At 35.0% G+C, this 144,179-nt stretch overlaps 2 protein-coding genes across 5 annotated transcripts; one reads left to right on the top strand and one right to left on the bottom strand.

Annotated features, from left to right (window-relative positions):
- Window positions 1–25,811: 25,811 nt before the first annotated feature.
- LOC148946058 (spliceosome associated factor 3, U4/U6 recycling protein-like) lies at window positions 25,812–78,537 on the bottom strand. 2 transcript variants are annotated; one of them, XM_089098012.1, is made up of 4 exons: window positions 78,425–78,468; window positions 62,168–62,455; window positions 26,942–29,370; window positions 25,812–26,042 (listed from the first exon to the last, which is right to left on the bottom strand). In XM_089098012.1, exons 3-4 carry the CDS (start codon window positions 29,356–29,358, stop codon window positions 25,880–25,882), a joined length of 2,580 nt encoding a protein of 859 aa, XP_088954138.1. In that variant the 5' UTR covers window positions 29,359–29,370; window positions 62,168–62,455; window positions 78,425–78,468; the 3' UTR covers window positions 25,812–25,879. The 2 variants fall into 2 exon arrangements, with proteins under 2 accessions (XP_088954138.1, XP_088954137.1); XM_089098011.1 differs by lacking the exon at window positions 62,168–62,455 and having other exon boundaries at window positions 78,425–78,537.
- An 11,715-nt stretch (window positions 78,538–90,252) lies between these two features.
- On the top strand, window positions 90,253–125,562 carry RpL13 (ribosomal protein L13). 3 transcript variants are annotated; one of them, XM_089098007.1, is made up of 5 exons: window positions 90,253–90,325; window positions 107,852–108,106; window positions 113,346–113,432; window positions 122,811–123,032; window positions 125,398–125,562. In XM_089098007.1, the coding sequence occupies exons 2-5, from the start codon at window positions 107,864–107,866 to the stop codon at window positions 125,512–125,514; spliced, it is 669 nt and encodes a 222-aa protein (XP_088954133.1). In that variant the 5' UTR covers window positions 90,253–90,325; window positions 107,852–107,863; the 3' UTR covers window positions 125,515–125,562. The 3 variants fall into 3 exon arrangements, with proteins under 3 accessions (XP_088954133.1, XP_088954132.1, XP_088954134.1); XM_089098006.1 differs by having other exon boundaries at window positions 90,257–90,364; XM_089098008.1 differs by having other exon boundaries at window positions 90,284–90,383.
- The last annotated feature ends 18,617 nt before the right edge of the window (window positions 125,563–144,179 follow it).

Here is a 144,179-nt window from a genome sequence, read left to right as displayed (position 1 = left end):
GTCGAAAGTGAGCAGAGAGTAATTGACCCCCCTCTCACGCCCACCATTACCCCAAAGACATCCAGTCAAAGTTTAGAGATAGCCATTTTGTGCAAAGTAGATGAAAGTTTGAAGTTAGGTCTCTAAGGATGACAAACCCCCAGAGTCCCCAGGGCAAATGTTGTAAATTAAGATTAAATCAAAACGGACTGTGCTAATGCTAATTCTCAATAAGGCATCTCAGCAGTACCCAAGAATGACTGAGGGTATTATATTTAAACTTTCGGGGCAACTTCTGCTCTTAAAAGTTAACCAAATCAAAATAGGATAAGTGTATGCAAGCTATCAAAGAAAGTAAACAGATTTTTTTGATGGTATCAAGCTTACTATTTCACGTCAACTAGAGGAGGTATAAAACTAAATTAAACACTACTATTTGTGTCCAGATTTTTAAAAGGGTTCATGTTGTTAAAATTTTCTGAAAAATTTTCTCCAGCATACAAATAGCAGGCCAAACTATAAACTCTTAAAAAAAAAAAAGATTTAAACTATTATTTTATTTTTCCCTCATGTCAATATAAAACGAACAGAAATTAATTAAAAAAAACTTTTTCCACAAAATAAGTTTTTCAAAGGAAAGTAATGAACTCCATTAAACCAAAAATGAGCGATATAAAATTCAATAATCTACCAAGCGTGAAACTACCACAAAACAGCATTGATAAATAAATGAAACCCAAAACGAACAGAAATTACTATAGATAACTGAGTCAAACTCAAAACGAGCAGAAATTAACATGAGTAGCTCTCAAAACCCCTATGCCTTCCCAAGACCAGAACATAATTTGTACTTTACTGAAAAAAATGCAAATTGAATGTGCATTGTCAGTTTAATATACCGTGCATATACTGATATTTGTTAATCAAAATGTTAATATTTTTTGATTTATTAAAGTTATAAAAGTAAAAACCTTTATATCTTTTTTCACTGAAGTGCAAATTATGTTCTGGCATTGGGAAGGAATATGGGTTTTAAGCCGAACCCATGTTAAATTCCGCTCATTTTGAGCTTCACTCGGTTATTTATTGTAATTTCTGTTTGTTTTGGTTTTCATTTATTTATCGATGCTGATTTGTGGTAGTTTTACGCTTGGTACATTATTTAATTTTATTTTTGCTCATTTTTGGTTTAATGGAGTTCTTTATTTTCCTTTGAAAAACTTATTTTGTGGAAAAAGTTTGTTTAATTAATCATAGCAAAATGATGGGAAAGAGAAAATCTAAATTAATTGGCACTTCTAATCAATTATAATTTGCATTCTGCTAAATAATTTAAATTTATTCTTAATCCTGGCCATCTTATTTCTAAATCTCAGCACTAAGATCTTACATCTTATAGCATTCTTTTGCAAACGTCTTTCATCATTCTGCTCTGATCAGCGGTCTAAGAACAATGATGAGTATATCATCAACATTCTCTCATCATTGTTCTATATGGCAGAAAGATGGCTTCCTTCACAATTTTCTCCTAACATCAGTGAGCTGTAAGATCTTAGAACAAAGAAGAGTTAAAAGAACGGAAATCTTTGCAGAAAGATGTGAGATCTTAGATGTAAGATCTTAGTGCAAAAGAGCAGGCCTAACTAAACCCCATTTCCCTAACCCTCTTCTTACCCCCTTTTCCTTAAATAAAGTCCTTCTTCTTTGTTTAAAAAAAGAATTGTTAGTGCTTGTTGGCAGGCAATCCAATTTCCTTTCTTGTATATGCATAGATTCAATTCAGTAGCCAACTGGTTTGCTATTTCATAATTTGTGCATAATTTGTGCACACTTAAACTATTTTTCAATAGCTGACTGGTTGGCTATATTTAGGACATCTATACATAAACCAGTTTGATATTAGTCAAGTAGTCTAAATATTATGTAGAGATAATGAGCAAAAAACAAAATGTTCCAGAACCCTACCTGATTTCTCTCTGAGCCAATCATAGTAAAATGATGGGAAGAGAAAGTCTAAATTAATTGGCAGTTCAAATCACTTCAATGGCGGACTAGTTTGTTATTTTAAACTATTGTTTATATATATATATATATATATATATATATATATATATATATATATATATATATATATATATATATATATATATATATATATATATATATATATATATATATATATATATATATATGTATATATATATATATATATATATATATATATATATATATATATATATATATATATATATATATATATATATATATATATATATATATATATATATATATATATATAATATATATATATATATATATATATATATATATATATATATATATATATATTATATATATATATATATATATATATATATATATATATATATTTATATATATATATACATACCAACTAGTTAGCTAATTCCATAAAGTATATACAGTTCTCTTGGCTGGCTACTTAAGGCTGAAGTGCATACATACATGAGATCTAATTGCCAACTGGTTGGTTAATCTAAACATGTGTATAGGTAGTTGGATAGATGAGTAAGGTCAAAACCTCGTTCAAGTGCACATTTGTCTCAATTGCTGGATTAGGATGACAGTCTTTTTTTTTTTTTTTTTTTTTTTTTTTTTTTTTTTTTGCCAAGTAATTACCTCTAAAACATAATATAGCTGAGACTTTATTAGCAAACTAGTTAGCTAATCCTACTGTGTAATAGAAACTTTATTAATGTATTAGAAACGTATTGTGAGCTGAGTAGTTGGCTATTTAATACTAAAGTTATATATACACAAGGATATTAATAGCAAACTAGTTAGCTAATTCTATAAAGTTTATACAGTTCTCTTATTAGCTGACTAAATCAAGTTGAAGTGTATATATAGGTAAGATCTAATAGCCACCCGGTTGGCTCATCTAAACATGAGAAACTGTTGATACCTTACTAGTTGGCTATCTTAAAACTAAAGTTTATATATACATGGGATATTAAAAGCCAACTAGTTAGCTAATTCTATAAAGTATATATATAATTCTCTTATTAGCTGACTAATTGGCAAGTTCAGATTGAAGTGTATGTATAGGTGAAATCTAATAGCCAACTGGTTGGCTAATCTAAACATGAGAAACGTTGTTGATAGCTTACTAGTTGGCTATTTTAAAACTGAAGTTTATATCTTCATGGGATATTAATAGCTAACTAGATAGCTAATCCTATAAAGTATGTGCAGCTCTCTTATTAGCTGACTAGTTGGCTAATTCAGGCTGAAGTGTATATATAGGTGATATCTAATAGCCAACTGGTTGACTAATCTAAACATGTGTATATTGTTGGTGTCAAGTGGAAACCACGTATCTGATCAAATTTGTGATTTTCACTTTTTAATGCAGTTCTTCTCGCCGTGAAATTATGCGTTGAATGGCGTGTATTTTGATTGTCTTCAACTTATAAATTGGGAGATATAAACATAGTGGAAACAACGTATCTCGGATTACCATAGTGAGCTGTCAAGGGATAACCCCGTATCTCGCAGCTTCCACCTCACGACATATAGTGCCTCTAGAAGAAAAGAGTTGTTAGCAGTTAAGCAACGACATCACAATCATAGATAAGATAGTTATTGTTCCTGCGGAATTTTTAACGTTAATTAACACATTGTTTGGTAAGTTATGTATATAGTTATCAGCAAGCTTATGCATATATGGTAAGACCCCCAGTTCATACTCAGTTTCTAATGTCTGATTAATAGTTGGATTAAAACATATCTTTCATGGAAATAAGTTCCCAATCTTGGAAAGGATATATGCAGCTTTAGATAAGAGACTGACTAATAGATAAGACTAGTCTGGTTGGGGTTGGTTGAATAAAACCTTGGAAAATTTTTTTCAACTGAAAAAGACCGAGACTCCCGGAAAAACAACATTGTTGCATACTGTATCAACGCTTCCATTGATGACACTAGCGCTCTCAAGCAGTTCTGTCAACCGAGTACGGAATCAATTGCGGTCCCATAACCAACGTCCGTCGCCCAAAGCAGAATGTACAGGCTAGCGATCCAACCCGGAATACGGCACCATCCCTTTTGTTTACTGAATCATCCTTTCAGATAAAAAAAAACAGATCTTGAAAGTCTTTCTCAAGGAAAGTAGCGGTACAGTTCCACTATGATCGATCGAAACAGGATCGAGAGAGATATAAAGCACTTGTTGCAGAGCTTAAGGACAGAACAGCTGGTGGTGAACAAAACCTCTCAATCCGCGACTTCCGCATTGTGTCAAAAAACTCGGAAAGCAGACTCTCCTCCGACCCCGATGCCAATGTAGAACTTCAAGCTGTGAACAGTGTAAATAATGTAAATATGTATGTTACCAAAAATGTTAGTGCTTTTTCTACGGAAAGACTCTCATCCATGACTAGTGACAGATCATTGGAAAGTGAAACAAGCTCTGGAAGCTACTACACTGCTAAATCAAAAGCGCCAGCAACGACTTTAAGAAAAACAGATGAGGACTCGGGTCAGCCGAGCCCTGGGACCAACGACCGGAGTAAGCAACACCAAAAACGAGTAAGTCCAGATTTTTCTGCTCTAATTACTAAAGTAGATCAACATCCTAACCAAATGAATGAGCTGAAATTTGTGATTTATTCCAAAAATTCTGATCTGGTCCTATTGAGTGATGTTTGTTCCGAGTCTAGTAGCAACCGGCTCCAAGATTCCCAAGTTAAGATCCCAGGGTATGGTGTCGTGTCTAACTTACAGTCTTCAGAATACAGGCGTGGTATGTTAGCGCTATTCAAGACATGTTATAGTATACGGTCATTATGTCTCCCAGGTAACTCACAATTTGTCGAATCTGTATGGTTTGACCTGTGTGATGACGGCAGTGGAGTAATAAACCGAGTAGGCTGTATTTATAGAAGCCCATCTGCCTCAGATTGCCAAGAAACCGAGCAGACAATAGCAACAATGCTGCATAAAGCAACTATGAATTACACAGGGAACCTACTTATCGCTGGTGTTTTTAACTTCCTTGACCTCATATGGAAAGAGGGATACCCGTATATACCTGTACTTACAAACAGAAGCAGAAGCACGAACCTATTCACAGAGTGCCTTCATGACCTTAATATCTACGAGATTGTTGAACAAGCTACTAAAGGCCGACTCTTCCAGAGACCAACTCTACTGGGCCTAGTGTTCTTACGGGATAAAGACCAGCTTCAGAACATAAATTACTTACCCCCTCTAAGAAAGAGTGATCATTTAATCCTAGGAGTGAATCTGTCATTTCGTAAGATTAAAAATTATTACATAAAGAAAACTTATGTAGATTACAGGGCGATCAGAAAAGAGCTAGAAGGCGTAGTTTGGTCACTTTTACTTCAAGGACACGTGGACCAACAATGAGCTAACCTAAAGGACGAGCTACTTACACTTCGAAAAAAGCACACGTCAGTAAAACTCACGCCAAAGCCCAAAACACTGCCTTTCATGGCCCCCGAGATACGCAAGGAAAGAAACAGGAGGGGACGGTACTGGAGAAAGCTAGCTGATGATAGTAAGAACAACCCAAAGAAGTTCTGGAAGTACGTATCTAGTAAGGACCATAGCAGACGGTCAGTAAAAGCACACAGTACAGATGATAGCAAGGAAGTGACCAACTTGAAGGACATTGCCGAACTCCACAATAGGCAGTTTCCGTTGGCTTTCACCAATGAACCAGATGGCCCTCTTCCTCATAGCTCATCTTACTACATCCCTAACCCAATGTCACCTATTCTATTCTCCCCCCTGTCGTCCAAAAGCGACTTGAAGCGCTAGACGTCAACAAGTCCGCCAGTTTTGATAACTTGCACCCAAAACTATTGAAGGAGCTTGCTAAAGAAATTGCAAAACCACTATGCAATATATTCCAACTGTCGCTTGACTCAAAAAAGGTACCCATAGACTGGAAGCTGACCCATGTCTCATTTGTCTCCACTGTGGAACTCATTTTACTGGACCTAGCCAAGGCTTTCGACAAGGTACCACACAACCATCTCAGATTGAAACTTTCGGCAGCAGGTACCCACGCGGACGTGATCGATTGGGTCGTGGACTTTCTGACTGGTTGGACTCAGTAGGTTCGACTTTTCACAGCTAATGGCGACAAGGTTCCGTCCGAACCAAGTGATGTTGTAAGTGGAGTCCCCCAAGGCACTGTTTTGGGCCCTACCCTATTCCTCATATAAATCAACAATATGGTGAACGGAACAAAAAACAACATCACTCTCTATGCCAACGACTCCAAGCTGTTCGGGCCTGCAAAGCAACAAAGTCTGCAGTGTAACCTTCATAAAATCCCAACTTGGGCACAAGATTGGCTACTTGAATTCAACACATCGAAGTGCAGTGTCCTTCACTTTGGAAGCAACAACCCCGTCACCAGTACAACATGACCAATCCCAATTCACTGGCTAACTTAGTACTAAAAGACAAGTCCCGAAGAAAGAGATCTAGGAGTGCTGATAGATGAACAATTGAAGTTCCACAGCCACTGGTAACAAGCAGTTTCAAAACCAAATTCAAGCCTCTGTCTCCTCAAACACACCATAGCCAGTCGCTCCCGTAAAGTCTTTTTAAGGCTCTATAAGGCTATAGTTAGGCCTGTTTTGGATTTCGGTACATGTCTCACCTCCCCTTTCTATAAGAATGATTCCAGTCTAATCAAGGGACCTCAGAGGCGTGTCACGAAGTGCTTAGCTGGCTTACGAGATCTCCCATACAACAAGAAACTAAGATGGTTGCATTGCATGTTACAATAATGTGTTTGGTAGAAGTCAAGAATAGAGGTTCTGCCAAAAAGGGACCTGCTAGAACAAAAAAAAGAAACATTTTTAAATTACTAATTTTAGGCCCCTTTTCATGGTTTTAGTCCCTTTACTGGCCATTAACCCTCGTAATGCCTCGAATATAATCATATGCTAAATAAAAAATTTATATAAAAATTTCAAATTCTTACTTTATATAATATGCCGCAAGCATCATTTAAACATATTTTCCTGTTTTAGCCATTATCATCCATGTTTTTTAAGTAATTTTAGGGTGCTGGGGTACTAGGGGTGCTAGAGATGCATTGTCAAAAACGCAAACAAAACTATCAAAGTGGGCTTAAAATTAAAAAAAAATTCTCCTTTTTCTAGCATGTCTTGCTCTGGAAAACTTTTATTCTATAGCTTTACCATATGCTTTTTATTCATTTTTATTGGATTGTAAGTTATTTTTTCTTTTGTAGCCATGACATCTAGAAGAAAGAAGCCCTGTTTAACTGAGATGGAAATGAAGATTTTGATGGAGATTGACAGCACCTCTGAGGATTTTAGCCACAGTTCTTCATAACCAATTATATTCCCAGTAATCATGACCAAGCCGAACTACCTCAGCTGGAAGTAAAGAACTCTAAAGATTTGCCTTAGGTAAACGTAGATTTACCTGAAGTTAGTGTATCAAGTGACAAAGGCACCTAAAATAAAGCCTTTGATTTAGAGAGTAAGGAAGCAGACATTTCTAAAAATTTTTTGGGCAACCCTGGATCTTGGGGAGTTCACTGTAAGAAATGCAGCTAAGAACAGTGACTTGGGATTTTCTTGTAGAAAAGACAAGAAATCAAACCCTCCCAACAAGATACCCAGGGATGTCTATAAGCATGCAAGAAGGTGGATAAGAGACTTACCTGCTGTGGAATCCCATTACTGTCATTCTTCTATGATGAAGAAGTATCTACCTCAAAACTTCAAAAACAGGTCAAAACTATTCAGGCTCCACACTGAACACTGCAGAAAAACTAAAAAGCCCATCCTTCTGTGGGGGATCTTCATTAACATCCTCAACGAGTTTGACTTCAGCTCCAACAAACCAAGGAAGGATAAATGCGTGTTTTATCAAATGGTGCTCAGAATATGACAGAAAGTGAAAAGTTGGCATACATGGATCACATAATCGAGAAGACAGCAACCAGGCGTTACACAGAAACCACTCGTCAATGTGCTTAAGCAGATCAGTGTCATGTAGATGTATGCTTTGATTTAGAAAAAGTACTAAGCACAACACACAGAGAGGGAATGTTGATTGTTTTTTTTTTGAAAATATACTTGCTACAATTTTACAGTTTACAAGAATATGATGAAGAATATATACTACTTTTTCTGGTAGCAAAAGAATAGAAACCAAGGGGCAACTGAAATTGCAACTTGTCTTTCATGGTGGATTTGAGAAATTGATAGCAGAGCTACTGTCAAGACAGTGAGCCTGTCCTGTGACTGTCGTGGTGGTCAAAACAGAAACCACCAAATACTTGCAATGCTCTTTTTAATTCTTCAGAAGCATAAAAGTATTCCGAAAATAGAGCTGACCTCCCTTCTTTCTGGCCATTCACTAATGGCTGTAGACACCAGACATTCTGTGATTGCAAGGACAAGTTCAGCTCCCTATATTGTCAAAATACTGATGTTCAAAGATTTCCTTGACTGGAAAGCAGCTCAAGACACCATGACATCTACCATGTGGGATAAAAACGAACTTAAAATTCCTTCGAGTAAACTGAGGTTGGTAAAGTTTACTAGAAAATCATTCTTTGTAAAGTTTCACACTGGTTTCACAAAACAAATAAAAAAGGCCAGTTTAAACTTTGCTGCAAGAAACAAGCGCTGAAGGTAGCTTATAGTGAAGAAATTCCTGTTTCAGAAGTGAAGAAGAGATACCTTGTGGCCCTCTGCAAGAAGAAGGTGAGTCAACAACTATTCCATCACGAATACAAAAGTTTGAAAACTTCTAAGGGTATGAAAGAGACCTTTCTTGAGACCGATGAAGACAAAGAAAATGACGAATTGTCCAAAAAATAGCCTATTGATAAGTGATTTAAATCTGTACTTTTTATACTTCAGTTTAGATAAAAGCAATATAGCTGAATTACATTGTTTCCTGAGATACATGTTTTTTGCTTTACACTCTATCATAGGCTATTAGGGATTTTGTCAAGCAGAAACCACATATTGGATTTTCTGTTAGAACTGTTTTAATTGAGTTGTTTTTGTTTTTCCTGTGGGATCCACCATAAAAAGTTCCCTATCTAATGTATAGGTTTCAACAGTGTAACTACTAACAGGAAAAAGTTATTATGTTTTTTCATCTCCTGAAAAATTTTGAAAAGGGGAGATACATGGTTTCTGCTTGGCAACAATGATATAGCTAAGACTTCAATAACAAACTCGTTAGCTAATTCTACTGTGTCTTAGAAACTTTATTGATTGCTAACAGGTTGGTTATTTCAAACTAAAGCTTACATATAACCTGGAATCTTGATAGCCAACTTGTTTGCTAATTCTACAAGTGTAAGAGACACTTTATGATACTGATTAGTTGGCTATTTTAAAATAAAGTTTATGTATACCTGGGATGTTAGTAGCCAACTAGTTAGATAATTTAATAGTGTATATACAGTTCTAATATTAGATTACTAGTTGGCTAATTAAGGCTGAAACGCCTTCTATAAAAACCTTATATGCCCCCAGGGCATATCTTAAAACCCTTACCCTGAAGGTTCTGGGGGAGTGTCCTCCTCAAAAACATATTTTCTATCAGGAAATCAACTACGCTGAACAAAATGGCTATCTCAGAATTTTGATTGGATGTGTTTGGGGAAATGATGGGCGTGGGGGGGGGGGGGGGTAGTTGCAATCCAATCACGTTCGACTATTAAAAAGGGCACTAGCCTTTTAATTTCCAATCGAATGAGCATGTTTTGAAGTTTCTACGGCAACACCTTCTATAAAGACCTTATATTTCCCCAGGGCATAACTTAAAACCCTTGCCCTGAGGGTTGTGGGGGAGTATCCTCTTCAAAAATATATTTTCTATCTGGAAATAAACTACGCTGAACAAAATAGCTATCTAAAAATTTTGATTGGATGTGTTTTGGGGAATGATGGGGGTGGGGGGGGGGCTAGTTGCCCTACAATCATTTTTGACTATTAAAAATGGCACTATCCCTTTAATTTCCAATCGAATGAGCCTTTTTTGAAGTTTCTACGACAACGCCTTCTATAAAAACTTTATATGCCCCAAGGGCAGAACTTAAAACCCTTGTCCTGAGGGTTGTGGGGAGTTTCCTCATCAAAAATATATTTTCAATCTGGAAATCAACTACGCTGAACAAAATGGCTATCTGAAAATTTTGATTGGATGTGTTTGGGGAAATGATTGGCGTGGGGGGAGGGGGCGGGGGGCTAGTTACACTCCAATCACTTTTGACTATTAAAACAGGCACTAGCTCTTTAATTTCCAATCGAATGAGCCTGTTTTGAAGTTTCTACGACAACGCCGTCTATAAAAACCTTATATGCCACCAGGGAATATCTTAAAACCCTTGCCCTGAGGGTTGTGGGGGAGTGTCCTCCTCAAAAATATATTTTATATCTGGAAATCAACTACGCTGAACAAAATGGCTATCTGAAAATTTTGATTGGATGTGTTTGGGGAAATGATGGGTGTGGGGGGAGGGCTAGTTGCCCTCCAATCATTTTCGACTATTAAAAAGGGCACTAGAACTCTCGATTTCCAATCGAATGAGCCCCCTTTGAAGCTTCTACGACGACCCCTTCCATATGAAGTGCCTCTGGGAAAAAAATAAAAATAAATAATAAATAATAAAACATTGGAGCGTATGGCCTTTACTATAGGCAACGCAAAAGCGTTGCCTCTGATAAGAGCAAAATGAATTTTTCCTATGATCGTTCAACCTTTACTCTCCCCGGTTTATTTGACCAACAAGTTTGTAATACCGATTTCAACTGTGTTGTTTTCACCTACAATCTTGATCAACCAAACCCTTTTTTGGTTGCTTGCATTAACGTAGTGGAAAATTGACACGGAAGGGTCTTGGTTTGAAAAGCCTAAATCAACAATGTACATATTATGCAATATATTTGTTTTATTTTTGTGTTTTTCATTATTAATATAGGAAAAATGACGTTACAATCCTTTTAATCTTTTCCAGTTCAAAAATAATAGCTCTGATCGGTGATTCATAAGAATCACGTTTTAAAGTTGAAGACAGCCCAACTTACCGATATCTGCACGGGATAGTATATTGTATCATAACTACAGTTTTGGTAATCACACTAACTCCTATTTTGGCAACGCTTATTTTTAACGGTAAAGATTATTTTTAACATAAACTATTTTGATGTTGGGACACTCTTCCTTATTGGTTCTGTAGGCTTGCGTATTTAGTTTTTACCTCCCAGTATTAACACCGTCACAGGTTTCCTGTTATACGTGGCAGGTTTTTGATGGTCACAGGTCACAATTTTTTTGCGGTTACATGGTAAAGAGTCAGAGATTTTTGCGCTAAAGACTCCTAATACGACCCAATGTTCTGCCAAAAAAAGGAATCTTTTAGAGCTCAGGCTATTTTTTTTTTTTTTTTTACTGATTTTCAGACTTGACGTGACGGTATTTAATTTGAACAAATTGGCTGGTAACCAAGCATAAAATTCAAAAGCTGAAAATTTTTTAATCTCGTGATTTGGAATTACTAATATAAATTACAAATTATCATCATTAAATTGGTTTGTTTGCTTTCCATCTTGGGTAAAGTCGCATATAAAGGACCTCTGATAAAAACAACTTCTTTCTTACTATGGCAATTTGGCCGTAAAATTGCAGACATGCTGTCCAGTAGAAGCAAGATAAGAACACTACTTCTTAATTTATATCCTTGTTCTATTGGGGAGTACCTCTGCACCCTATACTGAAGGGGTTCCGAATTTGCATCTTTACTCCATGCTGCATGAGACAGGTAGGGAAGGACGTAAGGACTGACTTTTTGGTAAGACATGAGGCAATTTTCCACGATCCATTTGGCTTTTTTGAATAAGACCGAGGTGGCCTCAATGTATTTTCTTTTCCTTTCACCAACCCCCTTCGTATGAAAGAAGTTTGAAGGATCTTAAGCTAAACTAGCCAAGCATGACAAAAAACCAACAAAGAGAAAAATTTCAATGAAAAAAAACAACAAAAAACAACAACAAACAAGTCTGTGGCCAGTGGAGAGAAAATAAAAGGAAAAGGCATAACAACGTAAATTTTTCGCCAGCATCACAAACAGTGCGTCTTCAGCGCGAAAGACAAAAGAAGAACAAGATAAAAAAAAACAATTTAAAACTTAAAACACAGTAAAACCACCACCAAAACAAAAATTATACAATTGGTGCAAACTGATCCACGTAGGTAAAAGATGCTAATATGGAGTTACTTCAGTGAGAACACCAGAGCAACTGTGGAAAAATAAAAAAAAAAGAAATTACTTTAACTATTCTGTTGCGAAATAATCCTTTTATTGGCTATTATCTGAAGCAATTCGTTTTGGCCTAGCAGGTAAAACAGTCCCCTGGTGATTATTTATAATCTGAATTCCCTTATTGACTGTTGATTCACTCTTTAGAAGATTATCATAAATTGGGTCAATATTAAAGCTACCTGTGTCCCTATTTATTGAAAGGTTAGCAAACATATGTTTTTTTAATTTCTATAGCTTCTCTCGCTAATTGAGTATACCCTCTATTATTCTAAATTCCTTAATCTTCTTCAAATACTATACAGTGATCATATTGAAACTAAATATGTTCTGTTAAAGGTAAAACAAAGGTTTATGGAGGCCTGCTTAATTATAGGGTTTTTTCTATTGAATTTTGGTGTTCAATAAACCTTTCAACAAATTGTTGGCGAGTCCCACCAATATAGAACACAAGAACACGGAATTTTATACACCCCACTTACTAAATTTCCCCGAGTTAAATCCTTACCAGAACTAAAGAAACTACCCATTGGCCTCAACGATTGGAAACATGTATCAATACCAAATTTAGGCAAAACCCATTAAAGTTTCTCACCCAAACCAGGTACATATCGCAATCAATCAATCAATGAAAAGCAATGAAATGAAACTTTTTGATACATCTAAATCTAAAGACTGAGAAACCCCAATAACCCTACTATTATGTTTAACACGTCTATTTTCAATTATTTTGTCAATGAACTTTATTGAGTAATTATTACAAAACAAAATATCCCTCAAATATAAGAATTCCGAATCCAGAAATTCCTGGGAGCAAATTCTGAAGGCTTTATCCACTAGTGAAATTACAACCCCCCGTTTCACCCGTTTTCAGATGGAATTTCAGATGGACAGAAGATCAAATAATAATTGACAGAAGCGGCTAATTGTTGCCCGTACAATTGACGAATGAAAGATCTTAAGCCGAACTGGCCAGCCATGACAAAAACCAACAAAGAGAAAAATCTCAATGAAAAAAATCTCAATTGTCTTTGGTTACAAAACATGCAAATTTGTTAAATCAACAAATTTTCTTAAAAAATTGCTAGAAGGAATCGGTGATTCCAAAATCTTTTAAAATATGTACCCATTTTGGAATTGAATGAAATTGAACTGAACAAAAACGGGGGGCAACTAGCCCCTCCCCACGCCCATTATTTTCCCAAACACATCCAACAAAGTTTTGAGATAGCCATTTTGTTCAGTGTAGTTGATTTCCAGATAGAAAATATGTTTTTGAGGAGGACACTCCCCCACAACCCTCAGGGCAAGAGTTTTAAGTATGCCCTGGGGGCATATAAGGTTTTTATAGAAGGCGTTGTCGTAGAAACTTCAAAACAGGCAAATTCAATTGGAAATTCAAATGTCTGGTGCCTATCTACAAAGTCAATAGTGTTTGTAGGTCAACAAGACCTCTCCTCCCCGTCTAATATTCCCCCTAACACATCCTAAGCATAATTCGAGATATCAATAGTCCTCAGTGGATTTGCTTTCTAGATAGTAAGTATGTTTTCGAATTAGTAACTCCCCCAAAACCCTCAGAGCCCGGGTTATAATTTGTACCCTTGAGGCTTCTTAGGTTTTTATAGAAGGCGTTGTCGTAGAAACTTCAAAAAAGGCTCCTTCGATTTGAAATTCCGAAGGCTAATACCCTTTGTAATAGTCGAAAGTGATTTGAGGGCAACTAAACCCCCTCTCACGCCCACCTTTTTCCCAAACACATTCAATCAAAATTTTAAGACAGCCATTTTATTAAGCGTAGTGTTAAGTTCTGGAAATTAGATCTTTGAGGATTACAACTCCCCCAAAGCCCTCAGGGCAAGGATTGTAATTTAAGGATTCTCCGAATCCTTCATATTATTTCTTATGGAAGGGATGCTCGTATAAACTTTAGAGAGGGCTCATTTGATTGAAAATTAAAATTTCTTGTTCACTTTTTAAGAGTCAAAAGAGATTGAAGGGCAACTAGCCCCTCTCCCTCCTCCACGCCGTAAATGCATCAGATAAAAATTTTGCGATGTTAAAATAGTTCAAAGTTCTGATAACAAAAAACTCCGGTGTCGACACAGCTCACCAGGGCCAGGGGTAGGCGTTGTAAGTTGTGCCCTGGGGCATAACTTATTAAGGGGTGTTTATAACTTATGGGAAGGGGTTTTGTATGGGAAGAACACATAGGAAATCTATTATAATTATGCAATTATAAGGTTAAAATACACACTCTGTGATAGATGCAAAATTGCTTTGACACACAAATTCCTATTAAGGTTAATTCCAAACAGTCGTGATCCCTTTGTGTCAGCAAGTGAAATGGTCTAAACCCCCTTATTGGAGCTATTTTTTTTATCCATTCATTGTTGTCAATCGCTGTCCACAAGTTATGCGAGCTGTCTATTGATTATAAATAAGGTTTTTATCAAAGAAGTAATCGTATAGACTTTGAAAAAAGCCTCATTCGATTTAAATTGAAAGTTTTTAGGTTCTTTTTATAAAGTCAAGGATAATCGGACAGTAAGCACCCCCCCCCAGCCACAACCAACGTTAAGCATTTTGACGTCGAAAACGACCAACATTTAATTCAAAAAAATGTAAGCAAAATAAGTTTTTCAAATAAAAGTCAAGGCCATTTTAAACTTAAGCTCAGGAGATACAAATACCTGTTAAAATTCAAACTCAAAACCACCAGAAATTACTATTAAGGAATAAATGAAACCCAAAACGAACAGAAATTAAATAAACAATCATAGCAAAAAACATACAACAAGTAATAATATAAATCAATAAATAGATCTTAAAGCGAGTAATGCTTGGATTGAATATGAAAATCAAGCTTAAAACGAAAACAAATATTTTGCTATTAAAGTATAAATGAAAACTTAAAACGAACAGAAATTAAATAAACAATCAATGCGAACAAAATGGATAAATAAATCTTAAAACGAGTGAAACTTAAATTGAATATACAAATCAAGTTTGAATCGAATAAAAATATATACAAACAAGAGTTTGGGTATCGTGTCACTGCAGAAGCCTAAAACCCACTGCGTCATTGGCGCTTTACTGAAAACGTATTATATTATTAATGTTTTCTTTTGTACTTAATATTGAAAATAAATATTAAAATTACAGTAAAATTTTGAACTGATGAGCTTTTAGAAATTAATATTATTATGCATCAAATATTCAGTTTAATTTATTAGTTCTTTTGAAGATTGGTCAAGACAAATATAGTTTCACTACAAGCAAAATTTGGATACTGCCCCCTCTAACTGTAAAAACCACAAGCCTTCTGCGTCATTGGTGCTTCACTGAAAACGAATTACTCGTATATTACAAATTTATTATTTTCCAGTTCTTAGAGCATTGAAAATGAAAATAAAAATTACAGTGAAAAAGAATCTTGAACTGATGGATCTTTGAAAAATTAATATCATTATATATCTGATATTCAATTTGATTTTGTTTATACTTTCCAAGACTTTTCAAGACTCATATAGTTTTGCCATTTTTTTTTAACTCTGCCATTTTTTCTAACTAATCGAGTTGATTTGTTATGAAAACATTCTGTGGCTTCTAGGCATTTCTATTTGAGCGGAAAACTGCACCTCAAACTTTGTGCAACATGCATTTTCTTGCATGAAACACCAAAATATAATAAAATGTCAACTTTCGGAGTGTTCCACCACTCGCAAGCAAGCCATTGGTATTTTTGAATCCGCTTGGTCAATTTAGGGGGTGTAGGGTAAGCTAATTCTCGTAGCAGCCCCATTCCGTCGTGGTATGGTTCACATTTTCAACACCTGGCGTCCGGACTATCATATAATCTACCAAGCATGCAACTACCCCAGATCAGTATCAATAAATAAATGAAACCCAAAACGAAAAAAAATTAAAATAAATATTAGAGTCAAACTCAAAACGAGCATAAATTAATGTGAGTAGGGTTCAAAACCCCTATGTTTTCTAAAAGCCAGAATATAATTTGTACTTTAGTGAAAAAAAATTCAAATGTGTTTACCGAAAAAAAAATGTGCATTGTCAATTTAATATACATATGCTGATATTTATTCCCTAAAATCTTAATTATTTTTTAATTTTTTAAAGTTACAAAAGTGAAAATATTTCAAAGAATTGTTTTCAGTAAAGCGCCAATGACGCTGTAGGTTTTAGGCTTCTGCAGTGAGACGATACCCAAACTCTTGTTTGTAGTTATTTTTATTCGATTCAAACTTGATTTGCATATTCAATTTAAGTTTCACTCGTTTTAAGATTTATTTATTCATTTACATTAATATCTATTGTATGTTTGTTCGAATTGATTGTTTATTTAATTTCTGTTCGTTTTAAGTTTCATTTATACTTTAATAGCAAAATATTTGTTTTCCTTTTAAGCTTGATTTTAATATTCAATCTAAGCATTACTCGCTTTAAGATCTATTTATTCAATTATATTATTACTTGTTGTATGTTTTTTACTATGATTGTTTATTTAATTTCTGTTCGTTTTTGGTTTCACTTATTCTTTAATAGTAATTTCTGGTCATTTTGAGTTTGAATTTTAACAGGTATTTGTATGTCCTGAGCTTAAGTTTAAAATCACCTTTACTTTTCTTTGAAAAACTTATTTTTTGGATTTTTTTTTTTAATTAATAACTTTGAAAGAGGGAAACACTTACTTTGCATAGAAGGCTGTTATGAACGCCCACAGAAAATTTTCCAAGAGGGGGGGGGGCCAGAGAAAAAGAATAGCAGTGGTGAGTGGGGACAGGGGAATATATTTTAAGATACATTTCCTTAGGAATAAGTTTCTTTTTAAATAGGTTTAAAAACAAGATTCTCTATTAGAAATAGTAACTAATTTTACATGCAAAATGAAACATAACTCAGCAAAATTTATAAAATGTACCGGATTCTTAGCAAAGGCATCTGTCCGTTTTATCTACTAATATATTAAATTAGTACGAATTATTAAGTATTTAATCTTAATCCATTATGTCCTAAATCTAGAGTAAAAGAAAATCAGACTAAAATCGAAATTACAGAAAAATTTATTGTTTCTCAAAATTAAAGCAGACATAGACTTGTCTTTATGCAATTTCCTAAGCCTTGGAACAGGCTAAAGAAGGAGCAGAGATAGGAGCTTAAAACAGGTTCCAAGGGGATATGTTAGGCCTGAGCTTAAGTTTAAAATCGCCCTTTCTTTGCTTTGAAAAACTTGTTTTTGGTGAGGTTTTTTGTTTTTAATTAATAACAATCAAGATTTTGGCTTACTATAGTGCTTTGGATGGATTGATAGGGATAACAAATGTCCAAAAAATATGCTGAAAAACCTTTGGGGTTCTATCGGGCTGAAGAAATTCTATCCTCATCATATTACAACCTTAAGTGTAGACAAAAGTTAATCAACCATCGTCCCCCATATGCCCCGAAAGTTTTAGCTTAACTCCCTTAACCTTTACTGTGATAGCACAGATATACCCTTTTGACAACCTTGGATGAACAGAGTGTCTTTTAATTCAGTTCAACATCCCCAACGTTGAAAACTCCGATGTAATACCCTTAGTTTCTCCTGGGATATTGCATGAGCACTCTTTTGACAATCTGGAAACACATAGTTTCTTTGACATTTGACTCCCATGACGATTTGCGCGCACAGAGTGCCTTTGGATTTAGTTTTATATCAACAACTTTACCTGAAAGCTTCAACTTAATACCTAATTCTCGTCCTGAGATATTGCATCTGCGCCACTTTGACAACCTAGATGCACTTAAACTCTTTTTATTTAGTTCCATAGCAGTAACAGCAACGGTAGCAGTAGTTGCCATGCAAGTTTCATCTTAATACCCTCAGCTGTTTCTGAGATGTTGCTGATCCACCCTTTCGACAACTACCATTCGCTTCGAGCTTTTTCATTTAGTTTATGTATCCCTCATTTCTTCCTGAAAGTTTCAAGTTAATAACCTATTCAGTGCCTGAAATACTATATCTTTTCCATTTTGATTCACTGAATGGACAAAAATCTTTTAATTTATTTCAATAGTAGTAGTAATAATAATGCTACTATTACTAGTAGTAGTTAGTAGTAGTAGAAGTAGCAGTAGCACTAGTAGTAGCAGCGGTAATAGTAGTAGTAGTAGTGGTAACAGTATCAGTAGTAGTAGTAATAGTAGCAATAGCCCAAAGGGTTTTAGCTTAGTACTCCAAGTCGTTCCTAAGATATTGTTGATACGTCCTTTTGACGAAGCATGCAAATAGTGTATTTTGATTTGGTTCATCACTTCCCTTAACATTCCCTTAATATCTTTAATATCTTAAGAGCTTCACATTAATATCGTTTGCCTTTTTGGATAACCGGGATACCCCCTTTTCCCAATAACGAGTCTTATCTGTAGACAATGGGCAATTTACCTAGCTTATAGCCCTTGCCTCAAGGGCTATGGGGGTTATGGCATCCCCAGAGGCAGCGTTACTGGACTTTACAACTATGCAAAACGAGACGACTATCTCAGAATCTTGATCGGATGTCTTTGGGGGAAGGACAGCAGAAAAGGCACTGGGAGGGGGGCTGATTGTCCTCCAGTCACTTTTGGCTGTTGAAAATTGCACTAGAACTTTCAATTTCCGAACGAACAAACCACCCTCCGAAGTTTCTGCGACAACTTCTTTCATACGAAGGGGGTTGGTGAAAAGAAAAGAAAATACATAGAGGCCACCTCGGTCTTCACTTAAGCAGCGCTTTTGCGCTGTTTATGACATGAGATTCAAAAAAGCCAAATTATCATTTACCGTTTTCTTCCTAGTTTTTGGTCATTCAAGAGACTCAAGCTGGGAGGATCGTGGAAAATTGCCTCATGTCTTACCAAAAAGTCAGTCCCTACGTCCTTCCCTACCTGTCTCATGCAGCATTGAGTAAAGATGCAAATACGGAACCCCTTCAGTATAGGGTGCAGAGGTACTTCCCAATAGAACAAGGATATAAATTAAGAAGTAGTGTTCTTATTTTGCTTCTACTGGACAGCACCTCTGCAATTTTACGGCCAAATTGCCATAGTAAGAAAGAATTTGTTTTTATCAGACGTCTCTCAGATGCGACTTTACCAAGATGGAAAGAAAACAAACCAACTTAATGATGATAATTTGTAATTTATATTAGTAATTCCAAATCACGAGATTAACAAATTTTCAGTTTTTGAATTTTATGCTTGGTTACCAGCCAATTTGTTCAAATTAAATACCGCCACGTCAAGTTTCAAATTCAATAAAAAAAAAAAAAAAAAAAAAAAAAAAAAAAACCAATAGCCTGAGCTCTAAAAAATTCCTTTTTTTTAGCAGAACATTAGGTCGTATTAGGAGTCTTTAGCACAAAAATCTCTGACTCTTTACCATGTAGCGGCAAAAAACTTGTGACCTGTGACCATCAAAAACCTGCCACGTATAACAGGAAACCTGTGATGGTGGTAATACTGGGAGGTAAAAACTAAATATGCAAGCCTACAGTACCAATAATGAAGTGTTCCAACATCAAAATAGCTTATGTTAAAAATAATCTTTATCGTTAAAAATAAGCGTTGCCAAAATAGGAGTTAGTGTGATTACCAAAACTGTAGTTATGATACAATACACTATCCCGTGCGGATTTCGGTAAGTAGGGCTGTCTTCAACTTTAAAACGTGATTCTTATGAATCACCAATCAGAGCTATCATTTTTAAACTGGAAAAGATTAAAAGGATTGTAACGTCATTTTTCCTATATTAATACTGAAAAACACAAAAATAAAACAAATATATTGCATAATATGTACATTGTTGATTTAGGCTTTTCAAACCAAGACCCTTCCCTGTCAATTTTCCACTACTGTAATGCAAGCAACCAAAAAAGGGTTTGGTTGATCAAGATTGTAGGTGAAAACAGCACAGTTGAAATCGGTATTTCAAACTTGTTGGTCAAATAAACCGGGGAGAGTTTAAAGGTTGAACGATCATAGGAAAAATTCATTTTGCTCTTATAACTTTGAAAGAGGGAAGCACTTACTTTGCATAGAAGGCTGTTATGAACGCCCACAGAAAATGTTCCAAGAGGGGGGGGGGCCGACAAAAAGAATAGCAGTAATGAGTGGGGACAGGGGAATATATTTTAAGATACATTTCCTTAGGAATAAGTTTCTTTTTAAATAGATTTAAAAACAAGATTCTCTATTAGAAATAGTAACTAATTTTACATACAAAATGAAACAAAACTCAGCAAAATTTATAAAATATAGCGGATTCTTAGCAAAGGCGTCAGTCCGTTTTATCTACTAATATATTAAATGAGTACGAATTATTACGTATTTAATCTTAACCCATTATGTCCTAAATCTAGAGTAAAAGAAAATCAGACTAAAATCGAAATTAAATCGAAATTACAGAAATATTTATTATTTCTCAAAATTAAAGCAGACATAGACTTGTCTTTATGCAATTTCCTAAGCCTTAGAACAGGCTATAGAAGGAGCAGAGATAGGAGCTTAAAACAGCTTCCAAGGGGATATGTTAGGCCATGATCTCATTCCAAGAAACTTCGTTTACCTGTCCCAGATCAACAGCTTTTCAAAATCTCAAAAGCCCCTAACATGGGGTTTCGCCAATATCTTACCATTTCTAAGGGCCCACACTCAAAAATCACCCTCCCTGCATCGACAAGGTGTTTTGGTTTTATAATGGCCATGTCAAATATACCTTTTTTTCACAACAGGACCAGTCTCCCTTTCGAACTGAAATTCCTTATACCTTCAGACATTAAAAAAAATTACAGAATAGCAGAAGAAAATTAAATTTTAACTTACAGTCCTGCTGCCAAATTGACCCTCTTTCTTTCAATGCTCAAATTCGGCTGAACAAAATGAGTAGTTCCGAAGAAAATTGTTCATGACAAAAAAATCTCATCAAAAGATTCGCGGTAAACTGTAAACTAAGAAATAATACAAATATATAAAATTATTTAAGTACATTGCCACCCACCAAAAGCTATGAGCCTGAGAAAATTTGCTTGATTTTTGAAAAGAGGGCGACTCGCCCCCCTAATAACAAACGATCTTAATGAAAATCTCGTTATTCGATTCATCATATCTGAGAGCCCTACCGTAGAGTTTTCAGGCTTTAATCTACAAAAATGTGGAGTTCTGCATTTTTCCCAGAAGAAAGATCGTGGATGCACGTATATATATATATATATATATATATATATATATATATATATATATATATATATATATATATATATATATATATATATATATATATATATATATATATATATATATATTTTATTACGAGGGATGATTGCATCAAACCAAAAATGCTAGAAAGTTGGGACAAAGTTTCTTTGAACGTAGATTATAAGTCCTAGGGCTTCTTTAAAGTGATCATAAAGACTCTGTCACGGGAAAGTGTCGTTTTCTGCCGTTTTGTGGCACCGAGCTACGATTTTGCTCCAAAGAGGACCAAGTTGCAATTGACTGAAAATTCTGAGATAGACAATCGATTTAAATTATAAAAAAAAAACTATGTTTAACTAAGTTGATTCAACTATTATGAAGGCGATGGGCTATGGTACTGGGGGGGGTGGGGAAACAGGTGCGTAAAAGAGTGCATTTCAATGCCCAAACTGTAAACCTTCCATGAGTCGATAGATAAATATGGAAAAGAGTAGGGTCAGAGTCAGATTTACAGCTTTGGCACTCCTTGGCCCAAGCGTTATTGCGAAATTTTTAGGAAAATCCCCGAAAATTCGGGGAAAGTGGAAGAACTGAACAGAACACAAGTGATGAGCCAAAAGTAATGAAGGAGAGAGAGGTGATGCTGAACTCTCAGCTGCCTTTCTTGGGAGACATCTGACATTTTATAAGTGGCACCGGAACTCCTATGTTGTTTTAAAATCACTTTTCTGTGAATAGGCAGCGCAGCGGCGGAGTGAGCCTGGCACTTTGACGATAATCATATCAGTCCAGTTTTATTAAGAAAAATAATCACTGAGTGATAATTTATTGCGCCCCCTGGCATTGTGTACCCCGAGGCCCAGGCCTAGTGGTAAATCCAGGCCTAAGCAGGGGGAGGGAGTAGGAATTAATCTTCTTTCATTTAGACTAAGTCTGAATAGTTGTGCTGCGGGGTGACACCCCCTTCTTATTGTAGAAAAATGTTACTGACATTTATTTTAAAGCTTTGTTTACGTAAACTGATTTGCTTTCTATTTCATTAAATTATGTACAGGAATTTGTAAGTGCGTATCAGCTATTATGAAGGAGAGGTGGGTGATTTTATACACGGGGGGAGGGGAGCAGATGCTTAAAGGGTACATTTTAATGCCAAATATCCTAACTCTCATTAAGCCTTTCGCTAAATACAGAATGAGTTTTTGGGAAGGGGGTTGGAAACTTAAGTGTAATCCCTCTTGATTCCCAGGAGTATTTTTAGTCTACGCCTTTCTTACGGTTTCATGCGGGGGGGGGTTATAGTGCCCCTTCCGTTGCTGCAATATTTCTGTGTGTAGCATAATATATTACATTCACATGCCTAGTATCACAGTGGTTGAAAAGGTGAGGCGGGCCCTCATGAGCCTTACCAGGAAATTTCTTGGGGGGGGGGGGTAAATGCTACTAGAAACATTGTTTTCAGCAATGTTAAATGGTAATTTTTCTCTTTTTCTGTTGATATGGGCTACGATACTTCAATATATTTAAATAGCGACGAAGACCACGCTAGAATGAGTTTTTGGGAGGGGGTTGGAAAAGTGTAATCCCACTTGATTCCCAGGAGTATTTTTAGTCTACGCCTTTCTTACTGTTGCATGAGGGGGGGGGGTTATAGTGCCCCTTCCGTTGCTGCAATATTTCTGTGTGTAGCATAATATATTACATTCACATGCCTAGTATCACAGTGGTTGAAAAGGTGAGGCGGGCCCTCATGAGCCTTACCAGGAAATTTCTTGGGGGGGGGGGGTGGTATATGCTACGAGAAACATTGTTTTCAGCAATGTTAAATGGTAATTTTTCTCTTTTTCTGTTGATATGGGCTACGATACTTCAATATATTTAAATAGCGACGAAGACCACGCTCCCTTTCCATCATAAACAAAAGTAGAACAATAGGGAAATTTTTTTTTATCTAAGACAGTGGAATGCAACTTTAAATGAATATTTCGACCCTATATCCAAGGGCCGTCCTCAGCAAAGCAAATGAAGAAAAAACGAATAAAGGCTAAAAGACCTCACATTAAAATTCAATCTTTAAAACTAAAATATTTTCAAAACAGCCCTAGCATCATTACTTCAAGGAAGTTCAACCAGAACTTATTAATATTATTAAGGAATTATTCAAAGAAATTTGACTTTTTGTTCAATTTATTTAAAAAACATTTTTTGAAAATACAAGGCCATTGAATTGAAAAAAGAAGCTTTTTTTTAAGCACTAAAAATTTCCGCTTAATGAGCGAGGAAATGAGGAGGGGACAGTCCCACTCATATATGGAACCAATTCAGTTCATTGTAAGTTTTAAAGTCACTCCTTATGTTCAGTTGAAAAAAAAACTTTTTTTTCAACTGATGTTTTTTTTTATTTAAATTCACTTTGTGAAACGGTACACAAGTTTAATCGGATATTAAATCGTTTTCTGTACATTTTCGTAGCTTTTTTTCCTTTTGATAATTTGAATGAATATTCTAGCTTATTTACAGACTTTTAGTCAACTGGACAACAAAGATGGCTAAAATGTGTGAAAATTTGACGCTCAATTTCCAGCAAAAAAAAAAAAAAAAAACAGAATCAATCACGATTAAACCTTAATAGAGTCAAAACTGTAATTGTAAAACTGCAAGAGTTAATGAAAAATATGCCAATATTTTCGTTTTTATTTACACCCAATTACAAGGCCGAACTATTATTACCGTCCTTTGTTATGGATTTTATTGCCAAGTTGGTGGTATCAAAATCAGATTTAAGCTCGAAGATTTGTAAGCGATTATAATTGAGGATTTTTAAAGCAGCACAAAATATTTGTTCAGGATTTATGTTTTGAGTTGGGTCTATCGAAATAATCGTTCCTAAGGCAAGTAAGTTCCGGTGTTAAGGCACGCACGAAAAGATAGAGTAATAACAAAACGTGAAAAAAGGCAAATCTAAAGGAAAAAGACATTGAGCTGAAATAAGTTGATAATAACTTATCAATTCTGTTTCTTTTAGGGTTTACACTCTCAGACAATTTCGTCTTAAGTGCAAATTGTACCCCTTATAGCTTGGGTATGAAGCTTTTCATTTTTGTTCATCTGATCCATTTTAAGGTAGTCAAGTTACTTTCATTTCAGTTCTAGACGAATGGCTTTCATCCATTAACGGCAAAGAAGCATCAAAAGATTGTAGAAATTCTAATTTGACACGTATTCAGTACACAGCAGAAACAATTTTGAAGTTTCTGTATTGTTTTTTAGGGGGCGACTTTCCCTTACCATTGGAGAAAACCCTTTGTGATGGTCAATCCAGGATTCAGCTGATTGGGGGAGGAGACTAGCTATGACTTTAAATGCAATTCTTTCTTGCTTGACATGCTGATTGCATTTCAACGGCTAGAATTCTGACGACCAGTGTGTTTTTGTTATAGACCGCTATTTTTCTTTTAGACCCTAACGGTTTTTTGCGACTAATAATGATTTACTTTAATCAACTGTTATAAAAACCTTTTTATGTATATAAAAATCCAACGTATATGATGCGAAAGGGATCCAACTTGATTGACATATTCAATATGTCTTTTATCTCATAACACTTCGAGACAAAAGAAACAAGGATGCTATTTAAGAGGATGGCAAGCATGATATTTCCTAAGTTAAAAAAAAATGGCATCCAAAATCAGAAATATTTTTTTTAAGCAAGGGAGCTCGTCTTTAATAGTTGGAACAAATCAAATATGTCGTTGTGCTGTTTAATCTCAATTCTCTGGAGTAATCTACGAGTTACAATTTACCTACTTTCATGGGCTTTTTACTATCATACACAGGCTACTACAACACACTTTTGCAAAAGGACTGGTCGAGACAGTTTGGAAGGATAGAAAGACTTGGTCTTTTCTAAGGGTCTTTTATCTACTAATAAGGACACTAGTAAGGAAGTGAGCGCATGGACCATTCTAATCTTTTTATACATGAATTCAGACAAGGTGGAATATCCTCTTCAAAATTTGTGTATCAGCCTCTAAGGTGTAATTTCGTTATGAGTTATTAGACCAATTAACAAGGGCTTTAAGCACATTGAATTTACGATTTTGCACCTTAGTAATCTCATTGAAGGAGAAAATAGTGCTGGAGGCGCAAACCAAAGCTAGGAAATAATAATTTCCAAATATCTAAAAAGAATAGCTCGGTCTTGGAAGATGGAAAAATAAATTATACACTCCATGGCTAAAAAAGAAAAAGAAAATTAAAAGCCATACAGAACTATAATTTATTAAATTTTCAACGATTACATAATTACAAATACAATTCAAATCAATATTACTTGGAGCCAAGTAACATTTTACGAAAATCTTCATTCGACTTTGCAAGTGGTTTTGCTTCACTTGATTGCGCAGTTGGGGCAGGTGCATTTGCTTTCCTCTGCACTGATGCTGGAACTAAAGCAATTTGACTTTTACCCTTTCCCCGAGGTCCAGTTACCCTAGAATAAAGGAAAAGCGATAAAATATAGACAATACATGCCCCTTATTTTATATATACCGTTTCTACTTTGCTTATAACACAACAAAAGAAGAATAAAAGGAGACATGTCACTGCTTCCCATGGGAAAGAGCGATTATCCTTCTTATTAAAAACGGGGGACTGTAGTTCTATACGGAGTTTTCGGCTATGGATATTCCAATGGCGCAATGTCTTGTCTGGTGATAGCAACATAGCCTTCTTATTTAACCTAATATAAAAGATATTTAAGCTCAGTCTTATTTTAACTCTGAACAACTTTTCCCAACTTTCTTAGAACTGTTGATAAATGCCTACTCTTTGAAACGTTTAATTGGAAAGTTTTGATCTATATTGATTAGAATGTTTTAGCTAATTTGAGATTTGTTGGAATTGGCAAAAGCAAATAATAAACAGCAGAATTGAAAATAGAATTTAAAATAAAAAACATGGAGATTAGATAACTTTGAATATATTAACTGAGTACTCATTATTTTCTCGCCAAGTTTCTTCTAAGTATAAGTGAATATTAGAACAGTTTGCAATTCTCTTTCCTTTTTACAGTCATTAGATATCTCTCTAGATCTTCCATATAGGAGCTAGTCACAGGTACTTCCATAGAGTAGTATCTAACAAAAATCCAATTCCATCATATGACTAGCATCATTCCAAGCAGCGGTAAATCTCCAGCATTTTTATTGCCACCCCCAAACAGTCCCTAGTGGCTACCATTTCATGAACAAACAATACCATTGTATCTGAGACTAGATTATCAACTAAATTCCAGGTTTGTCGTTGACAGTCTCATTATTACACAAATAAATTTTCGAAAAAAGAAGAAAAAAGAAAGTATAACATTTATGTACCAGTGAGTAAACTTACCTGACACCTCCTCCAAGAGCAGGAGCAGCTCTTTCAATGGATCTTACTTCTTCTTTTCTTTGTGGGGGATTGCTAATAGCCACGCTAATTTTCAATCCATCCAACTCAATTCCATCCAGCTTGACTACAGCTTGAGATGCAGCAGCAGGGTCTTCATACTCAATATAAGCTATTCCCTTTGGCTGACCACTTCTAAATGTAACAATCCTTACATCTTTTATAGAGCCAAATGGTTCAAACAGTTTGATTAAATCGTCTTTTGTTTTGGACTTGGGTAATCCTTTCACAAATACTTTGTTTTTCTCTAAGCGTTGTGAGAAATGAAAAACAGGTGTTTTAAATGAGGGATCTGCCTCGTATCTTGAAACAAACATAGGCCTTCCATCTACAAGTTCACGGTCACGTTTTAGTGCCTCTTCTACCTCATCGTGCTTGCTGAAGACAACATATGCAAAACCTTTAGATTTTTTATTGAAGTTTCGAACAAGCCGCACACTAAGAACATTCCCTGATTTAGACATAACGTTTTTAATAGTCTCTTCATTTGTATTAAAATCTAGATTGCTCAAAAATACAGTTTTATCTGGCTCAGGTGAGCCATCTCCTAGAATTCCAAAATCTTCAGAAACCACGTCTTCCTTTGGCCTTTCCCGCTTAGCAGATGGTGTCTCAGTTGGCGGGGTAGGGGATGCTTTCCTTTTTACTCCTATTTCTTCCTTCTTCTTCTTTGGCTCTATTGATTTCTTTTCCTTCTTTTTCTTGGTTTCATTTTTTTCTCTATCTTCCTCCAAACTCTTCAAATGTTGTTCATTCAATTCACTTAACCTTGCTTCACACTTGTCAACGCATTGCTCATACTGGTCCAAACTGCCTCTTTCTCTTTCATACATTATCCATTCATTTACTATACCTTCAGGCCAGTCTGTATCAGCCTGAAGAGCCCTTTGAAAAAGCCTACGAACATGTTTACTATCACCATATTTCTGCTCAAGTGAGATGTACTTCAGCCACATTACAGCCGATTTGGATAAACCCAATTCTAAGGCTTCACTCCATAATTTTCGTGCTTCTTCTAAGCTTCCAACAGAAAACTCTAGTCTAGCCCAATAAATATAAAAATCGCAGCTGGGGTCACCCTCTAGACCAAAGTTGCTCAGGACGTTCTCAGTTGCTCTACCTAAAATATTTCTTAGCTCATCAAGATCTTTTTCATTATTTAATTTAGCTTGCCTTCTAATATAGTCTATATAAGCAAACCAAATTTTTTTATAATCAATACCAGACGACAACCCTATGCTCAGTGCTTTTTCAACAGCTTTTAATACTTCTGGTTTGTCTTTCCCGATTTTTTCTAGCAGCAGTATATAAGATGACCATAATTCGCCAATCCATGGGCAGTTTCTAAGACTTTTTTTGTGCACAACAACGGATAAATCCAAGTCCTTTAACTTCTTAGTTACATAGTTTATGTATATCATCCATAAATTGCCAACAAGTGGACAGTCTGCTACTGCTCTTTCACAAAGACACAAAATTCTAGCTGGCTCATCCTTTTCAATTTCGTACTTAATATAATTTCTATATACATCACTTTTATCATCTTTAACAAGTAACTCCTCTTCAAAAGGAGTAAGCTTTTGTAAAACTTCATTTGCTTTTTGATAACTCTCAACCACACTTTGGTCAACAGGTTCATTATTTTCTGACTTCCAGCTCTCATATTCAGAAAAAGAAGAATCATTATTCAACAAGGGACATGACAACTGTCTTTTGAAAAGCTTTTCAACTCTTTCTTTTTGATTCACAATAGTATCCTCCTCACCCCCAGCAGATATAATTGTTTGAAGTATACAAATTTCATATTCACGAAATGCTTCCCATAATATTGCACCATTGCTAACGTGTAAGCCAGCTGCTTGTATTGCTCTCTCAAAAACGGCTCTTGATTCTTCTATGTCACCACCTCCTATTGTAAATTGACAATACTCTAGCCAAATAGGTACTGACAGGTAGTCCTTAATTGCAGTTTCAAATAATTCACAAACATATTTTTTCTCCTCTTCAGATGTGGCAATCTTAGATTCATCCTGAATCCAATCTAGCCATAGATCTTCAGACAGAGGGAACAATTTGCTCATTTCTTTATAAGCTAGGCGAAGCCTGTCAAGCTCTCCAAGTTCTTTAAGCAGTTTGACTCTGGATAAATGTAAATCATAACTATAAATATTTCCTGCCAGTTGTTTCTCAAGGGACACTAGCTCTCTTTCCTTTGTTCTTCGGTTTTGTTCATCCAAAGATTCGTGGCTACTTTCTGTTTTATTAGTGTCGTGTTCATCACTTAAATCAGATATATTTTCCTTCTCGTTGGTTTGTACAGCATCGTCTTTCATTGGCACATCACCATTATTTTCATACATCTTTAATCCAATCTATAAAAAAAGAACTCCATAAAAGTAATGAATATATAGGATATATATAGTATAATGAAGAATATATAGTATATATAGTATATAGTATATAGAATATATAGTATAATGGTACGCAGGCGGATCAATCGAACGCCGCCAACGAGAGACCCTGTTGACCGCCGCCAAATTGTCGCTACGCCACCGGCGCGCCACCACCGGCAGAGGCGGCGGCGTTCAACTGACTTTGAATTAATTTTGCAGCAATTCTTTACCTCCTCGCGTGGTCACTTTTCTTTCTCGCGTGGTTTAGTATTTTGATTTTCCTGATTAGATATCCAGCAGGGCTTGCACTATCCCCGAATTTTCGGGTATTTCCCCGAAAATCTATGCGTCACCCAGAAAAAAAAAATTGGTTCCCGAAAATCACTGAATCACGGTGCCGGCCCTTGCGATTTATCACCGGTGACTTTCCCTGCCAAATATTACTTTGAATACCATAATTCTTAACTACTCTCTTGTTCGTTAATTTTCGTCTCTTTTGTTACTTTGCATAAAAACCAGACAGATGCAATTGCAATATACACAGTTCTTCATATGTTGACAAAAAATATCATCTTTATGAAATGAGATTAAATCATTTCGAATGTAGTTTCCCAATTGCTATTTTTTACATCATTTGTAGTCAAAGAATTTTATTTTTAAGTTGAATAGAACGCATTCACTATTATACAGCTTCAGTTGGATTTTGAAATTGATAGTCGACAGATTGTTTCTACAGCTGAATCATAATTTTGCAGAATTTTGTTTTCTTTTGTTGTTTTTAGAAAAACAATTTCTTAATATTTAATACACAACTCTTAAACACCTGATAGATTAAAGAAAATATAATCTTCTTTCTGAAAACTTTCTACCCCCCCCCCAAAAAAAAAACCCTTCTATTGAGACAAAATTAGCTATAGACTAAGCTATGTACAAGGTTGGGGAACTGAAGATTGAAACGGAAGTAACCCCAAAAATATGATTCATAAAAAATTGTAAATTATTGCCTATAAGGGGGGGGGGGATAGGGGGCTACCATTTTTAAATGATAATACCTGATTTTTTTTTAAATTGAAAGCCGGGATGCCAAAAAGATAATTATTTTTTTCATTTAAATTGGAGACAGAAGAAAATGAATCAAATTCCCTGGGAAACCATTGAAATATTTTGATAGTCCCAGGACCCCCGGTCAAACTTGTTCATTGTCTTGGGTATTCTGCAATTTCTCATAGGCTACTGGCCTAATTTAGCTTTTGTGTGTGCTCCCTTTTAATTAGATTATTTGGATGTTATTGAATGCCACGGCGAATCAATGACTCAGTTTGCCAATAATTTGAGGTATATCTGAATAATTTTGACATTTTTGTTGTTGCCATTGTACTCCTTTACTCATACCCTCGATTTTTTTTTTCTTCAAGGAACACCAAGCTGTTTAACGTTATTTCGCGTGTGGTTGAACCATATAGTGACCTAGTTAATTATTAAGTAAACTATTTCTTTAATGTAAAGCTGAGACGATATCATATCAAGGTGGTATCCGGAGGGGGGGGGATTAGGGAAGCATTATATTTCAATGATAATATTTCAGATTTATTTATTTTTTAAAGCAGGGATCCCAAAAAGTCAATTATTTTTTTATTTTAAAGCAGAGACGGTATCCTATCAAGGTGGTATCCAGAGGGGGGGGGTAGGGAAGTATTATATTTAAATGATAATATCTTGAATTTTTTATTGAAAGCAGGGATGCCAAAAAGTTAATTATTTTTTTAATTCAAAGCAGAGACGGATCTTATAGAACATTAGTAGAGGTCTAAGTTATACTTCTATGGGAAAATGTTCCTTCCCATCCTTTTCTATAGGACTATGTTCCTTCCCATGCTATTTTATAGGACTGTGTTCCCTCCCAGGCTCTTCTATAGGACTATGTTCCTTCCAATGCTATTCTATAGGACTATGTTCCTTCCCATGCTATTCTATAGGACTATGTTCCTTCCCATGCTATTCTATAGCACTCTGTTCCTTCCCATGCTATTCTATGGCACTATGTTCCTTCCTATGCTATTTGCTTAATGCCCTAGGACCATACTATATGCTTAATGCTCTACACCTTTTCAAAGAGAGTGAGTATCCTCTCACATGGCCTTCCACATCTACAAGACGTATAGGAATTCCCATGCAATTTTCTTGATGCTCTAAACCTTTTTCAAAGATAGTGAGTACTCCGTCATATCAATACTTCCTTCATATCTTCCAAAACAAAGTGATAAAAAAACACGTCTTTAGCAACTTCGTTCATCATGATAGTGTATAAGGTTTGAAAACTACGCCTGAGGCAGTGCAGTTTGACGTGTACATTGTAAAAAACGAGCAAACCTTTACCTATATAGTGATCTAACACGTTTGGAAACCGTGAATAAGAGTATATAGTACAAGCAGACTGGTTTTTGAGGCAACATCCATTTTGTAGAATTAATCAGAGAAAGTTCTGAGGCTATTCTATATATGATAACTTTAGTGGTAATTGGAGAGGAATAAAAGAGTGATTTGCATTCGCCTTTGAGACGTTGTATATAACGGACATGCGTTATGATTAAATTTTCACAAAGTTCCAAGACACCATGGACAAAGCATCTGATATTATTGACTTGGAAGCTTTGGCTACAGCGATTTATAATGTGAGTTCAGTTTAGTAAATTTTCGTAGTTTATTAACAAATAAAATCATTTTACATAGTCGCCCCTCCAGTAAATTTAAATTCAGGGTATACCCCCCCACACGATACAAACTCCACTATATGATGTTTATACTCGATAGAAAGCGTAAAATACACTCTTTTTTCCATTATGTAAACCCCATTTTCCCTCCCCCCCTCTGTGTACGAGTTTAATTCATTCATTAGAAATAATTCTTTCGCTCAAAAATGTCATTTTCCCATCATGCATTTAAAATCTGCCCTCTTTGCAGTCTAGATAAAACCATGTGTTTAATCTTCTTACAAAAGGGTGATTTTCATAAACCAAACTTCACACGCGCACTATCTAAACTATGAGAACAAAGGAACGGAAATGATTAAGGCCACATGCTTTGCGTAATTCTAGACGGTTTAAAAAGGGGTGAATTACGTTTTGGATCGAAAAATAAACTATTTCCGTAAAATCTGAACTAATGAGGTTTTTGACTGTAAACTCTAATTTTTTGTAAGAAAATTATGGAAAATACTGGCTCAAATGTGAATCTTTGGTTACAAAAAAGTCCAGCTTTGGATCGAAAAAAAACTGTTTCCGTAAAAACTGAACTAAAAAATGTTTTTCACCATAAACTCTAGTTTTTTGTAAAAAAATTTTAGAAAATAAATTTCACTGGTTCAATTGTGAAACTTTTGTTAGAAAAGAGTTCATTTTTGGATCGAGAAAGAAACTATTTACGTAAAATCTGAACTAATAAGGGTTTTTGACTGTAAACTCTAGTTTTTTTTAAAAGAAAATTATGGAAAAATTACACCTAATGAGAGGAGTGTTCTATTTTCAAAATTATCTATTTTCAATGTTTCAGTTAAATCTTCAAAGTTTTACCTTCCTGGAAAGCAAGGGATGGGGCATTTTAAATGCACTTATTTTCGAATTCATTGGATTTTGTATATGATAATAGTATTATGATTAAGGCTACATGCTTTGCGTAATTCTAGACGGTTTGAAAAAAGGGTGAATTATATTTTGGATCGAAAAATAAACTATTTCCGTAAAATCAGAAGTAATAAGGGTTTTTGACTGTAAACTCTAGTTTTTTTTAAGAAAATTATGGAAAAATTATACCTAATGAGAGGGGTGTTCTATTTTCAAATGTCTTTAATGAAAGCAAATAATGTTTAAGTTAAATCTTCAAAGTTTTACCTTCATAAAAAGGAAGGGATGGGGCACTTTAAATGTTCTTATCTTCGAATTCATGGATTTTATAGATGACAAAAAAGGTGTTATAAAAATCTTTCACAAATTTCCTTTCTTCTCTAATATTATAATCATTTGATGAAATTTTCTTCTCTTTTAAGGAGGATTATAATGAATACTCTCCCCCTGAAAATAGAGCAAGATAGACCGATGCCAAATCAATACAAGCTGCAAGGACCTCCATCATCAGATATGCCGGTTCTTTTACACATGCTTCGGACCAGCCATTGACCACTCAACTTTTAATGCCCGGAGCCTCTCACGCCAGTGCCTGCTCTGCACTACCTACGCAAACCTCTATGCAACCTGGCAGAAAACTGAAAAGAGAATGGGAGGCTTCTCATAATGCTTCAGCCCCGTCAACTCAAGATCGTGAGGTTGCCCCTCTTCATGCTTTGCCAGGGCCTTCAGGCACACAAATGCAGTCAGAATTTGGAAATGTAAGCATTTTTACCTCTACTTTCTACCTGGTTATAGAAATATCTATCTATTTCTTTCCAACTTTTTTTTAGTCTTTTCTTTTCACCATTTTTCAACACTGTAAAAGTGTGTGTGTCAGAGATATCAAAATGTTATTTTCGCTATAATATTAATCTCCAACCCCAACCATTGTTTTAAATTATTCTGCTCCCCCCCTTCAGAGATACCTAAATATAGTGTAATTTTTTTTTGCTTGTCAAAGAAACCGCTCTTTTGTTAGTAGTCAAAACATTGCATTGTCTATGCCACACCAAACTATAGAATATTTATCGCGGGGCTTTTTAGGTGTTAATTTTTTTTAATGTAATTAAAAAATAAAATAAAATAACTAAGTTCTATTTTGGCTACTTTATATGAAGTGAGGGAGCAAGTTTTTAGTTAAAATAATGCTAGGAGGGGGAAATTAAGTTTTGAGGGAGGCGTAAAAATGCTACTTATTTACTACCCCGGTAGACATCTGGCTTAAAATGTTTCAGGAGAAATAAGGCTATTGCTTCTTTCTGAACTAATCACAGTTCCTTGACAAATATTTTTATAATGTACTTTACTTTATTGCTATTACAAATAGTACATTTGTAAACGCGTAGATTTGTAGGAAAAGAAATCTGCTTCTAGTCTGATCGCTATTTTTTATGGATGGCTAGATTTGTAGGAAAAAAAGTCAGTATTTTTTAATGAGGTATTAAGACAATTATTGAGTTGATTTTTTTTTACTGTATTTTATTGCTATTAGTCAAACATTGCGATGTGTGTGTGAACGTGTGTGTGTGTGTGTGTGTGAACGTGTGCGTGTGTGCGTGTGCGTGTGTGAGCGTGTGCGCGCGCGTGTGTGTGTGTGTGCGTGCTATTAACAAAATTTGTAATTTATTATGCACTTGTTTGATAAATAATAATACGAATACAATTGAGAAAAAAAAACATCTCTTTGATAAATAATATGAATACAAATCCGACTAAGAAAAAAATAAATAGTGTTGGTGAGGGAGGGGGTGGGGGCGAGTATTTACTCAATATAATGCTAGGAGGGGGGATTAAGTTTTGAGGGTTCGGTGAAAAATTGGTAGTCTTCTAACTTTATAAAGGGATGTTGTAGAAAAGGGGGGTGGTGAAGAAAACCATAACTTTGCTACATGACTTTTGGTACTTATTTAGTACCCGGTAAACACGCTAGTGGTACTATAACGAAGTATGTGAGTGTGTCTACTATTAACAAAATTTGTAATTTATTAGGCACTTGTTTTATAAACAATGCTATAAGCAAAAATTTGTAATTTATTATGCATTTGTTCGATAAATACGAATCCAATTAAGAAAAAAAATTGTTCGATAAATCCAACTAAGAAAAAAAAATAAATAGTGTGTTATAATTTAAATAAAAGTTTCCTCAAAGAAAAAAACTCAATCCATTCATTTTAGTTTCAGGTGGAAGCTACAAAAACAACTGCCTTCCCTGGCCCAGGACTTCAGAATATCATGGGTAATTGTCCACTGTCGCCGGATGATGTTAGTGAAGGTACGTCGTTTACTATTCCCCCGGATTTCCAGCTTACAACGGAAGAAATGGATAGCCTTATGGAAATTGTTGGATCTATTGTTTCTGGGGACATTTTTGACGATGACTTTATTGTTAGTGAATTGGGTCCTGTGCAAATAGGTGCAGGACATGAAAATAACGTCGTGTCCCCGGAACTACGTGAATTTTATTTGCTGGAATCTGCTCTAGGTCACTTGCAAACACATAGGGTAGATTTTAATGCCCCCGAGGAAAACTTGGTTGATGGGAGTGTCATTTTAACAGACCCTGTAAATGTTCTTCATACAAACATCGACCGAATTCGAGCACTTATTGGGATTCAGATTCAGAATGGGGGGGGGGGGTCAGTGGGGGATTAAGGCATCAGTCAATCAAAAAGTTTATTTACAAAAGGGGACATCAGGGGACATTTTTTATTTTCAATTTTCAATGGGTAACAAAACGTTTTTCCCTGATCTAAATGAATTTAAGGGTAACTTTTTCAATAGGGTCAACAAATTAAAATTAACTTTGGACACGTTCAACGAGAGGGGGAGTGGGTCCACCATTTTGCACATTGAAAATATGGATCTGAATCTCAGTAGATTAAAAAAAAATTATTTTAAGGGGAGGGCGGGGTAACAAAATAAAATGCCACCCAGATTTGTCGGCTACCAAAGGAGTTCAGGGCTTCAGATTTGACACGGGGCTGCAATGCTTTAAATAAGCATTTTTAGCAGCAGCCCATAAAACATTGAAAGATGAGTCAACAATAAAAAAATCTCAACAGACTTGCACGTAACGGTGGAGAAAATTTCCCTAATGTAAATTTTGATTGTTTAGAGGGAAAATATCCGGTGTCCTTAAAAGAAATAACTATATTTGAAAAAGCAAATGAAAATCTTGGGTTGGGAGTGGTTGTTCTCCAGTATGACAAAGAATTTGTAAATGGGGGAAAGAAACCGAATTAAAAAGGGGTTTTATGTTTAATTAGGATACATTTAGTAGATAATGTCAAAAATTATGTTTGGGATGTCTATGCACCCCCTAAAGATGTCAATTCCTACGGTCATTTTTTCCCCGCCATGGCAGTTATTCGATTCTTATCCCAATACCTGAAGAAGAGGAACTTTACTATTGTCCCATGTGTCTTGCCTCATTTACACCTGAACAGAAATTCACAGATATCATAGGATATTGCAAAATTCATGGGAATCAAAGAGTAGAAATGCCAGCAGAAGACAAAGATACTTTACAATTTAAAAACTTCCTAAATTCCCTGCTAAAGTTTGATAAAGTATCTTTAGGCTGAGAATCAAGACTGTTGGAGGTATCGGACCCATCAAGGCCAAATATAGTCAAGGAACACAAACTAGTTGTGTGTTCCTATGCGCATGCCCGACGAGATTCCAATAATAAAATGCAATTGGAAGACTTTTTTTTTACTATGGATGAGGAGGGTGGCATGGAGAAGTTATTGGTGTGTTTAATAAAAACAGCGAACGGTGCAATTTCACGATTGCATCACACCAACTACCCAATGTCATTATCAGATAAAGAGCAACGGGCACTAGAAAAGGGGACAATTTATTGGGTTTGTAGGGGTGCTCTTGCCCCAAAAGACGCTGTCCAGGATCACAATCATCTTATTGACCCCAATTCAAAGGGGAAAAGTAACTTTCGGGGGTGGGCTTACAATTCATGTAATTTAAAAATTAAACAGCAACTCTTTCTTCCAGTTTTTATACATAATTCTAACTACGATCTGAAGTATATGCCACCAGCAATGGCACATCTTCAAAGAAATGGAACAGTGGATGATGCATGGGTGATAGACAGCTTTTCCTACAAAATCATTCCTAAATCATCGAAAAACATGCTTGTTTTGGAATTTAAGTGAAGACAATTTGAAAACGGCGTTGAGTACAAGAATAAAATTCGCTTTTAGATTCCCACAGTTTTTTACCCAAACCATTGAGCAAATGAATTCAAGTGCAAAAAAACGATGACGGCTGTAACGCTTTCCCCCTTCTCAAGCAAAAATTTCCAAATGATTTATATGGTTTGTTGAGGGTCAAGGGCATCTATCCTTATGATTATTCCTGTTCCATGTCGAGATTCGCCGAGGAAACTATTCCCTCGATCGAATCGTTTTACGAAAGTCTACACGATCGCAGGTGCACCCCTGATGAATACAGTTTTGCTAAAAAAATGTGGGCCGAGGGAGGGTGCAAAAAAGGACTTGACTACTGCAAGCTGTCTTTGTCGAGTGATGTTTTAACTTTTTAGATATTATGTATAAAAATACGGACAAATTCTATGAGGAATTTAATCTTGACTTAAGGTATTATTTTTTATATCATCATCTGGTAATGGACCTCATCCTAAGAATTCGTGGGGGAAAAATCGGGCTGATCACCAACTTCGATCAGCACCTGTTTATAGAGAGGTCAATGAGGGCTGGATATGTTTTTAACGGGGATCGTGTTTTGGAGACAGATCCAACAGGAGAAAAGACGAGAACAGAATCGGAGTCAGTGTTTCTTTATAAAAATTCCCTCTACACCCCGGCCATGTCCCATTATGCACTACCCTGCGATGACTATAACTGCCTCAATGACCCTCAAGCCTCCAATTTCCCCAATATTGATTGTGTTGAGGAGAATGGGCCGGTTGGATGGTTTTTTAAAATTGATGAGTAGATACCAGTTGAACCTCACAATTCGGCAAAGGATTTTGTTTTTCCATGCATCAATACACTTGTGACAAGAGGCTCTTTGAGTCCCCGCAAAAGACGTTTGGTTAAAGTGGACGGATTGCATTAGTCACCCTAAAAACAAAAACTTATTGCCGACCTCCTGCCGAAAAAAAATGTTGTTTGACAACGAAGGATCTTCAACTGGATGTGCAGCAATGATGTCGGTGTCACAAAGCTTTATATATCGGATCGGTTTATCCAAAAACCTCGTTTAAAAACTTTCGCAGACAACTTTGTCAAAAAAAGTCAGGAAGTACGAAAGAATCCCAAAAAAAAGTTAACAAGTTATCTTCTAGGATCTTTATTGTTATTGATGTTTGTGTTTATGTTTTTATTCAAATAAAATTGAATTGAATTGAAAAAGAAATCTATAAGCTCATTTTAAATTCGGCTTTTGGTAAAATGTGTGAAAGTGTTCGCAATAGGAATCGTTGTGACGTCGTGACCGACCCCGAACAATGTGCTCGAATTATCACCGATCCAAATTACACTTCCTTTACAATCATTGGCCCGGACATGGTACTATTAAATAGGAAAAAAAGAAGCATTGTCCTGAATAAAAATATTGCTGCAGGCAGTGCGATCTTGGAGATCTCTAAAAAGCTCATGTTGGAATTCTACTACAATGTGGCTAGGGTACAGTGGCCGGAGAAGGGGCAAGTAGAGGTCTGCTACTGGGACACAGATTCTCTACTGATAAAAGTAAAAACCCCAAATATACGTGATGATTTGGTGCACGGTGAAATTATCAGCTCACGGATCGACTACACCAATTGGAGTGGGCTTTACCCAGAGCTAGTGAAACGTCGGGTGCCAAATCAGCTTTTATTTTATAAAACAGAAACGGGAAGCGACATGATTTCCCGTGGTATGTTTGTAAGTCCGAAGGTGTACTTTATACAAACACAAGACGAGGAAATCAAAAAACGTTGCAAAGGAGTACCCACCCGCTATGTGGATAAGAATTTCGACATGGACGTCTATAGGAATTGTATTGTTGAAAATACAATTCTACGAGCAAAATTGTTGGCAATTCGTTCGCTGAACTACAGGAACTTCACTGTAAATATAGAAAAAATTGCCATGAGTACTATTTCCGACAAGGTCTATATTTGTCAAGACGGTGTGACTACCCTCCCCCTGAGGCACTATTTAACTTCAGACCGAGCCCAATGTGTTATTCTTAGGGAAAGTCTCGGTTTGAGTAAAGTCCAATAAATTTCTCAAAACCTTGGGGGGCCTCGCAGCCTTGGAGGGGGGGGGTCTCACGGCCCAGGGGGAGGGCACACGGCCGGCCGCCAGTGGGGGGCGCCGCCACTACCAAAGGTATCTTTTTTTTTACTTAGAGCAGATTTTTTTTTTAGTAAATATACATGTTGCATTCAAATTAAAAAAAAATGATGTAAAAGTGATATTATTCTAAGTGTATTTTTTTTATTAAATGTTGTATTTTTTTTTTAAATAAAGTATATTTATTAAAGTGCTTTTTCTAGTGCATTTTTAAAATAAATGTTTTTTATTATAAATAAATTTAAAAAAATCTTAAGTGTATTTTTCTGTAATGTATTATTTGTAAAGTGCTGTTTTTTATGTTAATAATACAAGAAATATGATTCTTTATTGTTCTTCTTCTTCTCATTATTCTTGAATGGAATAGTAGGGAAAACTATTTAGTCATTAGACAACTGTAGTCTACAGTTAGTTGTAGGTGAAATATTGAAGGGAAAATGTATCAATTTAAAGCACCATTCAGATGGTTTCTGTGTGGTCCATCAATGTCAGGCAAAACGACACTCTTAACTAAAACAATTAAAAATTGTGATTAAATGTTTGTGGAAAAGCCGAAAAAAATATACTATCGTTACAGTATTTGGCAGGAGTCATACGATAAAATAAAAGCAATTGGCATAGCGGGATTGGTGAAGATACAATTCATACAGGGACTTGATGTGTTCAACATTATTGAACCAAACTCTTGGCTGATTATTGACGATTTAGCTGAATCTATTCAACAATCGTCCTAGGAAATGCTGCAATTGTTCACTGTTGGCTCTCATCATGAACAGATTTCCATTTCTCTGGTTCTACACAACCTCTTTCATCAGAGCAAATGTATGCGAACACTTGCATTGAACTGCACCTACTATATCATCTACAGAGTTGTTCGTGGCTCTAGCTCGCTAATAACTCTCAATAAACAAATATACCCCGGCGCCCCTAAATTTCTGCTCTCAGCATACAATCAGGCAACTAATAAACCCTACGGCTATATCCTATTGGATCTTAATCAAAATACATCCGAGGATTTGCGTGTAGTCACAGATATTTTTGACAATGAAATTACAGTATATCTCCCCGTGAACAGTAAAAAGACCTATTAGTTGATATCATGACAGTGAAGAAACTACATGAAAATAGACATTTATTTTAGTTCTAAGCACTTCAAAACCCCCGCTTAGGAAAGCCATACTCAAGCATGGCAGGCACGTACACAGGAATTTGTTTCGAGAGGGCCCAAATCCTTCAAACCCATTATTCTGTTAAGAAAATCAGAAAATTATGGGGAAAAAAATCGCGAGATTTTGGGGGGAGGGGCCGGGCCCGGAGGCCCCCCCTGCGTACGTCCCTGAAACATGGTGTTGAAAATGATTTCATTAATCTAATATCCGAACTTTGTTTAAATTTGACCGAGGGCAATATTCAACTGCCAGAAGTAGTTAAGCAACAGGCAAAGCAACATCGTTCCATTGTACGTACATTGACCTCTAAAAACAAAGGAAAGAATTTTAAAACGAAACGTCTTTTTCAGGCGGGCGGTAGCTTTTCCACCCTTTTACTACCGATAATTGCAGGACTTGTAAACAGTTTTCTCTAGAGAATGGAAAACCCTATAAATTGACTCCAATAGAACTCGCTCTCTTACCCTTGGAGCAGTTTGAGAACAATCTGAGTAAATTTATTGACAACGAGAATATTGAGGATGATAAAAAACTGCTTTTACTTCAAGATGCACTTTGCCGAGTGGACAAACATAAGCTCTATCGTGTGAAGGCCAGTGGTATTGATCAAAAAAGAATCATCTCAGGATTCTGCTGCTGCTGCTGGAACACGATTAAAGAAGGAGGAATTGGATTCAATTGTGTCGAGCATTGGAAATCTAATGCCGCACTCTTATCTTGAACAAAGTACACAACTCATAACATATCTCATGGAAAGCGGTAAAGATCATATTCAGGTTGATAAGAGTGTGAAATGAATTATAATTCAGGGGCAGAGCTACAATTTACTTGAGTTAATCTACGATATGGTTACAAATCGTAAAAGACTATTATCATTTGACGCTCATCTATATAACTTTCTAAATACATTAAACTTCCCAAAAAGCCTTATTAGCAATAGGCGAATTCTAATAAAAAATTAAATGAACATGCACCATCGTCAACACCATTAAAATATGAAGAAGAAGAATAAGAAGATTTTCAATCAATTTTGGAAAATACTAGCACACCTAGTGGAAACTTGACAATGGTGAAGAGGAGGAGGAGCACACCGCTGATAGCTAGACAAAAGCGAAGACGTATCAAGTCAACGTCACCACAACCACTAGTATACAAAAGGGTAGCGGACGTTACACTACACGTTTACGTTCAAAATGGTTGAAGTTCTGAAACGTGTTTATGAAAATATTTTGGTGAAGCGGGAAGTTTAAGTTCCCACACCACTCTTTCCAAAACCACTGGTGTTAACGCTAAAGGTGTACAAGACTATCTACAAAATAAAACAAATTACACTCTGCATAGAAATCACAGGCTTCGTGCTAATCATTATTGAAAAACTGAATCCTTTTTCCCACTGTATATAATGCAAGCAGATCTCTTAACTCTAGATGTGGTTCAAATATGTCACAATACACCATACAAGTACATTCTACTTGTAATCAGTGTTTTTAGTCGCTATACATATGCAATTCCATTGTGGACAAAGAGAGGTGTTGAAGTTTCTCAGGCCGTTGAAAGTATTCTCGAACAAGATTCGTATAAAAAATTCAAACGGATCGTGGTAGTGAATTTGTTAATCCCCATGTTGCAAAAGTACTAGCGAAATATAATACACTGCTCTATCATAGCCATAGTCCTATAACGGCTGCGTTGGCCGAACGATTGATAAGAACTATTCGACTTTTAATTTCGAGATATTGCACATTAAAAAATACATCTGCTTTTATTCATGATTTAGATAAAATCATGTTGATTTATAATCAACGACCTCGACGATCATTGTTCAACTCATTCCCAACCGAAGTTCATCATTCTGATCATGATGCAATTGATACCTTTCTTAAACAATATTCTGATGAAACGAGTGTCAAGAAGAAAAAATTTCATATTTGAGTTGTAGTTCGAATTAATTAAACAACAAGGTCAATTGAAAAGAGTAATTACCTAGTGTACACTAAGCATTTTTACGTTGCGAACATCATAAAACCCATACCCTTAGCTTATTTGCTACGTGCTACAAAAGATAAAAAAATTCTCGGCGGCTTTTATGACTATGAACTACAAAAAGTTAAAAATAATAGTGAAATCTATCAAATTGAAAAGATATTAAAGACTCGTACTCACAGAGGTAGGAAACAGTTACTTGTTCGGTGGCTAAGGTACAATTCTGATTTTGATTCTTGGATGAGTGTTGAAGATATTGACAATGCCCAATGATTTCTATGTAACATTTATGTCCAACGTTTCCGATCCTCTCTACAATGACTTGAATAAAAGTGATTTTTTGGACGAAACTCTCCCCCGCCATCAAATTTGACGGTGCGTATGAAGCGGCTCTTGTCGACTGTATTCTCAAAAATACCTATGACGTCCTGAGAAAGGATTGTGTGTATGACATAAAAGTTACACCATTCGATTGGTCACTCTTTGTCGAGTAAGAATGGGCTGAAGCAATTAAATCTAATGAATATCTACATGTCAAATTGAAATATATTGAATATGATAATATAACAGATTTGTGTCGTACAATTAATAGAAAAATCTCATATTGTAGGAATGGTACATTCCATTTTAATTATTCAATGGAACATTGGAACATTTTAATTATTCAATGGATTTGAATTACCTCACATGTTGACACTGAAATAATTATTCTCAATGATAATCTGAAAGTTGTTCTTGGCTTTAAACAGAATATGATCAATGGGAAAAACGCCGGTACCGTTAACAGGATGGATCAAGTTATTTTTGCTGACCATCTACCTGGTCTTGCCTCGGACTCTTGAATATTTCTCTATGCATCTTTTGTGGAAACGTCAAGAGTTGGTAATTCAAATCTCCCCCTCTTACGTGTTCTTGAATTAAAAAAAACTCACAAGCTTGTTCATCACTATAATATAAAGCATCTTCAGTATGGTCCTGTAAACACTTCGTATTTGGAACTCTGTCAGTAAACACTAATAAGTGAATTGGGTGATCCTCAAGCATAAAAAAGAGGTTAAGCAGTGATTATATGTCATTTTCGACCCATTGTTGGTATCACCAGCACCACCTAAATTCAACAATAGAAGACTTCTATTTGTCTATCCCGATATTGTGTGTTATGTTGGTGCTTTGAGTCCTCGTCAGATAGGCAATGGATTGGACAACTACAAGGGGCGTACTAAAATGTCTGGCTATGGTCTTGGTAGTTGGTTTGCTAGGCTATTTCGTTCTGCACTACCCCTTGCCAGAAAATATCTTGTACCTGCTGCATCAAATTCTGCCGCCTCAATGCTACAGGACTGGGGGTCGGGTAAGAATTTCAACGAGAGTGTTAAGGAAAATATTAGATCTTCAGCAAGAGCCGTTGGTGAGCAATTAAAATCTCAGCAAAATGGGAAGGGATTAAAAAGGATGCGCGCGCGTCATCCACTCATCATTCTCTACCCAGGCGGGAAGCAAAGGACATCAACAAGGACTTTGAGGAATAAAACAACGAAGGCCAATAAGCAGAAGAAGAAGAAAAAGAAAAAGATTGTTAGATCAAAGAAGGATTTCTTCTCTTAAGATGACTTATCTCCCCCACAAGGAATCACACCTATCAATTAGTTCCTCATTGAATCTGTTCAATGCTGAAAATGTTGATGTCAGTGTCAAGTATGGCTACTATGAAAAATTTCATCCCAAGCCACCCCTCTCGGAAAATATACACTTTCAAATATTTTCCAATGAAGACTATTTCATTGATTTGTCATCAACATTTATTGATTTAAATGTTGCGGTGACGAAAAAGTCAGATAATACAACAACTACTGCCGATGGTCTCTCCTACGAAAACTGTATTCTACACATCCTGTTCAAACAAATTAATGTATTTATTAATGGAACATTGGTGAGCACTAGCAATAACTTATCCAACTATTTAAGCTACATACAATTTATGATGATGACACCAAAGGCTTATAAGGAGTTGAGAGGACCATCATTGGGCTATGAATATCGATCAGGTGTTGATACCGACGGTGAGTTGACTACTGCAGTGACCCAGGAATATCATCTGGTTGAAAAATTGAATCATAAGATATTCAATATATCCCAATGGTTACCCCCCAATGTCAAGATTGACATAAAGTTGCAACTGGCCCCATCGAATTTCATTTTGAGAAAAACTCTTCCTGCAGCACCCAATGCAAATGTCATTATCACATCGGCAATTCTCCACATCCAAAAACAACGGATTATAAGCTCTGATGCATTGGCAGTGGAAAAGCTAAGAGCCAATGGCAACAACATTAAACTTCTTGTCCCCCATAAAATCACCAATCAACGTCGCATTGCCACCGGCTCTCGTACCTATACCGATTCATCATTTATCAATGCAGAAATCCCATCAAAACTCGCTTTGGCCTTTGTGAAGAGTGGCAGTGCCGTTGGATCCTGGACTGAATCCCCCCATGATTTTAATTTTTTCGGTCTATCTAGCCTTGTGTGCAAAGTGAATGGTATTCCTCTGTACACTCTATCATTTGACAAAAAAAACCTATAGAACTCTGTATGAATTGACCATGCAGTCCCTAGATTATGACTCACAACTACTTTAAAATAGAATTACCGCTGCAATGTTTCAAAAAATCATGGCTTAATTGCTTTGGACCTGTCGGGTAACCAGAATGTGAGTATAGTACGAACAGGGAATGTACGCTTAGAGTGCATATTTGCCGATGCTTTGACTGAGAGTATCACGCTAATATCATTGAGTCAATTTGAAATCTATTGGGAAATCACACCCGGCGGCAGTGTTCTACTAGACCTAGCACCATGAACACAAACCAAATAATCAACGTATTTAATATGGATCCATAAATGTCCCAGTACAAGTCCTATTGCATACCATCGGACGTCACTGAAAAAGTTCCAAGTTGTAACAATACCCTAATCATTGTTAATAGCAGTCCATCAAGTTTGAAGATAGGTCATTAGCTAAACATCTTTCAAACAGCAAAGAATATTGAATTTTTTCATCCTCTTGGCCTATCGTATAAATTCTACACGCCTTACCTCAGCAATTTTATTGAAAGCAATGGGAAAACTATTATTCAAAATCAACGGAGAGTACAGGATTTAACGACTAAGACATGTGGCTTTCATGCACTACTCTTTTTCATGTTCAGATGTCGTGGCTATACCTACAAGCAGTTTCTCAACATTTGCGTTGATTTACATCGATTGAACGACTTTCTAGTTTAAAATATAATTAGACGCTGTCTTAATTTTTACTATTGTCCCATAGTAATAAATTTTCATAAAAATAAATTTTAATTTTATTATTAATAAAAGGAAAATGTATGTAAATGATAAAAAATGACTTTTCCACTCTTCAGATTTCATCTTCTACTAGATATAGGTATTTGTCAAGAACAACTAATGCATGTAGATTATCTGAATTCACGGTATACTGATCCTGATGTGCTGCAATGTCAGGGTCACATTTTCTATAGTAGAGTGTAACTTCACTTTTATCATATCCCTTTGTATAGTCAATGATACTATTCTCATTCATTTTATAGAATTCACATTTTTCAATTTGCTTATTTGAAGCAATGTCACAAACAGTGTGCTCAAGTGGCGAGTCACATTCCGTCACAGCCAAATAAAAATCAGTGGGCTTATAATCATAATAACCATTGTCTTCACAACGATGACGTAGAAACCAAATCCTTTTGTTGTTCCAACAGTTGAATCACTGACCCGGTTCCTCCTCCCGGAACTATCTAAAGCCACGACGTTACCAATCTCTCATCGATAAACTAAAATCACGGTTAGGATTCTTTCCAACCATACCAGAATATGTAATCTTGTACTGAAGACATTTATCATAGTTGTAATTAGATCAAAGGTTCTCTCTAAGATGAGAGTCACACACGTCTTCAAGACAGGAATTACAACCTTTAATTTGTACAGCATATCCTCTATGCAATTTACACGGGTTGCATAATCTGCACTTTTCATCATACTCATCAATCATTGTACAATTCTCGCATGATGACCAGCTGCCCAGTGTGTACATGCATAGCGGACATGTAAGGAACATTTTTTCATGTGTTGATACCCTCACTGCCACAATGAAACTGAGCTACCAACAACAAATTGAGGGGGATAGAGAAATGGTACTCACTCTCTTTAAAAAGGTGTAAAGACCTCGTAGAATAGCATAGGAAGGAACATAAACCCTTAGAATCCATACGACATTGTGAGAGGCTATTCACTCTCTTCGAAAAGGTGTAGAGGTCCCATAGAATAGCATGGGAAGGAACATAGTGCCATAGAATAGCATGGGAAGGAATATAGTCCTATAGAATAGCATGGGAAGGTATATAGTCCCATAGAATAGCATGGAAGGAACATAGTCCCATAGAATAGCATGGGAAGGAACATAGTCCCATAGAAGTATAACTTAGCACTCTACTAACATTATATGACTGCTGTAAAAAAAGAAAAAAAAAAAAAACAAATACAAAGGGAGTGTGAAGCAGGGCTTCCACTTTCGAATATTAAAATTCGGGGGGCAAGTTTTAAAAATTCGGGGAGTTTTCGGGGACTAGTCTTCAAGATTCGGGGATTTTTCGGGGAAAAAAACAAAATGGAATTTCGTTGCGAAAATTTGGGAGCCAAAATTGGTTTTAGCTTCGTTTTCAGGCTCAAGTAGTCCGCGTAGAAAATAAAGCCTTTCACAAAATATGTTTTAGAGCCAGAGCCCGGGATTGGAACCCATAGCTGAAAACTCTTATTGCTGATATTGCGGCAAAAACTTCAAAATTGTAAAAAAAAAAAAAAATTGTTTGCGGTTTCTAGATAAGTAAATTAAACAGAAAAAATTCAACCTATAAGTATGGGGTAATATTAAAACTTAAAACAAACAAGAACTAAACTAAACAAGTAAATTTAAACTTAAATTAAAAATAGAATTTTGACGACAATTGACACATTATTCGTTTTTCATACTGCTTCTAAGGTCTTAGGTGTTTACCCCCCCTCCAAATAAAATAATCCCCCAATGAAAAAAAAACCCCACCTCTCACAAAAAATATTCCTCGCAGAAAATGCTCCCCGCAGAAAATATCCTCGCGAAAAATACCCACCCCCCTGCGGAAAATACACCTCGGAACATACATTTTTTTTCATTGTTTGTTTCTACTATGCTTTCCTTTCTTTTGGTAATCTCATAATTACTATATAGTCACCGATTGACCCCAACCCTCTCGCCAACCCTGTGACCATCCATGTTCCAAATATAATACTTATTGCACTCTCATTTCTATATCAGCCTATCTAATGCCTGGACATGATAGCTGTAGGCTACAACTCATATAAAAATTACTTATTCTTTTACTTCGTGCTAACATTATTTGGCATTATTAACCAACTGTTCGTGATAAATAAGTCCGAAAATATATAAAACTTGACAAGAAAACAATATGAGCCTAATAACCAAATTTTTACTTTAAGCTGTAGTGTGAATCTTCTTGTGGATACTATTTTTGGGGTTACTTCCGTTCAAATCCCCTACTCCCCGACCTTTTACATAGTGTATAGCTAAATTTTGCTTCATTAGGAGGGGGAGGAAGTGGTGCATTTTTGTATGGTAAGAAGATTGTATTTAGGGATAGTTCCTAGGTAAAAGTAAATCATACCATATTTTCTTTGGGTTTTTTTTCTATCTCAGAATTAGCCTTCATACAGGGTTATTAATTGTTCAAGCATTAGAAGTTGTAAAGGTAGACCTTAGATATTTAAACAAATTTACTTGGCTATCCCGAATTTGAGCAGAATATATTTTCCGTAAAATTTCCTTAGCCTAACAAACAGTTTTGCAACATCGTAAAAATATCCTAAAACTGCAGTTTAAAATATTACGCCCACTGAAAATATTACACAGTCAAAGGGACCAGAATAATAATTGTGAGGGGAGTGCCGAGTGAATACGTTTGAGAATAAAAGGTGATATGATAAAAACAATTCTCAGATAAAAAAGAAAAGAACTCAGATTTTACACACCGAATGAAACAAAAATTTAAATGGTAAGAATTCCTGGCAAAAAGATCAATTCCTTCAATATATTATGCGTTCACTCATTAAGCATTAAACATTAATACAGTATGTCCAAAACCAAAAATAACAAATAAAACCAAATTTAAACTTATGATTTGGCTTTCTAAACAATTCTTACTGAGCATTCCGTTAAACAACTTCAAGTATAATTTTTGGCTAATTCTGTCAAGATTGCTTGACCTCGAATGATGTAAATTAAGAGTTTTATAGCATTTGGAATACTGCATTCGAAATTATTTAATATAAATAAAAGAAAGAGATACTTTTGTGAACATATAAAGAACCGTCTATAATTAAATTCTATCGGTCTGGTTTTTATGCAAAGTAACACAGGAGACGAAAATTAACAAACAAAAGAGTAGTGAAAAATCATGGTATGTAAAGTGATGTTTGCTAGGGATAGTCACTAGGGGTGAAACTGTGGTTGAGTTATTTTGGGGGAAATTTCGGGGATTCGGGGAACCAAATTTTTTTTCGGGGAGACACATAGATTTTCGGGGAAATCCCCGAAAATTCGGGGATAGTGGAAGCCCTGGTGTGAAGGGAGGTGAAAGACTTTTACAAGAATATGACAGTTTGGTTGCTAATAGTAGCTACTAGGTGGAGTATCCTATGAAAGTGAACTGTCAATGAGTAGAGAAAGTAATTTTTGTAAATTTAAGCTGTTATTTGAGAAAGACTGATCAAAACATTAATGTTTGCGGTCAACATGGAACGCGCCGGCGGCGCGCCGCCGCTGCTGTTTTTTGCCTCGCCGATCTTCCCTCATCGGCGTGGCGCCGGGGTATATATATATATATATATATATATATATATATATATATATATATATATATATATATATATATATATATATATATATATATATATATATCTTTGCTAGAAAATATATTTTATAGTTATCTTTGCCCCACCATCAAACTTGTACAAAGGCAAGGGAGACATAATTTCCTAAACAATACTGAAAAAGACGTGTTGAGGCCGTACAGTGAAAACAGGAAGAAGAACAATTTTAAATGCAATAAAAGATAATCCAATGGGCCAAATAAAAAACATCAGTTTCACCAAAATGTACTTCAAGACACAAAAAGTAATAGTTCTTGTTTCACTTTCCTTTTGCTTTGCTTTTATGAATTCCTTGAGGCAAAGTGTGATGAAACCTGTGAACACCTCAATATATAAAAAACTGGATGAAGAATATTGGAAGTAATTTATAGGACCTTTTTTTTATCATGCAATTTACACTAGCGAATACAAGCATAACACTAGCAATTTTCTGATCCTCAAATGAGCCAAAGTGAAGGTACCAACTTTGGAAATCCAGCAACAGGAAAATCTATACTCTTTATGTCTGTAGTAGAATAACTTATCTTTGAAGGACTGAATTAGCATTAACACTATGGTTTCAAGTCGGATGAGATCTTCAAGATACAGAGAGAAATAGAAAGGTGTCCAACCTTTAGGAGAAAGCTTCATATGTTTTTCTTTCCTGGAGGAGGAAAAAAAATGCAGAAAAGCAGGTTTATAGATAATGATTTTAATTTTTATGGAAGGGCAATGAGTCCTTTTTTATCGATATCAAGTGAAAATTGCACCCAGTCATACTTTATGCACAGGTATGACTTAAACCATAGGTACACAAATCAAAATTCTTTAAGTTATCAGGGGATTTACTGGAAAAGGGGGAGGTTTCTTATTTCTCACACTTCTCTAATATGTCACAGATGATTTGAACCTTGCAAATGTGAGTATGACATTAGCACGCATGCCCAAGCCTAAGAAGGAGAGGAAACATGAACAAAGGACTTAAATTTGTGCATTTTTTGGAGTTTTTCGATAGGACTGAAAGGATCCTGACCTCTTTATGCATTCTTGAATATACATACATATTACATCTACATTTTATAAAAGAATCTATTCATGTATCGTTTTGATTTAGCTGTTATTTTTTTTTAAATATGCACGATAAAGTCTTTTATAAATATGAGTTCTGTTTCATTGTCTTAAAAAAATAACAAGTCTTTCGTCCTTTAGCCCTGTTCCTATGCTCTGCAATTTTCAACCAGAACAGAAGAAGGGAAAACATATTTCGCTACGAATCGACAAAAAATGTTGCCTCCATTGAGATTCCCTTCGTCCAGTATACTTAAGCGGGGCTTCCATGACGTCAATAAAGTTAATAAAGCAGTCCGGAAAGTTAATAAACCGTTTTCCTCGCATAGCTTTGTTGACTTTATTGCAGTCGGAAAGAAGTTAAACTTTATTTAACTTTTTCAAGAAAGTCCGCGAAGTTCAACCAATAGCAGAAGACTTGTGGAAAATTTCAAATAAACAACATACAAATTAGTTTCTACAAATATAATCGTGTATACTTGTTTAAATATTTAGCTTTGTAAAAGAAACAAAAAATGTTTTTATTTAATATTGAAAGGAAAGAATGCTTAAAGAGATGGTTTTCTGAGCTCCATGTCTGAGTATTTCAGTTACTTTTTTTGAAAAACTGTTGTTATGTCAAAATGGAGAAATCCTTGTGTGAGTGGGACAAACTTTATGGTTCGTACTGTCAAGACAAACTTTGTTAACTTTATTCAGGCCGTGGGAGCCCCGCATTACCCTGGAAGTGTCTAGCCAATCGGAGTAAAACAATGTTTGGCTCATTTTGAGTGCAACAAATAGGTATATACTAATTCTTTTTCGATTATTTTCTCCTCTTAGGCTCAGTATAAATGCCCAGTAAGCTGCAAGCTGATCGAAAATAGAACACATTTTGGTCTATTTTGTTTGTCAAAAATCAATACACCCAAATTGTTTTCAATATTTTTTGTCTGCATTGACATTCCTTGTCCTTGACTAACCGCACTGTATGTTTCAAGGCAATTCGAAAAGAAATATTTTTCTTCGGGTACTATTGCATAACGGATTGGTGCAATCTCTTTAAACTTTTTTGTCTTCATACGCAAGACCGAGGGACTTACCATGGTCAAGTCGACATGCCTTCTAAGTTTAAACCAATCAAAGAAAATAAACGTTTTGCCCCAGTTTCAGGTATGCTATATTAATAGGCTACAGCCAAATTAATATCTACCTGGCCCTACAGTTTTCCAGCCTATCAAAAGATTTTGAAAGAAACAGAATTTGAAGAATTTTTTGGGCCTCACGAATCGATAAAACCAAAATTAGTTCAATTTTTTTCTGAATAGGGTTCCACCTGACCCAGGAATTTGAATTCAATTTTCAATCTGATTGTAGACACAAAATTTATGGCCCCCTTTCAGGCACGACACATCCTTTATTCTAGGAGGATTAACATCACTGAAAAATCCTTTGGCCAGTAACTTCCTTTGCCCTGGGCTGAACAAGAAAAATAATACTGTGAGCTCTTGAAAAGCAAAACTGTCTTTCAACTTTTTTCTGTGCATAGAACTCCTCCTGACGCAGGGACTTAACACAAGTTTTTCAGGAAAAATTGTCGTTTTTATTTTTATTTATCTTTTTTTTTTTTTGGGGGGGGGGGTGCCGATATTTAGAAGACAAAAATATTTTAACCCTCTGATCCCCACCCCAACACATAAAATATTTAAGGCCCTTTATCCCACCCCAACATTCCATGGAAGTTCCAATTTAATCCCCAAAGCTGGTTGCGAGATATTGCAAACAAATTGTTTTTATAACCTCGGTTTAAATCGCGTCTTTTGGTTTACCCGACAACTACACAGTTCATTTATCCTAAGTTTAACAGAGGCTTTTATCACAATGCTCTTAGTACATTCTGAAACAACATTTTTTTTTAGCACATCCAAGACCAGGTCCACCGGGCCTTTCCAAGACTCCATGAACCCCCCCCCCCCAAGGCGTTTTCGAGATATACAGACACACTCTTTTGATAACCAGGGTACACTGAGTACACCTGTGTAGTGTCTTTTGATTTACGAGTATGCTCACCGTGGGTCATTAATTTGATAGTTTGGTGAAAACATTTTTTTTACTGACTAATAAAGAACTTGAACCTTGCTACTTCAATGTGAACATATTCCAAGTTCGACAGGGGCTTACAGCGCAGACCTGTTTCAGTAGATCGAACAAAAAAAAAGCTTGGCCCACTCACCTTCTCACCTAAACACAAAATTTGATCTTCCCTTGCCCCCTCCCAAAAAAGATGAAAAATAAAAGCCTCAACTCGATCCACCAAGCCGTTTACTAGATACTACAGATATGATGCTTTGACAAATTAGGTAAATATGTCTTCAGACTTCCCCCACCCTCTCCCCTAAATGCCAATCTAAGTTCCACTTAGCCCCTCAGCACTCCCTAAGAGCTTCAAATCAATCCCAATATAGTAAAGCTATTTTGGTAACCTCAGTACGCATCTTGTCTTTCGATTTACCTCATTATTTAACGATGAACAGATCCTACATCTCCTAGGGGCTTATGGCGCAACAAATTGGAAGCGGGTCAGAGACAATCATCTTTGCCCCACCCCCTGACCCTGTATCCCGACTCAAAATCTTGGATTCCCCCCCCCCCAATACTTCCTGAAAGTTTCAGACAGATTCCTAAAGACGTTCCCAAAATAGTAATGGTGTACTACTTTGATAACCCAAGTACATATAGGGTCTTTCGATTTAGCTCAATATTTAACGCTGAATAAATTCTAGATCTAATAGATGATCATAGCGTAAAAACTTTTAGGTGGATCATAAACAAAACATTTATCGATCCACTTTACCCCCCCCCGCCCCCTAACACTTCCAAAAAATTTCAAATTTATCCCCCAAGCCGTTCCCCACATGTTGCAGATACGCTATTTTGGAAAAAAAACTAGCAATACATAACGTTCGTTGAAACTTTGAAATTCGTCCAGGTTGAAACTTCCAGAGAGTGTTATGAGGAAACTATCAGTGAGAAAGTGCCAATGTTCGGAGGCGAGGGTAGAGGTAAATCAAATGAGTCCCTTTACATCCAGGTGTTCACAATACGATATCAGGAATATCCAGGAACGTCTCTGGTGATGGAGTGGAAACTTTCAGGTAGTGTAGCAAAAAGAAGTTGGGAAGGGCAATGGGGAATTCAAATTAAGCATTGGAAAAGGCGCTAAATATGTTCCGTCTTCTTTCAACCAAAAACAATTTTGAAGTGTAAGCTAAAAAAAAGACTTGGAATCTATTCACCGTTAGGTCGTAAGGTAAATCAAAAGACACTAAGTCTTGCAAGGTTATCAATACAGCACATCTACTTTGTCTTCGGGAGTGGCTTGTGAAAACAAGTTAAAATTTTCAGGGAGTTTCGTCTTTGGGGGAAGGGGGCAATTAGGCCTCAATTCTTAACGTGTGAGAGGGAGCAGAGAGCGCCTACATATAATTTTTTTAGCCCTTGCCCTCCCTACTGCTTGAAAGTATCAACACCATCAGAGGTTATCCAGGATTAGACCGTACCGGGATTTCAGCATCTAGTAATCACTCTCCTTTTCTCCTTGTTTTTCTTAATGACTCCCAAGAACAGGTGTATTTATCAAAACGTGAAACTACGCTTGCCTCATAAAGTGTTTGGAATTTATCAAATTCTTTTCGGAACTTTTATTATTTTTGTCAAACTATCTTTCATTCAAAATGACATTTAAGTATTAAAAGAGAGTGAGTTCTATAGATCTCATCATGGTGAGACAAATGAACCTACTGCCTTAGGGAATGTAGATCCCCTAAGTGTTACTCATTTTCAAAATGAGTCGAATGACAAAATTTTCAGTCAAATAAACTTAAAATAGCCATCACCCCCTCCTACCACCATAAAAAAGGAAAAAATTGACGACGCACAAGACTTACCAAGAATAAATTACTTTTAAATGAAATACTGCGAGATCAAGGCAAGATTATGAAACATGGCAAGATTTAGATTTCCTTTTTTGAGAAAAGAAAAATGGCAAAATAGATGGTGGTATAAATCCAATTGCAGGAGGAAAAAAATGAAGGTATACCCACAATAGTGGACAAAACGGTATTCTCGTCCACCCAGAACATTTTGAATAATCAAGTAGTCAAAGAGGCGCTTATATTCATGTCAAATTGGAATGTTACATTGCACATGCATCAAATTCTGCCTAAGGACTTGTTTATTTTCATAACTGTTTCATTCCCATGACAATTGTAATTAAATAGCAATTAACATGACTTTTCCCACGATTTGAGAAAATTGCTAAGGCATCCCGTCGAAGACACTGAAGGAGGGGAACAGAGGGGTTTCGCCTCTCCCTTTAATACGTTCAATCCTTTAATACACTTGTAGCCCTTCTTAACCCTTTAACTTGTTCAACCATTTTTACTCCCTTTCTCTGTTTTTACCCTTTTTGACCATTTAACAATTTAACCCTTATTTTTGCACCTAAAATATTTTGCAACGAATTATCACTTATTTTTCTGCAACCCTAAAACGTAAATAGAGTTTTCTTAAAGGTAGAACACTCGTTTCAATGTTAAAACCATAATCATTGCGTTTTGAAGTTGTAAAAAAATAAATAACAACTCGTTACAAAATTTTAAATTCCAAAATGAAGGGTTAAATGGTTAAAGAGTCAAAAGGGGTCAAAAAGATAGGTTAAAGGAATAAAGCATTAGAAAGGGTTAAACAGGTTAAAGAGCTAAATGTGCAAAAGAGAGATGACCCTCCCCTTCCTGCCCCTCCTTCGATGGCTTCAATGGGATCCCTTTGCAATTTCTTCAATCGTGGAAAAAGTTAACGAAAAATTTCTTATCCAAGTCATTTAGAAAGTCTGCAACGAGGGGTCTTCATTCTCCCAACTAGTATGTTCATTTCAATTGCCAAAATCGTGATCCATATCTGATTCTTAAAAATCGCGCTATTTTAATAACTATATGTCATTTTAAATGAAAGACAGTTTGACAAGACTAATAAAAGCAACAAAAAAATTTGATAAATTCCAAACACTGCATGAGATATGTCTAACTTCTCGTTCCAATAAATACACCTAGTCTTGTGAATCATTAAGAAAAATATGGATGAAAGGAGAGTTGAGTGGTCACTAGATGTTTAAATCATGTAGCAATCTAATCATAGATAACTACTTCCATCATCCAATTACACTCCCCAGATATTGAAGGTATACTATTTTGATAAGCTGAATAGTGTGTCTTTTGATTTACCTCTGCCGCCCCCCCCCCCTCCACCCAAGTCAAAATTTGAGGCCCTTTTCACCTCTTCAATTACGTCGCTACATAACCCTGAATAAATTCTACTTCCATAGACTTAAAGCACAAAAACGTTTAGATGGATTGGAAAAAAAACCCTTTACCCCCCCCCCCCCTGGTCCCTCGTTAAGACAAAGCGCGAGGTCCGATTGCTCCCCTAAATAATCCCCGAGAGTTTCAGATCAATCCCTCCAAGTCGTCGTTAAGATATTGCAAATACACTGTTCTAGTTATGCTTTCTGGTATCCCCCCCCCCCCAACTTGACGAGAAAATTCCTGTAATGAACCAGGGAAGGGTTGAACTACCTTTAAGTGTAGGCTTCTCAAGTTTAACCTTCTTGGCAAACTGTAAGTTAAATTACAGAATCAAGGCTTTTCTAGACCCGTTGTAGGCCTAAAGCAACTACAATGAAAGAGTAAAACAACCAGTAAGCCCTGGTCAGAGAAATAACCTACATCTAGCCCTTTATTGGAAATTTTGCTAAGTGTAAAATGATGATCACAAGGTAAGATAAGACAAGATTTATTTCTGAAAAATGGCTATTACAAGCCCAAATGGGCCGAATTCGCACTTTAGCTTCAATTAAACGAAGAAATAACCAAAACAAACAAACAAACCACAACAGAAAATTATAAAAGGGTTTATGTCAAATACGTAAAAATGTTAAAAACAAAACAAATTAAACTCATAAAATTAGAAGGTCAATGCCAAATCAGCAAAAATGTCAAAAGAATGAAAACTCGTAAAATTAAAAAGGGGATAAAATAATTAAAACAAAAAAATAAGTTAGTTATATGACTAAAAAAAAAACTTCAAAATTATGCAAAATGAACATTAAAACTAAAAATTATGAGGTAAAAAGGAAGTGATGGGGGGGGGGGGGGGGACTGCGGAGATTCACTGATTGAATATGTCAGCTATGTAGGGGCTGAAATTTCTTATATATCTTTCAGTGATAAGTGTTATTGGGGCAAGAAGGAAGATTTTTGTTGAGACAGAACATGGGAGGCGGGGTCAAAGGGGTGAATATTGACTCGGGAAAAGGGGAGTTGTCCGAGGGTTATGAAGGGCATTGTTAGCGATACGCAAGGCTCTCCTTTCTTTAAGGGTGACTAGATTAGCTCTCCAAAGAAGGGAAATATAAGGTACTTTACCCTCATTGAAGATTATTCTTAGGCATCTTTTTTGGACAGCCTCTCTTCTGTCCGACAATTCAATGGAGATGCCAGGATGCCAAACAGGACAGGCGTACTCGAGGGTCGGGGGTACAAATGAGAGGCAAATCCTCAAACAATGCGATTTAGGGCATTTATTATTTGAAAAAAACTACGTTTTCTAAAGAGTTAAAGAGGCTGAGTTAGAAGGTCGAACCTTAAAACGTACAGGGATTAGGAGGCACAGTTGGGGCTTCCGCCCCCAAACCCCCGCTTTCGCAGCCTTTAAATAAAAAAAAAGTTTTTTAAACTGAAAGTAAGGAGCGACATTAAATCTTAAAACGAACAGAAATTATTCTGTATATGAAAGAGGCTGTGCCCTCCTCAACGCCTCGCTCTTTACGCTAAAGTTTGACTTTGTCTCACAACTTTATTTTTTAAAACAATAAAAAACTTTAGCGTAAAGAGCGAGGCGTTGAGGAGGGCACAGCCTCTTTCATATACAGAATAATTTCTGTTCGTTTTAAGTTTTAATGTCGCTCCTTACTTTCAGTTTAAACAACTTTTTTTATTTAAAGGCTGCGAAAGCGAGGGGTTTGGGGGCGGCAGCCCCCCAACTGTGCCTCCTAATCCCTGTACGTTTTAAGGTTCGACCTTGTAACTCAGCCTCTTTAACTCTTTAGAAAACGTAGTTTTTTTCAAATAATTTCTGCACGTTTTTGTACAGTTTATTACTTATTATTGCTTGACTAACTGTTAGCTGATCGTGTCAGGAGTTAAAGTTGGGGGACTGCCGCCCCCCAAACCCCCCGCTCTTGAACATTCTTGTGTTAAGGCTTTTAATTCCTGAATACTCAAATCACGTCGTACAGGGTGCCTCCTAATCCCTGTACGTTTTAAGGTTCGAACTTGTGACTCAGCCTCTTTAACAGCCCCCCAACTGTGCCTCCTAATCCCTGTACGTTTTAAGAGTTGACCTTGTAACTCAGCCTCTTTAACTCTTTAGAAAACGTAATTTTTTTCAAATAATTTAAAAAAGAAACTGAGTTTCTTTTTTAAAGTTTAAATTCAGTATATAAGAAATTTGCTCTGACGGTGAATCGAACCCGGGTTATCCGCCTGACATTCTGAAGTATCAACCGCAGGACTAATGAGACACAATTCTAATTGTTTTTTAGTAAATGGAATCTATTTTCAACGCAAGCAAATTCCCACAAAACTTGATATTTGGTTTGTGGAAAACAGGGAAGGAGTGATCAGATTGAGCTGAAATTTCGAGGATAAGCTCCCAGGCCCCAGGAAAGCTTATCCTCTAAATTTCAGCCCGATCAGACAACGTTAAAGGGGGTTGTGGTGGGAAAAATTAACATGGGCTATTATAGGAAAACAAGGTTTTTCGTAAATGTAAATTCGGGGTTATAATTTTTTCGGTCTGAAAATATCAAAAGGCCCTAACAGGTCGAATTCTGCTTCGAATGAGTCCTCATTCACCCGGATCAGTTGCCAACTGTGGCCTGTAGGCGTGGATAAGAAAAAAAAGAAATGAATTTTAAGTGGCTATATTTGGTTTTTTGAAAACAGGAGTGATCGGATTGAGCTAAAATTTCGAGGATAAGCTCCCGGGCCCTAGGAAATCTTAACCTCTAAATTTCAGCTCAATCGGACAACGTTAAAGGGGGGCTGTGGTGGGAGGGTCGAAACTTCCGGCCCAGTTTACCCCATGAAAATAAAGTCGGAGGAGGATGAAATTTTTCAAGTTTCTTAGTTTCAGCTTGGGCTACAAAATGCGATTACCGCCGTCTCTCTGCGACCTCTAGGACCTGAAATCGCTTAACATTGTGGTGGGTCGCCTCTTTATAGAGGCACAAGTGTGCCTCCTTGAAAACTTTTAAAAAGTTTAAGGAGGGAAAATGCAGCATTTGCACGCTTTAAGATGTCATTAATATTGCAATCCCATTTTAAGTCGCTTGAGATGGTAACACCCAGTAATTTCATAGTGGTGACCGACATTTCACGAGGGATTGGACAGGAGAAAGAAGGGGGAGTTTTAAGGAAATTAATAGTTAAAACCGTTGACTGTAAAGGGTTGACTCTCATATCATTAGTAACAGCTTCAGCTGATATCGATTCCAAGATGTCCATTCGATTACTTTATAAATTCTTGAAACATGTCTCTAAGACAGTTAGATCATCAACGAATTTCCATCTATCCGGGAAATCGACACCACATTGCAAGAAATAAAATTGAACCTAAGAGGGTTCCCTGGGGCATACCATTTTAAAGTGAGCGGGGGGGGGGGGGGGTCAGAATATACATTCAGGTATTTCACGACTTGCGTTCTATTAGATAAGAAAGAAACAATTATTCTAATTAAATAAGGGTCAGCTTGAAAGTCATTAGACAGTTTTTCTACCAGTGTATTGTGGTTAATCAAATCAAAAGCTTTTTGCAAGTAAACAGTGATAACATTGAGCCAGGTATGGCGTTTTTCAAGTGTGTTACATATTGTGTCCATATGGTGAACAAGGTAATGGGTGGTAGATGTAGAGCGTAAGCTTCCGAATTGCCGTTAGTCAACATTTGGGATTATCTTTACTTGCAACCACTCAGCTAAAAAGCTTTCACCATACCTTGGAAAAAACTGGAGTAAGAGTAATGGGATGGACACCATCAAAATCTTCCTTGTTACCTTTCTTTTTTACATGAGTAATAAAACCTAATTTCCAACAATTTGGGAATTTACCAGTAGAGGTAATTTCATTAAAAGTAAGGACAAAGGCTCTGAGAGATTTTTGGCAAAGGCTTTAATTAGTACAATTTGCATGTCTAGTTGACAAGTTTTGCACTTTTTAATGTTCTTAATTTTTGTCTCTACATCTGAGGGCGAAATAACGGGAAAATTGAGAGAGCACAAATTACAAGGTGTGTCAAAAGAGAGGGGAGGGAGGCTCTGAACTATGGAGGAAAAAAATTTGTTAAGATCATTGACTGTAACTGAGGGGTCTTCTTGGAAATGGAAATCAATATTACTATGTGTTTTCACACAATTTTTTTTTATTCTGTTATACCATTGTTTTGGTTTTGTAAAAAATAAATCCTTAACTTTACATTTGTAATTTTTAAGAAGCAGATTTACGTATTTCTTTTTTTATATGTTTATGCAGTGAGTTAGCTTTGGATGTTTTACTATTCTTAAGCAGATTCATTTTAATTCTAATTAGCTTTTTCAATTGGCTAGTAATGTACAGTTTGTAATTAGAACACATGTTTACTTTTTCTCAGGGATGGAATCCATGTATTTTGTTTTAATCAGATTTTGGAAGTTAGAGACTTTAAATTTATGTCATTGTTCTCCTCGAGAGCCAATCAGTTTTCATTAGTAATCCAAGATCCAAATTCGAAAAGGCCATCATCGGAAATCGGGCGATAAGAGAACTCAGTAACAGAAAAAGTATGATTAAAGCTGGAGAGAGGCTTCATTAATAAACAAAAATGGTAGCTTCCTCCTAAGAGGGGCAAAGGGGCAGATGAGACATAGAAAGCCTGCATATTGGTCCAAATCAAATCAAGGGTAGAATTTTTTTTGGTTCTTGGTAGTTTTACTATCGGTTTTAAGTTGAGGGAACTACAAAGGGATTTAACTTTAGATCATTAGCATCATCTACAAAGCGTTTTGATTTGGGGAATAGTAAAAGCAGCAAAAAACAATTAAACAGTTCATGGTAAAAACTGTAAGTAAGGAGCGACCCGGCTCAATAGTAACCGAAACTCTAAAAACGGAATTTTGAAACCTATAGATATATCAAAAGAATTGGCTTTTTGTGCTGATTTCAAATATATAAATTTAATTAAGTTTAGTCTTAAGTATCAAAGGTTACGAGCCTAAGAAATTTTTCCTGATTTTTGAAAAAAGGGGGTAATGCCCCCTAAAAGTCAAGTGATCTTAATGAAAATCGCACTATCAGATTCAGCGTATCAGAGAACTCTACTGTATAGGTTTTAAGCTCTTATCTGCAAAAATGTGGAATTTTATATTTTTTGCCAGAAGAAAGATCACGGATGTCCGTTTATTCGTTGCTTTTTTGTTTGTTTTCCTCTGGGGTAATCGTATCGACCTAGTGGTCCTAGACTATCAGGTGAGGGCTCATTCGAACGGAAATTAAAAGTTCTAGTGCCCTTTTTACGTGATCAAAAAATTGGAGGGCAACCAGGCCACCTCTCTCGCCCTTTTTTTTACCCAAAATCATCCGATCAAAATTTTAAGATGGCCATTTTGTTTATCATAGTTAAAAGACCCAACAACTATGCCTTTGGGACATGAGCCGCCCCCCCCCAACAGCCCCAGGGAAAAGGTCTAAGTTATAAAATTTGCCCATAGCATTTGTTATTGGGATGCATGCATACAGTTTTGGGTGGGGGGGGGGGGGGAACAAATTTTCTGCTGGGGGTTTTTCCACGGGAGAATTTTCTATGGGGAGGGAAATTTCCAGGGAATGAACTTGTCAGGGGAAATTATACACTCTGGGAATTTGCCAGAATTCTTATACACAATTCTTTTTATATGTCTTGCTTTCTCTTTCCCGTCTCAATTTCACGCACAGAGTGGTAAAGAGTAATTGTCCGGGGTAAATTTTTACCGGGATTGAATTATCTAGAGGATATTCCCGTAGGGAGGGGTTTCTCCGTAGTGGTAGGCCCAGATTTCCTGACATTATTAAAAAACGATCAGATATTAAATAAAAAACAAGTTTTTCAACTGAAACTAAGGACCAACATCAAAACTTAAAACGAGCAGAAATTATTACGTATATAAAGGGGATTGCCCCCTCCTCAACAACTCGCTCGTAGTGCTATAGTTTGAATTCTGTCCCAGTTTTTGAATACCGACTCCTGAAAACCTAGATTTGTTTGATTAGAACAAGAGGAATCTGTTTTTAAATTATTGAAAAATTTTAGCGTGAAGAGCGAATTGTTGAGGAGGAGAGACACCCCTTCATATATATAATAGTTTCTGTTTGTTTTTAGTTTTAATATTGCTCCTTACTTTCAGTTGAAAAACTTCTGTTTTATTTAATCCCAAAAGACATCCCTGGGGATAGTCCCTTCTTTACCTGTTAGTATCTAATCCTGCCACACTTACAACGTTTTGTTCTTTATAAAATTCTTATCCTCAGTTTTTTTTCTGACAGCTGCTGCCTATTTTATTTTCACATTGGTTGGGACCTAAAAAGATTTGCTCATGCTCCCCAGGTAGCTATACTCAGTATCCGGTATTCCTTTGCCTCAGTTTTTCCCGAAATGATTGGTTCTAGTTGTTGTTACAACTTTTAATGTTTGCTGCAGGGCAAGTTCCATTTTGACACAAATTTGCTTTTGTTTCCCAGGTGGAGATTAAGAGGCTTGTCATTCACTTCCTGGTGTCTGGTGCCTAAAACGAACAGAAATTATTACGTATATGAAAGGGGCTGCCCCCTCCTCAACACCTTGCTCTTTTTGTTAAAGTTTGAACTTTGTCCCAATTCTTTAAGAATGACTCCTGAAACACAAGGGCCCTTTAATCAGAACAATAAGACGCTTTTTTAAAAGAACTAAAAAAACATTAGCGTAAAGAGCGAGGTTTTAAGGAGGGGGCAACCCCCTTCATATATGTAATAATTTCTGTTCGTTTTAAGTTTTAATAATGCTCCTTACTTTCAGTTGAAAAAAACTTGTTTTTTTATTTAATTGAATTAAAGGGGTGTGTTAATAAAATAAGTCATTTCCTGCAACCAATTTGAGTAGCAAACCAAAGAAAATGAATGATGAAAAAAATATAATGTAGTAAAATAGCCTCTAATGTCTACTATGCCTTCAGAATTTTTGTCTGTAGCACTTTCAATGTATTAAACCACACCTTACCTTAATCACCTTAATACATTTGAGACCTTTAAGGTTTAACTTAAACATGGTTTAACTTAATTTCCTTAATTTGTGACTTTGTCTCTAACCTAAGCACAAAACCACGCAGTGTGACTTCTAAGCTTTATGTATTTGCACAGGAAATAATTGTTTAAATATTGTAGAGCCAGAGTACCATATATGCATTAACAAAGATGCCTCAAAAAACTGAATGTAGCTGGAAATATCCTGGTTATAAGGGAGTAGTAGATTAAGCAAGCACTATTGATAATAAATTAGAAAGTTTAGGTTCACATGCCCAGCTTGATCCAGTTCAAGGATTAAACAAGAAAACTAAGGACATTGTCAAGAACTATTTTACAGCTGAAACTGTTGGGACACCTGCCCCAATGCCAAGATGCATTCTTAGCCACTGAGTTACAGCATTTCAAATCTTACTTCTGCTCCCTTGTTTTACTGTTGATGTTGTATTAGCTGAGATTGTGACAATGCTGCCAAACTATGAGCAATTCTGTTTCTCTGGAACAAGTTTCCTTGTTGAGCTTACTGTCTGGCAAACCAAATGGAGGTCTATAGTCAAGTCTTGTTGTCCCAATAAGGTTTCTGAAACTATTGGTGTGTTTTCAACGACTACTTTTTTTTCCAACTGTGCATTCACTCTTTGTTGTATTCTCCACTTTCCCTGTTACCACAGCATCTGAAGAGCATTCATCTAGCATGCTAAAGCAGCTTAAAACATACTTCTGAAATCAGACAGGAGAGGGCAGGTTGAACGGTCTTGCACACGTGTCTATCAATTGTGATGTCAAGGTGATTGGCAATGTTTTAAGTGAATTTGCGATGAAATCAAGATGGGTTAAAATATAAAAAGTATTTATACTGCTTATGTTATTTTGTATCTGATTCAAGGATTAGCAAGATTAGAGCTCTTCAATTTGGTTCATTGAACTCATTATTTAGCATAGTAATAAATAAGCTCAAGAAGAGGACTATGACAGCAATATAAATAGTTGCTGGTAAGTTCCTGGACTTATGATAGCTTTTAGCTGGTTGGACCCCACCTAAGCAGAAATCCTAAATATACCACTGCCCCTACTCAGTTTCGGTTGATCTAAGCTATTTAAAGAAGACGTTTTTTTTTCCGTGTAAAGTAAACATGGTGCACCACTCCAGGCAGTTGTGTTAATACCTTTTTGGCTTTGGCTGATCTCCTAAACTATTTAATGGGGAAAAAAAATACGCCCTTAACTGAGTAGTTATTCAAGTCATAAAAACAAACAGTTGAACGTGTAACAGTAATAGTACTTTATTATCAAGCAAACACTCACAACATTAAAAACTGCCAAACGTGTTGCTTTCAGTCTGCTATCCTACTTTGTATATATAAAAAAAAAAAAAAAAAAAAACAGGTACATAAGGGCAATATTAAAACATATCCTACAACAATGAACCAAACTGGCCTGTCAAATAAATGAGTACAATGAATAAAAAATGAGTACTTAAGTACACAAACATAAGCACATAAGTAAAATGTAAGTAAAATAAGTAAAAGTAAGTAATATAAGTAAAATGAATAAAAATGAGGCCATAGTAAAAACATAAGTACATTATAAAAACACACAGCGATGAATCCAACTGGCCTGTCAAATAAAAATGAAGCAAAAAACTAACACACGAGACATTAACATGATACATTACAATTTCCATTTATTTATGATTTCAACAAACGCTCGCAAAAAGCTCTTTCTATAACGCTCAGTTCTTGCATTAATAGGATTTACAACCGAGATTTTTTGTGCTTTTGATCGGGGTAAACGGGGCTTTGGAGGGCAATAAGGGACTGGGAGTAAACATTGAAAGCATGGGATAGGATGCAGATTATTTCCGAAATCGGTACAAATACTAACACGTTGAGCTGCCAAGGTAGGGAGGCAAAATTCCTCGAGGAGGATAGCATGGGCGCCCATATGGGGGGGGGGGGGGCAGGGAGGGGCTCTCGCCCCCCTGGCTGAATGATACTGCCTTATTTTTATATTTTTGTTCTGAGATTTCTACTATATAGCATTAAAAATGCCAATTAGTTGCGGTTTGCCCCCCCCCCTGGAATTCAGCTTATGGGCGCCCATGGGATAATGTAAAGCACTTTGTCCTGACTGTAAATAATTCTCAGGGCTCTCTCCTAGATAATTTCAAACCTATCGGACTGATCCACTGTAAGACCAATATGCCACACTGGGCAAACATACTCACGCTGTGGACGGATAAAAGATATATAAAGGTGGAGGATACGTGCTGAACATTGTTGTTATTAAGGTGTTATTAAAAAAGTTGTTATTAAAGTTGAACATGAAGTAAACAAAGCCATTTTTTCTGACTGCTTTAAGATTTGATATGCCTCTTTACTTTTTTATCGCTTTGTTTGTTTTTTTTTTGAAAAGAATCTCTTAGTTGATTTATGTTTGCTTTCTATTTGACATTAAATTTAATGATATGATTTGAAAAGCTGCATAATTATTGGTCTTCAACAGGGCTGAAGCAATCCTGACCCCTCAACATGTAGCCACCCTTGCATATAAGGACAAAAAAGGATAATGTTCCTCAAGAGCCATTAATGACACTAAGGGCATTTTACTGATAAGAAGCAGCACAGTTCCTGCTTCTTTTTTTTACAGGGACATGTAACAAGTCTCTCAACCAACCTTACAGGTGCTAGAATTGAACATTAGGTGCCATATTGCCAAGCAGAGCATCCATCCATTGTGTTTCCACATGCTTACCCTTCGGTATCACATATCTAAATCAATAATTTTATTAACAGGATATTTCCATGTTACACTACAACTGTTGGTTTGTTTAAACAAATTTGCATCGAAGTCATCTATAAAAAATAGTTTTGTCAAACAACCGGGCTCTGCAAGTAAATATAACGAGATTAGTTTCTTAAATTTATTAAATAAAAAAAAAGTTTTCTTTCTAACTGAAAGTAAGGAGCGACATTAAAACTTAAAAAGAACAGAAATTATTCCGTATATGAAAGGGGCTGTCACCTCCTCAAAGCCTCGCTCTTTACGCTAAAGTTTTTTATTTTTTTTAAAAATAAAGTTGTGTGACAGAGTCAAACTTTAGCGTAAAGAGCGTGGCGTCGAAGAGGGGACAGCCCCTTTCATATACGGAATAATTTCTGTTCGTTTGAAGTTTTAATGTCGCTCCTTACTTTCAGTTTAAAAAAAACTTGTTTTTTTATTTAATTTCTGAACGTTTTTGAATTAATGCAGCTTTGATTTTGGCTCACCGTACATGAATAATTAGAATGAAATTTGCATATTAATTTTTATTGTTTTGGCTAAATGGCTTTCTCGAAATTTTATTATGACGTAACTTACGAACGAACATACGTAGCGAACTTCTATATTTGTATATTTTTATTACGTGTATTAGGGATCTCAACCCTAGTCAATATTTCGCTCTTTATACTAAAGTTATAATTTCGTTCAAATCACCAACCCCTGGGTCACAAAGACCATTTAAATTGAATAGATAGCTCTTTTGAAAGTACTAAAAAAAAACTTTAGCGTAAAGACCGAGGTATTTACTAGGGGGCAAACCCCTTCATATACGTGATAATTTCTGTTTGTTTTAATGTTGCTCCTTACTTTCAGTTAAAAAAAACTTTTTTTTTTATTTAATTTCTGATGATTTTTAAATAATGCTAGTAAATCCCGCCCCCTTCATAAAAATGTCCCTTCCCCCACAGAAACATCCTCCATGGAAAGATCCTCCCTCCCCCACCAGAAAAAAATCCTTCCTGAAACGTCTGTATACTTCCCATTTACCAATACTATATGTAAACGATGGGCAAAGTTCATAACTTGCAGCCCTTCCCCCGAGAACTGTGGGGGATTAAGTCATCCTTAAAGACATATTTATTAGATTTTCGACAATGCTGAACAAAATGGCTGTCTTAAATTTTGATTGGGTGACTTTGGGAAACAAATGAGCATGGGAGGGGGCCAAGCTGCCCTCCAACTTTTTGGTCGCTTAAAAAGGGCACTAGCACTTTTAATTTTCGTTCAGATGAGCCCTATCACGATATTCTAGGACTACTGGATCGATACCATCACCCCTGAGGGAAAAAAAAAACAATAAAAAAACTAATAAACACGCATCCGTGATATTTCTTATGGCAAAAAATACAAAATTTCATATTTTTGCAGATGGGAACTTGAAACTTCTATAGTGGGGTTCTCTGATTCGCTGTATCTGATGGTGTGAGTTTCATTAAAGTGCTATGACTTTTATGGGGTGTCTTCTCCTTTTTTTGAAAATAAGGCAAATTTTCTCAGGCGCGTAACTTTTGATGAGTATGACTAAACTTTATCAAACTTATATAATTGAAATCAGCATAAAAATCCGATTCTATTGATGTATCTATTGGTATCAAAATTACGGTTTTTAGATTTTTGGTTACTATTGAGCCGGGTCGCTCCTTACTTACAGTTCGTTACCACGAACTGTTTGAAAGTGTTTGGTGAGGTTTACTTGTCTTGATGAAGGCAATTTAATGACACAAGAAGATGCTGCTAGAGAACCAAGAACCCACAAGATGATCCTGGCTAAGTTGAAGTACTTCAGTGGGAATAGGTCTTTAGCTTTTAAGCAGGAAATAGATGCTATCACTTGTGGGTCACCTTAGATTAACAAGGAATTTTCCACATCCAACTCTTATCTTTAAATTGATTTAATAGCAAACAAGCAAAAAACAGCAAATTCAGCATATGGAAATTTCATTGCATATCCACAATGTGGGTTACACAAAAGAAACAATAAGTCAACAATCCTTGGAAGCTCATGGAAAAAGCTAAACACCGCTATACAGACTAACTTGTTTAGTCAAGCAGCTGATAAAGACTGCTTTGTTGCTGCTGTCCTAACAGTCTACTGTGCTGTATTCTTTTTACCATAGCAGCTGCTCGAGCAGTCCCATTCTTTTTACCATAGCAGCTTTTCGAGCAGTCCAATAGTGACCAAGTCTTTAAGCTACTGAAAACCCTGGGTTTGCTGTTACCTGTATGGGATACAGAAACAGAATATATGGGATATATATATAATTTGGGCTATACATTTGCACATAAGGGGGGGGGGGTAAAGTATTTAGACAGTTTGAAATCAGAAAACGATTCTTTCTAGGTATATGGCCACTAAGCAACAAATTTTACTAGGCCATGAGAACTGTCAAGTAGCATTGCCTCTATGCTACCCCACTTTTTGCATGCCCCCCCCCGCAATGCGCAAATATGTAACCCAAATTTTAAAAGCCCAATGCATTTTATCACCCTTCCCTTGTCTTTGTATGCTGTGAAAAAAGTTTTGTGAGATCTAACCTAAGTGTATTTCTTGAGTGTGTTTCGTTTAATCAGAAAGTACCGTTAAAAACTTAGTATTTGATTATAATTCCATTTTTTTTAGGGTATAAAATCCAGGGGCATTGATTCATCATGACCCAATTAAAAACAATTTACAAATCTTTTGAAAATTGCTATATTTACTTTAGGTCGTTAGCATCACTCTACACGGTTTAAAACCGTGTTCTACACTCCACATCTACACGGTTTAAAACCGTGTACCCGTAAACTGAACCGGCTGTGACAAAATAAATATCCAGAAAAGCTCAAGGAAAATATAAATTTGGGTTATATGCTTGAGTGTTAGGGAGGTAAAGGTAAAGAATAAGGCATTGGACTTTACAGTCCCTACCGGCGGTGCTGATCTCTGTTTCTTGGCCCTTCAGCCAGGAAGTGCAATGGGGGGTTGGGGGCCAATCATCCTGTGCTTCCACACACCCTTCCTGTTTACCTTCCCCAGATTTCTCCAGGTACCCATTTAAAACTAGGTCGACTCTGGCTGAGCTTACAGAGTCACGCCACTGACCCAAGTCCCAAACCAAATAATTGGGTACACTAGGATTCGAACCCTCTTCCCTCGGACAAAGGATCCTAAATCCAGTGCACCAATCCACTCGGCTAGGACGTCAGGTAAAGAAAAGTTCCAAAGCTGCTGCCTGCCAGTAGCAGAATTTGACAGACTTCCAAAAGCTACAGACACTTTAAGCAGCATAACTTGTGTTCTGACAGCCTTTCTTTGAGCAAAAATTATTTTTATATGTAAAAATGGTATTTTCAGATAAAATCTGCCAACAAATTTGAAAACTGCCAAGTAGCATTGCTACTTCACTAGCCCACTTTTTGCGTGACGACCCAATAGCAATAATAACCTCACCACCATTTACAAGAGCCTTGTTCAATTTACTTTACTAGTTAACTAATAAGACAAATAAGTATATTTTGCCGTTTTATTTGTAATTATTAGTTAACTTTGGACGTTTTATTTGACGAACGGATTCTTAGTTGACTAAAAAGTTAACAATGGCACTACTATTAAGAATTCTTTGTTCTTGGATATCTATTAAGAATTTCTGACAAGAAGTTCAGACTGACTTTCTCAGTTAACTTTATGGCAAATAAAACGCTAAAAAAGTAGACTTCTTAGTTAACTAAGTTTTGTTAAATCAAACGCAACAAAGGGTGTGTTCCAGGTGGAAATTGCAATTTAATTCGAATTTACTTCAAATTTAATACAAATTAACTGCCAACCTGGAACAGTTTATTAACGAATGCCTTAATATGCATTGTAATTTATTATTAAAACACGAGTAATCTTAATGAGGAATGAGTAAAATATGAAAAATATGAGTTTTGATGAGTAAAATATGAGTTTTGATCCCTTAATACTCATTAATTACTACTAGATTGGTCATTTGCCTCGATTTTTCCCACTTTGATGATGAATGTACAGATGTTAATTCAGTAAAGACGCTAGTTAACCATAATTCACAAAGATTTAATACGAATTTAATTTTCGATTGTTCCAGCTGTTAATTCATTCTCACCTGGAACAAAATATTAAATTTTTATTAAATATTATTAACTTTTCGTCATGCCGGGAACACGCCCCAAGATTCAGCCTGGGCAATGTCAGCAATGGAAGCTATTTGCCACCTACCCTACCAAACGCCCTCACTGATGTGATGCCTTGGATGCAACTATCTATCTATCTACGCAACATCAACACTAAATAACTGAAAATAGATGGCGCAACAAAACACCCTGCTACGCACTATAACTCCTAGATGGCAGGGTGAGCTACAAGAACTCCATGGCACTGGCTAAAGGCTTGTTTGTTGTAGGCAATGAAGGACTATATTGAAAAAAAAGAGGAACAGAAATAGGGACTATAGGGACTTTTTTTAGGGACCATTTTATGGACTTTTGGAATTTTAGGGACTTAATGGTCTTTGTACAACCCCTGCAATTAGGGGTTGGGGTAAAGTTATATTTGTAGGCTACACTTTAAGAAATTATATAAATGAGTATTCTACAATGTTTAATAGTAGTTCCTGGCAGGGGCGTTACTAGCCAAAATGTTTGGGGGAGGGGAGTGATTGATTTTACCAACTGGCTGATCATTTATACTGACTGTTTTCACCACTAATTAACATAATGCCCATTTCTAATACAAAATTTGGGATCACAATTCAGCCTAAAGAATCATAGAATCTGAGGAAGAATAGTTGCTCAGGTCTTTTTCCCATAATCAGACAACAAGCAACAACATGGTGACCTAGGGAAGAATGGAGCTATGTACTAGGAGAAAAGTGATAACATGATTCATATAAAAAAAAAATTTCAGAAGTAAAAAATGGTCATTGTCCATTTGTAAACGTGTCATGACCAGTTTCAGTTTCCTAAAACTTCTTTCTGCTGTGGCCACAGTTGGTGGTGCTGTTGTAAACCACTGATTAACTGACCAGACAGTTGGGAATATCAATTTGACAGTGTTAATTTCATGGAATAGTCCATCAAAGATGGTGTGATTTATGACTTTGTTTCTTACAACCTCAGTCCTGGCCAAAAAGTGTCTGAAAGCCTTTAACTCGAGTTCCATGGGATCTAAGCCTTTTCCAGGAAACATTTTCATGAGTTTGGAAAGGCTTTCATAGCTTTCATTAGACCACGGCGCCGCGCCGGCGGATCGACCAAACGCCGCCAACGAGAGGCCCAGTTGACTGCCGCCGAAGTGTTGCTACGCCACCGGCGCGCCTCAGGCAAGCCACCACCGGCAGAGGCGATGGCGTTCGGCTGACTTTGAATTAATTTTGTGGCAATTCTTTATTGCGTCAAATGCAAAGTCGGAGCTTTTCTTTCTTGTGTGGTTTAGTATTTCGATTTTCCTGATTAGACATTTAAACAGGGCTTGCACTATCCCCAAATTTTCGGGTATTTCCCCGACTATCTATGCGTCAACCCCCAAAAAATTATTAATTATTATTAAATTATTAATTTAAGTATATTGTTGCCTATAGGGGGGTGATAAGGGGCTATCATTTTTAAATGATAATACCTCATTTTTTTTTTAATTGGAAGCAGGGATGTGAAAAAGATAATTATTTTTGTCATTTGAAGTGGAGATGGAAGAAAATGATATCAAATTTCCTGGGAAACCATTGAAATATTTTGATAGACCCAGGGCCCTCCATTGGAACTTGTTCATTGTCTTGGGTATTTTGCAATTTTTCGTATGCTACAGGCCTAATTTGGCTTTTGTGTGTGCTGCCTTTTAATTAGATTACTTGGATTTTATTGAATGCCATGGTGAATCTATGACTCATTTTTCCAATAATTTTATGTATATCTGAATAATTTCGACATTTTTGTTGTTGTCATTGTACCCCTTTACTCAAACCCTCAATTTCTTTTTGAGGAACACTAAGCTGCTTAACGTTATTTTGCGTGTTTGTTTGAACCATATAGTGACCTAGTTAATTATTAATTAAATTATTTTTGTAATGTAAAGCTGAGACGGTATCCTATCAAGGTTGTATCCAGAGGGGGGGGGGAGGTATTACATCTAAATGATAACATCTCGAGTTTTTTTTTATTGAAAGCAGAGATGCCAAAAAATCAATTTTTTTTTAAATTTAAAGCAGAGACGGTATCCTATCATGGTAGTATCCAGAGGGGGGGAGTAGGGAGCTAGCATATTTAAATGATAATACCTCGATTTTTTTTTAACGCAGGTATGCCAGTAAGTTAATTATTTTTTTTTCAATTTAAAGCAGAGGCGGTATCCTATCAAGATGGTATCCAGAGGGGGGGGGATAGGGAGTTATTATATTTAAGTGGTAGTACCTTGAATTTTTTTTATCAAAAGCAGGGATACCAAAAATTTATTTTTTAAAATTTAAAGTAGAGACGGCATTCTATCAAGGTGGTATCCAGATGAGGGGGGGGCGGGCTATGGAGATATTACATTTAAATGATAATATATAAAATTTATTTTTTTTTTAAAGCAGGAATGCCAAAAAGTTAAATATTTTTTTAATTTAAAGCAGAGACGGTATCCTATAAAGGCAGTATCAACCGCCTAAAGTTATTTTTTTTTTTAAATTTAAAGCAGACGGGTCTTATAGAACATTATATGGCTGCTTTAAAAAAATACAAAAGGGAGTGTGAAGGGAGGTGAGAGACTTTTACAAGAATATGACAGTTTGGTTAATACCAGTAGCTACTAGGTGGAGTATCCTATAAAAGTGTCCTTTCAATGAGTAGAGAAAGTAAATTTGTAAATTTAAGCCGTGATTTGAGAAAGACTGATGAAAACATAAATGTTTGCAGTCAACATTGATTGCACTGGTGGCACGCCGCCAACATCTTACCGACAGCGGGCCGCCACTGCTGTTTTTGGCCCCGCCACCGCTGGTCTTCCCTCATCAACACGGCGCAAGGGTCTAGCTGTCATCCATTTTGCCCAGTAAACTTTGGTATGCTGGCCCCAGAAAAGATGAGTTGTCATAAATTTGCGACATCCAAGCCAGTTACTAGGGCTCTAAAGACACTGCAGAGCTCCTTATAGCATGATTTCCAGTCATCCAGCAAATGGGCTCTAGAATTAGCAAATGCCTCTGAATAATGAGCAGGCGGACATCCAGGATGGTGTTTAAGTTAGAAATCATCATTGGCTATTGAAAATAATTGCCTGCTTTGCTGGTTAATTTGTTTTAGCACTAAGATACAGCAAGAATTTGGAATTTGAATTGTTTTTTTTTTATTGAATTATTTGAGCAAGACTTTGGACTTGTGTTATAGTTTGGCTGAAAGGGCAACACTATCTATGAACAAATTCTACATAATCAGCTTTACTATGTTCCATGTTCTTCATTTAACTGAATGAAAAATTATGGTGCCATCCATAAAATCTGACCATGTGTGGGTAAAACTGTTGCATTAACCAACCAAGATTGAGATTTTGCTAGATGTCATATCATTATTTTCATGTTCTTTACTTAACCAAATAGAGAATAGTGGCACCATCTGTAAAATAACTGGACAAGTTAGTATAACTGCAAGATTTACAGACCAAGATTGAAGTTTTGATACACATCATACTATGTTTTTCATGTTCTTTATTTAACTGAGCAAAAATTTTGGCTCCATCAGTAAATTCATGACACAAGTTGGTAAAACCGCTACATTTACCAACCTAGATTGAGATTTTATTAGATGTCATATCTGTATTTTCATGTTCTTTAACCAAATGGAAAACTGTGACACCCACCATAAAATCAATGCACAAGTCAGTAAAATACTGTATTTATCAACCAAGATAGATATTTTGGTATATGTCATGTCAGTATCTTCATGCTCTTTATTTAACCAAATGGAAAGTTGTGGCACCAACTGTAAAATCACAGCAGGAGTTGGTAATACTGCTGCATTTACTGACCAAGTTCAAGATTTCTGTAGATCACATGTCAGTATTTTACTGGTTTTGTTTAACAGAACAAAACATTTTCGTGGCATTGGTAGATCATTGTGGTTTACACCATGATTTTACCAACTCATTTTTTTTTTTACCAAGTTGCTGAAAATATTGGGGGGGGGATCCCCCCACACATGATGGCCCTGGTTCCTGGTTCTTCCTTGTTATATAGAACACACACAAGAAATTGTATTGCAAACAAAAGACAATAAACAGTTTTCATGGCCTTTATACCAGACAATTAGCTTCAGCTTAGTTGGAAAATACATTGTAGCTATATTTTAATTAAATATTTAGTTGGCATTTTGGTTAGGCTAGAATAGGTTTGTTTAGGTTACGTATTTAATATATGCCATGCTTTACCCCCCCCCCTAATGTGGAAATATATAACCCAAATTTGTTTCTACACTATTATATTTTTATCATCCTTAGGTATATTTCATTATGATTAACCTAACTTCAATTCTTGTATATGTTCTATATAAAAAGGATGTAGCCTACTGTCTTTCCTTCTGGAGAGCTGAAATGAAGGAATAATACTAAAATTGCACACAAAAGAAAATCAACAGTTTGAATATAGGGCCATATCTATCCCTTTTAGGAGGACTGAGTGCAATAAGATACCAAGCAGTTGGACAGCTAACCACCACTTCAACAGTTAAATTATGTAAAATTTCTACTGTACCACCTAGAAATTGGGCTATTTCACTACTGAATTTGTCAGATTTTTTTTTATAAGAAGATGATTTGCTTGAATATGCAAGCCTTAAACAATTCTAAACATTATAAACACACTGATAGTCAACAGTGGAGCCTAATCTTGGAGATGCATGTACAGCTTGAACCTAATCTTGAAAAATGCTGTTTATTCTTGAACAGAGGATCTTGAAGTTGAAACAAAGTATTTAAGTCACAGACAGACTCAATTTTAGACAGATTTAATCCAAGACACAAGTTGCAAAGTAGAATAGTTATATTTGGCTAACCTTTGGCTAGACTTAAAATTTGGAGAAACAAAGTTTTCCAAGATTGTAGTCAACCAATCTCAACTAGGCTATTTCAAACCTATAGGTGTATGTCATGTCTATGATTAGGAGCCTTTTGTCTGTGTTTAGGAAACATACATTTTAACAAAGATATTTGTTGAAGATTAGGTTCTGTCTAAGTACTGAGGGCCTTACTTTTTCTTAAGGACTATGAACTTGAAGTTACCTCAAAAATTTTAGTGTTTCCCTTAAATTGTCCCTAAGCTAGTCTAGACCTATATCATAGAGCAACTTTGAATTAGTGCTTTTTTTCAAAATCTAAAGTGGGGTACATGAACCCACTGTTGCTCCTGCAGTAAAATTCTACTTTAGCTACTTTTGGCTATCTTGGAAAGGGGTTAGGTTAGGAAAATGAAATTTTCAGCAATGGGTCTACAGGCTAAAGTATGTCCCAGGAAGGTATTTTGAAGTACCTACCCTAACTCCTTCTCTCTCTAGAGGGTCCTGACCTTTAAAAATCTATGTGTTATAAAAGTGAAACCTTGCAAAATAGATCTTCTGCTTAAATGAAGTACAGGAAAACTGTTTTCAGCTTCACAACTTTGCTCAATCCCAATTTATGAAGTTTAAAGATATACAAATCTACATTTCTTTAAATTTTGAAAAAAAAAACAAGAAAATTGATATGGCTTAAAATTCTACTCAAATAACAGGAATTGCATTTTCAGAACTAAGGCCAGAGAAAAAGAAAATGATAACTGAAAATTAAAGTAAAATGCTGTTTTGTCAACATTTTCACAGGTGTCAACAATTTCACCTGTGATGTAGGCAAATTTCAGGACCCTCTAGAGAGAGAAGGAGTGGATGTAGGTGCTTCAAAATACCTTCCTGGGACATACTTTAGCCTGTAGACCCATCCCCAAAAGTTTCATTTTCCAAACCTAACCCCTTTCCAAGATTGCCAAAAGTAGATAAAGTAGAATTTTACCACTCCTAGAGCTAATAACAAATCATACTAAAAAAATTTGAAAGTGGTACCCCATGCCTTTTTGCTACTACTACTACTACTACTAACAACTCATCGCAGCACCAAGCTGCCTGAGGCCAACACAGCTACGCACGCTCCTCCTCCACTCCAATCTATTCAAAGCCTCCCTTTTTATACCCTCCCACAAAGTTCCCATTTCCTTTAAATATTTCTTTATGATGTCCTCCCATCCCAGACGGGGACAACCTGCTTTCTGTTTAGCCCTAGATGGTTGGCCAAAAAGAACAATCTTTGGCAATCTGTCATCCTTCATCCGCACAACATGCCCTAACCACCTCAACCTTTCTTTCATTATAGACCTAGAAAGACCTTTATAGACATTATAGACCTTTTTGCTAGCAACTTAATAAGTTAGAGAGATCATACATTAAATAAGATTTACAGGTAAATTTATAGGTGGTACTATAATTTAACTAGGATGAAAGTGAAAACATCATTTTATGCCTTTTTTATGCTCTTTCATAATTCAATAATAGCTTCTGTTGCAAATTGCATCTTGAGCCCTTAAATGAGCCCAAAAGGAATTTCATTTTGTAACCACAAAAAGAAGTTATCAACACAAGTTAAGTTATTGAAAAGTGGTTAAAAACATATCACTAGTTTATAAATAAGTTGTTCAAGAGTAATATATTCCAAAAATACTTATTTATAAAAATCTGATTTATTAGGCAACTAAAATATAAACCATTTTCCTACTGTTTCAAGTTTATCAAATGCCATTGACAAAACAGTACTGAATTTTGTGATTTGAAACTTTGCCATCAACAATTCAAAGTAGATTCCGATTCAGGGTATATATTTCAATATTAGGGGAGTTGGGGGCGGGGGCAAAGTTTGTGGTAAATTTGCAGTGGGTCATATAATTTAGCTAGGATGAACATCAAAACATCATTTGGTGCCTTTTTTTATGCTCTTTCATAATTCAATAATTGCTTCTGTTGCAAATTGCATCTTGAGCCCTTAAAGGAGCCCCAAAGGTATTTCTTTTTTGTAAATACACAAAGAAGTTATCAACACTAGCCTAGTTAAGTTATTGAAAAGTGGTTAAAAACATATCACTAGTTTGTAAATAAGTTGTTCAAGAGTAATATATTCCAAAAATACTTATTTATTACAATTCAAATCTGATTTATTAGGCAACTAAAATATAAACCATTTTCCTACTGTTTCAAGTTTTTCAAATGCAATGAAATAAAATAGCCCTGAATTTTGTGATTTCAAACTTTGCCATCAACAATTTAGGGTATATATTTCCACATTAGGGGGGGTGAGAACAAAGTTCATGGTAAATTTGAAGTGAGCCATATAATTTAGCTAGGATGAAATTGAAAACATCATTTGATGCTATTTTATGCTCTTTTATAATTCATATAAAATACCTTTGGGGCTCCTTACAGGCTCAAGATGCAATTTCAGACTGAAGCAATTGTTGAATTATGAAAGAGCATAAAAAAGGCTTCAAATGATGTCTTCACTTTCATCCTAGCTAAATTATAGTGCCACTAAAGTAAATATAACTAAACAACTAAAGTAAATATACTATTCAATGCCTTTTTTATGCTGATTACAAATATAATAATCATTTTTGTTGGAAATGAATTTCAGCCCCCCCTATATAGGCTATACCTAACCTAACCCTGAATTGGCATATATAGAGGGGGGGCTGAAATTCATTTCTGATAGAAATGTTTAGCCTAATATAGGCCTATTCGCAATCAGCATAAAAAAAAGGCAATGAATGGTGTATTCACTTTTGTCCTAAGTCAATAATATGATTTCATAGAACTTTACCAAGATATGCACTTCAAAATACCTTCCCAGGACATACTTCAGCCGGTCAATATATACAAAATCATATTATTGAGTTAGGACTAAAGTGAATACACCATTCAATGCCTTTTTTTATGCTGATTAAGAATAGGCCTATAGGCTAATAATTATTACTATCAGAGATGGATTTTAGCCCCCACCCCTATATCTCTAAAGTCCGGTTTTGGTATAGCATATTTAGGGGGGGGGGGGCTTGAAAAAATTAACAAAATAATAGCTTATTATATTTTTAATCAGCATAAAAAAAGGCATTGAATGGTGTATTCACTTTAGTCCTAACTCAATAATATGATTTCCTATATATTGACCCTTCAGCCTGTAGACCCATCCCTGAAAGTTTCATTTTCCAAACTTAACCCCTTTCCAAGATAGACAAAAGTAGCTAAAGTAGAATTTTACCAAAATTATTGAATTATGAGAGCACAACAAAAGGCATCAAATCATCTTTTCACTTTCATCCTAGCTAAATTAGCCTATAGCCTAGGCCTAGTGCCACCTAGAAATTTACAGATTTACATTGGCTTATTACTTGTCACACCCCAAAATAGATCAAACAGCTGTTACTGTTCACCCCTCTTCAAGATAGAAATGTTTGATATTGTACATTTATCTTGTAGCCTAACACAACAATACACTGGCCTACTCTTAATATTCAAGGCTATGTCTATGAAATAGGCTGAGTGTTTGTGCATACTACCTAAAGTCTGAAATACACAAATACAACTTTAAATGATGTGCTTCTAGGGAAGCTGTGGCCTACCTTTCCAGTTCTTTCGATTGTTCCCTGGTGTTGGCTCCTGGTCTGGTATCTACAGTGTGTTTTTTTTTATCTTTCTTCCCGAATAGTGCTGCTTAAAATTCAGCACTGTCAAGTTCATTGACAATCTCGATGTATTAATATTCTTTTCCTGTTATTTGAAATAACATTTTTCATATATCAATAATCGAGATATTAGTTACCACTACTGGAGCAGCCATAAATGAAAATTCTTTGTCATTGGCCTTTTTTTATATATATAAACGTGTTTTTTTAATCTTTGGTTACTTTGGGCAGCGATTCGTTAATTAGTATGTTTTCGCTACCACTGCAACTATGATAGAAAAAATTGAGACGTAGTGGGACTCTTTTACTTGCATTCATTTAAGTAAAAATATAAACTGATTATGAAACTAATAATTTGCTTTTTGTTAGCTGGCCACTGGGGGCCAGTCTAATTAGGCAAGTTACTTGCTTCAAATCAGGGGCGGATCTAGAGCAAAATTTTGGGGGGAACGCAGTATGAAAAGCGCGCCAATGAACAAAACCTAGGGGGGGGGGCAATTTAACAAAGTTGACAGTAATCGACCAAATTAACAAATTTATTCTAAGAAAAAGAGTGTAATAAAAACAGGGAAAGAGGGCGTCAGAAAAAATCTAGGGGGGCCCGGGCCATCCTGGATACGCCAGTGCTTCAAATCAAACGAGACGCAGAGATATCAACTGAAAAATCTGTTCGCTTTCTCATCATTACAAATGATAATTTGACGAATCAGAATGTTACCCTTACTTACTATAGTAGTGAGCAAAACGGGTGTTTTTCTTCCTAATAATTGAATGATAGTGTGCTAATATTACCCCGTCACTGTGTATAAAAATGTCCATACTCACGACAGCGTAGCTAGTCCGGAAACAGTTGAATTTTTCATGAAAAAAATAGATTACTCAGAAAATGAGCAATCTATTGATTATTCAAAAATGTAAAATAAATGTAACGTTTTTAGGACCATAACATGTGAAAACGTATGACAATAGGAATGTCACCTTCGTGGTCACTCTGCCAAGATATTGATGCTGATGTTACTGATATTTTCTTGTGTCCACTCCCACAAGCTCTTACGTGCCCCTGGGGGAATCTGTACTGCAAATTGGGAACCACTGCTCTAGATGATATGTAAGATATAAAGTTTACTTAAACTTCTTCCTTTACCATGCATAAAAGTCTTCAAGCCGTTTAACACCGGCAGGTCCAAGGGAACCTAAATCCCCAAGATTTGTTCTGTGCCCTCTTATCCTGTTTGATTTTCTTTTTTTACTCTAATTTTTGAGTAAATTTGTCAATTTGGTCAATTATTAGCACTTTTGTCACTTTGGCTTCCCCAAAATGTTTCTCAGTGGCGCCCTTGTCATAACGGGCCTCCCCCAAGGTTTTGTTCTAGATCCACCCCTGCCGTTTATTCCCTGTTTAAGTGCATACTTAAGCGAAATATGCCTATAAGTATAATTCATTTGAAATACTTAGTGCTAATAATTACATATACTTTTATTTATTTGTCATATGTTTATTTATATGTCATTTTATATTTTTGTCAGTACTTTTCCGTATATTGGACACTCAATTACTGTTGAAATAAATGTCCCCTTTTTCATTTCGATTTTTTTTTTTTTGTAGACACTTCGTAACATATGTTTTGTAGATTCCAATTACTTTTGGTATTTGATTACGTGATAGATTAACAACATAACTAAGTCACCCTTGCTAAAGTCAGGAAAGTTCAATACCTCTAATTTCATGAGGATGAATTACCTTTTCTCTATATTAATTTAAAAAAAAAACCCACAAAACAAGTTTTCAAAACAAAAGTAAAGAACTTTATTAAACCAAAAATAAACAAAAATAGAATACAATAATCTGCCAAGCATACAACTACCACAAATCAGCATCAATAAATAAACGAAACCCAAAACGAGCAGAAATTAAAATGAATAACCGAGTCAAACTCAAAACGAGCAAAAATTAGCATGAGTAGGGTTCAAAACCACTATGCTTTCTAAAAGCGAGCATAAAATTTGCACTTTATTGAAAAAATTCTTTTTAATGTTTTCACTTTTATAACTTTAAGAAATCAAAAATTATTTGACAATTTAAGGAATAATATCAGCATACGTATATTAAACTGACAATGCAGGTTCATTTGAATTTTTTTCAGTAAAGTGCAAATTCTATTCTGGCATTTAGAAAGCATAGGGGTTTTGAACCCTACTCATGTTAATTTCTGTTCTTTTGGGTTTCATTTATTTATTGATGGTGATTTGTGGTAGTTGTAGACTTAGCAGAAGTAGTGGGGAACGTTGGCATTTCACGTGAACACCCATATATGGAAGACAATTGGACACCATCCAGACACCAAGCCAATAAAGCTGAGGGGTTGAGGAAACATGTTACATAGAGCTGGTTAAGTTAGGTTAGGTATTTAATATAATGCGTTCTGGACGTCCTGCTTTTCATAATTATTTCTTGTACTTTCCATAACTTTGTCGCTAAATTATTATATTCTAACAATAATTGTTTTACAGATTTACTCCTTTTCAAAAGGGTTAATTATTTCTCATTATAAAAATTTATAGCAAAAATGATTGACATGGGACTAGTCTTTCAACTCCTGGCATCAAGACTAGTGCACGCATTTTATTTGCATTCCAATTAACCTATAAGCAATTTTCTCTTCGAAGGCAGATAGAAATGTGTTATGGGAACTATTCTTAACCGAATAATTCTTAATTTTCCCATAAATTGTGATAGATTAAGTTAAACGAAATATATTAAAGATAGTCAAAATCAGCATTAAAAGACAATTCGTTTGAAATGTATATTGAAAAAATTACAGCACCCCAATCAAACATAATAAATAATGATATGTGCGTGTGCAATTGTGATGTGCAATTGTGCATGAAAATATATGTAATTAAGAATTAGCTTTATTTCAACCTTCTTTGTAAGCTTTATCCTTTAGTATCTTAATAACATACTGATCACGTCTCAACTTAGACAACAGGCATGAAATTTGCAGAACAAATGATTTTTGGCAGTAGATTAACCTATAGCTAATTTTGTCTCCAAAACCAGATAGAAATGTCTCGCGGAAACAAATGATACAACGACGTCAGAATTTATACTTCAATAATTCTTAATTTTCTAATCACTTTTGATGGATTAATTAAAAAAAATAAATTAAAGATATTCGAAATCAGCATTAAGAGAAAATTTGTTTGATATGTATATTGAATAAATTACAGCACATCAATCAAACATAAGAAATAGGTCTATGGAAATAAATATAGGCCGTTCATTTAGACGAAATTGATATCCTGTGCCGGGGGAAAAAAACTAAATTTCTTTGAATAACGTTTGAATATGATTAAAATCATATATTAGTTTGGAATGTTTTTTTTGAAAATGTTGGTAAGGTGTTAGTAAAGTTGATTTCAATAAATCTTATTTTGCATAGACTGTTCAGAAGCATATTAAACCAAGTCCAATGAAACAATCAACCGAAAAGATTAAAAAGAAATTAGAGAATTTTATTTTTTAAAATTAAGATTAGAGTTTTAGATAAAAAAAATTGGAGAAATTGGATGATTTATGGCAACTGATTAACCTATAACTAATTTTGTCTCCAAAGCCAGATAGAAATGTCTCGCGGAAACAAATAAATACAACGACTTCAGAGTTTGTACTTCAATAATTCTTAATTTTCTAATAACTTTTGATGGATTAATTTAAACGAAATAAATTAAAGATATTCAAATTCGGCACTAAGAGAAAATTTGTTTGATATGTATATTGAATAAATTAAAGAACCTCGATCGAACATAAGAAATAGTGCTATGGAAATAAATATAGACCGTTCATTTAGACGAAATTAATATCCTATCCTAGGGAAAAACGCGAGACATTTTTGAATAACGATGGAATATGATTAAAATCACAAATTAGTATGGAATTTTGTTTTTTTTAAGAAAATGTGGGTAAGGTTTTACTTATGTTGAGTCAAATAAATCTGATTTTGCTTAGACTGTTCAGTGGCATGTTAGACCAAGTCCAATGAAACAATCAACCGAAAAGATTAAAATCATATACAAGTATGGAACTTCTTGTTTTTTAGAAAATATTGGTAAGGCCATAGCAAAGTTGACTTCAATAAATCTGATTTTACAAACACTATTCAGAAGTACACCTAACCAAGTGCAATGAAACAATCAACCGAAAAGATTAAAAAGAAATTTGGAGAATTTTGTGGGTTTTTAGGAAATGTTGGTAGGGTCTTAGTAAAGTTGACTTCAATAACTCACAAAAGAAAAACACCGGCAATCGCACCGAAAAACACCGAGAAAAAACACCGAGTCAGACACGGAAACATGTAAACACCCGCTCAGACACACAGGCATAGTGAGAGGGAGATAAAAACACCTACAGTCACACAGAGTCAGTAACGGAAACAAACAAACACCCGCCCAAATATTAGCGAGTGAGAGAGACAAAACGCATAAAAACACATAAATTCGGAAATTGAAACCGACTAAGACAGGCACTGGGACATTGCAAACATCTGCCCAGACACACAGGCAAAGAGAGTGAGAGAGACACCCAGACACACAGGTATGGAGACTGAGAGAGAAAAAAACACATACAAATACATAGATTTAGATATACAAACCGACAAAGACAGGCACTGGGACATGCAAACATCCGTCCAGAAATACAGGCCTAGAGAGTGAGAGAGACAAAAAGACATAAGAATACATAGATTCAGACAATCAAACCGACAAAGACAGGCAAAGAGACATACAAACACCCACCCAGACACACAGGCTGAGAGGCAGAGAGACAAAACAGACACAAATACATAGATTCAGCCAAGCAAACTGAAAAAAATATGCACCAGGACTTGCATACATTCGCCCAGATACACGGTCAAAGACAGTGAGAGAGACACAAACGCATACAAATGCATAATTTAGACATACAAAACGAAAAAGACAAGCATTGGAAGAAGCAAACACTCACCCAGACACAGAGACTTAGAGAGTGAGAGAAACACGAACACATAGATTCAGACATATAAACTGACAAAGACAGGCACGGGGACATGCAAACACCCACCCAGACACACAGGCTTAGAGAGTGAGAGAGACAAAAACACGTACAAATACATAGATTCAGACAAACATAACGACAAAGAAATGCAATAGGACATGCTAACATCTGCCCAGACACACAGACAAAGAGAGTGAGAGCTACAAAAACGCATACAAACACATAAATTCAGACATGCAAACCAACATAGACAGGCACTGGAAAAAGTAAACACAAGCCAAGAAACACAGGCTTAGAGAGTGAGAGAAACAAAAACGTACATAAATTCATAGATTCAGACAAAATGGGGACATCGAAACACCCACCCATAAACACAGGCAAAGAGAGTGAGAGAAAAAAAAATTCAAATACATAAATTCAAACAAACTAACCGACAAAGACTGGCACTAAGACAAGCAAACACCTGACCAGGCACAAAGTCTTAGAGAGTGATAGAGACAAAAACGCATACAAACACATAAATTCGGACATGGAACCTGACAAACACGGTCATGGGGACATGCAAACACCTGCCAAGACACACATGCCTAGAGAGGGAGAGAGATAAAAACACATACAAATACCTATATTCAGCAATGCAAACTGACACAGACTGGCACTGGGACATGCAAACACCTGCCCAGACAGACAGGCGAAGAGAGTGAGAGAGACAAAAGCACATACAAATACATAGATTCAGACATGCAAACTGACAAAGACAGGCACTGGGATATGCAAACACCCACCAAGACACACAGGCAAAGAGAGTGAGGGGAAAAAAGGCATACAAATACATAGATCCAGAACTGAAGTGGAACTTTTTTCTCTTCTTTGAAAAATTTAGGACTGAACTGTAACTTTTTTCTCTTCTTTGATAAAATTCAGAGGAGAACGAACTTTTGTTCACTCCTTTGAGAACACACAGATTTAAAGTGGAACTTTTTTCTCTTTTTTGGGAAGAATTCAGAAGAGAACTTGAATTTTTCTTCACTACTTTAAGAAAATTCAGAATTGAAGTGGAACTATTTTCTCTTTGGAAAAATTTAGAATTGAATTGTAACTTTTTTCTCTTCTTTGAGAAAATTCAGAAGAGAACTTGAACTTTTCTTCACTTCTTTGAGAAAACTCAGAATTAAAAGTAGAACTGTTTTTCTTCTTGGGGAAAAATTCAGAAGAAAACTTTAATTTCTCTCCACTTCATTGGTAAATCTCAGAATTAAAATGGAACTTTTTTCTTTTCTCGGGGAAAAATTTAGAGCTGAAGTGGAGCTTTTTCTTTCTTCTACGGAAAATTTCAGAACAGAACTTGATTTTTTTTATCTCTTCTTTGAGAATATTTAGAACTAAAATGGAACTGTTTTGCTCTTCTTGGCAAAAATTAGAATTGAGCTGTAACTTTTTTTTCGGTTCCTTGAGAAAATTCAGAAGTGAACTTGAACTTTTCTTCGCTTCTTTGAGAAAACTCAGAATTTAAAGTGGAACTGTTTCTCTTCTTGGGGAAAAATACAGAAGAGAACTTTAACTTTTCTTCACTTCACTGAGAAAAACCAGAATTAAAATGGAACCTTTTCTCTTCTCTGTGGAAAAAATTCAGAAGAGAACTTGAACTTTTCTTTATTTATTTGAGAAAATTCATAGTTAAAGTAGAACTTCTTCTCTTCTTGAGGAAAAATTCAGAATCGAAGCATAACTTTTTCTATCTTTTACAGAAAAATTTAGAACAGAACTAGAAATTTTTATCTCTTTATTGAGAAAATTCAGAACTGAAGTGGAACTTTTTTCTCTTCTTAGGAAAAATTCAGAATTGAACTGTAACTTTTTTCTCTTCTTTTAGAAAATTCAGAAGAGAACTTGAACTTTTCTTCACTCCTCTGAGAAAACTCCGATTTAAATTGGACTTTTTTTCTCTTCTTGCGGAAAAATGATACGATAGCCTTATGTGGGAAATGATAGAATAATACCTTTTGAAAAGGATTGCTTAGTATTAGGGTATGCATAAAGATGAAATTAATAAAGTTATATATATTTTAAGCGATGATATGACAGCCCTGTCTGAGAAATGATAGAATAAGGAAAAATTCAGAACAGAACTTGTAAATTTTTTCTCCTCTTTGAGAAAATTTAGAACTAAAGTTGGACTTTTTTATCTTTTTTGGAAAAATACAGAACTTAGGTGTAAATTTTTTCTCATCTTTTGTAAAAATCAAAAAGAACTAACTTTTGTTCATTTTTTTGAGAATATTCGGAATTAAAATCGAATTTTTTCTCTCATTGGGAAAAAAAATTCAGAAGAGTACTTGAACATTTCTACACTTCTTTCTCATACTTGAAGTGGAACTTTTTCTCTTCTTTGGGGAAAAATTCAGAATCAAAGTATAACCTTTTCTACCTTCAACGGAAAAAAAATTCAGAACAGAAATTGAAATTTGTTCTCTTCTTTTAGAAAATTTAAAACTTAAGTGGAACTTTTTTCTCTTCTTCGGAAAAATTCAGAATTGAATTATAACTTTTTCTCTCTTCCTGAAAAAAATTCAGACGAGAACTTGAAGTTCTCTTCACTTCTTTGAAAAAAATCAGAATTGAAGTGGAACTTTTTCTCTTCTTGGAGGAAAAATTCAAAATCCAAGTATAACTTTTTGTACCTTCAACGCAAAAATTCAGACCAGAACTTGAAATTTTGTTCTCTTCATTTAGAAAAGTCAGAACTGAAGTGGAAATTTTTTCTCTTATTTGGAAAAATTCAGAATTGAACTTGAATTTCCTGAGGGAAAAATTCAGAATCGAAGTATAACTTTTTTGTATCTTCTACAAGAAATTCATAAAAGAACTTAAAATTTATTTCTCTTCTTTGAGAAAATTCAGAACTGAAGTGGAACGTTTTTCTCATCTTTGAAAAATTTAGAATTGAACTGTAATTTTTTTTCTCTTCTTGGGGAAAATTAAGAAGAGAACTTGAACTTATTTTCACTTCTTTGAGAAAATCCCGAATTAAAGTGGAACTTTTTCTCTTCTTGAGGAAAAATTCAAAAGAGAACTTGAACTTTTCTTCACTTCTTTCGATAATTCTATCATTTCCCTCATAGGGCTGTCGTATAATTGCTTGAAATATATACGACTTCATTACTGTCGTCTTTTTGTATACCCCAAAGTTAAACAATACTTTTCAAAAGAATTTATTCTATCATTTCCATCATAGGGCTATTGCATAATTTTTCCCCAAGAAGACAAAAAAAGTTCTACTTAAATCTGAGTTTTCTTAAACAAGTTCTCTTCTGAATTTTCTAAAAAAAAAATATAAAAAGTTCCACTTCAGTTCTGAATTTTCTCAAAAAAGAAAAAAAAATTTCTAGTTCTGTTCTAAATTTTTATGTAAAAGATAGAAAAAGTTATGCTTCGATTCTGAATTTTTCCTCAAGAAGAGAAGAAATTCAGCTTTAATTCTGAGTTTTCTCAAATTAATGAAGAAAAGCTCAAGTTGTCTTCTGAACTTTTTTCCCAAGAAGAGAAATGGTTCCACTTTAATTCTGAATTTTCTCGAAGAAGAGAAAAAAGTTCCATTTTAATTCCATGTTTTCTAAATAAATTGAAGAAAAGTTTAAGTTCTCTTCACATTTTTCCCCAAAGAAGAGCAACATTTCCACTTTTAATTCTGAATTTTCTCAAAGAAGTGAAGAAAATTTAAGTTTACTTCTGATTTTTCTCACAGAAGAGAAAAAAAAAGCTAGAGTTCAATTCTAAATATTTCCAAGAAGAGAAAAACGGTTCCAGTTCAGTTCGCAATTTTCTATAAGAAGAGAAAAAATTCAAGTTCTGTTCTAAAGTTTTCCGTAAGAGATAGAAAAAGTTCCAGTTCAGTTCTGGATTTTTCCCCAAGAAGAGAAAAACTTTCTGAGTTTTCTCAATGAAATGAAGGAAACTTAAAGTTCTCTTCAGAATTATTCCCCAAGAAGAGTAACAGCTCCACTTTTAATTCTGAGTTTTCTCAAAGAAGTCAAGAAAAATTCAAGTTCTCTTCTGATTTTTCTCAAAGAAGAAAAAAAAGTTACGGTTGAATTCTAAATTTTTCCAAAGAGAATAAAGTTCCACTTCAGTTCTGAATTTTCTTAAAGAAGTGAAGAAAAGTTCAAGTTCGCTTCTGATTTTTACCCAAGAAGAGAAAAAGTTCCACTTTAATTCTGAGTTTTCTCAACGAAGTGCAGAAAAGTTCGCTCTCTTCTGAATTTTCTCATAGAAGAGAAAAAAGTTACAGTTCAATTCTAAATTTTTCCAAAGAAGAGAAAAAGGTTCCACTTCAGTTCTGAGTCTATGCATTTGTTCCGTTTTTGTCTCTCTCACTCTCTATGTTTATGCGTCTGGGCGAGTCTTGGCTTGTCCCATGGCCTGCCTTTGTCAGTTTGCAGGTCTGAATCTTTGTCTTTGAATGTGGATTTTTGTCTATCTAACTCTCTCTGCCTGTTTGTCTGGGCGGGTGTCTACATGTCCCTGTGCATGTCTTTGTCAGTTTGTATGTCGGAATCTATATATTTTTATGTGTTTCTGCCTCTCTCACTCTCTTTACCTGTGTGTCTGGGCGGGTGTTTACCTGTCCCAGTGCCTGTCTTTGTCGGTTTGTATGTCTGTCTCTATGCATTTGTCTGTGTTTTGTCTTTCTCAGTCCCTTTGCCTGTGTGTCTGGGCGGGTGTCTGCCTGTCCCAGTGCTTTTTTCTCCGGTTCGTATGTCTCAATTTATGTATTTGTATGCGTTTTTATATATCTCTCACTCTCTTTGCCGGTGTGTCTAGGCGGGTGTTTGCATGTCCCGATGTCTGTCTTGAGGGAAAAACAAGGTAATAGTTTGAATTTTTCCGATTTGTTTAAGAATTTATAGTTTGGCCTGCTATTTGTATGCTGGAAAAACTTTTTCAGCAATTTGAAACAACATAAACCCTTTTGAAAATCGTGACGCAAATAGTAGTGTTTAATTTAGTCATGTACATCCTCTAGTTGACATGATAAATAAAACTTAATATCATTCCCAAAAACAAAACCTATGCTCTTTCACAGCCTGGATACACTTACACTTTTTTTATTTAGTAAAATTTTAAGAGCAGAAGTAGTAATAGAAGTAGCCCCGAAAGTTTGAGCTTAACACCCTCAGCTCCTCACATTCACATATCAAGTGACACACGCTCTCATCTAAACTTCCACACATAGGACAAAAATAAGGACAAGCCTTTGACCTTTCCCTCCCGACAAACTTTCCTCTTTGGCTCAGTGTCAAACTAACAGCCCAAATTTCAATTAATAACTTTATTTTATTTTTATTCAAACCCCCCTGAAAAAATAAAACTTCACCCCAAATCTCCTTCGACCGACAATAAAGCCGCAGTGAATTCGAAATTGAACGCTGGGCCTGCCATGCCTGTATTTCTTGGTCCTGTAAAATCCTTTCAACTACTCTGCTTACTTGATCCCCCATATTCTCGAGCCCTAAACCATCCCCCCACATATGGCTTAGTCCACACTGATATAATACACTCTTAATTTGGCACGGCCACCCCCTACCTGAGCGGTCCTTCAACATTTCTAAGTAAGCTGCCTTCATCACCCGCACCCTAGGCATCAATAAAATTTTTTCCCAAAGCCAAACCATGTTAACTAGCCTACGACTTCTTAAAGAAAACAAACCTAAATCACCTCTAACTACTAAACTATTTGTGTGCTTACTTATCCCTAGCCACCTCTTATAATATCCTAATTGTGCTGTTTCTAGCCTATTACCCTTCACATACCCCCAAACATCAGAACCATAGTGCATTACGCTTAAAATTTTAGCCCTGAAAACCTGTTTAACTACTTGGATCTTTTTAATATCCCTCAGCTGACTTCTTAACACCATATTACAACATGCCTTACCTTTTTCGATCCTACTTTCTACATGGGTACTAAATAAATTTCTTTTCGCCTTAAACTTAACACCTAAATATGACCATTCCTCCCACTAATCTAAACCTTTTACCCTTAAAACTAAAACTAACATCCTCCTCAAGTCTACCACATTTACGGAATACTAACACTACGGTTTTATCCACATTAAGTTCTAACTTTTTCCTATCCAAATAATCACTTAAAATATCAAGTAATTTCTTAAGGTTCCTTCGTGAATCGGCAACCAAAACAATATCATCTTCGAAAAACATCATACAAACGGAAACGATGTCTAAACTCACCATTGGCGCCTCCTTCTTTTCCATAAACGCCACTACAGAATTTATAAACAGGGCGAATAATTTAGGAGACAATGTGCAACCCTGTTTAACACCTTTGTATCTTCTAACTACCCTTGAAACTTGCCTACAAACTTACCAACTCTCACAATCACTCTAGTAAACCTATACATTTGAACTAAAACTAACACAAATGGGACTGGGAGACCTATCTCTAACAAACTTTTCATCAATAGAAGCCTACAAACGTTATCAAAAGCTCCTTTAATATCTATAAATGCCGTGTATAACCTTCCTTCCTAATACTGCTAATGCTACACTCAACATGTTCAGTTTTTTTTTCAATTTGATATTTTGAGAAATGTCTTTGATGAGAAATAAACAAATGTAAGAACGGATGTAATTTGAAGCGGACACATTTTGAGTGGTGACCAACAAGAAACTTTTCGTCGAAAAAAGTGATACCGTGGACGGAAAATGTTTGGCACTTCTGTTTACATCATAACATTGGTCACTGAAGAAAAGATTTCTGGCATTTGGTTTAAAAAACAGAAATAAAAGTAGTTATCTTATTGAATCGCTTAAGCAGTTCAGCCTAAGTAAATTTAGTTCTACTTTGTAAGCTTGGATTTAAATGTGATTCAATCAAGTTAAATTTCCATTATTTCGCATCTTAGTCCTGTATAGGTTATAGTATGAATATAGCAGAAAAGCTGCATATCATTTTAGGCCCATCTTCAGTGAGACGTATTAGCCCCTAATTTTGGAATATGCTAGTTTTGGTAAAATTCTACTTTAGTTACTTTTGGCTATCTTGGAAAGGGGTTGGGTTAGGAAAATGAAACTTTCAGGGATGGATGTACATGCTAAGGTTTGTCCCGGGAAGGTACTTTGAAGTACCTACCTCCACTCATCCCCCCTCTATATAATGGTAAATTACTGCGCATTACTAGTTGTTTTTAACTCATATTTCACCCTATATTACTATCATAAATATAAATCACTGCTTACCTTACACAACTTCTGCTTTTAACCTTGTTCATTAAAATATATTCCAAAATCCTATTTAAATCCTAAGCCATTTAATTTTCAACCCATGCCGACTTTCTTTATGGTATATGAAACCAGGTTTGTTGTGATGTAACACTTGCCTTATCAGAAACCCTTACCCTTAAGGGTAGCAGGCACATGCCAAACAACTCTGTTGATAAGACCATTTAAACTGTATTAATTAGGGAAAGGATTTGACAAGAGAGACCAGTAAAAATAACCTAATCCTTTTTAGAGGATGGGAAGATGTTTTTGAAATTCCCCTTCCACCCAAACTTAAAATTTTCTAAAATTCTACTTTAGAAGCTTTTAAAATATTTCTAAAGTACTAAAAGATAGAGTGCTAAAAACATCAGAATCGACTTCAGAGGACACATTATGTTATGGGAATAAGTTTTTTAACTCCCATGTCCCAACTAACTCAAAGATTTTTAAAACTATACATTAGAAACTTTTTTTATATTTCTAGAGCTCGAATTCATAAAGTGCTAAAACGTAAGGCTCGACTTCAGAGGATATGTTATTTCATGGGACGATATTTTGAAAATCCTCCTTCCCCCCACACTCAAAATATTTCAAAAGTTCTAATTTAGAAGCTTTTTAAATATTTGTAAAGCGCTAAGACATAGAGTGCTACAAACATCAGAATCAACTTTAGAGGACAATTTATGTCATGGGAAGATCTTTTTGAAATCCCCCTTCCCCCCAAACTCAAAATTTTCCAAAATTGTTACTTTAGAAACTTGTTTAAATATTTCTAAAGCGCTAAGACATAGAGCAGAATCAACTTTAGATGACAATTTATGTCATGGGAAGATGTTTTTGAAATCCCCCTTCCCCCCAAACTCAAAATTTTCCAAAATTCTACTTCAGAAGCTTTTTAAATATTTCTAAAATGCTAAGACCTATAACGTTACACACATCAGAATCAACTTTAAAGGGCAATCCACGTCATGGGAAGATTTTTTTGAAATCCCCCTTCCCCCCAAACTCAAAATTTTCCAAAATTATACTTCAGAAGCTTTTTTAGATATTTCTATAATATTTCTAAAGCGCTTATAGATAGAGTGATAAAAACATTAGAATCAACATTAGAGGACACGTTATATCACTGGAAGAGGCTTTTAAAATCACCCTTCCCCCCAAACTCAAAAATTTCCAAAATTCTACTTTAGAAGCTTTTAAAATATTTCTAAAGCACTAATAGATAGAATGCTACAAACATCAGAATCAACATTAGAGGACACGTTATATCACGGGACGAGGATTTTACAATCCCCCTTCCCCCAAAACTCAAAAATTTCCAAAATTCTACTTTAGATGCTTTTTAAATATTTCTAAAGCACTAATAGATAGAGTGCTAAAAACATCAGAATTGACTTCAGAGGACACGTTACATCACGGGAAGAGGTTTTTAAAATCCCCCTTCCCCCCAAACTCAAAACTTTCCAAAATTCTACTTTAGAAGCTTTTTAAATATTTCTAAAGAACTAATAGATAGAGTGATACAAAGATCAGATTCGACTTCAGAGGAAAATTTTTGTTACGGGAAGATGTTTTTTAAATCCCCCTTCCCCCCAAACGCAAAATTTTCCAAAATTTTACTTTACATGCTTTTTTAAATATATCTAAATCACTAAGACATAGAATGTTACAAACATCAGAATCAACTATAGAGGAAAATGTATGCCATGGTAACAGGTTTTTGAAATCCCCCTTCCCCCCAAACTCAAAATTTTCTAAAATTCTACTGTAGAAGATTTTTAAATATTTATAAAGCACTAATAGATAGAGAGCTACAAATATCAGAATTGACTTCAGAGGACAAATTATGTTATGGGAAGATGTTTTTGAAATCCCTCTTCCCCCCAAACTCAAAATTTTCCAAAATTCTACTTCAGAAGCTTTCTTAAATATTTCTAAAGCGCTAAGACATAGAACGCTACAAACATCAGAATCGACTTTAGAAGACAATTTGTGTCATGGGAAGATGTTTTTGAAATCCCCCTTCCCCCCAAATTCAGAATTTTCCAAAGTTTTACTTTAGAAGCTTTTTAAATATTTCTAAAGCACTTATAGATAGAGTGCTAAAAACATTAGAATCAACATTAGAGGACACGTTATATCACAGGAAGAGGACTTTAAAATCCCCCTTCCCCCCAAACTCAAAAATTTCCAAAATTTTACTTTAGAAGCTTTTCAAATATTTCTAAAGCATTAATAGATAGAGTGCTAAAAAAATCAGAATCGACTTCAGAGGACACGTTATATCACGGGAAGAGGTTTTTAAAATCCCCCTTCCCCCCAAACTCAAAAATTTCTAAAATTCTACTTAAGAAGCTTTTTAAAAATTTATTAAGCACTTATAGATAGAGTGTTACAAAGCTCATAATCAACTTTAGAGGCAAATTTATGTCATGTGACGATGTTCTTTGAATCCCCCTTCCCCCCAAACTAAAAACTTTACAAAATTCTACTTCAGAAACTTTTTTAAATATTTCTAAAGTGATAAGACATAGAACGCTACAAATATCATAATCGACTTTATAGGACAAATTACGTTATGGTACGATTTTTTTGAAATCCCCCTTCCCCCCAAACTCAAAATTTTCCAAAATTTTACTTTAGAAGCTTTTAAAATATTTCTAAACCACTAATAGATAGAGAGCTACCAATATCAGAATCGACATCTGAGGACAACTTTTGTTATGGAAAGATGTTTTTGAAATCCCCCTTCCCCCCAAAACTCAAATTTTTCCAAAATTCTACTTCAGAAGCTTTTTTAAATATTCTAAAGCGCTAAGACATAGAACGCTACAAACATCAGAATCGACTTTAGAAGACAATTTGTGTCATGGGAAGATGTTTTTGAAATCCCCATTCCCCCAAACTCAAAATTTTCCAAAGTTTTACTTTAGAAGCTTTTTAAATATTTCTAAAGCACTTATAGATAGAGTGCTAAAAACATTAGAATCAACAATAGATGACACGTTATATCACGGAAAGATGATTTTTAAATCCCCCTTCCCCCCAAACTCAAAAATTTCAAAAATCTACTTTAGAAGCTTTTTAAATATTTCTAAAGCACTAACAGATATAGTGCTAAAAACATCAGAATCGACTTTAGAGGACACTTTATATCACGGGAAGAGGTTTTTAAAATCCTCCTTCCCCCCTAACTCAAAATTTTCCAAATTTGTACTTTAGAAGCTTTTTTAAATATTTCTAAAGCACTAATAGATAGAGCGCTAAAAACATCAGAATCGACTTCAGAGGACACGTTATATCACGGGAAGATGTTTTTGAAATCCCCCTTCCCCCCAAACTCAAAATTTTCCAAAATTCTACTTCCAATGCTTTTTTAATTATTTCTAAAGCGCTAAGACATAGAATGCTAAACACATCAGAATCAACTTGAGAGAACACTTTATCTTATCGGAAGAGGATCTTGGTATCCTCTTTTTACCAAAAACTAAAAATTGTTCAAAATTCTACTGTATAAGCCTTTAAAATAATGCTAAAGCACATCGACTTAGAGCGTGGCTACATTAAGACATAACGTTATAGAATACATTAAATTTTTAAGCGATGTTTTTGAAATCCCCTTTCCCCCAAAATCAAAATTTTTCAAAATTTTACTTTAGAAGCTTTTTTAAATATTTCTAAAGCGCTAAGACATAGAACGCTACAAACATCAGAATCAACTTTAGAGGGCAATTCATGTCATGGGAAGATGTTTTTGAAATCCCCCTTCCCCCCAAACTCAAAAATTTCCAAAATTATACTTTCGAAGATTTTTAAAAATTTCTAAAGCACTAATAGATAGAGTGCTAAAAACATCAGAATCGACTTCAGAGGACACGATATCTCACTGGAAGATGTTTTTTAAATCCCCCTTCCCCCCAAACTCAAAATTTTCCAAAATTCTACTTCAGATGCTTTTTTAAATATTTCTAAAGCGCTAAGACATAGAACGCTACAAACATCAGAATCGACTTTAGAAGACAATTTGTGTCATGGGAAGATGTTTTTGAAATCCCCCTTCCCCCCAAACTCAAAATTTTCCAAAGTTTTACTTTAGAAACTTTTTAAATATTTCTAAAGCACTTATAGAGTGCTAAAAACATAAGAGGACACGTTATATCACGGGAAGATGTTTTTGAAATCCCCCTTCCCCCCAAACTCAAAATTCTACTTCAGATGCTTTTTAAAATATTTCTAAAGCGCTAAGACATAGAACGCTACAAACATCAGAATCGACTTTAGAAGACAATTTATTTCATGGGAAGATGTTTTTGAAATCCCCCTTCCTCCCAAACTCAAAAATTTATATCATAAGCTTTTTATTTTTTTATAAATCACTAATACATAGATAGCTAAAAACTCCAAAATCCATGTCATAGGACCCGTTATATCTCAGGGCTAGATTCTTAAAATCCCCCTTACACACGATGTCAAATTTCTCATATATTCCCTTTAAAAGCTTTTTAAATATTTATAAATAACGAAATGATAAACTGCTACAACTATCAGAATCAACTTTAGAGGATAAATTATGTTATGGGAAGATGTTTTTGAAATCCCCCTTCCCCCCAAACTCAAAATTTTCTAAAATTCTACTTTAGGAGCTTTTTAAATATTTCTAAAGCGCTAAGACATAGTGCTAAAAACATCAGAATCGACTTCAGAGGACGCGTTATATCACGGGAAGAGGTTTTTAAAATCGCCCTCCCCCCAAATCAAAATACCCCCGTGGAAAATAAGGCTTTTCAAATTTCAAATTATCAACCAGATTTTAGAGTATGAAGGTAATGGGATGAAAGGTAAGGGGGATTTCAAAAACATCTTCCCATGACACAAATTGTCTTCTAAAGTCGATTCTGATGTTTGTAGCGTTCTATGTCTTAGCGCTTTAGAAATATTTAAAAAAGCATCTGAAGTAGAATTTTGGAAAATTTTGAGTTTGGGGGGAAGGGGGATTTCAAAAACATCTTCCCATGACATGAATTAACCTCTAAAGTCGATTCTGCTGTTTGTAGCGTTCTATGTCTCAGCGCTTTAGAAATATTTAAAAAAGCTTCTGAAGTAGAATTTTGGAAAATTTTGAGTTAGGGGGAAGGGGGATTTTAAAAACCTCTTCCCGTGATATAACGTGCCCTCTGAAGTCGATTCTGAAATTTGTAGCGCTCTATCTATTAGTGCTTTAGAAATATTTAAAAAAGCTTCTAAAGTAAAATTTTGGAAAATTTTGAGTTTGGGGGGAAGGGGGATTTCAAAAACATCTTCCCATGACACAAATTGTTTTCTAAAGTCGATTCTGATGTTTGTAGCGTTCTATGTCTTAGCGCTTTAGAAATATTTAAAAAAGCATCTGAAGTAGAATTTTGGAAAATTTTGAGTTTGGGGGGAAGGGGGATTTCAAAAACATCTTCCCATGACATGAATTAACCTCTAAAGTCGATTCTGCTGTTTGTAGCGATCTATGTCTCAGCGCTTTAGAAATATTTAAAAAAGCTTCTGAAGTAGAATTTTGGAAAATTTTGAGTTAGGGGGGAAGGGCGATTTTAAAAACTTCTTCCCGTGATATAACGTGTCCTCTGAAGTCGATTCTGAAATTTGTAGCGCTCTATCTATTAGTGCTTTAGAAATATTTAAAAAAGCTTTTAAAGTAAAATTTCGGAAATTTTTGAGTTTGGGGGGACGGGGGATTTTAAAAACCTCTTCCCGTGATATAACGTGTCTTCTAAAGTCGATTCTAATTTTTTTAGCACTCTATGTCTTAGTGCTTTAGAAATATTTAAAAAGCTCCTAAAGTAGAATTTTAGAAAATTTTGAGTTTGGGGGGAAGGGGGATTTCAAAAAACATCTTCCCATAACATAATTTGTCCTTTGAAGTCGATTCTGATATTTGTAGCGCTCTATCTATTTGTGCTTTATAAATATTTAAAAAGCTTCTAAAGTAGAATTTTGGAAAATTTTGAGTTTGGGGGGAAGGGGATTTCAAAAACCTCTTCCCGTGATATATCGTGTCCTTTGAAGTTGATTCTGATGTTTTTAGCGCTCTATCTATTAGTGCTTTAGAAATATTTTAAAAGCTTCTAAAATAAAATTTCGGAAAATTTTGAGTTAGGGGGAAGGGGGATTTTAAAAACCTTTTCCCGTGATATAACGTGTCCTCTGTAGTCGATTCTGAAACTTGTAGCGCTCTATCTATTATTGCTTTATAAATATTTAAAAAAGCTTTTACATTAAAATTTTGGAAATTTTTGAGTTTGGGGGGAAGGGGGATTTTTAAAACCTCTTCCTGTGATATAACATGTCCTCTGAAGTCAAATCTGATGTTTTTAGCACTCTATCTATTAGTGCTTTAGAAATATTTAAAAAGCTTCTAAAGTCAGAATTTGGGAAAATTTTGAGTTTGGGGGGAAGGGGGATTCCAAAAACATCTTCCCGTAACATAATTTGTCCTCTGAAGTCGATTCTGATATTTGTAGTGCTCTATCTAATAGTGCTTTAAAAATATTTAAAAGGCTTCTAAAGTAGAATTTTGGAAAATTTTGCGTTTGGGGGGAAGGGGGATTTCAAAAACATCTTCCCATGACACAAATTGTCCTCTTAAGTCGATTCTGATGTTTGTAGCGTTCTATGTCTTAGCGCTTTAGAAATATTTAAAAAAGCTTCTTAAGTAAAATTTTGGAAAATTTTGAGTTTGGGGGGAAGGGGGATTCCAAAAACATCTTCCCGTAACATAATTTGTCCTCTGAAGTCGATTCTGATCTTTTTAGCACTCTATCTATTAGTGCTTTAGAAATATTTAAAAATCTTTTAAAATAAAGTTTTGGAAAATTTTGAGTTAGGGGGGAAGGGGGATTTTAAAACCCTCGTCCCGTGATATAACGTGTCCTCTGAAGTCGATTCTGAAACTTTTAGCGCTCTATCTATTAATACCTTAGAAATATTAAAAAAGTTTCGTAAGTAAAAATTTGGCTAATTTGTAGTTTGGTTGGACGGATGATTTTCATAACATCTTACCTTGAGGAAGAGTGTCCTCTGACGTCAAGTATGAAATGTTTATCACTATATGTAATGTTGCTATAGAAGAATAATAATACATCTGAAAATAGAATTATGGAATATTGTGAATTTGGGGGGAAGGGGGATTTTAAAAAACTCTTCCCGTGATATAACGTGTCCTCTGAAGTCGATTCTGATGTTTTTAGCACTCTATCTATTAGTGCTTTAGAAATATTTAAAAAAACTTCTAAAGTAAAATTTCGGAAAATTTTTAGTTTTGGGGGAAGGGGGATGTTAAAAACCTCTTCCCGTGATATAATGTGTCCTCTGAAGTCGATTCTGATGTTTTAGCACTCTATCTATTAGTGCTTTACAAATATTTAAAAAGCTTCTAAAGTAGAATTTTGGAAAATTTTGAGTTTGGGGGAAGGGGGATTCCAAAACATCTTCCTGTAACATAATTTGTCCTCTAAAGTCGATTCTGATATTTGTAGTGCTCTATCTATTAGTGCTTTTGAAATATTTAAAAAGTTTCTAAAGTAGAATTTTGGAAAATTTTGAGTTTGGGGGGAAGGGGGATTTCAAAAACATATTCCCATGACACAAATTGTCCTCTAAAGTCGATTCTGGTGTTTGTTGCGTTCTATGTCTTATCTATTTAGAAATATTTTAAAAAGCTTCTTAAGTAGAATTTTGGAAAATTTTGAGTTTGGGGGGAAGGGGGATTTCAAAAACATCTTCCCATAACATAATTTGTCCTCTGAAGTCGATTCTGGTTTTTGTAGCACTATCTATTAGTGCTTTAGAAATATTTATAAAGCTTCTAAAGTTGGATTTTGGACAATTTTGAGTTTGGGGGGAAGGGGGATTTCAATAACCTCTTCCCGTGATATAACGTGTCCTCTGAAGTCGATTCTGATGTTTTTAGCACTCTATCTATTAGTGCTTTAGAAATATTTTAAAAGCTTCTAAAGTAGAATTTTGGAAAATTTTGAGTTTGGGGGGAAGGGGGACTTTAAAAACCTCTTCCCGTGACATAACGTCTCTTCTGAAGTTGATTCTGATGTTTTTAGCACTCTATCTTTTAGTACTATAGAAATACTTTAAAAGCTTCTAAAGTAGAATTTTAGAAAATTTTGAGTTTGGGTGGAAGAGGGATTTCAAAAACATCTTCCCATGACATAATTTGCCCTCTAAAAACGATTAGGTTATTTTTACTGGTCTCTCTTGTCAAATCCTTTCCCTAATTAATACAGTTTAAATGGTCTTATCAACAAAGAGGTATTTGGCATGTACCTGCTACCCTCAAGGGTAAGGGTTTCTGATAAGACAAGTGTGACATCACAACAAACCTGGTTTCATATACCATAAAGAAAGTCAGCATGGGTTGAAAATTAAATGGCTTAGGATTTAAATAGGATTTTGGAATATATTTTAATGAACAAGGTTAAAAGCAGAAGTTGTGTAAGGTAAGCAGTGATTTATATTTATGATAGTAATATAGGATAAAATAGGAGTTAAAAATAACTAGTAATGTGCAGTAATTTACCATTATATAGAGGGGAGGATGAGTGGAGGTAGGTACTTCAAAGTACCTTCCCGGGACAAACCTTAGCATGTACATCCATCCCTGAAAGTTTCATTTTCCTAACCCAACCTCTTTCCAAGATAGCCAAAAGTAACTAAAGTAGAATTTTACCCTAGTTTTTACCCATTTATAACGAAATCTAGCTAAATATTCATTATTTCTTACCCTACTCCCATATAGTCTTGTGTAGGTTTGTGTATGAGCATAGCAGATAAGCTGCATATAATTTTAGGCCTATTCTCAGTGAGACTCATTGATGCCTGATTTTAGAATACATTAGTTTTTGACCCATTTATAATCAAATCTAGCTTGTTAGAGCAATAACTTTCAACCTGGGCTAGTCCATCTGAATTATTCAAGACCCATTCAATTTAACAAAGTGTGATCATAAGGCTATACCATCCTTCCACACCTGCTAATGCAGTTTAAGGTCCTGGTAAAGGTAAGTTTTTTGTTGTTCATATTATTGACCTATAAATAAAGTAAACATAGGCCTACCACTTGATGCCTTTTTTATGCTTGTTCCAAATACAATAATCATTTTTGTCAGAAATGAATTTACCCCTGCCCTTATACATACCAATTCAGGGTATATATTTGCACATTAGGGGGGGGGGGAGTGGGAGTTTAAACTTACTTCTCAACATAAGAAATAAAATTTACCCTCCCCCCCCTCTAATGTGCAAATAGGCCTATATAGCCTGAATTGGTTTGTATAAGGGCAGGGGTAAAATCCATTTCTGACAAAAATGATTAGGCTATTGTTTTTGAACAAGCATAAAAAAGGCATCAAGTAGTAGGCCTATGTTTATTTTATTCATAAGTCAATAATATGAACAACAAAAAAATTACCCTGGAAAGTAGTGGTCAACCTCAGAATCAAAATTATTAGTGTAAGCTGCAATATATAGATAATGTACACCCATCCACTGAAGTATTATGAGTGTACTAACTCTTGCAGATTAAATTACAATAAATACCCTGAATATTGACCAGCCAAGTTAAATGCCCATATAAGAGACAATAGATCAAATGTATTCCATTTCCCACCAAATTCCACTCCAAAATTTTATCAAATAAGCAGAAAAGATCAGAGGCTTGTACAATAACTATTTGAATGATGGATTGTATGAAAAAAGAGGAATGTAAAGAAAACATTAAAATATGAATTAAGGAGGTTTTAAGTAGAGGCCATGGATTAAATTGCTGAAGGTCTAGGAGATACAACCAAATGGCATAATAGTAAAATATTACAGTGAAAAATTAAAAATTAGGAGGGAACAGTAAGTCCCCTCCTAGGTATATTTAACTGGTTTTGTCCCAGTTAAATATGCAACCAGAATTAGTGATAAGGAAAGAGCAAAATTGAGATGGGCAGAACATTTTGAACTAGAATTAAACCCCTTTAGGCTATAAAAAAGGATGAAAGTAAGTATAGTAATTACAGAGGCATTATCTTGGTTTTATAAGAAGAAAGTTACTTTGTATAATGATTCTTTTTGCAGTTAAAGGGGCTGGAAATTAAGATACTCAGTGGTCAGACCACTAATCACCATTTTAACAGTTAAATCATCATAAACATTCCATTATTCCACATACAAAGTGGATTGTTTCACCATTAGATTTATCAAAATCCTCTTAATAAGTATTTGATTAGCTTTAATGTTTGAACCATATACAATACTCACAATTTCAAATGTACTGATAGGCCATTGTGAAGCCTAATCTTAGGCAGATTTTTGAAGCTTGAGCCTAATTTTGGAAAATGCTGTCCAAACTTGGACACAGGATCTAAAAGCTAGAAAAACATATCCAAATCACTGACAGACTTCATCCAAGACTAGTGCTATGAAACAGAGCAATTGTATTTAAATAGTAAATAGTACTGAAAAACTTAATTTTCTAAGATTATAGTTGGCAAAACCCAACTATTTAGAAATACAATGCATGGCAATGAATTTTGTTGACTAGTACTTTTAAAATCTTTTATTAGAAAAAAAATGAAATTAAACATTATACTCTGCAAAGTACTTCCCCTAAGCTTTGTTGCACTTTTCCAATTACTTTTTCTAACCTATTGAGCATTCATGAAGTTATTCATCTGTTACCTTTGGTAACACCTCTGATGTTGATTCTTTAATGGCCTCTGAAGTTTAAAAATGGCACTCTTTCAATTTTTCTTTAATTTTGGGAATATGAAAAACACATAAGGCTAAATCTGGTCAGTATAGAGGGGGTGTGCTCAAGGACTGTTTTGACCAGAAACAGAGCATATTGTCATGGTGTTGTACCCACAATAGATCTTAGCATTAATTGGGTCTCTTTCTTTAAATTCTTTCATGCAGTAATCTTTATCACTTCAAGGGAGAAAGCAGAATTGAGTGTTTGACCCTGGGGAACCCATTCTTAGAGCACAGCTTCACTTGAGTAAAAAAAAACATCCACATAACCTTGATTTTGCTAATTATCCTTGATCTTGAGTTCCTCCCCTCTATAGACCTTGTTATCCAATTGAAGAATAAACTTCTTTTCAGAACATGTTCTCTTTAAGCTTGGTTCATCATCTGAAGAATTCCAAAGTTTGTTTTCCCCACTTTCACAAGGAATTTCATCAAAAATTGTTGCTCATCAAAATCACAATCAATTATCACTACAATAGCAAAAAACCTTTTGTACTAAATTGTGTTGTAAAATTATGGCAAAATAAAAACTTGGTAAGTAAGATTGGTCAAATAAGGCACTCCCTAGGAAATACAGGGTAAAATTGGTGTGTAGTTGCCCTGAAGCTACAAGACCAGTTGAGCATTTCTTATTAAGCATCACTAGCAGCTTTTGATGACATTTTTTAATGATTCTGATTTTCCAAGGCTTAATATAGGTAATGCTCCTTTGTCTAGAGTGTCATCAATTTAATTAACAATCTAGTTGATCCCTTTGGTAACCTTGTGCCTAGGCTAATACCTCAGCAACTGGACAGTGCCTGATTTTGGAGATCCATTTTGTAAAAAAAAAAAAATCAAATTTACCATTCTTTAGGAGTAAAATCATATTAGTGATTTTTTCCTAAAGTTAAACCTAAGAAATGTTACCCTAACAGCATTTCATTTTTAAATAGCCGTATTGAACCACATTCCTCATCATATACATGTTATTTTTCATTTATTTGTGGTCTGTAACACTTTGATGACTTTGATTAACTAAGCACTGGGTCATAATAGCAGAACATGTAGTTTGGTAAAAAATAACCCCCTTTTTACCAAACATTCAAGTCAGCACCATACAAGAGGACACTCACAAAAGCTGTCAAAACATTCTGTCAATACACAAATGTGGCAACTCTCCTCTGAGCCTGTTGTCAACAATTGGAATAGCCTTCAAGCAGAAATGGTGACTGCACCCACGGCTGCATTCTTAAAGTCCAGACTGGACAAGGAATGGAATGACAAGCCATGGAAATATGAGTGGAACTGTCCATCCCACTCAACTACTGACTGATGCCAACTTCATCATAATGAGTGTCTTGCTAGGAGGCTGATGCTGCTTTGGGCTTAAATTGCATCTCTCCAGCAGACCTCTGTTATGACGTGTTACTGGGCCCTAACACAGTGTTAAAAATTTTGCCCTCATTGACCTGGAGCACAACAGAATCAGTATGGACCTTAATTTGGCTCTGAAGTGTGAATTAAGGTAATCCAGTCACTTTCACTTCACAGTCATTACTGTATTCAACAGGATTTGCTTGCAGATCTAGCTCCTCTCCTTCAGAATTATATTCTGATTCAAGTGACAGTGCCTGTTCTTAATCCACTTCCCCCGCCCCCCAATTGTCTATCCCCTAGAACTAATTCTCTATATATGAAGATTCTTTCAAAACAACTACTGAAAGACAAGGGCCATTAAACTAGAATAAGAATCTCTTTAGGACACTGTAGTCAGTAAGAACTCATTTGGTAGCAAGGCCATATCCAGGGGGGTTAGGGGGTTTGAACCCCCCCCCCCTGAAATGTTTGTCTGACTTGTAAAAACACAAAACAGTGAAACCAATTTTTGATGTGTTTTTAAAGTTTTTTTTAGTACCCCCCCTTCTCCTCTTGAAAAAATTCTTTTAGAAACCCCTGATAAAAAAAAAATCCTGGATACATCCCTGTTTGGTAGCAATTGGTTGAAAAGCAGGCTAAATCTTAAAAAAGGGCACTAGAATTTCCAATTGACTGAGCCCCTCCAAAGTTTATTTGACAGCCCCTTCCACATGAAATGCCTTGGGAATAAATAAGTGAACAAATGTTAATAAATTGAACCCCTACAGGTATTTACTATAGGCAATGCTATATGATTGCCCCTTACTTAAACAGGAGAGTATAAATTTTAATTTGCCTTCCAATGAAGATCCTTAATGATCCAAGTGGAAAATAGGGGGATTTTTCATTGGAGAGGAGGAATATTCCATGGGGTGTATTTTCAGGGGGGGGGGGTAAATGCTGGCCCCCAGGGGAGAGACAGCATGAACACTAGATCTCTCTGAGACACCAAATTTAGAATTAAAATGAGGATATTGATTCTGCTTTGGCCCTCCCCATTGTTGAAAATCAAATCATTTGGTTCTTTTTGATGAGGGAACATAAATATTTATAGCAAAGGGCTTCCAACATTCTTTTATTAAGGCAATTGAAATTGAAAAATCCATTAAAAGAGACCTTGCTTTAAATAGAGATACTGGAGATATTCCTATAAACCCAATTTACAAAGGCTTAAAATTATAGGATTCAAATAATATATTTCTTCAGTTTAACTTAAGATCATCTGACTACACTTAATGAAATTTAGGTCAGTAGACAAGCTAAGTCAATCACTAAGCAGAGAATTCTTGCTGAATAGTCCTTCATTTATTCTGGCTTAGTTTTTTGGTTTGTTGGATTCAGTCTTTCTTTTGCTCTGTTAGTTACTTCAAAAGGTTAGTTTTCCTTTTTTTTGAGTACAGAATAAAGAAGATGGCCAGACAGAAGTCCCTGACAAAATATCTGCCTCTTGTCAATTTCGTTTCTTTTTTGTCCACTGGGTGACATTACTCTTGTTTTTCTTGGCTTTTTAATTTATTACTTTTTCTTGTTTGTCATATGTCAATCTGCTTGTAGTGCTTTCTGTCTTTAGCAGTTTATATAACAAATATAATTTTATTTCAGCTAATATTTCACCATTTTAAAATTATAATTACTTGTACTATAATACACTTTATTGTTCTGATAAAAAGTAACTGGAGTCAGACTAACTGAAGTAACAATATACTCAGCCTTTTAAACCAAGTAATACAGCTATGCACAAAACAAAATTTTATTCAATTCTGTTTCTGCCAGCCTCTTTACACTTTTGTAATGTGAAAATTGCAAGCTTTTGTAAAACATGTAAAATACTGGTAAAATTATGTAAAATAAGTAAATTACATAAAATATATAAAATACCAATTTTATGGAGGTCTGTAAAATATGTAAAATACTCAATTTTACCATGACCAATTTTACCATGACCAATTTTACCTTTTACAACACTAGTACTAAATCAGAGCTACACTCACAAGAGTATGGTGCAAAGAACTGAAAATAATAACATGACTCCATGAAATGTAAACAGACATTGCATCTCTGCTATCGCTTTCCCAATGTTGCAATGACATTCACAATAAAACAAGTCTGTGAACTTTATTGTCATACCTTGTCCAAGATTAGGAGCCTGTTGTCCATGAATAGGAAAAATGCTTTTTAATCAGGATATCTTTCCAAGATTAGGCACTGGCCAAGTTATGGGGTTTTTCCCTTGATGAAGTTTTATGAAGGCAGCATGGTTTTAGGAAGAGGAGAGGTTACATTGAATAGCCAAGGCCTAGGGTGTTTTTTTTTTTTGCAGTTTAAGAAAATTTGGAAGAATAGAAAGATAAGTCTATAAACTAAGATTAGAATGCTGGAAGCTACAGTGGTAAAGTATGGTTCTAAAATGTGGACACTGAAAAGGATGGAGGAGGATTTTTTTTGGGTTTTCCAGGGGAATTTATTTATTTATTTGTTAATACCAAAATTGATCAACCGGATTGTCTTTGAATTCTCTTGCATTCATGTCTGACTGACTATATTTCAAACAGCAAGATGTACCAAAAATTTAGTTCAATCCTTCTGTCAAGGGCTGTAATGAGAGAAAGGTTTAGATGGCTAGGATACATTCTGCAGATGAAGGATGGCAGATTGTCATTTTCAGCCAACCGTCTAGAGCCAAATGAAAAAGCAGGCTGTTCCAGAATGGGGTGGGAGGAGGCTGTGAGTAAGGAAATGAGGTAAATTGAAACTTCTTGGGAGGGTGTAAAGAGGGGGGTTTTGAATAGATCAGGATGACAGATAATTCTGTAATGAAATGCAACTTTTGACCAAAAACTGGATCGTTGTAAACAGGATGAAAAAACATTTGGATAATACAATGTTGCAGATATTACCTTTAATATGTAAATTGGGAATTATTTCGACTTTTTGAATCAAGGCTTAACAACATAAGCAATAAAATATATAAATAATTCCAAAACCATGAGTAAGCAGGAGAAAATAAGACAACTTTTTCCCCATTATACATCCTATTCAATCAGTTTGCTCATAGCTGTTATACTTGTGGAGTTGCAAATTAAATATGAGTCTTTCAATATATCTGCCTGTGTATTTTCCCCAAATGTATAGGGAATAGAATTCCCAGGATTACAATTTATTATTTTTCTCATGGAATATTGAACCCTGACGTTTGGTGTTCTCCAGTAGGGAGAATACCAAGGTTCTTATTTTGAAAATATGGAAGGCTAATCTTCTTCAGGATTAACTTATAGTGGTTATACCTACATTACCCCCCCCACCCCCTAACAGGGTGCCTAGTATAGATCCTTAATTTCAACATATTCCTTGTGTTATGTAGTGTTTGATATTTCAACACTGGACTGAATTGCAACATTTTGCCACAAAACTGTATCAAACATAAGTACCTACAGTATGAGGAAAGACTTAGAAAAATGAAACTGCCTACTATGACCTACATAAGAAAAAGGGTTGATATTATTATGGTATATAAATCAATGCAAATATAAGTTTGTACAATGATATTTTTACACCTGTGCAGACAAACATCACTAGTGGCTACTCCAAGAAGATGCTGGAAGGTTTCTGTCACAACTGAAAGAATAGTTTTTATTTCACTTAGAAGCCATCTGAGCATGGAGTAGTTGATTGAACTCAAAATTAGTGCAAATTCAGTTAACACTTTCAAGAGTGGTTTGTCCATCATCAGCTGGTCATTTCAAATGCCTCTGAGTATGCAGCTAATAAATCTTCAGAGTTACCTCTAGCAGAAAGGTTTAGCTGCCTTATCTCGCTGAAGAGAGATTAGGGTAAATACAGCATGCAAAAGTTGAAGCTCATGAAATCTGTGCCTCGAGAGGGGGGGGGGGGTTATTAGGTACTTGAGGAACATATTCCATGGCTCTAACTTGGTTTTTAGATCCATTGCTAAAAGCATCATTTATACAGCTTAATAACTTTATAATGGGAGTGTAATCAAACAACTCCCACACTATAATTTTTATGATGTTTACTGGGGTAATCAACCACTTTTCAGCCATGACTGCATTTTGAATAAATTGCAACTGCCCAAGAGAATGGCTGAGTTTAGCTTGCCAGCTGTATTTTTTAAAACTACAGTTTAAGACAGCAGAGAGATTAGTTCTTCCATTGTCCAAACCAATTGTTAAAATAATATTCAAGACTTGTATCTGAGGGCAATCTAATGCTAGGTAACAAAATAGTTGTGGTGACAATGATTACTGACAAAGCAATGATTCATGGTGTTCCAAGGAATTGTACCCCTAGATGTCAAGTGTGTCCTTAAAAGGATCAGAACTGACTTGTGATATTGTGTCTTCTTCATTTTAACTCACACTTGGTATTCTACATGAATTAAAAGTAAATTTATCATGGCGTTTCAACTAAGAGACATGTCTTTACACAAGGAATAGCTAGAGGGATACAGTTTATGCCCACTGTTTAGCAGTGACCACTGATAGGTATGGTTTAAAGACCATTCTTTAATTGTCTAGAGTTGAAATTGTTGCACAAGGTCAATTTTGGGTGGAGTGTGCAAATTGATTGGGTAGGACAAGCAGCATCAGTCCCCTAACTAAGCCCTATTTTTATAATCTTGTTAATTATATAAAAAAAAGTGGTGGACAGTGCTGTTTATATCTTGAAAGTTTGGATTCACATTCTTTTTTGTCTCCTTTTGAAAATTTCAGGTAATGCTGAGAACATAATGTCTCTGCTCAAATTTTCCTATCATTGATTACCTTTTGGCCTATATATAACTATAATATTCAGTAAAGTATTTTATTCAGTCATTATCTGCTATTCCTATTTTGTAGTAATCTGCCGCCATGGGTAAGGGAAATAATATGATACCAAATGGTCATTTTCACAAGGACTGGGATACACGAGTTAAAACCTGGTTCAACCAACCTGCTAAGAAGCTTAAAAGGAAGGCACGCAGAGTTGAAAAGGCTAAACGGATTTTTCCTAGGCCAGCAGCTGGTCCCATCAGACCAGTTGTTAGATGTCCAACTTTCAGATATAACATTAGGGTCAGGGCTGGCCGTGGATTTACATTAGAAGAGCTTAAGGTAAAAAATAATTTTGTTCTCTGTGTACTTTGTTTTTCATTTTTAGTTAATTTCAAATGTAACATTTGAATGTAGTAAATTGAGGTGTAATAGATGTTCAGATTGTGTTACAAGTGTTGCATGAGTAAGACCATATGAGGGATGACAACTCCTTAAATGTGGCCAAACTTTGACAAGTTGGTTCTACTAAGTTTAAAGTTAGTAAAGTGTTTTCCTTAGTTTGTCAGTAATTTGTTTTAGTTGATCAGTTTTTACCTAATAAATTAAGTCTCTAAGAGAGTAGGGTAAATTAACCTTATTTGGGATATTTTACTGTTCTTGAAAATTGCTATTCTACACTTTAATTATCAACTAATTTATTCTTTGAGCAAGGGAGGGGTTGGATAACCTCTTTAGTTTTAAATAAATTACTTTTCTGGTCTATTTGAAAAGAAAGAGCATAAAAGCATTTTTTTTTAGTGTTAGTACTGATCTGTAGAAAAAAATTTCCTTGTACCCTCTCTCTAAAGTTCTTGCTACCTTCCCCAATGATAAAGTAAAAAACAAGATAGGGTACATTTTTTTTTTAATCTAGAACATACACCACATCAAGCTTTGATAGTAGACCACCCAAGTTATCATAAATTTTTATTTACATCTTAGTAATATATTTGGGCATTCTGCTAGACCATTTTATCTAAAGTCAGAACAAAGGAAGAGGGAATTTTCTATTGTTCAACAGGATATTTGAAGAAAAAAAGTGTAATCCAACTCTCACTTCAAGAACTGAATATTGGTTATGAAGGCATTCGTTTTTTGCAAGATTGGAATGGACTATGAACTGGTCATTCAAAAGAGGGTAGCATTTGATGAAAATTGAAAACATGGCTAGTATAGCCATTTTGTAGCAAGGTTTTCACCCCTGAATTTTTTATTGAAAAGTTTTTCTTTTCTTTTACTGAGTCGCACTTTCTGTTTTGAATTTTGCTATGCTTAAAACTGATCAGAAAGTTGTTTTTGTTTATATAGTGTTACTTGTAAAGAAGAAGTGAATTGGAATCATTCAACGGCTTGGAAACAGACTTAAGTAATTTTCTTGATTCTTTAAGCAATTCCAGCCTTTTGTAAAAAAAAAAAAAAATTCTTTTTCTTAAAACAAAGCTTGTACTTAAACTCTCTAAGACTGGGTAATCAAATTTGCATGCAACAGTACTATTTAATTAGTGGCCGTAATGAAAAAATTAGTCAATTGAATTACAATGAAATGATTTCTATCACTGGACAATATTTTTTTTGTCTATTTTTATTAAGGGGTTCAGTTACTCAAGAAGTTTGAGAGATATCCTCATTTAGTTTTGCAGTAAGATTTTTTTTCTGAATTTTTTTCTGGTGTATCTAGATTCCACATTGGATCTTTTTTTTTTTTTTAATGTATGGGATTATTTCAATAACTATGAACAGGAATGTATGCAGAATTTTATCTTAGAGGAGGAAATATTTAGCAGGGGTATACAACTTCTAAAGATGAAAGTGAAGAACAAAGACGCCTGCGGTTAGACGACAAACAACTGCGAGAATAAAAAGAGTTAAAACTGAAAGTGAAGAAGAAACAAGCATTAGGTTAGAAAACAACGTCAACAAATTATTCCAAAAATGCATGATATTCTGAGGGAAATTATTTGTCTCAATATTCCAGCAGCCAAGGGATTGAATGTCTGCTTCCCATTTTTAAATCCCATATTTTACAATTAGTAAGCCAAATATAAATCGTATTACATCAAAAAATCATTTGTAGAAGAGAGTAAGTGATTATTACTGAAAATATACTGTTTGTGTGTGTGTAGACACACACACACATATATATATATATATATATATATATATATGTATATATGTATACATATATGCTACAACTGAACCTGAGAATCTCCTTATATTCTTTTGTTTTACCGCTGTGCCGACGTTGAAACGTTTTTTTTTTTACAATATGAATATTTTAGGTTGGTTTTTATGAAAAAAAAAGAATAAAATATATCCCAAAAGCAGCCTGTAAGAGGGGTCCCATTCCATTTTTGGTCTTCCTAGGTCTACCAATAATGGAAATAAACTTAACATTTTTGATGCGCAATTGAGATTCAAGGGTAATTTTTCATCATGGTATTATTTTTTTAAACCAGTAATTCTGAAAACAGATTAATCAATTATTGCATCACAAACGTATGTAATACTAGTGCTGATTAGATAATGCAATTACCTGAAGTTTTATAATGTTACCAGTGCTGTAAATAAAGTAACAAAAAAACAAAATGATACTTGTATTTGAATCTGTAATCATATTAGAATTGAAACATCGACATAAAATTGACATTAGAATCTGAATCGGAAGTTTTTGTTGTCGCCCCGTAATCTTTCCCAAGCTTGTGAACTTCCATGATTAAATGATCAGTACTGATTCTGACTTACTCTGTTTCTAAAATTGTACAAAATATCATATGCTAATAGTTTTTAATGATTAATTTCAAAAGTTAACACTTTTTACATATTCAGAATCAGCATCATAATTTATTTTATTGTTGTATATGCTGTAATTGAAACTTTTTAGAGTTTTAGTTTCTATTCACAAGAGTGGCTCTTTACTTACAGTTTGTTACTATGAGCCATTTGACCCAAGGATCTCTTAAATGTAAAGGAGGACTCCTACTGCCTATTTCTGCTCCATTTTTTTTTACGTTCGAGTTTAATATTAGTAAAACAACCTCTCGAAAATAATTTTTATCCCTAAAAAAATGCATGCCTTGAATATTTATTAGAAGGGTGGGGTTTGAATGTAATAGGTTATTTTTAGGTTCATCATTTCCACAGTTTTAAAGGCAGATTGATAAGGCAGAACAGGTCTGTTTTATAAGGGCGTTTCCCATGGATGCCAGTAGGGGATCGACGACCACCCAAAAAAAGAAGACATTAAATATTTATATACATAGGAAATGAGACATATTACCCTTTATACTCGTTTTAAACAAAGTTCCTAGTAGCACTTGTTAACCCCCCACCAAAGAAAGTTACTCATGCTGCCCAGCCTTCCTTTCCCGCTTCTGTGCCTACAGACTTGTTAATATAATCTTTAATGCTCCATGGAAAAAGGTTGTTGCTATAGATGAGGTACTATTACCCTGTCCCCCCCGCCGCCCCCAACATCAATAATAAAGGCCTAGACCATAAATATTCCCGGAAATCGAGAGGGATTATATATCGACTTACACACATCGCCCCTTCCCTGCAACTCATTCTGTATTTATCTAAAGGTTCAATAAGAGTTAGGAAATTTGTCCCTTAGTAAACACTCTTTAAGGTATCTGCCCCTTCCCCTGCCTACAAATGACCAAGCACCCCTACTTCATAATAACTGATGCGTGCTGATTACATCGATTGAATACGTTTCTGCATAAGAACATCAAGTGAATTTTCTTTTATGAACATCAAGTGAATTGATTTGTTTAAACAAAGTTTTAAAATAAATACCAATGCTAATTTTCTTCAATAAGAAGGAATTTATCATCCCGTAGCATCCTTACTCAGACTTAGTCTATATGAAGGGAGATGAGAGAATAACTCCTACTCCCCCCACGTTTACATCCCTTTCTATATTTATCTGAAGGATCATAGTGAGTTAGATAATTTGGGCATCAAAATGCACTCTTACAGGCCCCCTCCCCCCTGCCATACACAATGACCCAACATCCTTTGCTTCATAATAGCTGATGTGCAATTATACCTAACTGAATATAATTTTGTGAATCATTTAATCAATTGAATCAATTTGATCCAGTTTTAAGATAATTATCTATGTTAACTATTTATCTTGTATTGACTGCATAACTTTTTGGAAACGAATGCGCCACGGTTCGGTATTACATCCTCTGCAACTGGGAAGCTATATATATATATATATATATATATATATATATATATATATATATATATATATATATATATATATATATATATATATATATATATATATATATATATATATATATATATATATATATATATATATATATATATATATATATATATATATATTTGGATACCCTTTAATCGATCGACCATGTAAAATTTTAATCGATAAAAAATTGGTCCTCTTCGTGGCAAAACCGTAGTTTAGTGATCATCTGTAAGTACATATGTAAAGCCTAATGAATTTTACATATGTGGAATTAGCATAAAAAGCCAAGTCTTCTGTATTAATTACTATAAAAATTCCTTTAATAGAGTTTCGGTTGCTATTAGCCTGAGTTGCTATTTACAGCTCGTTTCCACAAACTGTCTTGACACGACTTCGATAACTTTTTTTTGCCTAAATTCGAGGACAGTGAACGCCAACTCTGATTGCTTGAACTGGTTAACTGGAATTTATATAACCTTGTATGTCTTAAAAAATAAGAAAGCCTTCATATGTTGCTTTTCACTGTTTGATGATTGCGTAAGCCAAACAAAAAGAAGGAGCAGGGTGGGAGGCAGTTGCGTCAATCAACGGGAATCAGTGGCGGGGCAAAATAAATTTTTGAATCCAGTGGGGTATTTTTTTTCAATGAAAATAGCCAAAATAAATAGTTTTCAATGACAATACCGAAAAAGGTATTTTTCAAGAATCTAAGGGGAGGGGGTTCAAATCTTTGAACCATATAAATGCAAGTACTGTACAAAAATGAGCTATGCTCAAGCCATTTAGGTTGTACTCCCTTCGCCTCCTCTGGATTTTTTTATTATAAAAGCAAAATACCAAAAAAAGATGCGATTAGTTTAATGCCAAATGATTTAAAAGGATATAGATGGATAAATAATTAATGTAACAATAAATCAAGTCAATTACTCAATAATGGCAGGCGTATACTTACTTGCCTTTTCTACATCATATTTATTTTTTGTTTGTCTATTATTTGTTAATTTATAATTTTACATAGACAGAAGAGCATGCTGACGCATAGTCTTCTTCCTCTGTAAAAACTGATTCCCACTGCCTACCCCTAATTTAAGGGTCTCACCTGTTTACACTATTGGTCTTAAAATTTGTCAATACATTTTTTGTGAGTTACAACTTGTAACAGGACTTCTGATTTATGATTATAACTGATCAGGGAATAGATTCACAAAAAAATAATTTCCCTTTAATTTATCTTGTTATATTGATCAATCTATTAATGTGAGTAGGAATTGTGCATATTGTTTAGACATAAATAATTTAACTTTTTCATTTCAGAGGGCTGGTATTAGCAAAAACTTTGCAAAAACCATTGGAATTGCTGTTGATCACAGAAGGCGTAACAAATCTGTGGAGTCACTTCAAGTAAGTAGAAATTGCGCTGCTTGATAGTGTAGTAAAAAAGAAAGAAGATATCCATTCAGCTGTTCATAATTATAAAATATTCCTTACACAAAGCAAGCTGTGACCTATGCGGCTTCAAGCTTCATGATTTCATGGAGAATGAAAGCAAACAGTCCTTTACAATGACATAACAATTAGACGTTGACTACTTCTGTTTTTCTCAGCAAATGCTTCAGTAAGACAGATAACCATACACGATGAATATAACTCAAAAGTGATGTTCTATAGGAAAATACATTTTGAGTTTTGAGGGCTGGAACGTTTAAAAGACCCTGGTTTTATTTTAATTTTTTTTTGAACTAGCAATTGTGTGCAGAAGACAATAAGAAGTAAATCATATATATAGAACTATATAATGATGCAGTACAGATGTTGAACAAAATAGCGTTGGGAATATGAAGAGGGAAAAACAAAGCATAATAAATATAGTGGACATTATGAAATGAGATAACTTTTATTAAGATGGTGAACACAATTCTTCAAAAAGCACATGCAGTCTCCAAATACAATCATTTGGATATTTTGGTTTATAAGTTCCTGGATTTCTTGTGTATGACCTAAACAAAAAATTTGTTTTATTTTTTGGTTTATTTCATATTCAAAGATTTAAAAATATAATCAATCAAAAAATTACCTGTTGCATTCTTTCAAAACTCTAAAGTAAACTTTGTTTCCGCATATTTTGTTATTATTATGAAGGATGAGTTATTTGTCATTACATAACAATTCCAGATTAGCAGGCAGTTATCTCTATTTTTATCGCAAATTAGGCTCGACATCAGAAACGCAGTGTTGATAAAAAATATTAGAAACTAGTTTTTTTCGCTTACCCTTGGATACTCGTTTTCACAGTGTTGCAAAAATTAATTACTGGCGCAGTTTCAAACCCTTTTAAGAACAGTATTGGGTAAAAATTGAATTAACTCACCAACTTCTTGTTTATAAGATTAAAAGGATCTGTAATCTACATATTATTGGAAGAAATGTCTGGAAAGGTGTCTTTAAAAATAGTGAAACCGATAATGTTCTAGTTCTTTAGTTTGTTTAAACATATCTGTGGGTCATTATTATCCAAGGTCGGAAAAAACTTACTAAAAACTAACTTTTTGTTCCAGCTGACGGTTTTGTGATAGCTGGAACAACAGAAAAGTAAATTTCAACTTTTGTATTAAGTTTTACTAAAGATAGTTAGTGAGCATCTTTAATAAATTATACCCGCATTATGATCAGTATTATTATCAGGCTAATCCATATTGAAAATATTATCAGGGTGAAAGTAAGATGAACATAATTGAATTATGAAGGCTATGGCTTTGTAGGCGTAATAAGCCCTTAGTTACTTCACAATCATCCCCGGTGAATGTCGACTTGGATAACTTCAGTAGTTAATGTAAAAAAAAAAAAATACTACCGTTTTCAACCTAAAGTGCACCTTTATGGCCTCTGCCATTGCCTGGGCTTCTTCGCTACTTCAACCAGCAAATTCTATCCAATAAAGTGGTATCACCAGTTTTCAAGCAATTTCCATTATTTTGCTTAATTTATTTTGAAAATTTTTAAAGAAGGATTTATAATTTTTTCCTCATCAACATGAAGATACCTAGTCTGAACTATTGATCTTGGAAATTTCAACAGCTGTGAAAGTAAGTTTGTTATATGACTGGCGGAGAAATAGTAATTTTCATGAGCAGTAATCAATTCCTTTTTCTGTTCAGCAAATATTTAATTCGTTATCTGAGTTCTCAGAATGAAGTGTCTTGATGACGTTTAAATTTTTAACAGTTCCATACTTAGATTTACAAGTTCCTCATCACAAATAAGACATAGATTTAAATTATTTTGACTGTCGTCGGCAATAAACCAAACCCAAAATATTTGTCACATTTTTTGCGTGCTCAAATAACACTAAGATGGTTGCTTTAGTGATGTATATAATCTTTTAGTGCTTCAGACAAAGCATCTTCATCATCACAATTCATAAACTACGGGAAGCACACTGGGAGGATTCCAAAAGCTACCAACATTAGCAATGCAACGCATGCTATTAAAGCTAAATGAAAGGGTAGGCCTACAAATACAAACTGCCAGTATTCCTGGTTTAACTGATGTAAAAAAGATACTAACATTATTGCAAAAAGAAAAAAATCAGACCTGGTTACGGATTGTGGCCTTTGATTTGAGAAACCCATGTCCTAGATGATGGGATTTTGCCCTAGGAAGGTAATTTCAAACTACTATCTCTGCCATTTCCTTATTTCTAGGCCTTAGAAGATTGGATGGAAAACAAGTCTATGTTTTTAAACTGTTTTATTTGATTAATTCAACATAACAAAAACATATACCCCCAACAGAGAGCAGAGCTCGTAAAATTGGGTATTAATAATAATAAAAATCACAAAAAAAAACATTTTCTCAACATAACGAAAAGAGAGAAAGAAAAAAACCTGTTTAAAGAGAGAAAAAAAACAGAACAAAACATAAAGAAAACAAACGCTGGACAAGTGGGCATGCAAGGTTATCCCAAGCTATCTATCATGTTTTCTATCTAAATTTTGACAAAGATTGTCAACTTAATTTTGGGTGTTTAGTCTCTTTTTATTTGGCTTTAGATTTTGAAAAAAATAGTTCCCATGATCCCAACTGTACTTAAAACCATAAGCAGGTTTTTTTTAACAAATTTAATAAACATTTTTATAAATATTTGAAACCTTATAAATCGGGATTTAGCTTAGATATGAAGCTAAGAAGAATTTCCTTGTGCCTCATTCGATGATTTCACTTTTATAACACGAAGTTTGTCAAAGTTCATGAAAGGTTAGTGCCTTTTTGAGAAGAAACGTGGAGGTAGACATTTCAAATCATACCCTCACAGCAACAGCAACCTTTTAAGAAAATCGAAATATATTTTCTTGTGATTATTATCTCTTCTAATCAGCAGTTGTACCAACCCAATTCTGCTCAAGTCATCCTCAGGGCTATACTGTGGTTTTTATCCTCCCCATAATATAGTGCAGATGGTTTGATATTATCTATTCTCCCTTCTTGTTTTTAGTTTCATTTTTGTGTTTTAAAGCTTTTTCCAATAGGCAATGATTAGAAGTCCTCCAAAAAAGTCCCCCAGATCCCAAATCAAATTCCAGTGAAAGTGTCATAGTGAAAGATACCCATCCTGGCTGGTCAAGCACCCTATCTCAAAGTTCTAATGATAGCTCCAATTCGGAGAATAGGACAATGATAAGTGTAGGGGCTAATGTAACCATAAACGATGATAATGGGTTTCAAGAGGTCCTCTCTAGAAGTTCTAAAAAAAGGAAAAAAATCTCCCCAATTAAAAGCATTTCCCCTCTCCCTGCCCAAGATTCTCCCTCCAAAAACTTAGGAATTTACTTTAAAATTACTCCCACTACCCCCTTTGAAATAAAAATGATCACTGCAATAAGATTTGCAATTTTTAAATTGCTAAAATCAATGTTCTCTCTTAACATTAACCGTGATGGATCTCTGCTAATTGCTGTAGAAGATCAGAAATCAGCAGATACAATAATTAACCTAAAATCCTTTCTGAATACCCCAATTATTGCATCTAATTGGAACCCAAAACAATCAACCGCAAAAATAGTAGTTTATAATGGTCCACCAGAGATATCTACTCAGGAGTTAAAAGAAGGGCTCTCAGATAGGGATGGAACACAATCCCAGTTGAGGATGTTACCCAACTTGGAAAACCTAACTCTAATGGCATAAAAACTAGTAGATCTTTCTTATTCACACTAAAAGATAAAATTGATATCCCAGAAAAATTATTCCTTTTTGGGCAAATCAAACCACACAAGGAATACAAAGCTAAGCCTATTCAGTGTCAGAAGTGTTTCAAACTGGGACACACGACAAACAAATGCAATGGAATTCTCCAAGAGTGTAGTAATTGTAAATCTTTCCATCCTAAAGAGCTGACAACTTGCAACAACACTCAGCCTACATGCATCAATTGCAAAGGCCCACATGAATCTACAAATAAATAATTATGCACTGCATACAACAAAAGAGCTCTAACACACCAAATATCAACAGAGAAGGCCATCCCATACCACTTTGAAGCAATGGAAGAAAATGCTGACCAACAATACCAAATAAAGCATGTAATGAAACCAACCAAAACCCCCAAGTCAAATGCCCCAAATGCATCAAGCACCCCATATAAAACACCATCTTCTAAGCCCCCTAGCTCAAATCCCTATCAGAAGGAATCACCAAGCCAACAAGCCTCCTTGTCCGGTGAGATGAGGCTAGCCTGGCCCTCCCTCCCAAGAAGAAACAAACCAGAAACACTACCAGGAATCAATCCCTTAACCAACAAACAAGATGCACAACCAAAAATGCAATCCCCAAATATATGCTTATTCATTCTAAACTGTAATGCAGTTCAGGCCATGAACATACATCAACTACAGAAAACAAAAATTATTGCAGAATTGGCAAAAATCTACATCCAAGATGATATGCTCATTCAAGCAAAAAAAGATCTTGCTTTACTTTTAACAAAGCTGAACATTGATACACAGTCATATGAAGAATAAATCAACAACACAACATTTATCAATACTCCAATGGAATGTAAGATCACTCACAGAAGATAAGCTAAATGAACTAATATCATTTATGAATAATAATTCCATTAATATTGCTTGCCTCCAGGAAACTCATTTAACCCAAAATCAACAAATTAAGTCTCTGGGATATACTATCCTGAGAAAGGATAGATCTTCAGAGAGAAAAGGAGGTGGTGTAGCTTTATTAGTTAATAATAATATAAAATTTTGTGGCATCAATTTTCCAGATTTTGAAACTGATGTTGATGTAATTGGTATCAGTGTTTGGCTGAATAATTTAAAAACCTACATAATAAGCTTTTATAATCCTAATGGCCAAACTACAGATGCCAAGGATTTCTTTAATTATATAAATAATTCTAATATGTTAAAAAATATCATTTGTGGTGATTTCAATGCCCACAGCCTTTTGTGGGGGAATAAACCAGCAAATAAAGCTGGTAAATTTATTGAGCATATGACTTCAAATAAAAATGAATTAGCTGTTGCTACCCCTCCAAACCTGAATACCTATTTCAACCCCAAAAGTGGCAAATTCTCCACAATTGACCTACAAATTGTGTCTTTAAATTTGTTGAACAAAATTTACATAAATAAAATTGATAGTCTATGTACAAACCACTTTGCTATAGTTTGCTCCCTAAATGAACCTGCTGAAACTTCATTTCATACCTCCAAATATATCAACACTAAAGCAAATTGGTCTATTTTCCAAAATAAGCTAAATGATGAAATTACAAGTTTCACCCAAAGTTCATGTATTTCTAACACAACAGTTGACACACATGCTGAAGCGTTGACATCTTTACTAATAAATACAGCTAATCATGCTATCCCCAGGACAACACCTAAGAAAACATTCCCTAAACAAATTCCTAAAGCATGGTGGACAAATGAGTGGCTAAATATATGGAGGATAAAAAAGGCAGATATGACAGAATTCATAAAAAAACCAACACCTACTACATATTTAAAAAAATTACAAGCAGAATCTAATCTAATAAGGACTATAATAGATGCTAAATATAAATACTGGAATAATTTTGCAAATAATCTCTCCAGAGAAACGCATGAGCCAATTATACATAAAGTCATAAGCCACATATGTGGGGAAAAGACTTCTCCCAACCCACTTCTGTATGAGCTTATACATAATAATACCCATTATGACAATGATAATGAAAAGGCTAACCTATTTGCAACTCTTTTTGTTAATAAGCTAACATCAAATAATCAAAGCAAACTGTCCACAATTCCTATGAACCCTAGTTACTAACCGCGCCCAGGATCCGAGTACATAACTAATCCATTTTCAATACAGGAATTGAATAATGCAATATATCATATTAGGTTCAAAACTAGCAGCAGCTCTGACAATATACACCCCAAATGGATAATGAATCTCACACCTTCATACAAACAAGAACTGCTAAATTGTTATAATCACGCTTGGGCATCTTCTAGGTTCCCCAATATATGGAAATGTTCGTCCCTCCTACCAATCCTAAAAAAAATTAACCAAAAGATAACCCTGAGTCTTATAGGCCCATAATGATTACACCTGTGATGGGGAAAATAATGGAGAAAATGATTTATCACAGACTCCTCTGGTTTGTTGAGAAAAATAACATGATCCCACACACTCAAACTGGATTCAGGAAATACCAATCCTCAACAGATGCTTTCATTTTGCTAACAAATGCAATAAATGAATCTTTCTCAAAAAATAATATCATAGTGGCAGCTTTCCTTGATTTTGAAGGAGCATATGACAATGTGAACCACCAAATCCTTTTAAATAAACTTGCAAACCTTGGAGTACCTCCTAAGTTAGTATCCTTTATTAAATCCTTCATATAAGTGCGAAGTTTCATTGTTTGTGTTGGTTCAGCCTCTTCACCCCAAAAGACAATATCCAAAGGCCTACCTCAGGGAGCAGTCCTCAGTTGCCTCCTATTTGCCCTATATCTGTGGGACATGAACCTATCCCACACGAATCTACAATATGCTGATGATCTGGTGCTATGGTCATCTGGTAACACCTTTCAGATAACACAGTCAAATCTGCAAAAGTCACTCTTCCAGTTTGAAAAATTCTCTCAACATTCAGATTTACCCATTGCACCCACCAAGTCAAAAATAATCCAATTCAACCGGAAGCGAAACATTGTTAAGGCAAAACTAACTCTAAGTAAAAAAACTATTACAGAAGATAATAATATTGATTACCTATGTCTAATTCTTTACAAAAAACTTAATTTCCACATCCACAATTAAAACACAATAAAAAAATGTTATATAAAAGAAAATATACTAAAAAGACTTCTTTCCACACCCTGGGGTTGTAAGGAGAAAAACTTACTCCAGTATTATAAATCACATATAAGACCCCATATTGACTATGGGCTCATTGTCTATGGTGTATGTGCAAAGACCCAGATGCAAAAAATTGAAACAACACACAATGATATAATACGTCTCATATTTGGTCTTAGGAAACCCACAAGCACCAAGTTTCTGCTTATGGAGAGAGGATTTACAACAATAAGGGAGAGACGTAGCTTTCTGTTGATAAAACATCTTACAAAAATTGAATCAAATAGCTCACACACATTACATAATTGGTTAAGAAATCCAGCCATGTATAGAGGTATTGCAGATGAGTATGCCAATATGCAAAAGAAGTTCCCTGTACCAGCAAAGTCTATTGCACCTGCTTTCCCCCAATTCCGTCCATGGAATCGGTCATTTCCCATAATAAATACTGAATTTTCAAAATGGAATAAAGATTTAACCCCCATTGCTTTTGTCCAGAAAAAATTTGCAGAACTTAATACAATTACCTATAAAAATCACTTCCAAATATTTGCTGATGGGTCAAAAATGAATGAGAAGGTTGCAAGTGGTGTTTTCCTTCCTCACCGGAAAATTGCAATGGGTAAGAGATTATTTAATAATTTATCTATAATGTCTGCTGAGTTAAATGGCATTAGAACACCTTAAGCAAAACCAATCTTTGATTGAAAGTTCGAATAATATTATCATCTATTCCGACTCTTTATCAAGCCTTGAGTTGCTGACCTCAGCTCCTCAATATAAGTTGGACATTGACACTTATCATTGTCACAGTATTATTGATAATCTTGCTTCAAGTGGCATAAAAACTTACTTTCAGTACATTCCTAGCCACTCTGGCACAAGTGGTAATCATCAGGTTGATGAAATAGCAAAAAATGCTATAAATATTGACCAGCCAAGTGGAAGACCAATCCCAATTAGAGACATTTACCGAAGGATGCTATCAGATATTAATTTTAATAAGATTAATCCTATCCTTTCCCCCTTTCCCAATAAGTATCTTTCTAAAATTTATCATAGAATTCGTTCTGGAACAAATGGACTAAATTTCCTTGCATTCTCATATAAGATTTCTAATTCAAGTGGTTCAATTCCCCTGTCCCCTCTTTGCAGGCATTGTAATATGAATAATGAAACAATTGACCATTACCTATTTGAATGTAATATGTTGACGTCTGCACAACATACCTTGCTTTGTAAACTGTTAAAATACTTTAAACACCACAAAATCCCACTATCAGCCAAGAGCCTAGCCAACTATACCTGCACACAGCATAGAAATCGACATCTATCATCTTATATTTGAACTCCTAGAGTCGAAAGATCTGCTGAAAGATATCTGAATATATATAATAAATATGAGGCAATCAAGCCAGTAGCTCTGTAGCCCACAGAGTGAAGCAAAAGGAAAAGGGCTAAATAGTTTTACTGAAAAGCCCGCTTGCTGTTAAATAGAAGAAGAAGACCCTCTGTTAGGTATTATGAAGATCCCTTGATGTTTTATTTGGTTAGCTGAATATGTTCCGTCAGACCCCCCTCCCATATCCCCCAACCACCCTGCTAAAAATGTCGTTTTGCTTCCATTATTTGTCCTTGCGTTGTTAAAGACTGTGGTCCCGCCCACCTTTATGATCACCAACGCATCCACCTTCTTTAGAGACTGTAATTCATTCGGTAACTGGCCTATTATATCTGGTGGTAAATCCGATACCTCTCATACTTTGACTGGATCAATTGAAGTTGGGTGTCAGGGTAACAAACCGACTAATACTTTTTGCCATGTGTTAACTTTTGAAGAAATAGTAGCACTTGATATATGTCAGATCCAGTATTAATCTTGAACATTATGTAACAAAATGGTAGCTTGTGCTAGTATTTTTCTGTATTACGGAGTTTCAACTTTTCTTATATTTGAAATCTATTTCTCAGATAGTTAATGTCACATTTCACGAAAATTGCTCAGCTCAACACCGCAGCTGTGTTCAAATAGTATATTTCATTTACATTTCTGAGAAAAAATCACAAATGAAAACTGGTTAGATTGACTCAATTTTACGAGTATATTAAACACATTCATGGTTATGTATATTATCAAACATAGATTATCAATGATTGTTTTTAATATAAGGCGTTTAAATAAAGTTGGAAATTTTATAGGTTAAACATAAAAAATTTAACAGTTGCCTTAATAGTTAGATTAGCATCACTCCTTGTGTCCTTTGCTGCATATTGCTCAGATAGTTCTGTCTAACACATTTTAGATTTACTTTTATGTGAAGAACCATTAAATATACATTGATGGAAAAAACAGAGACTAGTAAAACTTGAGTCCCAAAAAATAATCTACTAATGACTATAAATCTCTGTACAGGTAAATGTCAAACGCCTAAAAGAATACCGCTCTCGTTTGATCCTCTTCCCCCGTTCTTCTAAGAAGGTACAGAAAGGCGAAGCCACAGAAGAAGAAATCAAGATGGCTTCTCAGCTTCAGGGTGACGTTATGCCTATTAGACAGCCTAAAGGCAGGATGGACAAACCTAGGGTAGTTACTGAAGAAGACATGAATTTCAGCCCCTTCCATGTTTTGAGACAGGTATATTTTTTCTTATAGTTTCTAGCTGAAAGCGGATTTAAAATGTCCTTGTATGTAGGTTGTCATCCCTGGTGATTCATAAACAGTTTCATGGTTTTCTCTTCTCTTGAGGTTTTTTTTTCGTTTTCCAGTTTTTTCAGTTTTTGATTTTCCAGTTTTGTCACTACCTTGTTACTTTTCCTGAGATTTCTAATCGTTTATATGTATTTATTAGATAAGGAAGTCGGAAGAGTTGAATTCAAAATATGCCAGTTTGCTAAGTCAGAATTTAACACTAACTTAATAAAGGACAAGAAGAACGGTTTGAGATACTTGTTCACAGTGTTGAACTCATCTCTAATAGTGATACATTTATGCCACTGTAGCCATAAGTTTTTAAGTCAGTTAAAGAAAAAAACCTGGGGGGGGGGAGGCGTAATTGAGTAGTCATTATTGCTTTATTTATAAACTTTTATCGTTTTGTGTTTAAAATCACCAGGTGTTTGGTGTTAAGATGGTAAGCGCGTCTTCCTTTTCTGTCTGCTCTAAGTCATAGTATTGATAGGATAGGTGAATTTGTTTCTCCGTTAATGTACTAGTTTCAAATATTCCACCAGGCATATGCCCTCTGTTGAAAATGGATGTGTATATATATATATATATATATATATATATATATATATATATATATATATATATATATATATATATATATATATATATATATATATATATATATTTGAAAACCAGCCTTACTTAAGACATAAAGCCGAGCAGTAATAAAAAAAAGGAAAGAAATCACGCGAAAAACAGAGACTAAACACTTCAAAATACATTAAAACTTCAGCAAACTATTTGGTCAGCACCAGTGTCCCAAGATGGTTAAGTCTTGATAGACAGGAATAATGCTCAGAAGCTTGCTTTCTATGGTGAGAATGGGATCAACAATGCTAAATTTCCTGACAAAATAATAATTGTGGGTCCACGTGGGGAAACGTTGAAGATATTTCGAGAAACGATAGAAAACTGAACGAAATTTTGGCTTGTCTAAATTTGAAAATTGTTGCATAAAAGGTGCAATATATAAATAATGCGTCTTTTGAAGGGTATATTTTTAATGAAAAAAGATGCATTCGATAGCCCGATCTGACGTTCTATATGAGCTATTAGGATTTGGCGTGTAAGCTTTACCAACAAAACAATTGAGAGACCAAGGTAAGTAATCTGACTGACTTGATCCTTCTGTTCGCAAGTAGGATATCCGCTGGTAGCACTTGCTTCTAGTTGAAGAAAACAGCTTCAGTCTTTTGTGCATTGAACTCGCGACCTAGCATCGAATAATCACATGTTAGCGATGTATAAACCTCGCTTATGTATACTATATATATATATATATATATATATATATATATATATATATATATATATATGTGTGTGTGTGTGTTGGAAATAAAACAATTCTACTCTACTTACGCTGCTTCCAAAATAATTATGAAGTTTTTTCTTTTTAATTTAACTAACTAAACACGAATTTGAATTGTTTATGCACTTCCAACTGTGTTTTGTTTTCTGATTTAATAATGAGAAAAAAATAACTTGCTTGAAATCAAATTAACGAAACAAAACATAGTTGTTGTTCTTTTTTAAAACCTCTTCGGTATTCTAACTCATTTATTCGGTAATGTAAAATAACTTAAATGAATAAAATTTTTGTAGTTTTCTTTCCTAGCCGCCTCACAGGGATGCGGATATTCAAAGCATCTGAAAGTTCAGTCCTATTATGCAGAGTAGAATTTGGCGAATTACCACCACGATTTATAGGAAGCTGGATTTGACTCTAACCAAGGGACCCCGCTGGTACCATTTTATCAGCAACGTTGACCTCCTGGCCAATACAATGCAGATTCCGTTTTCACAGCAAGTAGCACAGCTTACGCTGAGATGGTGTGGTCATCTCCGAATGCCTAAAGAAAACCCCAGTTGTATTGCCGACGAAATCAACCTGATCAAGACTGGGTATCATGGAGGAGGATGTTGTCTGCTCTCTGGATACTGGCGCCAAGCTGGCAGGAAAATTAAGTAAGCTAAGCAGTTGAGGACAGGTAAAGTTGTAGAAAATAAATGTGAAAAAAGATCTGCTATTTATTTTGGATTAGTTCTACTAGCACAATAAGTTATGCTGCATGCTCACCTACTAAGTTATGGCACGTCGTTTTGCCCAGAAACTTTGTAATAGTTAAAAACATGTTTTAAATATCTTCTATTTTTGCTTACGCGAGGCTTTTACACCCCATTGAATTTTTGGGCGACTGAGTTTTGATGACTTTTTTATGCCTGTAAAACTGTTGTAAGGTCAGTTGTTAAAAATATGACTACTGTATTTTAGGCTCGTGCTGCAGCTCGTCTCCATGGTATCAGACAAAAGCGCGCTAAGGAAGCTGCAGAAGACCCAGAATCCGCTAAGGCAGCCAAGGAAAAGGCTCTTAAAGCAAAGAAGAAGTGATTTGCTTTTTTTGTGGTATAGACAAAATTAAACTTTGTCTTCGCTAAATTGGCTCTTGCTTATCTTAGTTGAATGAATTGGATTCAGAAACATGTAAGATTACTGTAGTTTCTCTAGGTCAGGCCTGTCGAATATACGGACCTTGTGCTGTGACTGACACGTGTCTGAATTTATAACATTTTAATTGATATAAGATTATAATTATAAGAAAATTGAGATTAATTGTTTAAGAAATAGATTATGTAAAACGAAGAAAATGCAAAGCCAAGATTGAAATAGGCCGGCATCGCCAAGAAAGCACAACCGCGAAAGTGCTATAAATTCAGAGTATTCTGAGTGTACTTTGATCAGGGGGGTTAAGCAGCAGTTCTCCTTGCGGCGAATGGGGAGGAGTAAAGTTCTGGCTGAAGACAGTAAATTTTTTTCAAGCAAGAACGGTCAGGCCGTGTCAGTTTGTTTGACCTGCCTGGTTTGCTAGTTGAAAGTCTCCTAGAAAAAATTTGCATATCTTTCACATAAAAATATTCTTTCGGTTTTAGACACGTGTTTTCTGGTCAAAAAACGAATTTTTGGTTCTAGTTTGAACCAGAAGCGAACTTAATATACGAAGGTATGTTCTCATTAAGCAGTGGGTAATTCTGCTGCCAAAGGAGAATTCGATTTTTGTCATAATTTTGCTTAAAAGGTTTTTACACAGTGGTATGATGTCTAACCGTAATAGGTGTAAAGTTAAACCAAATCTATTTTCGTTATCATATTGAATTTTGATATAAAGATAAACTTACAGCTAAGTAAGTTCTGAGTTAATTATTCCAATATAATCATAATACTATCAGGAATATGAAAGATTACCTAATGCTTATTACTATCTGATATTATATTGAACTAATATATTTTTTAAAAAGTAAAATTTAAGCCATTATAGGCGACCCCACCCCTAAACCTAGAATGTAAAAGCACCAAGTGAGGTTAAGAAGGATTTTTTTAAATGCACTTAAATTATTGAGTGGATAGATTGACATCTAAATATGAGGTATTGAGCGGAATTAGTCAACAAAAATAACCAGTTTTAAAGTCACAATCTCTCATTTGTCTGCATATTCAAAAATTTGGCTTTCCTTGGGGTTATTCTATATGATCGGACAAAATACTTTTTCACGAAGTTACCTCACCTTTTCACTTAATTCGCAAGTTTCTGTTTACCTTTCTTTAGTCCCTTCCTGGAAATAGACTTGTGAGTTTAAATGTAAAAAAAGTGAAACCTTAACAGAAAAAATTCTAAAATTTATCCATCCAAAGCTATACAAATATACAGCGTTTAGATGTTAATCAGCTAAATTAAAATTTTACTTGCCTAGTTCCTAAGAGGTTGCTCAATCTGGCTTCAATAGTAATAAGCCAATACGTAATTCTGGACTGTGTTTGTAAGAAATTATAATCTGTAGGTAGGCCCCGGCGGATCGACCGAATGCCGTTGACGAGAGGCCCGGTCGAACGCCGCCGAAGTGTCGCAACGCCACAGGCGCGCCGCCGGCGGCAAAGGCGGCGGCGTTCGGTCGACTTTAAATTAATTATGCGGCAATTTTTTATTGCGTCAACCGCAAAGTCGGATATTTCCTTCTCGTGTGGTTTAGTATTTCGATTTTCCTGATTAGAAATCAAGCAGGGCTAGCACTATCCCCGAATTTTTGGGTATTTCTCCAAAAATCTATGAGACACCCCGAAAAAAAATTTAGTTCCCCGAATCCCCAAAAATCACGCAATCATGGTGCCACCCCTGGTGATTTATCACCAATGACTTTCCCTGTCAAATATTACTTTGCATACCATAATTCTTCACTACTCTTTTGTTCGTTAATTTTCATCTCTTTTGTTACTTTACATAAAAATGAGACATATGCAATTGCAAATATTGCAATATACACAGTTCTTCATATGTTGACAAAAAAAGTATCGTTTTTATGAAATGAGTTTAAATCATTTCGAATGCAGTTTACCAATCGCTATTTCTTACATCATTCGTAGTCAAGAATTTTATTTTCAAGTTGAATATAATTATAGAACGCATTCACTACTATACAGCTAAATTGTAAGTTTGCAGAATTTTGTATTTCTTTTGCTGCTTTTAGATAAGATTTTCTTGATGTTTAATACTCATTTGTTGAACGCCTGATAGAAAATACAATCTTCTTTCTGAAACATTTTTACTCCCCCCCCCCCCAAAAAAAAAAAAAAAAACAACAAACCCTTCTATTGAGACAAAATTTATCTATAGACTAAGCTATGTACAAGGGTGAGTAATTAAATATTTAACCAGCAGCTACCAAAAAAACATTATTTATAAAAAAATTGTAAATTTTTGCCTATAGGGGGGGGGGGATAGTTGGCTATCATTTTTAAATAATAATACCTCATTTTTTTTTTATTGAAAGCAGGGATGCCAAAAAGATAATTATTTTTTTCATTTAAAGTGGAGACAGAAGAAAATTATATCAAATTCCCTCGGAAATCATTGAAATATTTTGATAGACCCAGGGCCCCTCATTGGGACTTGTTCATTGTATTGGGTATTTTGCAATTTTTCATAGGCTACTGTCGTAATTTGGCTTTTGTGTATGCTCCCTTTTAATTAGATTCTTTAGATCTCACTGAATGCCACAGTGAATCTAAGACTCAGCTTTCCAATAATTTGAGGTATATCTGAATAATTTCGACATTTTTGTCGTTGTCTTTGTACCCCTTTACTCATACCATCAATTTTTTTTTCAAGGAACAATAAGCTGTTTAACGTTTTTTTGCGTGCTTGTTTGAACAATATAGTGACCTATTTAATTATTAAGTAAATTATTTTTCTTATGTAAAGCTGAGACGGTATCCTATCAAGGTGGTATCCGGAGGGGGGGGGGGGGTAGGGAGGTATTATATTTAAATGATAATATCTCGAGATTTTTTTATTGAAAGCAGGGATATAAAAAAGTTATTTTTTTTTATTTAAAGCAGAGACGGCATCCTATCAAGATAGTATCCAGAGAGGGGGAGCATAGGGAGTTATTATATTTAAGTGATAGTACCTTGAGTTTTTTTTACTGAAAGCAGGGATGCCAAAAAGTTGACAAAATTTACAAGATTTTCGTGATTTATACTTGAAACAGCACTTGAATAGTTTAATCGTTGAAAGGGAAAGGGAGACGTGTGTCCGACTCGTTTTTTTTTATTAGCGATTAAAAGAGTTTAATTTTAAAACATTCATTTATAATTACCAGACAGATTAACACTACAACGAATTGGTGTAACGAAAGAGATACCGACATCTCCACCTAACGTTGCGCGCGAGTGACAATGACGCCCTTGGTCCTGTGCCCAAGTATATTAAAAGGCCAGGTCATAATAAAACCTTTCAATATGGGAGGTTCAAGGAGGAGTCTTTGACAGTCTTATGACCTCAGGGTACTAGATGTTGCAACGTTCTTACGCTTCTACAGTGGTTTAAAAAATTCGATCTGTAAACTTTGGAAGTGGGTTTTTCTTGGTTGAAACCAATTATTAAAATTCTAAGTATATGTCAAAAGGTCCATTTCCTAGTTAAAATCCCATTTCCTTGATAACTAAATTAATTCTGAATATTTGCTGTAATTCCTGGAAGTTGACAGATTAAAATACAGCAGTTCTGTCAAATGCCCGGATGTGTATCTGCATATTGTGCTGAATATAAGTTGCCAATTTAGATTATTTGAGTGAGTTCGAATTCTGTATCTGTCCTCGCCATATGTACATTCACGGTATTATATGTACAAATTAACATTTTATGCTCTAAACATAAACTATGTGATGGTTAGAGATTATAGACAACCTCCACTGGTAGAACCCAGATAATAGGCCAACGCTACCATAAGGCCCCAAAGAGAAGAAGTCTCACTTTACAGAGAAGTAGATAATTCACAAAGAAGTGAACACAGAGACTTTACAGATCACCCCACAAATGATTACCAAAAATATGCACAAATGTAACATTTGGAATATTATTACACTTTTTTCAAAGCTTTGAAGAAAAGCAAAAAAGGCTAAATACCCCTAACTACGCTTGAAAACTATTTTAAAAAGAAACTCCTTGGAGATTTCCATGGATATGACCATAGCAGAAACTTTGAGCCTGGGTGGGGATCAAAGAGGAGTCTTTGAGTATTTTGACCACAGTTGACTTATTGTTGCGACTTTCTTAAATTTGGTAATTTTTGTGAGCATTTGGAAATCAAAGCTTAAACTCAATAACTGATACTAAGTATCCTAACATTTTGCTTGGATTAAAAGTGACGAACTAGGAAGAAAACCTCAACATCTTCCTGGAACTACTTCAGGCTGCATATTATTTCATTTAATTACATTGAAAACGGATGAGCTTTTCATTTTTTAACCTAAGAAAATAGCTGGCACTTCATTTTTTTCATACCGAATAAACCATCAAGGGTTTTTTGTTTCATTGTAATTGAAGTGTTCTCATGTGAAGTGTTCATCATGTATTTTTCACTTTGATAAATTTACTCCTTTTAGATGTAGTTTATAATTTGACTGATATTAGGTATTTATGAGTTTATAATTTGGAATGAATTCCCAAAAGAAAAAATGAATCAAACAGTTCGTGGTAACGAACTGTAAGTAAGGAGCCACCCGGCTCAATGGTAACCGAAACTCTAAAAAACTGCATTTTGATACCAATACATACATAAAAAGAATCAAATTTTAATTCTGAGTTCAAATACATAAATTTCATCATGATAACTATTACGTATCAAAAGTTACGCGCCAGAGAAAGTTTGGCTGATTTTCGAAAAAAGAGGGAAAAACCCCCTAAAAAATATATAACCTTAATGAAAATCACACCATCATATTCAGCGTATCATTAACCCTACTGTAGAGGTTTCAAGCTCCTATCTACAAAAATGTAGAATTTTCCATTTTCTGCCAGAAGAAAGATCACGGATGCGTGTTTATTTGTTTTTTTTCCCAGGGGTGATCGTATTGACCCAGTGGTCCTAGAATATCGTGGGAGGGCTCATTGGAACGGAAATTAAAAGTTCTAGTGCTCTTTTTAAGTGACCAAAAAAAAAATGGAGGGCAACTAGGCTCCCTACCACGCTCATTTTTTTTCCCAAAGTCACCTGATCAAAATTTTGAGATAGCCATTTTGTTCAGCATGGTCAAAAATATTATAACTATGTCTTTTACGATGACTTAATCCCTCGAAGCCCCCAGGAGGAGGGATGAAAGCCATGAACTTTACCCAATGTTAACATATAGTATTGGTATAGTTATAGTAACATATAGTAGGCCTATAGTTATAGGGACCCGGCTCAATGGTAACCGAAACTCTAGAAAACGGTATTTTGATACAAATAGATACATCAAAAGAATCGGATGTTAATGCTGATTTCAAATATATAAGTTTCATCAAGTTTAATCCTACTCATCAAAAGTTAGGAGCCTGAGAAAATTTGGCTAATTTTCGAAAAAAGGGGGAAAGACCCCCTAAAAGTTATAGAACCTTAATGAAAATCCCACCATCATATTCCACGTATCAGAGAACCCTACTGTAGAGGTTTCAAGCTCCTATCTACAAAAATGTGGAATTTTGCATTTCTTGCCAGAAGAAAGATCACGGGTGCGTGTTTATTTTTTTTCCCCAGGGGTGATCGTATCGACCCAGTGGTCCTAGAATATCGTGGGAGGGCTCATTGGAATGGAAGTTAAAAGTTCTAGTGCCCTTTTTAAGTGAAAAAAAAAATGGAAGGCAACTAGGCCCCCTCCCTCGCTCATTGTTTTCCCAAAGTCACCTGATCAAAATTTTGAGATATCCATATTGTTCAGCATGTTCGAAAATATTATAAGTATATCTTTTAGGATGACGTAATCCCCCGAAGTTCCCGGGAGGAGGGCTGAAAGTTATGAACTTTACCCAATGTTAACATATAGTATTGGTTATTGGGAAGTATACAGTACAGACGTTTTCAGGGGAGATTTTTCCTGGTAGTGGGGGGGAGGGGTCGAGCTGGGACGTCCGCCGGGAGGGGGGCCTCCGGGCCCCCCCCGAAATCTCACGATTTTTTTAATTTTCCCATAATTTTCTGATTTTTCTCACAGAATAATGGGTTTGAAGGATTTTGCCCCCCCCCGAAACAAATTCCTGCGTACGTGCCTGGGGTCGGGGGTTATGTAGGAGCATCTTTCCATGAAGGAAGTTTTCATGGGGGAAGGGACATTGCTATGAAGGGGATGCCGAACTTCCCAGCATTATTTAAAAAAAGATCAGAAATTAAATATAAAAAAAACAAGTTTTTCAACTGCAACAGCAGCAACATCAAAACTTTAAACGAACAGAAAATATTACATATATGATTGGTTCACCCCCTAGTCAATGCCTCACTCTTTAAGCCAGAGAGTGTTTAGTACTTTCATAAGAGCTATTTATTCTAATTAACGGCCTTTGTGATTAAGCGGTCATTTTTAAAGAATTGGAACAAAATTCGAACTTTAGCTTAAAGAGCAAGGTATTGACTAAGGGGCAAAACCTCTAATATACGTATTAAATATATATGAATATAGAAGTTCGTTACGTAAGTTAATTCGTAAGTTACGTATATTTATTACTAATAAAAACGTTCATAAATAAAATGAAACGAGTTTCGAGAAAGCCATTTAACTAGATAAAAGTAAATTAATATGAAAATTTTGTTTTAATTATTCATGTACTGTGAGCCAAGATCAAAACCTGCATTTATTCAAAAACGTTAAAAAATTAAATAAAAAAAACAAGTTTTTTTAACTGAAAGTAAGGAGCGACATTAAAACGAACAGAAATTATTCCGTATATGAAAGGGGCTGTCCCCTCCTCAACGCCTTGCTCTTTACGCTAAAGTTTGACTTTCTCACAACTCTATTTTTTTAAACAATAAAAAACTCTAGCGTAAAGAGCTAGGCGTTGAGGAGGGGACAGCCCCTTTCATATACGGAATAATTTCTGTTCGTTTTAAGTTTTAATGTCGCTCCTTACTTTCAGTTAAAAAAACTTGTTTTTTTATTTAATAATATCCAAAAGAGCAGCCAAAGGCAATAAAAAAGCAGTAGTTCAGCCTTAGCCTACATAACATATATTTTATAAAGAAGCCAAAAAAAACTTTATAATGCATTTTTTTTTAAATTATTATTAAAAACCAGTTTTGAATACAAGAAGGCTTTTTAAGAATCCACAAGAGAAAAAAAACAATCAATATCAAAGTCGCCCATTTCAGCTGTTTTAAAGGTGACAAAAAGATATAGGTAAAGGGCATTATGAAAAAATTAAGCTTCTAAGTTCAAAGTTTTTACCCAGATAACTGACGAATTTTGTGATACGATATTTGAAGTTTTGTGTGCAGTAATGCTCGATGAAAAAAACTACTAATTTTGATAATTATTTATGTTAAGAATACATAGCTAATAGATACTTCAACTACTCGTATAATGCAAGGGTTCTGAAACGTCACAGCCATTTCGTTTCTACCAGATTTCTGCTTCTCTTGATGAATAACGAAGAAGACCAGTTTCCAGCCAGCGACTGGTGAACTTTTGAACTCATGAATAGGCTTGAATCTTTTGCAAATTTAAGCTGTGATTTGAGAAAGACTGATGAAAACATTAATGTTTGTGGTCAACATTGATTGCACCGTCGACATCTTACCGGCGGCGCCCCGCCGACATCTTACCGGCGGCGCGCTGTTTGGCCCCGCCACCGCCGGTCTTCCCTCATCGGCGCAGCGCCGGGGTCAATCTGTAGGCATATTAATATCAAAATAGGAATAGGAGTAACAAAAGATTGCTATCTGTTGTCTGTTGGAGTATGAGTAATTGCCACTTGTCCCCTGACCTGCAATTGACACTCGTATGAGGATGAACTTCAGCTCAACATGATCTAGTCTTCGAGTTTATTTTTAAAATTTATTTAAAGTCTAAATAGTGGTTTCAATACAAAGAAAGATCCTAACTTATTTAGTATCCGGGAGCGCATACACACGAAGAGGAGGTTGGAAGTCACACAGGAAGAATTTAACAGAAATGTTTCTAAAACACTAAAGGATAATTCCATTTTTTATTCGTTTATTTGACAAAAGAAATGCACAGATCTGCAAATGTGCTACTTTAACTTGTATTTTTGTAAAATCGTAGACTTTCGACGTCTATTTTGATTGACAAATGGGATAAAAAGTAAATAAAACAACTTATCGGTGCTTATGCCTCATCGGTGTTTATGCCTTATTATCTTAGAAAATACGTGTTTGAAACAAAGAAATTCGCGTCATCGAAACAAGAAATTGAGTATTTATGATTTTTCTTCAAAAATGACAAAGTGCAAAGCGTGACCACCTAATGCACCCAAAATTGTGCTCTTTTTATGATTGGATTAAATTTCTTCAGTGTTTTTATATTAATTACTCAGGAAACTAGTTATGATAATATGCCAAAATTTTTTTCCAATTCTACCTCCCTGTCGCATTTAACAGTTACAGACAAAATGAACCAATTTGATTCTCTTGAGTCGGATATATTATCGCTCTATTTCATCAGTAAAATTTAAGCTCCCCAATTAAAATAGTCCTTACCGTGTATTTCCCCGCAAATATATCTTGCAATTTTGTTGAGCATCAAATCGACCGCAAAATTATCTTGCCAGTTGAAATATAAAATATCCTCAGTATTAAACATGGACCATTTGCTTACGAAGTAATTTCTGTCTCAAGAGAAGGTTCATTTTTCCTTGATTAGAAAGAAAAATTTTTCTACTCTTTGGAAAGATGGAATAATTTCTATATTGTATCCAAATTGTAAGAGACTCAAAGTTTATGCGGAAAGCTGGTCGTATATATCAATTAGCTAAAAAAGAAAACTAGTTGTTTTTCAGGGGGTAAACAACGCAATTTAAACTCGGATCAAAATGAAATAATTATGAATAAATTAAAACAGAATAAATTTTAATAATTAAAAACTGAATGGATTCTATATATAGTGTATTTTAAAATGTCATATAATTTTTTAGGTTCATGAATATACGAAGCATTACGTTAACAACTTCCGATGAACGATTTTAAAATCTGTTTAGACTATTTTAAATTTTGACGATTTTAAAATCGTCAAAATTTGTTTCTAGAATTTAAATTTCTGCTGATGAGGTTCGGTCGTTGATACCGTGCATTAACATGAACAGCTTGATATCCCAAGTTGGTTCTTGGCCTAAGTTTGATTGATATCTACGGGCCCTGTAATGCTAATTTGCAAAGCAGTGTGGGGAAATTGTTTTTCAATATCAATAACTTTAAAATTGCTTATTACAAGGGGTCATTATATAGATGGGGCATCTGTCTTATTGTCCTAATAATTTGGGATGAAGCTGAACCCCAAAAGACATTTTCACAAATTCTCTATTTGGCTGCCGTTATCAAGACAAAGCAAAAGTCATTGTAAAACTGAGCCAGGAAATACTTGGAACATCTAACTGTTATAGAAATTCAATTAAATCAAGTGATATTGAAAGAAATTTAATCATTTTTTTGGAGAATAGTCAGATTATTAAATTGCTGGTACTTAATTTTTTTTTTTAGAGTTGTAGGAATCATACTTCTTCTTAAAGATTAACTTAAATTTCAAAAGTGATCGGGAATTTACGAAAAGTTCTGTTGCAACTGTAAGTTAATTTGTGTGGACATTGATAAAGCTTAGAGAATAATATCACATAAAATACATTTTTAGGCTTATATATTTCTATTCACCCTACAGATTCTATATATCTAATCTCACGGGGAATTCACGCAGATATGGATATTCATAATCTGTAGCTTTTATACTGGTTTTGATATAGGATGTAAATAGACTAAGTTTATTCTCAATTTACTGGACTTCTTTAATGGCCTTTGAGATCCTTTTTCATGATGATTTATTGTTATCATTTAAGGTTACTGATACTAGTCATGAACTAGTTTGTTCTTCAGCCAAACAGTATGCTTTTGTTTTTATTGTACACGTTGGATGTCCTTCTCCGATAATAAAAGGACCATTATTTCTAGTATGCCCGAAGGGAATCGGTGGTCTCAGGACATAAAATCTAACTTGTCTAAGGGCCATCAAAATATAGGCTGCAGCCATTTGATGTTTCTTATGATCCCTGTGTTTTATTCGGGACTAGCCTGTGATCCTCTAGCCCTCCCTCCCCTTCTAGTACTAAAATACTACCCAAATTGTAAAGAGGTTGACGCTACAAATATTTTTGAAATAAGGATGACTCTGGCTTTGGGTGTTCCCAGAGGCTCAAGGAGCGCACCGGGAGCTAGTTAATAAATGATGTTGTACCGAGTTTTCAGCCTGTGTGTAATTTTACATAAATGAAGTAAAATTTGCTGTTGAGCTAAAAGGGCAGTAAGAATGCAATCCTGCTCTTGGACCATTTGATGTTTCTTATGATCCCTGTGTTTTATTTGGGACTAGCCTGTGATCCTCTAGCCCTCCCTCCCCTTCTAGTACTAAAATACTACCCAAATTGTAAAGAGGTTGACGCTACAAATATTTTTGAAATAAGGATGACTCTGGATTTGGGTGTTCCCAGAGGCTCAAGGATCGCACCGGGAGCTAGTTTATTAAATGATGTTGTACCGAGTTTTCAGCCTGTGTTTAATTTTACATAAATAAAGTAAAATTTGCTGTTGAGCTAAAAGGGCAGTAAGAAGGCAATCCTGCTCTTGGACCTGGTATTGACTAAGACGTTAGATCTTTTGCAGTTTTGCAATTTCTTATAAGTTTAATGGATATTTATTATCCTATTCAGTGTATTTTAGCGATTTTGCCTCCAGAACCTAAATTTGTCGTTTTGTCATGATCGAATCCCGGGTTAAAATGCAGATACAGGCCTTTTCGCCAGCAATTACTTACAATATATTAAAAGGTCGATAAAACTTGCAATTTGAGTCTGAATGAAACCCCTTTCCGAAATTTTATGATAAATAGTTCGATACGTGACTTCTAATGAGAAAAAAACACACAACTGTAACACGAAAATGTGAAAATTTGCAGTTTTGTTGTTACATGACTTTTAATTCTGTGGGCGGGGGCGCATCTTTATTTGATCAAAAGTGCAAAACAATTGTAAAAAGGCTAGAGCAGGACAGATTTTGAATAAAGATGTGACAAATTAACTTAATTAAGTAGGAAAAGACTATCATAAAATTAGGCAAAGGAAATATTGATGAAAGAAGAGCATTTGTTTCACTGAGGATATGAGAAACTGCTGTATGAAATTTCTTGAAATATGGGCATTTTCGGATAATTATCTACCATAACCAACTGAATTCCAAAAATCATCTCAAAGGTGAAGAAGAATACTCATTCCTCTACCTTGATTATTCTTGAACTGAATTCTTTTTTATGCTGCCAGTCTCGACTATACATTTTTATAGCCTATCATACAAACAGCCTTACTATACCCACATAAATTACAAAACGCCAAACCGAGAGACAGTTAGGAAGAAATTTACTGGAATCTATACAATGGAACGTAAAAGGAACTTTGAAATTCACTTTTTCTTTTCATACCTTTTGTAACAGAGTTGGAATAGTTTGAGAAACTCATAAACGAAAATCCGTTGATGAATTCCCGTAGAGTTGTACGCAAAAGTAATCTTCATAAACACTAAAATGCCAATCCAAGAAGCATTTGGGGAGCGATTTACTGGAATATATACAATGGGACATAAAACAGAACTTTTAAGTTCGCCTTTTCTTTTATGCCTTTTATAAAACAGTTTGATGAGCTCAGGAACAAGGTTCCGTTGATGAATTTCTTGAGGGTTCAACGAAAAGGCACCTTGCAACAAAACATTACCTTTTTGGAAATTTCTCTGTTGCTGGGCAGATCCATGTAGTTTTCTTTCTTTTGAATTTGACTACCCTTTAATAATTTGAAGCTAAAGGGAGTTCACCGATTATAAATTGCAGAATAACCAAGGAAATTGTTAATCTTCAATAAAGTTTAGAAAACTGAACAAGCGCAATACTTCTTCAAATGGACTAAGAACGACGAAGTAGTTTCATGTCGTATGTAAAAATACAAAATTGGGAATACGGAATGGAGAAAGATGAAATTTGATTTTCTTTTACTTCGGATGTCCTCGAGAGATAAAAGTGAAGAGACTGCATAAAAACCGAAAAACAAAAGAAGAAGAGTAATCTTTACTATGTTGCACTTACTGCTGCAACATTGATTTACTGAACTTTATACAAAGCAGTGCGGAGAAGATATTTAAACTTCATTTTTTTTGTAAGATTTAGAGGAGTTCAGGAAAGAGGTTGCAAAGATCAAATCCTATTAGAGTTGTGAACAGAGGCATTTCTCAAATAGAATACCTGGGGGAAGATATAGTTTTATTGGTTTAGAAATACACCAGTGTAAACAATTAGATACTTTCGTGGTGTAGTCCTTCTTATATTCAAACAAACTTTGTATAACCTTTTCATATTTCACCTGTCTTTAGGTTAGAATTGGTCTTAGCTATGTTTTACGATACGGTTTCCTATTGGTAGACCCGTTTTTTCTATAACATTAGCAAATATTTTCTAAGTTATGGAAGCCCTTTCTTTATTATGACTTTCTAGCACATCTACAGCCCTGCAATGACCACCTAAATAGCAAAATACCCAACCAAGAAGCACATTGGGAATATTATTCAAAGAGACGTAAAAAAACAAGTGGAAATTTTCTCTTTATACCTTTTTTAATGAGTCAAAGAATTCGAAAATAAGGCTCTATTTGGTGGACCCCGTAGTATTCCTTGTGAAGACATTCTGCAACAAAGAATAACTTTTTTTTTAGAAAAGTTGGATGACCGTTTGAGCGTTCATGAGCCTCATCTTTCTTTTGTGCTCTGATTACTCTTCAATAATCTCAGGATAAAGAAGGCACATGAAAGAAGCATAATACAAAATTTCCAAGAAAATGATTAGTATCTGAAAAACACTTTGAAATCTGATTGTCTGAATTGGTTAAGTGGAACCACTTGTGCAATGATATATATCTTGAAAAATTACGAAAAATCGGGAATTCAACTTTCAGTGAAGAGACCCCCATATACAGTTATGCAGTAATTGGTAGTAGCGGACGGCAAAATCAAAAAAGAAACGTGGATGAAAAGCTGGCAAGAAAAATACTAAAAGCATGGAATAAAAATAAGGTGTAGCTTTTCTTTGAATGTGTATATGTCTTTGAAATTATACGGACGAAAGTGTTTTATTTAAATTAATTAGTTTCGCTTATTTATTTTCACGGTTCAACGTGCCAACACTGCCAAAATGTGATACAGCACAAAAAGGCTGTATCCAGGAGAAGGATGTTCTCCACCCCCTATACAATTATAATCCATTTCGTCGGTCTTTTTCGTGAACCCCCCTCCATCCCCAAGCCCAAACAAAAATCCTGTATCCCCCCCCCTACAGCCCAAAGAGAATGAGAAACTTACAAGCACTGGGGTGAATTTGGGGGAGGGGTATTGGTCCCCAAGATTTTTTAGTCCTCCCCTTTAACTTTGAAAAATACCTTTTTTGGGTATTTTCATTGAAAAATGGGTATTTTTTTGCGCTGTCGTGTAAAAAAATTAAAAAAACTGCAAAATCAGCCCTTAGGTATTGAAAAATACACCCCCCCCCCAATTTCCGTGAATCGACGCGACGGCCAACGAGAATTGAATTTTCGGCAATTTAGCAAGGGAAGATAGGGATTAAAAACTACTAGTACCAATTTCAGTGTAGCCTCTGGCGACTTCGTAGAAGCTTTCAAAGAAAATTCAATATTTGGTAGGATTAATCTATAATATAATAGGATTGAAGCTGAAATCTCTGGGTAAATAATAATTAACTAGCATGCTTTGTTTTCAAGAAATAAATAAAGCCAAAATCCAGCCTGCACAAAGTAAGTGTAGGGAGGCCAGGATTTACTAATAGGTCCACTAGGCCTGGGCCTATGGACGCACAATGCCAGGGGGCACAATAAATTTTCACTGAGTGATTTTTTTCTTAACAAAAACTGAACTGATGCGACTTATCAGCATAGTGCCAAGCGCACTCCAACGCCGCGCTGCCTATTCACAGAAAAGTGATTTCAAAACAAAACAGAAATTCCGTGGCCACTTATAAACTGTCAGATATCTCCCTAGAATGGGAGATGAGAGTTCGGTATCACCTCTCTCGTTCATTACTTTTGACTCACTAGTTACACTCTGTACAGTGCTTCCACTATCCCTGAATTTTCGGTGGTTTCCCCGAAAAATGCTTTATTTAATGTCCTTGGTAATTTTAATTCTTCGTAAAAAGTCTTTTCTGCTAGTAATTCGTAAAACTTTGAAACCACCAAGGCTTTTAAATTGTTTTATTTCCCAAGGATTGAAGAGTTTAGCGATATATTTTTTCATTTTTACCCACTTTGGGATTTGATCGGTTAACTGTCACATATACCTCGATTTTTCCTATTATTTTGGGTTAATCCTATCAACAATTTAACCTTTTTTAAACTACATAACAAGCACACTTTCAAATTACAGTTCGTTTAAAACACCGCCTTATCATGATACATATATAAGAAAATGTCAAGCCAAAACGCAATTGTTGAGTAATATACTAGAATTTACTCACGTTTTTTTTGCGTATTTTATAAAAGAATTTGAAGAATCAGTGAATGAGAATACATTGATGAATTCCTTTTAGAGATAGGAAGTAATTTACTGGAAATTATACAAAATGACGCAAAAACAGAACTTTTATATCCGTCTTTTTTTCAACTTTTTGTAGCTTCAGTGAAAGAACTGGAACAGTTCAAAGAACCCAGAAACGAGTTCCAATTAATTGGAGTCATAGAGTTCCACGCAAAGGCATTCTACAAGAAAGGTTTCCCTTTTTTCGAAAGTGACGTATGTTCATTTAAGTTCCTGGTCCTTTTTCTGTACTTAGTTGGCTTGTATGATTTGAAAGCTATCAAGGCAATAATCACGTAAAATATTACATGTTCAAGATAATTCGTAATATTGAAACTGATTTGTACACCTAAATAAATTAACATTAAGAAAAAACTGGCTGATTCGTCACAGAAACTAATTAACCAGGGTTATACAAAGAAATCTCTTAGAGGAGGGACGGATTAGCTCTTCGAAAAAGTAAACTCAAATCTTTGTGAAATATATACACACTACCAAAAATACGAGATTTCGGTGAACCCAAGCTCCATCCGTGAGTTACTGAACTAATTATTGACGCAAGAAACTGAAGATTTGAGACTTCTGTATGACTTGAGAAACTGTCAATGCAAATTCTTTTTCTTGCTATTTTTTTGGATTTAGCTGGTTAAGGAAGAAGGTGCCAAAAGGATTTCCAATTTAGAGAGAAAAATAACTGAAATACACAAAACATATTTTAGAAACATGTTATTAGTTTTCAAAACTATGTGCAATTAGGAATGTTAAAATAAAAAATAATTTCTTCTATCAGTGCATTCTACTGTTTAACCAAAATGCTAAAAAAAGACTCGTTAGCGAAAGAAAATGATTGAGAGGATAATAAAGTCTTTATTGATTAAATTCATCCATATGCTTTTTATTGATATTGATTGTGTGTTTTATTGATTGATATATTGATTTTTATTGAGTGTGCTTTTTATTTATATCTATGAACATTGCTATATTTTAACACATTATTATTAAACTTATGTTGAGCGCACAAGGCATTTTAGCGGAAAACTGAATTTCTGAAATGTCTAACTACACCAGAATGATCACATACTACTACTGAATTGTACAAAAAGCTCATTGTAGCCCCAAGCCACCTGAGGCCAATACATTTGCACACAATCATCCTCCACTCCGATTCGATCAAAGCCTTTTTCCTTCCTATGAAGCTCCAATCTCCTTTGAATCCCTTCTTATAACCTCTTATTACCCCATTTGAGGATCATGCGCTACCAAAAATAAATTCCGTGCTCTAATAAAGAGTATGCTCTCAAAACACCTAATGTATACAGTTTTTTTTTAAACTAACGAAGATGCAGCACCTTGTTCTCTGAAATTGCCCTAGGAAATAATAAATTTTCAGAAATTACCCTTTTTATAAACTGAGCTTGCAGCCCCATCTATTCTATTGATGCGTAGACATTTGCAACTTCCTACATGTTGTAATACTCCTTTGCAGAATCCCACACTGTTCCATATGGAAAATGATATCCATCCCATCGCTTCTCGGCCTTTTCGGTAAGATCAAAGTGTAGTATATTATCCATCCCCTTTCTGAAAACTGGCTCATCTTGGGTACATACTTAGAAAATGCAAAGATGATTTTACTTCGGATTTGAAGTTAAAATAAACGTCCTAAATTCAGCCACGACTTTAATCGGGATATCCATGATCTTCAGCGTCTTCAGAAAAAGAAAGATTAGGCAAAACTTTTCAAGGCAAGAAACAGTGGCGCTGGCGTAAAAAAGAAAGACAATTTTACCAGATCAAGCAGCAGTAGCTATGACCTATGTGTGTTTAGTTCTACTTATTGGAGTTGTAACGGAAGTATCGTTACATCATCTCAAAGTACGGTATATTCGGATTTATTCTTAAGGAACTTCTTTATCTTTTAAGATCTGGAGGTAAACACCAAAAACACATCAAGTTTATTCCTAAGCGTAAACTCCCAAAACTTGTTTTTAATATTTCACAGTATAAAAATGTTGATTATAAAAATACGATTTTGTAGATGCTGTGACCTATATTTGTGATCTATATAGGGCGTTTTTCCAGGTCACAAAATACCAGGTTGCCAATTAAAAAAAAAATATGAAGCTGTTTTGCGAGAAAAAAAAAATGCATATATCTGTTGCCGTGAATGTTTAACATTCATGAATGTCGACTTCATTGATGAACCTCCGAAACACCTTTTCTTCTCCTTGGATTTAGTCAGCGTTGCCAGTCAACTTTTTCAATTTAATGCAAGGTTTTATGATGACAGTTTAGGTTAGATTGGGTTAGCTTAGGTTTTTAGCCCATTTATGATATTTGTAACCAAGTTTAACCTAACATAATCTAACCTAACTTTTACCATCATAGCTTGCATAAGACTAAAAAAGATGACTCGCAAAGCTAATTGAATCCAAGCAGAGAAAACTCTGGTGTCTACAGAATTCCTGGCTCTTCTGGTCATTGGTACATCGGAAGGACTGATCAGCAGCTTACGGAGAGATTAACTCAACACTCTACCTAAATTAATAACACCCTTAAAAAGCAGAAAAACCCAGAAAATTTTTACTCTGCCCTTGCAGAACACATATTTGATTACCCAGACCATACTATTTTATTTAACCAAGTCAGCCTAATTTCGCATGACAAAGGTATTGTCCAGCATTACAGAGAAGCTGTTGAAATTTATAAATACCAACATTTACGTCTAGCTTTGAACAGGGATTCAGGTGATTTAAGAATAAATGAGTTGTATTTTGGTTTTCTCAAAAGAGAAGCCAATACTTTAATAGTCCCTGATATAAACCTTGGAAACGTCAACAACTCCTTAGGTCTCAAAGGCTATCTGCAAGAAAGGCAATTGTTAAGATCAGAAATCAGGTGACCTAGTTATCCGATTTATTTAATTGCTGGTTCGTTTGTTGTTGTTGTTGTTTGGGGTTTGACGCGCTCGACCACTAGGTCATATGCAATTCGTATCACTCAATTGTTCTATGCCTTCTGTAATCACTAGCTTGCTTGGGTGTCACTTTGGTCAATATTCACAGAACCTGATCATGTATCACTTATCTTGCTATTGGTAGGGGGTAATTCACCTGCAGCAACTGCCTGCACTGAAAAACCGGAATAAAAAATGCAACAGGGCTTAGTCATACAGCAATTAAAATACATATACAACACAATTATAATAAATAATACATTTTTACATTATAGCCTATTACATATCTCCATATATAGAAATTTAATCAGATAAAATATGAAAAGATATATAAGGATAATAAAACAAAAAAAATATAGAAAAAGGATAACTCTAAAATAAAAAATTATGGGGGGGGCATCAAGGCAAGCAAGATTAAAATAATATAGAACATCTGCCATTTATCTTGCTGATTTTAGGGGTTAATCCCCATCAGCACCTGCCATCAATTATGAACAGGAACCAAAATGATGCATATACCTTATCAAACAGCAAAATACAAATTTTATGCAAATAAATTATAATAAATAGTACATTTAAGCTGTAACCTGTCACCTAGATCAAATTATAATCAAATGAGGCAACTCTAAAGAAGGAAACATGCAGGAAAAAAAATGAATTTAGAGAACCAAACCAGTAGTCTTAACAAAGCTACTTAATGAGTTTGTGCTTAGTCAGCCATGCCAAACCCAAGGGAAAACACTGGAGAGATAACTAGTCAATTGTCTGAGAAGAAGCCAACCTAGGTCTGACCCTAGGTTGTATTGTAGCAGCTTCTGGGCTGGGTACAGACTCCTTTCCTTTACGTTTCCTTTCTGCTTTGCCAGGGTTGTTATTACCTGCTGACATTGTGGGAAGGGATGAAATTTCTCTACTTAGGTTTTCAACTGTCTTCTTTAAGGTACGTATTACGTTAT

The sequence above is a fragment of the Artemia sp. Qi Xiang Cuo genome, chromosome 12 (assembly GCF_049724085.1).
Source record: "Artemia sp. Qi Xiang Cuo chromosome 12, ASM4972408v1, whole genome shotgun sequence".
NCBI classification, from domain to species: Eukaryota; Metazoa; Arthropoda; class Branchiopoda; order Anostraca; family Artemiidae; genus Artemia; species Artemia sp. Qi Xiang Cuo.
Note: the sequence above shows the minus strand (reverse complement) of the source record. Positions and strands in the feature narration are given on the sequence as shown.

Coding starts and splice junctions, on each gene's coding strand:
- LOC148946058 (XM_089098011.1), bottom strand. CDS start 29,358: ATGTATGAAAATAATGGTGATGTGCCAATGAAAGACGATGCTGTACAA. Junction 26,043..26,941: donor GCTCTTGGAGGAGGTGTCAG/GTAAGTTTACTC, acceptor CCTTTATTCTAG/GGTAACTGGACCTCGGGGAA.
- RpL13 (XM_089098007.1), top strand. CDS start 107,864: ATGGGTAAGGGAAATAATATGATACCAAATGGTCATTTTCACAAGGAC. Junction 108,107..113,345: donor TTACATTAGAAGAGCTTAAG/GTAAAAAATAAT, acceptor TTTTCATTTCAG/AGGGCTGGTATTAGCAAAAA. Junction 113,433..122,810: donor AATCTGTGGAGTCACTTCAA/GTAAGTAGAAAT, acceptor ATCTCTGTACAG/GTAAATGTCAAACGCCTAAA.